Consider the following 144,179-nt stretch of genomic DNA (forward strand, 5'->3'; position numbering starts at 1 on the left):
AGTCACTCAAAGCTGTCCAAAAGGTGGCCGTATGGCCATATGCCATATATCCATTCCTCTGATGGTTTACAAGCCCATTTTATGTCTTTACACAGTTTGAATTCTCATTTACATGAAGAGAATTTCTGGCACGCAGGGCGTGCCAGCTCAGGCTTCTCTTTGGTGTCTGAAAACCTAGGTTAATCAAATCGACATCCCTAGAGTTTTCTCTTTGATGTTCCTCTCATCCTGCCAGATTTCTAGGAGATCTCTTTCTAGTCCCCACAACCAGCTTCACTAGTTTATTCTGTTTGAACAGGAGTCTAATGGGCAAGATCTGATGGCAAACAGCTGTGAGGATCACAGAGAGCGTCTGAAGACAGGAATGTGGGACACTGATATCCTTATCTACCCAAAGATATAAAAATCCCAACATAGCCAGAATATTTTAAACAAATACCAATCCTTATACCTGAGAGGGAAGAAAGAAAGAGAAAGAAACAAAAAAAAAAAAAGCAACACATCTCCATGCAGAGCTTGCTGATTACCTGCAACTTCGGTTTCTCTGTTGCCAACCCTGCTGTTAGTGCCAGTACAGACTCATAAGATGATGGCCAAATTCAGACTGCAGCTGCACGATATACGCAAGCTTTTATAGAGCATTCAGAGACAAGACTTTACGATTAGTTTTGCACCTTTGAGTTTCCAGGTCCATTTAATATCTGTGCCTAAAATAACCTCACATCCTGCTTAGTTTTTCAGGAAAGGTTGGTAACAGCATTTCAACCTCTGAGGCAGCTTGGATTTGACATACTTTCATGGGATCTGCTCCATTTTTCCAATGCTCAGACACCACACAGACCAGAAATCAATTACCTTTAAATAGCTCACTGAATAGTACTTGGCAAGTAAGGTGCAAATAACATCACTAAGAAAAGGAGAGTACTTGTGAGAGAGTAGTTTTCTCTTATTGCTAGTACCCTTACTCTAACAAAGGCATCTGTGCCTGTTACAAGTCGAGCTTCAACCATGGCCATTTTACCTTGTTGAGTACTATAACCTAGAGAGTTAGATATGCTCCACAGGACTATGGGAAAAATTTCTCATGCTTCGCAAAATTTTCACCAGTATTTCAGCACCTGAAAAAACTCCTCCCTGGCAACATCCAGATAGATGTAATATAGTTCTACAAGGAGTAGAACCTCCCATATATAGGTTTCATTTTCAGGCCCAGTGTTCTCTGTAAGACCAATTATACATGTATATAAAAATATCAAATACAGGTAAAACATCAAAAAGCTTATGTGTACAAGAGCTCTTTTTTAGCCATTGCTGGTGAGGAAGATCTCTGATAACCCATCAGTATCAGCTAGGAAAAACTGCAGTTACTCTTTGCACTACCTATAATGAGAGAGTCAAGCAGAAACATTAACAATAGCTGGTTCTACCTCTTGTGCAGCTGTTTGCCCATTCCCATATTCACAAGGTGCTAAGCAATAAGGTCTGGCCACAGGCTGGCAGCAAAGTGTAACACTTAGGAATTACTTGACTGGTCTAGAAAGCTACAACCCCTCAGCAAAATATCTCTGCTTGTATGGAAATAAAGGTATTTAAAGAAATCTTGAGGGCTCAGTGAAGTACAGGGTTCTTTGTACACATTAAAGTCTCCTGTCATAAAGTAGAAAACCGTAGCTTGTTTTGGCTTCTAGGACATCTGCATTAACAGGAGTTATATTTTGGTATAATTGTGCTTGCAGGGCTTTTATTATACTTTACATTACACTATTCGTATTTGCTCACATGCAAAACCCCTGTCCCAGAGGTGTCAATCTGCCATCAGGCCAATGACGGGCGTGCTGAGCCCGTGTGGCTGCTCTGCCTCTTTTGCCATCATGCCAGCAGGATTCACCACAGCTCTGCCCTGGTGGAGCAGTTCACGAGATGAGGGACTTTGGGGACGGTGGGATCACAGGGGAGAGGGAGAAGATTCCAAGGCATGCACAGTCTAATGGCCGCCTTGTTAGCTTAGTTGTTTGCCATTCTGCTTGACAGCTGGTATCTCAGTCCAATAATTACACTGATATAGTACTGCCTCACTGAGGTTTGACAAGAGGGCAGCCACCCAAAAGCACACAGTGCAGATATGTTCAATTAACCCAGATATTTAGATAGCAGACTGGTGATTTCCCAGCTATCAACTTCAGCATAACCAGGATTTTCCTGCAAGAGAAGACCTAAGTATTAGTGACAAAATCAATGAGATTATGCAGAAAGAAAAATATCCTCCACTGTTACATCTCATGGCTCCTTTGTTCTTCTCTAATAGCTGTGTACAAGGCAGAAGGCTGGAGAAGTTCAGTTGCAGTAGCATCTCAGCAAGGTGAGATACCCCCTGGCAAACACCACACTGTGTAATTGTACTGCACTCAGAACCCAGGCAAGGTTAGCTCAGCGTTTCTCCCGGTTTTGGTGTTAAGTCGTGCCTAGAACAGCTTAGTCTCTGGCGAGCAGTCCAGCCCTTGCAGGACTATCCCTGGGTGAACGTACTCAGGGAGGTAAAATAGCTTATGCTGTGTTTGTAACAGGTGAGTTGCGCTGGGCCATATGGTAGCTCTCTGGTACCCCTGCACTGCACAGCAGTGTCAATTGGCCCTCAGGAGCCTATCAGCCCTTTGGCAAAGCAACTGACTGCATGTCAGGTGGAACACCATCAAAGTTGGAAAACATCCCCGTTATGAAAAGCCTGGCGGTGAGCTCCAATAATTTATACCTCTGCAGATCAGCTCCTCCGGCTCACGTACTAGATTGAACAAACCAGTAATTGCTGCCTGATTTCTAATTGCTCTCATTTACAAGAGCAATGGAACAAGTCAGTCCCACAAATATAGCTTTGATATGAAAAATGTACCAGAAAGCTCAGAAGCTCAGCATCCTTTTATAGGTTACTACTGGGTACTCTACTGAAGTATATTGGTGTGACCTAAATATTTGTACGACGTGTAGCAGTACTTGAGATGAAGGGATTGAAAGCAAAAGAGATTTTTAATGCTTTTATATATATAAAAAAGCAATGCATTTTTGCATACTTTACCCCAACCAGTACTGTTTTTTATTGAGCTAGGGCTCAGTGAATTAATTCCAGGTTTATCTGTACACACCTGTGAGCCTTGGGAATAACCTGTCTCAGTTTTGGATTTGAAACAAAAGCCAGAAATGCAGATTATTTTTTTTTTTCAAAATAGACTTGGAACAGAAAACTTTTTAGGGATCTTTTCAATTTAAATGTTGATTATATTTCTCTAGGCTGGAGCAACACACTGGCTCCTGAGAAATCCACAATTGCAAGAAATAGATTCACAGCGGTTTTTTTTCCCTTTTTGCAAAATATATATTGGTGTATATATATATATATATGTATATATATATATATACCAATAACTGCTGAGTCAGCAGATAAAAAGGCAAGGATCTGTTTCTCTGAGATCTAAGCACAGCACAAAAAAGCTGAGCTCGGATATCTTTCCTACTCCTCTGCCTGACAGTGTCCTGGAAAATCAAAAACCTCTCATTCTTGACCCTAGCTGGTCTTCTTTGGGGTTCTTTGCAGCAGTCCCAGGCCATGCTACAAGCTGTGGGTCAGGAGCATAGAGACACACAGGTCTGCAGCCCTAGCAGCAAAGCCAGTTCGCAGAGGCTTAGCCTGGAGCCTACAGGAGAGGGAGCATTTGCCACAACAGCTGCTCCATCCCCGTTTTCACCAGAGGTCTCTTTCAAGGCTCTGCACAAGCCCTTCTGCCTCCAGGATGCTCCTGCAGCATCTGACCGCACGGTGCCTTTTCTGGGCTTAGAGGAGGATCTACTGGATTGTTTCTCAGTCTGAATCTGTCCAACTCGGTAGAGCTTGTTGAAAACCTCCCAAAAGCTATGAGCTCCTTTGAGCAGATGGGAGTTACCAGCAATGGGGCACTCCACATTGCTCCTTACCATCTCAATGTGGTTTGTAGTTGCTGCTTTGGGTTTTCCACTGTGGTTTGAACAACAACCTTCTGGTTATGTTATTATAGAGGGCTTCAAATAGGGTTCCCATAAATGAGGATTTTACCTGTAGGCTTTGGGAACACGCCTCTAATGTGAACCCTCTTTCCCATTTTAAAAGATACCCTGAGCATCAGCTGGACCCCTGTAGATGGCTACGCACATATCTGTCTGTCTGTCATAGCATGCAATGACAGCATTTTCCAGGGATGCTCTGGTAGTAAATGAGGAAGGAATGCCTGGGCAAAGCATTTTCCCTTGTAAAAATGCTCACATTGATTCAGTTATGCTCAGCCACCTCAAAGCTCCCAGCTCCTACGAAAAGTCCTGCTCAGACCGCCACTAAGTCACTGTTGTTATGACTCACAGGCTAGGCAGAAGTGCCAGGAAATCACGTGTCCAGCAAAATGGCTTTCTGCATCTTGCCTAGTGATTGCTAGGCAGGAATTAATTTGTGTCGAAGAAACAGCAGTTTATGAACAGGAACTCATAGAAATGGCCTCTTTCTGAACTGCTTCAGAAATAAGAAACCTGGAGGTGCTTATTTGATGGCCTGTACAGAAAGGAAGCTTTGGTTGAGTCATGTCCTGCACCTCTGCGTGCATGCTCTACCTTCCTACAGACATCAGCCCCAGGCAAAGTCTTGGCTCTCAAGTGGGGCCTCCGGTCTCTTCAGAGGAGAGGAGAGTGAACCAAGGACATGCTTCCATAGTCAGAGGAGGCTACTCGTCTGACTATTATGAAGAAATAATCCATCATGTAACATACCTGTTGCTCATTTGGCCTTATGATACATGCCTGGTGATACACGCCTAATACATGCTTGGCAGCTGCACTTCACAGCGCATTGAAGTCCCATACTTCTGACTTGCCTGTAGAAATCGGATCTGAAATAGGAAAGTGGTATGGTTTTGGCCCACATCTTCCACAGCAAGGAAAAGCTGACATGAGCATTACTTGCCCTTAGGAGTCAGGGTAAAGCACTGCCTCAGCAGATATAGACCTATGTTTGTAGATTTAATTAATTTAACTTCTTTAAGTGACTTCAAAATGCTGACAGGATGGGCTTACAAGAAATATTTTCTTCAGTCTTTGGTTGAGTCTTATTCCTCTTTAGAACTGATTTGCAGAATGAAACCTATATTCAAAAATTATAAATAACATTTGAATTGGTATTCAGGAAGATGGATGTTTTGTGGTCCTAGGCTCCTCTGTGCAGCTGGAAAGGAAATGTGGGCTCCATAAGGAGGACTGGATCCTCAAGCAGCTTAAAAAAAAACCCAGCACAAACCAGAAAAAACTATTCATGAGAGCCAAGGACTCAGCACATGGAGAAAGCAACCAACAATGGCCTGAGACGCAACATGCAATCAGAGGAATGCTTTGCACTGGAATGGATGTTGTGACCAACCCCCGCTGCGCTCTGCTCCTGCCCTGTACTTAGTTTGACTGTCACCTTCTAGCAATGAAAGCATTTAGCATCTGAATTACAGAATCTCTCCAAAAGATCTCTGGTCACACTTCTTCTCCATAGCCCCCACAATTTAATTCTGATAAAAATAGAGGGAGAGCAATTCCAAGTTCAAGAAAAGCTGTTTTGTCTGAAAGATGCATTTTAAGTTCCCATCCACAGCACACAAAGTCAGAAAGCAGACTTAGAAAAATAAGTCCTTGCACTATTACAATAAAAATTGGGTATTTACAGCCAACCAAGGTGGTTTGTTGTTAGGGACAACAGAAATTACTCCTTTTCAGCACTCTGTGTAGTTCTGACCTTAACATAACTGAAGAAAGTGAGTATAGACCCCCAATTGGATTCCTCATCCCAGAAAGCTGATATTTAAACTCTCATTACCAGAAGAAAACTGAAGTCAAGAGGTGAAAAAAACCCAGTACAAATGCTAAAATATCCACCCATGTGAGTTCTTGCCCTGTGTGGTCATGTCTGAGACACCTGCGAGCAGATGGGTCCCACCAGTCACTCAAAGTCACCATCTCACAAAGGTGCTGCCACGCAGCACTCACCCCATCACGATATCTGGGAAGAGGTTTGGAGTCCATAGAGGCACCCAGGGGACCATGGATGGTAGCAAGAATCAACAACTGCCACACACCATGTATTAAAGCTTTCAAATCCTGGAGCAAAACACCAGCTTCAATTAAGCACATTGCGATGACACATTGTGCCAAAAATCAATGCAGGAGAGAAGCTACTTTGTGAGCTGGGCTGCAGGCTGGGTCACCCAGTAGGGCAGGGCAGCTTAGCCTTAGGTGACAAACTGATGATGAGCAACCCTAACCTTTGTGTACAAGTTTCTGCCCTGGGATCTCTCCACTGTGTACAAGGTCTGGCATCCCAACATTTTGTGCATCCTCAAGCTCATAGAGGTCTGCGAGGGGAAGCTCTACATCATGATGGAGGCAGCAGTCACTGACCTGCTGCATTTGATGCAGCAGCTGGAGAAGCTGTCCTGCACCCCTGAGACCGGGGACATCTTTGCACATTTTATGAGGGGCATGCACTGCCTTCACAACTGCAACTTAGTTCACCGAGATCTCAAGTGTGAGAACGTGCTGCTTATCACTGATGGCCACTGGGCCAAACTCAATGACTTTTGTTTTAGCGAGGAGGCCAACAGCTACCCAGACCTGAGATCCCCATTCTGTGGATCAGCAGCCTATGCTTCCCCAGCAGTACCAATGAGCATCCCCTATGACACTAAGAAAAGTGGAGCCTGAGAGCGATACTCTACATGATGGTGATTGGCTACATGCCCTTTGATGCTATCCACATACACAGCATGCTCCAGCAGCAGAAGAAAGGGGTGTTGTATCCCAGAGGATCTGTCGCCACCGTCGGAGCCCTGCCAAGCCCTCCCTCATTGCCCAACTACTCCAGTTCAGCCCAACCTCCTGGCCTGGCATGGGGCAGGTGGCCAAGAACAGCTGGCTGAAGGGGGACATCTTAGTGAGGGAGCCCTCCTCAGAGATCCTGGGAGGGCAGTAACACCTCAGTGCAATCAATGCAGTGATGGAAAAGCATTTCTTTGGTTTATTGATAATTTTAGAGTGGCCATATGTGATTCCTGAGAAGGAACTTCAAGCACCATGTGCTCTGAGAAGGTGTTCAGATCGCTCCACAAAGGAGACATGTAAGTCTGCTACAGCTTGGGTTGGAAGCTAGTCATAAAAGCAAAGCTTGAGTTGCTTACACCAGCAGTGGCTGCCTGACTGCAGCAGGAACCTGCGCCCCATGGAGCCAGGGGCAGGGTGGCAAGGTGCGACTTGCAGCAGCACAGTGCTTTATGTTGTCTGCTCCCTAGCACATGTAATGAACACCGAAACTACCCCTCTCTGCTGCTCCCCACTCTCTGCCGCTGTATGCACAGGGCACTCGTAGGACTGCAGGAGGAAAGCTGTTCTCACATGGGTCTTTGTCCTTGAACTTGTTCATTACCAAACTGTAATTGAACTGATGGGAGGGGAGAAGTAGTGGTCCTGCAAATCACTACTGCAGAGAAAATGTCATTTCTTTTTTTTTTTTTTTTTGTGTGTACTACTATTTAGATCTCAGTGACATTCACAGCCCAAATTCACAGCAGGATCTTTGCAGGCAACTGGACAGTGTTACCAAGCCAAAAATTTTGGTGTGGGTTTAAGATCCACACCTTACATTCAACTACATCGTTCAGATATTGATTCTTAACAACATTTCAAGTCTCTGCCAAAGGGTATTTGATGAGATAGAAACGCCACTGGCTGTGGAGAACCTGAGATGGGAAAGAGACAAAGGAGAACTGTTTTGCTAACACCTGCTGTCCAGTTTCAGCATAGAAAGTTACCAACTACTCTGAATGAAAACCCCTGAAATCTACTTCAAATCCCTACTGGCAAGTCCCATTTTCAAAGGATTAATTAAAGGCAGAAGTTGGCATTTTAAATGCACTTTCATAAGACATTTCAAATCCCCTTTAAGGAATCTCCAATCTGGCTTCCACCACAACTGAATTTAAGCAGAAGATTTCCACCTGGGTGGTCCACCAGTCTTTGCGTTGCTGGTGCCACAAGCTAACACAGCACAGTGGTGGCAGCAGTTCCCACAGCCAGGCTACATCTTACATGAACAAACCAGTGCGTATGGTTCTGCTGGAAGAGAAAGAAATATCTTGAGTAAAGCAAACATTTTGGGTTTATTAAAAGCAGCAGCTTAAGTAGAACAAGATGTGGCAGCAGAACCAGCCCAAGGCTTTTCAGCATGCAGGCTACAGTGAATTTTGCCACCCCTAGAATGAAGATATATTTTGTTCTTCCCCTTGCAGCACCAAAGCAAAACTTTATAGCAGCAGCAAAGTCCAAAGTAGTGAGAGTTAGGGATAGAAAGACTATCATGAGGCCATCCATGGCTGGGGAAACAAGCTTTGTAAGGATATGGCGTATGCTCGGATTGGAAAAGAGGGAGGGAAATCTTATAGATGCAGGAAGCAAGGAGGCGGATTTCAGGGTAGTGAGATTTTCAGCAAGGCTCAATTCTTGGTTTTTTACTTGCCTTCCAACCACCCTGTGAGCCTCATCCCTCTCCAAATCCACCACCTTCCCTTGTGAGAGCTACCCAATCCACAGCCCAAGGATATCCACGTACCTTCTCATCTCCTGCCTCACTCCAGCCCTTGCTTACCTCAAAGTACCTGCCCACAACCTGGGAAGTAGAAAGTTGGTGCCAGACCTAGTGGTACTGTTTGCCTCTTGTTTTGTTTCTTTTCATTTTCTTTTGTTAAAGACAGAGCTAATATAAAATGAGTTATTCTAAAACCCAAACCCTATTAATCACTGCGTTCTCCTAAACAATTGCATCTGTTGAGGACATGAGTTGGGATAGATGACTAATGTTTTGCAAGGATGTACTCCCTTGAGTGGCTTGGGAAAGCAGCTGGGATTCAAGTGGCAAGTGATTTGAATGAGTCACAGGAGCCTTATAAAGGCTGCCCTGCAGCTCTCGCCTTCTCCACTTTGATCTCAAAGGACTCAGCACTATCTCAGAGCAGTCCTGAGATGAAAATAGTCCGTTACAAGTCTAATTATGCAGATTAAAAATAAAAATCACAGTTAAAGACTCTGAACCAATTCTCATCTCATTTGCACTGATGGGAAATCAGTTTTGAAGGAAAGCAGAACCAGAAGCACTGAGCAGGCTGGGGAGGAGCGCCCTGGCTCTGCCTCAGCAGCAGGACAGGGGCACACTCTGCCAGCATCCCTCCCCTCCTCACTCTGCGCCAGAGGGACACAAGGTCTCTGTGTGTACTAAGCCTGCCACTTCCCTGGGCTTATTTCCTGCTCAAGAAAGTAGAAATTCTTTGCAGCTTTCCTGTGAGGCACAGTCACTGGAAGTGCTCCTTCCCTGACTTTGGGCAGATGAGCCTCTGAATCACAGCACTCTGCATTTATGGGAGAGCCCCTGAACTTTGAATGAGCACCCATGGGAGGCATAAACAGCTGTGCCAGGTTATCTATATCCCAATCAGTCCCACTGGAGTCATTCTGCAATGTGACTCTGTCCTCCTCAGGCTGTTTGTAACGTACTGGTTCCATATGACCTGAAGACGAAGGGTCCTGTCTAATATCAGCATCAAATAAATAACTTTCAATGTGAAGCTGATCACCATGCATGATACACCACAGTAAATATATTTTATTTAATCCTTCTTCAAGGACAAGAAGGGAAACATTCAGAGATTGCATAAAGCAGCTCTGTGGTGTGCCACCATCTAGCTCCTCTTAGCTTACTACAAGGCTTGAGCACTGCCCTGTCCATAGCCTTGTCGTTGGCTGCTGTCATGCCCTATATCCCCCTGCTGGCTTCCTCTGTTTTCCAGATTTTTAGACCCACATCTTGAAATAAGTCAGAGAGATTCTCAAAAGGATGCTCAGTGGAACAGGGTGTTCAGTATTTTCTTGGGATATTTGCTAAGCGTCTTGAAGCAATTTTATTCCATTTAGTCTGAGAGGGTTAATAGTTTAAAAGACATCTTTCAGACTTTTAGTATAGCTTTTCTCTCACTGCTGCTTTGTACAAATTCAGCATCACCTTGCCTGCAATAATTTGGCCAAATGAAAGGAAGAGAGAGAATTCACTGCATGTTGACATTAAAGATTCTTCTGCTAAGCAAAATTTTAGGATTTTAGGTCATAGCTGATGTGTTTTGATAAGCTTTAGAACTCAGCTGTTTAAAAGTCTACATGTTACCAAACTCTAGAGGTAAGTATATTCATGAATTGTGGGAAAACACTGCTGGGTAGTCAAACACCTCATGTATTCCTGCCTTTACTCTTGTGCTGGCTCTCTCAGGGCTGCACATTTCTGCCTGCAGCGAGGCTGGGCAGCCCAGCCTGCAGCTAATGATCTGCTTCAATTACCCTTGGCTGAGCCAGCACAGGCAGGTTTGGCGTGAGACATACCTGAGTGACTCCGCCTCATTCTGAAGGCAAAGCTTTCAGCAGGCAATTTAGCAAATAAATATACCTCGCTCTGCTTGAATACATAACCTTTCCATAATTGCAGTCTTCAGTGCTAGAAGCCTTTTCTCCAGCTACCTAGCATCTTCCTCTCCCTTTCTAAACCCCGTCCTGTACCAACTTATGGGATCAAGTCTTTTTGTGCACTTCTTCAGTTTAAGATCTCCTCCTCTTCTGTTTTCACAGTCCATCGCTCCATGGGTCTGTACACTTACTTGTCTGTTGGAAGAGGGAGGGAGGGAGAAAGGAGGAAAACATTTTCTGGTCTTGAGCCATTTGATTATATTAAGCATCTATAAGGCGACGGATAGATGAAGTTCTTAGGAATATGATTTAGTAGTGAACAGGTAGGGTTGGACTCAATGATCACAAAGGTCTTTTCCGACCTAGCAATGTTATGATTCTATGATTCTATTTGTGCACATAATTTTTCTTGCAGACAAGAAGCTTTCTGTGAATAATATTTTCATTTTCACAGCACCTAGCGAAGATTAATCCTTGCACTAACATCAAGTGGTAAATATTATTCTCCTGGTGTTATAGTGAGCAGACTAAGTGACTTAACTTAGGCCAAGAGGATTTCATTTTACATTACAGATTAAAACTTCCCTGGCCTCCAAGCTAAGAAATGGGAAACTAATTAAATGTCTCATAGCAACCTATTTAACATCAATAAGGAGACAAGGTCAATAGGAGCAGCATCAGAGTCAGCACAGTAGTTGACAGGTTCACAGATTACCTTGCACCTTCATAGCAGTGTATGTACAAAGGAGCTGGATCCCACTAGACCTCTTAAGTCCTACTAAACGGTTTTCAAGTCAATTTTATCCCAGAAAACTAAACACCACCAGACAGCTCTTAAGAAATCCCTGACCGCTCCTCCTCCATATGGTTACTTTGTTTATTCTCCATGTACAATATTGACCCACTGGAAGTGTAACTGGCAACATAATTTTTTTCATGATGTTCTGCCCAGCACAGTCATATCGGCATCTTCTCCATAGAGGGACAAATATGCCATCTCCGTTAAGATTTTAATTGAAAACACAGCTTGAACATCTACTGCAGCTGACTTGGCTTTAGCTTTAACTCGGACACTGGCATCCTCAACCCTAAGGCTGGTAAGTTGTTGGAGTTCCACCAGAAATACAAGGTAGAGCTCAGCGAATGGAAGCAAAAGGGAGTTCGCAAAAAGGAGAGGCAAGATTTGCACAGTAAACAACAAGCCTAACCAAGGGACACCAATGAAACAGACAACATTCTCATTAATTACAAGCAAAACCCCAAAATATGCATTATAATCTCAAATCTAACAATAATCCTTGAATCCTAATTTGCATGTTCATTAGCTCATTGATAGGATATCTGTCATGGAACACCTAAAACATACATTCATGCACATATGCACCCAGTCCTTTATTGTAACAATAGCTTCTTCTCTTTCTATTTGACATATTTCTCCCCTATTCAGAAAATGATTCCAACTGTGCCATCCAGGGCAAACCATAATTGATGAATAAATCTCAGGGAAAGTAATTTTGCTTTCTATGCATTACACAGCCAATTATCTTTTCTGATGCTGAGAGCAGTGTTTATTTACTAGTGATGGATCCAGGAAATTGTGGAGGGTTGGACATACTAGCAGCCTTCAAATAAAGAGTCATATTCGTATAAATAGGGGGAGACATTGTCAAAAGTAAGTCCTCATAAACAACAGGTCTTCAAACCACTGTGTCAGAGTAGAAGGAAACTACTCCCGGTGAAGGAAACACCCGTTGTGCAGAGGTGGCCTGAGCACAGGCAAGGGCAGACCTCCTGAGGCCAAGGGGGAGGATGAGGAGCAATCCACCCAGGGAAGCTGTGCAGCAACAGGCAGGACAGCAGTGGTGGCATAGGTGGAGCTGGAAACAGGGAGGCAGAGCTCAACCAGCCTGGTTTAGCAGGACAGTTACTTCTGTACATCTTGAACTGAACATGCAATAGTTTCTGATTCAAGGACATGGTTAACTCTGAAGATGTGAGTGAGAGATATTACTGTGGGCATAAAAATAACCGGGGCATTCCCGGGAGGAAATTCTCAGTGGTGGCTGTAACAATTCTCATACCCGCCACATATTTCATTTCATCTTCACAGTAGAAAAACCAGCCTTGGTTTTCTATCTTTTGTTAGATTCTATTCTAGGCAGTGCCTGGCAGGAAGACATTCATGGAGACAGCTGTGCTGGTGGGTTTGGGAGAGAGCATCTGTCTGTCAGCAGATTAAATCTATTACAAATGCTATTCTCAAGACATCCTGTGGGATCAACACTTCAGACCAGCAGCTCAGCACAAACTTAATTTTGTTACAAAACTGGAGTCTTTTCATATTTTGCCCATAATACTTCTAAAACATTTGTGTTTTTCATTGCACCCTGCTCCATTTCTTTGGTTTTATTCTACCCCTGAATTTGCTGCATGCCTCCGATTTTCACCCAGACAAGGAACAGCTGTGCCTCAGATGCTTTGCTAACAAAACTCCACAGCCCCACAGCAATCAGGGAGGACACAAAAATGTGGGTCAGCTGATGACCTATCTGACAGCAGGGGAGAAACAGAGGTTGTGGTAGGTGGGTTGGTGGATGGATGGAATTTCCCATCAAGCAAAAAGCATTGGAGAAGATGTTGGCATGTAGAACAAGAACTAAGTACCTAAATGCATACATTAAAAGGCTGACTATCTCAGTCATTAACCCTGCTGGAAGTTTAAATATTACTAGTCTTCAGGATGAATGGTCAGGTAAAACAAATCACTATATTGAGTTATGGTTGAAATCATCACCCACAAAGAATCATCACAATGCATCGCTTAAGTAGAGCTCATGTTTCCAAGATCTTCCCCTGAATTTATTAGCAAAAAAACTTGAAATAAGTATACGTGGCCACAGAGCTGCAATTCATGTCAGAACAGGACAGAATCTATAGCTAATTCTAGTGTCAAAGAAATAAAAAAGATAGTACACACATGGTAGGTTTTGTGATGGAGACATTTTTTCCAGTAGTATGCAGAGTCAGGTCACTTGTATGTATTTAGTGTCTGTCAAAGAATAAGGGCTAGCTAGTTACCAGCTAGCAAAGCACATGTGATCTCAACCTGGGCACAACAAACATTTCCATAGCTTGTCATTACCCATGACTTATCTTCTCTGCCACCAGATTTGCAACTTGATTTGCAGCACAAGCAGACTGTAGCAAACCATCCCCAACAGTAAAATATCCCAGTTCTATTCATTAAGTTTTGAAGTTCTCAAGCCAGACCTGGCCTTACTCAGCACTGCCACAGAGAAGAATCCCAAGACACTTGTTGGCCTCAAACCTTCTGCCCAGGGGACAACACACGCGTGCACACACACCCTACTAAACCCTTGAAAGGTGGTTGTGCCCTGGTTGCCTATGAACTGAGGAAGGAAGGGCAGTGCTGCACCTTGTAGTATGGTGAGCAGATAATGTAGGAAAGAAATCTATGGTGTTATCAGGCACAGCCAGTAGAGAAATGCTTCTGTCAAGGATGGTCTGCCGTGGTAAAGATCTCTTTGTGTTATCACTCCATGTCTTGTGTGCTAGCCTGCTCCACAGGTTAAAATAAAGTGTTCTACCAAGACAAACCTGCAATCATCAGCAACTCCAGGGAACAAAATACGGGGTTCAAGGAGTGCGGGAGTCTTCTTTTTCACAGCAATGGCTAGTGGTCAGCTCAGCTGCTACTGGGGCTGGGGAGACCGGAAACGTGGTTGCTTGCAGCTGGCAGGAGAGGAAGGGTCATAAGAAAAGAGCCCAGAGACCCATGGAAAGTTGAAGAACACACATACAAAAAAGAGAACATCATGTCCAAAGGAAGTTCAACAATTTTCCCAGCTCGTTGGATTGTGGGAACTTTACTTTTCCAGGGATAACTATGCTATTTTTAGCATTTTTATTATACAATTTGTCACAAGCTGTCTCAGGAGACTATCAGCAATCAGTTTCAAGCAGCATCTGACCACAAACACTTATCCACATGTGACTTAGAACATCTGGAGCGAAGGAGTCAGCTTTCAAAGCACGCCAGTGCTGTGCTGCCTCCCCAGATTTCTTCTCCTTCCTTGCAACTTTGCATCCCCTATCAGACCATGTGTAGAAAGAGGGCTCAAAAAGGAAAGCTCAAAGGCCCCAACAATACATCCATGCTCTGCATTTGTTGTAAGTGCATGGGGAGAGGGGACACTGCATGCTTTGATGAGGAACATGGCTGGGGATTGCTAGTGGCACATTCCCAGCATCACTGAGCTGCAGTGATTTATACGTCAGGTCCCTAAGGATGGGAGATGTGATTCTTGGCCTGGAGGCAGGCCAGCATGAACTCATGCCAAAGTGTGCACATTGCATATTGTATCCAAAGCCCCAAAAAGGAAGTGCATGCTTTGCTCCGTTCCCGCTGTAGGTACTAGCTCTGTATTTGGTACACAAATTTCTCCAGCATCCTGGGGAAACCTTTTCACCAGAGAGCTCTGACTGATAGGTAAATTGTAAATTCACAAAGCATTTCTTCAGTAAGGCCGGGTAAGGAATGGGAAGATACGAGAAAGGAATCTGAGCAAACAGCAGAGGAAGTGACATTATGATCCCAGCTGGGAGCTCTATAATGATTTGCTTGGTGCCTGTGCAGAAACCTGCATGAGAATGGGAAGAGTTTCAGGCCCCTGCAGAGCCCATGAGAATTTGGTCACTGGCTAGAAGGGATGAAGGTTTCACACAGCCATTAATTTTGTGTTCATCTTTGATTTCTCCAACTAATCCACGTGCATTGGGTGCAATCATACAGTAGTCTGCATTTGCACCACCTCCTCCCTTGCACCTCTGGCTTCCCCATGCATCCTCCAAAACCCGTGCACACTAAGACACATGCTGTAGTGCTATCAGCACTCCTCAACCAAATCTTATACAAATACTGGTTTGGAACAATAAATTCAGCCCAGAGAGGGAAATCTTGAACTGAGCTTTGTAAAGAGACAATGACACAGCAACAGGATCTGTATCTGCTTCTTGCTCTCCTTTATGCATTTTCAAAGAACAGCTGGTAAAATCAGAGGATGCTTATCTCTCTTAAGGGTAGAAAATCTAGTATTTTGGCACACGATGCATTTTAGGAGAATTCTTAAAGTACTTTAAACCCACTGTGGCTGCAGCAAGCACAAGCGCTATCCGAACTCATGGGTTTGCATCACAACCTGAGCCAAATCCACAGCTCCCCATGTCCTCCCCCCATCCAGCCCCACGGGGCCACGCAGGGACCTGCATCCCCCAAGAGAACTCCTGTTGCAGGGTGACTATTCCACCCTGCTAGCACATGCCAACAGCTCACCACAGGGTCAGGGTGGCATAGCCAGTGCCACAGACAGGGGACAAAGGATCAGAGCGCGCTGCTGTGGTGGCAGGAAGCCTGCTGGTTCAGCTCATGCTGAAGCATGAAACCACAGCCTCAGTTTCACTTTCCCAGACACTTTTAGGAAAGAAATAGCTATAAATACAGGTCTCCTTTGTAGCTGTATGGATCCATTTTGTTTCTTTTTTTCAATACTGGGAACTGTTTTCAACTCCACTAGCAGTCAGTTCACTCTAGAAAAAAATAAAAATGAGGAAATTTGTCCCTCTCTGTAAAATCACATGTTTTCATGAGTAAAAGGATGTATCCTAAAGTCACAGTGACCTTCATGTCACATTGCAAGTGCAACAATCCAAAAAAGAAAAAAGCCAAACAGAAGTCCAACAAAAACAAAGGAGCTAAAGCTTCCACAAGAGAGCAGGCACTATCTCCAAGGAACACAGTGGCTAAATCCCTTAGATAATGAAGAAGTGCAGCCAGTGGACATGCCAGTGGCCAAAGCTGTTCACACATCATGCGTATTTTCATTTACTTGGGAGTACAAACATTCACACACCCTGGTTGAGGACACCAAGAAGAGCTTTCCAAGCACCAGGGTGAGAGCAGCACCTCATCCTTGCCACATCCCAGCAAATGTGTTTCCCACCAATTAAAGTTGTCATCAGTATTCAACAGAGCAACTACAAACTCCAAAAGCCACATGCTGAACAGTACAAGCCACTCACAATGCACGAGTAAGATGTCTGCCATTTTGACCAAAGCTCTGGGTTCCGAGCCCAGGTTTTCAAGACTGAAGAAGCATAACAGTTAAACCCTGAGGCACGTGGCTTCACTGTAGCCACCACTAACAAATATCTGATGTCGCCCAGCTCAAGCACCTTTTCTGGATGCCTCTTACACATACCCTACCTTTGAGTTGGCTGCCCTTCAGAAAAGATTTCCTGTTCCCCTTTATGTCCCACCAGTTTCTAGAAATTCTCCCTCAGGTGTGACTGAACCCCAGCAGAGATGGACAGATAAGGTCTTGGGCAGAAGGGGGCTGTAGGACACGCTGGAGTCATGCAAGAGAAGGCAACATCTGGCAAAACAGAGCACAAGGAGAAAGCCGCACCAAGGGTAGCCTCTAACAATACCACGGACCAGGATTAGCACAGTAGTACTACAAAAATAGATCAAGTCTGCAAAAGGCTTTACTCCACCGTGGCTGAAGGCATAGGCCCCCACCCATGGTACCCCAGAATTTGGCAGAAGGAAAAGAAGTTCTCCTCTCTTTGAAAGGGTTTCCTCATCCACTTTGTAGAGAAAAGCCTGAATACATGACTGAAACTTGAAACACAGATCTGGCTCATAGTCCTCCTTTCTTTTCCCTTTTGTTCTTTTTTTTTGACTCATTTGTTTCTAAATATGAGAAATCCTACCTCTGCCTAAACAGAAAGGAGAAAAACACACAGGTAGGATCAAACCCCCCATCCCAGGACCCTGTGGTGCTTGGGAGCCGAGCACATACAGGACATCACATGATATCAATACAGCAACACTTTCTAAACACAGCTTTCAAATCAAGGACGGTCAGGAAGAACATCTCTGTGCCAATAATGGGCTGTGTCCAGAGACAGCTGAAATTTGTTTACTGTTTTTTTTTTCTCATTATCCCCAGAACACCTCATGAAAACTCAGGAACCTGCTACCACAAGGCCACAATCCCCATATAATATTAAGAGGTCTGAGATGCAATTAACATTTAAGATCTTCCACTGCAAGCTCATCCATAACTTTTGGACTTCATTACTAAATGTTAATCAATAGCTTGATTTTGATCAGACAGCACTACTTTGAAAGCCTCCAATTTGAGTCTTCATGGTTAAGCTTAAGCCAAGCTCTCTTTTCCATACCTATAGCAGCATGTGGGCAAGTAAAAGTACACAGTATGAAAGTGTACTCACAACTATTTAACGCTCCTTTGCATCTAAATACAAACGAGCCCACTCCATTTGGCACCACAGTTAGAAACTACCTATTTCATATTCTAATAGATTCCTTTTTTCAGGCTACAAGAAGCACATGCAGGAAGCTTGAAGGCTGCATGTCATAAGTCAAGCCAGCAGGGACTTCATCACAGCACTGCTTCAAATGGGTTTCTGTCTAAAAGAAAGAGACAGAGCACATAGCAACAGCAGCTTTTCACATTTCAGGCTTCAGATTTGCTTTTTGCCAGAGTTTTAGGAAATGCTGGTGATACTGATACAGCCAGCAAGTTAATTCAAAAAGGAACAAAGCATCTTTTATCAATAACAGCTTTTGGTTAGAAGTGAAATAAAACATTTTCTGAATGTTCAGCTGAAAACAAGGTGCCAAGATGGAGTGGTAGATAGTAGAAGAAAATAATCTACAAGATTACGCTGCTGCTTTAACCTGGAGTCATATACCACCCTTTATCATTGCTGAGAATGTCAGAACCAGGAGGGAATGGGGGTGGGAGGAAATCAGAACATGATGAGGGTGAGCGGGCAACGGCACCCAGCACCTCTGTGGCTGCCCAACATCAGGATACTGGTGGGGCAAGAATCTGCAACATCCAGAAGAGACGTTGCCAGGCCAGCAAAAAATCACCATTCATTGTAGCAAAAAGCATCATCTCCCACTTTCAGACAACAGGCTAAAAGGCATTCAGTGTTTCAGAGAGTGAAGGTGAGAGCGAGCAGTAAAGTCCTGGGGGTCTGGGCAAGGGCTCCTGCAGGAGAGCTCCTGCAGGAGAGATCCCAAGCACTTTGTCATGTGTTCACAGAAGAGGTCAGAGCAATATTTAGTTTTTATCTTTTCTCTAATAATTAAAGACCATAAACAGTAGAATGTTACAGAGCAAAGAGATCCTTACCTTGGGTTAAGTGCCAGGTGCAGCCTTAGAAATCAGTTGAATTATGAAGAAGAGGTATTCAGGTTCCTCAGATTTTTTTTCATTCATGTTATAAAGCCTTTAGTGCTTCATACTTCAAAATTTTGCCTCGCAATCAGTTGTCAATGTCTTAAAGTTTAGGATGAAGGAGAAAGAGAATCTGTTTCTAAATACCTTTTAGGATTTAATTTCATCAATTCATCACAATGAAAGTTAATTGCAATAGCCTCAAACTGTCCTAACTCTCATTTTAAGTTAAAGCCTGAATACTCAACTCATCCATCCGCCCAAAGGAACAGGAGCAGAACTGGCTCTAGCTGATAACTAGATTAAGCTGTTAGTCCTCTCACAGACCCAGTCCTTTAAATAGCACTAATTTTCTGTAGACAAATATATAGCCATACATCAAACAGTGATGCGTTTCCTTAAAAACAATGAATTTGTAGGAGCACTATTTTTACCTCTTTGCATTCAAGCTGACTTTTTTTTGAGACTGGCCAACGCAAATCTGCCCCAACCTACATAAATACATTTTTACAAGAATTTTTAACAAGTGTAAATTCACCACAATCCTCCATTCTCTACTGATCTGCTATAAAACTGTGGGAGAACCAAGAGATTCAGTGCTACAGAATGAGCGAGTCAGTGTTATCATGCAAGAAAGAACATTTTTTTCCATGCAGTTTATATATAGTGTGTGCTTAAAGCACTGTTCAGTCATACATATGGTGTTTCAGCAGAAAAATGTGCTGCTCTACCAGCAAATTCGGGCAATGAAGTGTTTTTATTCCCTAATCTCTTTAGGAGGATACACTCCAGGTAGTCGTAAAATGGAAAGTCTCACTGCAACTGGGAAAGACATGCCATGGCCGTTCTCTTTGAGGGAGGATGACGCTGCCTGAATTAAGTCTCCCTAAACTGCTTAACAGGCCACACAATTTCAGACAGACAGGTCTGCGCTGCAAACTAGCAAATTCTGTGCTGGCATGGCTACAAGGTTGCACTATGTGCCAACAACCTTCAGTTAATGTTTAAGGGAAAGATCATGAGACACTGACAATTATTTTAAACTAGATGATTAGAAGCAGTATCTGCAGAATTTTAATCACTTCGAAGGGTTTTACAAACATTGGTAAAGGATTGTCCCCCCAACTCAGAGTTAAATGTCTGTGTAAGCTACAAAATACTCCAACAAGGATGAAAGCTAGAGAGGAGGAAAGTCAGAATTCACCTGTTCATGATGCTAGAGTTAACTTAAAATTCACACTTCTCTGTATTCTTACATATTGGCAACAACCCTATAAAACACTTCCAGTTTTGTCTTTGAAATGCATGTTTGTTGGGAAGGTCTAATGTCCAAAGAAGCATAGATGTGTGCATCCCCCTCCTGCCCATCATTGTCACACTACAGTGCAATTAGCTAAAATAACCATGGCAGTCTCCTATAGACTATAGAAAATATTTTTGTCCAGGATTAACAAAAGCTTAAGAATTAACAGTGAAAGTTATGCTGATAGGGGAAAACAATCTCATTTCATATTAAAATCTTGAATCGATTCTTCAACTTCTCCCCAGAAGTCTTTAGAAAAATGCTCCAGTTTGGGCAATTGAAACCAAATCTGGATTAAAACTGAAGCTGCTTCTTCTAGTTTTACATTTTAATTTCTTTCTTTCATAATTCATATGATGAACAAAAAAAACTTAGATCAGGATACAATTGTTAAGGAATAATAGAATGAAAAAGATCACAAGACAAAACTCATGGAATATGATAGGTTTGGGGCTCAGAAAGCCATTTTTTGAAATCAGGTAAATCTGGCTGTTAGTGCTGTTCTTAGAGAATCCATCCAAATTCTGGTATTAGGAAGGCTGAGTTTGCAGACTAGTCAGAGAAAACAATGTCCAGGAAAGGACTTGTGCTGAGGAATTGCACTGAGAAAGGTTACTGTGAATCACTGAGAAAGACATGATGCCTCTTAAGGAATCACATACAAAATAAAAATACCTTGTGTCTCCAGGTCACATACCAATGGTGCATATAATTAACCTAAAAAACAGCTGCACTTTTTAGATTTGATGGTAGTAAGGAAGATACAGATATAGAGAAAGTATAGGTCTAGGAACAGAATTTTATTTTGTTCTGGAAAGTATTATGCAACAAATCTCATGATCCTTGCCCAGCTTTCAGGTAACAAATTAAAATTTACAAGTAAAAGTACACGAAAGGTTAGCACCACAGGAAGAATAGTCTTTTTACAACTCTATTTGATAGAAGAATCAAAAGTATTTAAAAGAAAACCGAGGAAAAGAAAAAAGCAAGCTGACCTTACATTTTTATTTTCAACATCCGAGATACTCAAATCTAAACATCAAGATACCATAACTCATCTAGCATACCTAAATATTTCATGTTCAGCAAAACTTGCTCTGCACATTAAGAAATATGTAAGCGTCACATGGTAACTATCACAAAGTACCAGCTAATATGCAAGGTAAAAATTGTAAAGGTACAGAAGAAGGAATGAAACAACAGAGATCAAAGTGAGAAATTATTCTCTTCTTCCAGTCTTAAGCTAGTCTAGCTATCACGATTTGCTGCAAACATCAAAAAAATAAGAGAGTTGTGTATCACATCTGCCTGGGATGGGTCAGATATCCTAATAATATCCTGTAATATCCAAATTTCATGGGCCAAATATCCAGATGCACTTAATCTAAAGTCTCCCATTTCCTACCTGCAGGCATTGTCAGGATTATATCAGACTTCAAAGGTTTGCTTTCCTTACTTCTGTATTAATTTTGAAAATAAGCCCTTGTGGTTTTTACTGTAAGGTTTTCAAGATACAGAACAGTTTTACAAACCCTCTAATCTTTGACAAGCAGCAGTTCTAATATAGAATTTAGCAGTTTAAAATACCATGTTATTATCTGCTGTCTTCTTAAGGCAATGGAATAATTTGAAGTATCCTAATTTTGCATCATAAATCGATAGTACAATTTCCTTTGTAAGCATTTCTAATTACAACACACATAAAATGATTGCAATTTTACTAAACTATTAACCTATTAACTATATGACCAATTATTAAAACAAGGGTTCAAACTAAGATGATAAGGAAGAGGCAACTTTTGGTCATGGTTTGGAAGATACATCTTTTGATTACTCCCACCTTTCTAGGTCACGTGCATGGACTTTTAACAGCAACATTAAGCAACCAGTTAAAAGAACTGTTTTGCATCCAGATCATAGCAAAATAATTCACTTTAATCCCAAAGCAAAGTGTGGTATAACCAAACCAGCTGTTTTTTTCAGACCAATAACCATTTGCACATATTGCAGCAAATGCCATTTAAATGCAGAGAGCCAACATTAAGGTTGAACTACCCAAAGGAGCCTTCACAGCCATGAGTGCTACATAATTTTACCATCAGGAGAGTAACGAGACTCTGAACTTTTCTTTATCTTTCCTTTATTTATGCTTGGACTTCCAGCACTGCACATCAGATAGATACCCAGAGTCTTAATCTGTCCTATATCAGACAGCAAAAATACAATGCAACTTTTGTTGCAACTGTCCTTGCATCAAAAAAATCAGTCACACCCAATAAACCATTTACTTGAGCAGCTACTTGTACCTAAAAACGCATCTCTCCTCTTCAGGATTTCAACCAATGCTTCTGGCTTACAAAAGACTAAGTGCAATCAGTTACACTGAAATTTTATAATGCAGCTCTTGATTGTATTTTCTGTGCACACATTTACATCAGTCACACAAGTTATATAAAATAGTTTGGAGTACAAAAATATGGTTATAACATAGGAGTACCAAACAGTACAGAATTAGAACAGTTTTATTACCGTAATACCAATTTATATACAGACCCCCAAATTCAGGATTTTTTAAAAATTCTAAGTATTCTTCCCAAATTGACAACTGTAGTGTACACTTTAAAAACCTGCAAATTAACAACACAAATTTTAAATCCCTACATTGTCTATGCAGTCTGCACCAATCCTCTCTCTTGCACACAGAAATGTATTATAAATAATTTTTCACAAAACGTCGTGTATGGTTGCACATTGTACATGCCAATATCTAACAGAAGGGCCCAAACCCTTCACTTTATAACTAACTGCTTAAACACCTAGCAATTTCTTCTGTTATGAATACTATTGCATTTTTCAGGCTCTAATCTTAACCGATAATTTAAAAGAAAAAAAAAAGCAGATCAGAAAATATGCCTTAAAATATATAGCTTTTGTGAAAGAAACAAGCTTCTTTAATTTTACTGATTTCTACTGTATAAAGTCATTAAAAACATTTGACCTGATTAAAAATCCTGTTTCAAAATTTCTGCATTTTTTAACTACAAAATTATGTGTATAGCTGCTTGTATAACCATGTATTCCTTCTGTTTTGCAGAATTAGATGTTCCCATGCTGTATTGACTAAAAGATCAAGTTCCATAGGTCTTAGTGTTAACTACAGGAGTTAGTGTATCAGCTTCTTTCCCGCCAGTCTCCCTCCTTCTGGCGCTGGCATGGAAAGAGCTCATCAGAACACCAGAACAGGTCAGTACTGGGCACACGTGGTCATCAAGCATCAAGGCCATTCATGATTACTGTGAAGCAGATCTCTAGACTAAGGAATATGAGTAATTTACCATTAATATGTGGGTTTACGGTATGCTACACTAAAATATGACTGCTAAACAAAGAGAATGATTCATGTATGACAGATACATGCCAGCTGGTAAAAACGCCTCACTGGGTAAAAATCTGCATTTTGAGAGTTAAAACTCTGGCATGAATAATAAGATTAAAAAGTCAATTGGTCAAGTGTTTGCCAAGGGTTTCTGAAGCTATTAGCCATCAACAGCGCCAGAAAGGGATAAAACCAGCAAACCCAAGCAACTAAAATTGCACTATTACAAAGAAACAAGTCCATGAAAGGGAGTCACCAGCTGCAGTTAAGGGACAGCCACTTCAAGAAGTCGATTGTTTTTTCGCTTGCAAGTTGGGATGTTGCCATTTTTCTGGCTGCCTTGTATGAACTTCACACACACTTTGTCTTGTCTGAACTGGACAAGAAACCTAGGAGAGGGAATAAGATACATTTTAGTTGAAGGAGGAAAAAAACACATGAGGAGCAGAAGTCTTCATTTTGGTTCTAAGCATCACTCCAAAAGGAAGCATAAAAAACAAGCCATAGGTTATGATAAGGCTTGAGTCTCCTTGAAATAGTATCTCTTAATTATTGCCTTCTGCCTGTAACTCTGGAACTTTTACAATAATTTGTTCACTATTCCTTTAGAAAGAAAGCAGTTTGAAACAGAATTTCTAATGTACCAGAACTGCAGAACAAAGTCTATTTCCAACTGTTTCACCATCAGTCCAAAGGGACTTTTCCGTTTTCACGGGAGAAGATAAATACTTCTATAGCAACCTCAGGAGAAATTTTTTTCTAATTTACTTTTAATTTTGTATATCTAGCATTTTAGTAGCTCTTATATTTCTAATTCTCAGTTAGCCATTACAGCATCCTGACAGCAATTGGGAAAATTCACTTCCTTCACAGCAGTCTCCACATTTAGATATTTCCCACAGTCCAGGCTACATTAATCTGTATTTGACTCTTCACTTTTTACTGGAAGAGAAATTTCATTGAATACAGAGAACTGCTTTTAAAAAAACCCAACCCATCTAGGCTCCTGTAGAGCCTTAAACTTCTTACTGATCTGGATAGCAAGATTAAAAGCAATAAACAGAGCAGTACTGCCTTTTGGCTTACATGCAGTGGTTGCTGACCTAAAAAGTCCTTTGTAATACAGCAGATTTTCCCTTTTAGCATCCTTAAAAAGTCCTCCAGCAGAGGCCAAAAACTTCAAAGAATTTGTTCTCCAGCCAGAAACCACAAATCAAGCTGACGGCAGAGCTCAGGGGAGGAAATGGCCTCTCCCGCGCCAAGCTGCCCTTTGGTCCAGCTTTCCTGCTGCACAACCCAGACATTCAAAATTAACTTGTTTGGCACTTCCAGCCATGCAAGCATCTGCAAAACGCAAGTAGGTCTTATAGCCATCATCTCTTGTCACCAACACTGCATTTTCCTAGACCCACTGTTCCAATATTCTTTATATAAATGGCATGTCTCTTACTAGACATACCCCTGGATCAACAGCATTTTTAGTTATGTGAGCTCTCTTCCCCAAAAGTAATGTACAGTAGTCAAAGTAAGGCCAAATTTTCATCTCAGTTCCTAGTTCTGCTTGTATCTAAACCCTAGCAGAGAAGCAAGAGTACTGCTTCACCATTAACAGAGATGAAACTGCTAAAAAAGAAGCAAATGACTAACAATGATTTAGTCTGGATAAACTCAATAGAAAAACACACTAGAACTGTGTTTCTTTAGTCTGCAAGACAAGAAACAAAACCACAGTCCAAAAGCAAGACTCCCAGAAAGCATACTGTTTTCCAGACCTAAGGTAGGCAGGCAGTCCAGACAAGCAACATGCATGCTTAAACTTTGCCTTAGTAGCCAGCATTAAACTAGAAACTTAGTGGAGACAGCCACAATCTAAAGAGGCTAAAAATCTAAAGATGCTAAAATCACACATCCTCAAGCAAATTAAAGCACATCTGGTAGTGGAACAAAGGAAAATGGCCAATGTCATTTTCAAGGACAGAGCAAGATTAGCCTTTAAATAAACCCTCAATTCTGAACAGAAGCAAAACCTCATTCACCACCATGACCCTAAAAAACAAGTAGTGCTGTGCATCCAGATAAAATGTTCCAAGTTTTGCCTACAGAAATTTTAGTTCACCATTGTTAAATGGTTCAAAATTTTCTTCTTTATTCAAACTGAATCTGCCTACCAAATCAACATGACTGAAATCAGGGAGCACTTCACACAACAGAGTAGACTAAGTTAGGGACTCTTCCTTGGAAAGCTTTAGAAGCTCATACATGCACACGCACACTAATATTTTTATTCCCTGGCTATAAATACTGAAAGTGCAGTCCTTACTTAAGGCTGAAATAAGAAGCTGCACCAAGCTGAAAAAAATACTAATTTGACATGCAAGCTTTTTACTAAAGAAAGCTTTTTAACAACCAGAAACCTCAAAACAACATCAGGTGGTTTAAACACCATCAGCAGGAATTTTAAAAATAATTTTTCACCTTCTCAGAAAAGCAGGCAGAGCTTTATAGACCTACATCACTAGCACCATCATTATGTGTGTTTGAGGAAGATCTTTTAATTCAGTTTTGCTTGTTTTCACTGGAACCTGGCACCTGCTGTTCACTCTGACAAACTGATAAACGTCTCTTAGGCATATGTGAACTTTTCAGCCACATGCAAAATGATTCCCTCAAATGTAGTATCCCTTAATGACGTTTATTCTGCTTCATAGCCCTGTTTGAAACGAACTTAAGAAAAGCAAACTTTATCTAATCTAAATGTAATGATTTTCAAGAGTCAAAATGAATACTAGGAATGAGTACACACTGAAAATTGGATCCTTATTTACAAGTATTCTGTCAAGACAAAAGAAGTATTAGTTATACAACACTGTTTTATTTTTCTAACATTAGATACTTGACTTCTTAGCACGTTGTGCTGGAGAAAACGCACTTTTAAGCAAACAAGAAACATACTCATCAGATATCTCAATGTTGAGCTTCTGTTTGGTTTGGCTGAGAGTAGTGCGGTAAAGTTTAGTGGCCATTTCAATAAGGTGATCGCTGCTGAGCAGGAAATCTCCTTTACTAGCTGCTTCTGAACCCTGAAACAGAAAGGAGAGACATTAGGACTACCAAAACCTATAACATGAAAGATATTAAATAACAGCCAAGCAGGAGGTTTTACTCTTCACTGTGCAATGAAATGACAGTCTTTTGTCTTGTAAATTAGATAGCAATGCAGGGCAGTTTATAGGATCAAAATGCAATTCACTCTCAAATAAACTACAAACCTGATGAGAAAGTTAAAACCCCCTTCTGACTCTAAAGGAGGGTCAGATTAATTTGTGCTACAAAACTGTAGTGTTTCTGTATTCCTCTTCTGGCTAAACCACAGCAAGCTCACAATATTTTCAGAAAACAGAAACCAATTACCAGCACCAGTATTACGATGAAGGTAGTATAAAAAGTCACTATATAGGATGTTCTTCAAACCTAAGATAGAATACAAATACTAATGATTTTAGCAGAGTGATGATGACAGTGCAGTAAAGCGAATACAGGACTGAACTAAATTCTTTAGAACTGAGGCACCAAATAAGTGGGGTGCCATAATGTGGATTCCTCAGCATCCCATAAAGACTAGAGAAATATTCTGCTAGTACGTCAGGAAGAATTATATGAGCAGCTAAAAAGCAAAACACTGCCACAAGGTATCCAAATCAGATTAAAGGCCCATAAGAGCCTACTCTGAAATATGAAGTCTGGTTTTCACAAGTAAGTGATGGTTCATAATGCACTAACTGTCCTCATTTGGCTTCAGCAGTTTTAAATCAAAGTTTTTACAGATATGGTAAAGTTCAACAAACTTCTAAACCTACATGTAAACTGCTAAAATTTCATGCCACGAGATAATTAATAAACAATTTTTATATCACTGCATGTAAAACAGTCATATTACTGTATTATAAAGTGGCAAACAACCTCCTTGAGGTGCACTGCAAAGAAGCCATCATTCTGGGAGCTCATGGACACTTTGGTAACATCTCCCAGTGGAACCTCGGACTTAATAGTCCCAGATTTTTGATCCGCAAGAAGAACATTATTTTTGGTTAACAGGAAAATCCTGGATGTAGCCTGTGAAAATATAAAAATGCAAACCATTATTTACACAAAGAGAGAATTTATCTTACTGAGCACCTACTAAGACTAAAAGCATTTCATAGGGTTAATCAGCTTGGCCCACATTAGTAAACATGAACAATTGATGTTCGATAAAAGCTGCAGATCAGTTAAAATCAGCTCAAATTTTATGTCTAATCATAGATTGAGAATCTTAGCTAATTTTGCACATATTCTTAGATATAAACAGTTCCTTTAGTTACTAGCTTATAGTTATCAAATTCAGAAACTAAAAAACAAACTATGAAAATCAGGATAGCCTCCTATCTCATGCTCTGTTAGCCCTCAGGGAAACCAACTTACCTTTTCAGCAGCAGCTAATTCAGGACCCAGCCTCATTATTTACTATTATTCACCAATTCTGTGTTGCAGAACAACACAAACCACGTAGGTACTTTCAGTGTTATGTTCCTCTCACTCTATCTATTGGAATTATTCTTTAGGAGGATATGCATTCATATTTTCAAATGAAAAATATTTTTAAAGTATGAATGTGTGCTCTTAAATTCACCTTAGAAAATAATGACTAAGAGAAATGAAAACGGAATATACATACACCTGTAAAATTCTCCTGTAAAATTTTAAATAATAAAATCAACTATTGTAATTAAGTAGCTATCTTAAGCCCATGGAAGCATAGCTTTTTTTTTTTTTAAAAAAAAAATCTTGAGAGCTGTAGCCTATATAAGTACAGGAAAGATAGTCTTCATTTAATTAGTTTCTTCTAAACTGGAAAATTAACTTGGCATCCACAACAGGCAACCTAATTTCACTCCTACAAATGCATAAATGGCATCTACATCTGAAGATCTGAGATCTACTACTTCTAATATTTAGACAGATATGGTTAAAACAATTACATGTACTAAGGGAGGATAATACTTGCTGTTTTAATAAGTATCATTTAAATGCAAAACAAATTCTGTGTTGGCAGAATAAAAAAGTACCCAGAATATTCAACAGCTTTATTCAAATGATACAAGAAACTTGCCTCCTCACTCCAAAAAGCTTTTGATATCAATCAGAGGACAGGCAAAGGTAGTAGAGTATGTCACTCAAAATTTTAAAACATAATAAACTGTGGTAATTAGGAGCTTGAATGACAGTGTGAACCTTGAAAGGTTAAGTTTTCTAAATACTTGAAAAGCACAATACTCTGGAAACTTATTTCTTCCATTGCCAAATAGATCTAAAGTTGGTACAGAGGGTACATTTAGTTGTGAATCAATACAGTCTGTTACCAGTAGATGAGGTGCCATTTTTGTTTGGAAAAGTTGTTGAAAACTACAAACCCAAACAAGCTTTTAGCAATCTATAAGTAAACTGAAAACAGGTGTTTTAAGTCACCAATTTAGACAGATCCAACATTTCTAGCCTTGCCCTTAGGAAAAAGGACATTTTCTTAAAAAACATACTATTTACACAGCAGAAATGAAGTCTCCCTCTCAGTTTATTTGCAACAAAAATGATAGACCCTCCTGGATAGAGGAATTCCATTTGGTTACCTTCCCATTAGCTCTATTGATCTTATTCACAACTTCTGCAATAATGATCTTTTCATCCACAGCATCTTTAAGTTTTTTGTACTTCGGGTTCTTGCTGATTTCCAAATAAGCCCCTTGGAACGGCTGCCCAACACTGCCCAACAAAAATCAAGAAAAACACAAGTTAAATATGAATTGCAGGGAAGAAGCAGACCTCCTGAAACAGCCTTGTTCTGCTTCAGGCTTCGTGGAGCTAGGAGATGCACCAAATATTATTTTCAATGACTCCATGCTGCCAAAAGCTTCCTTAAAGCTTGAATACACTCTCTGCCAGAGAAAATCATTGCTGCTCCATTTTTAGCAAAAAGATACTCTAAACAACCCAGAAACCTCTACTCACAATTTCTACCTGTTTCAAACAGCAGCATTCCAAACTAATTTGTGACTGTACAACAGGATAATTAGAACAACAACAGAACTCAAGGCAAACAGGGCTCTTAACACGGTTTTCATTTATGCAGCATAATTGTCCTCCATCCTGCTGAGAAGCTGAGAAGTGCAGTGTCCTGTGCTCCGCGCCAAGACTCTTCAGGTCAGCACCACCATTTGCCCAGTGTGGTGGTTGTGGCATTAATCTGTGCAATACAGGCATACTATGTCAGCTGAAAATAACTTGGGAATTGCTACAGAGTAGTGTGGATTTATTTCCCAGCATATTATCCGAGGAGAAAGAAGAAAGGAGAAGGAGGGGTAAGAAATGGTATTGTATTAGACACAGAATCCTGTACATATTAACAGCTCAGTGATGGTGAACAGAGAAATTTATCACCAAAGACAGTAATAGGACTTTTTTTTCCCTGCTCTGTAAACATTTTCCAATTAAATGGGCCAAACTGCTACGGGTATCAGACACAAGAATATCCTTGTGTATGCAATCAATTTTGATTTAAGATCACCCAATAATAGTCTCTGTGAAAACAGAGAAAAAAAAACTTCAGTAGGACCAATACCTCTGTTCTTCCACAGTATTTCAGAGTGACACTCTGAAGAGAAAAGAACTTGCCTTAAAAATCTGCTGTCACTTTTTTAAATGTGTACCAGCTCTTTGGCAAGACTTGTTGTGCTTGTGAATCACCCCATCTTTATCCACTTCGGGGTTATGCTGTAAGAGCTTTGCTATCAGTTAAGAACTGGTGAATGCAATTGAGTCTAACCAGTTATTAAATTCCAGTCAAAGTACTAAAGGCAAAGCTTTACCAAGACTAGAGCCCAAGAGGAACCAATATATTATATGGACTAGTACTACTTTGTAATTGCACCTCTGCACAGACAGAGATAGGAGAGAAAAGGAAAGGTACTAGCATTTTAGTACTCACAAGTCCCAATCTGTTCTTAAATAACTATATTACACAAAGAAAATTAGCCACATCCTATGAATCATTATCATACCAACTAATTGGACACTTTATACAGTAATTTCCTCCGCCCCTAGGCCAATTAAAAAAAATCAAACGGGAGCTAACAACCCTGAATACAAGACAAAAAGAGATGGAAATGTTTCTAAATGAATGCAGGGTGTGGAAAGCATTCTAACTTTCTACCACGTTGGAGATTTGGTGGTTTTGTTTTTATTAATTAGCATTGTGAAACCATAGTCAACAAAACAGTCAATTCCCTGTGCACTTTGTCCCTAATCAAGTGATGATGGCTTGCAAGCTAAAACTGAAGTGAATTTACAGTTACTTTCTATCACGTATACCACTTGAGAATGTCTCGGATAAAAGTAAATCAGATCCATACTTTGCTGCATAATATTTCATTGTTCAGTCTTGGTGTAAAAAAACACCAAACCAGGGATATAAATAAAATTCCTTCCTTCCCAAGGAGCTCCACACTGATCAGATGTACACTGACTCAAAGGAAAAAATCCTGCTTGCCCCTAGAAAAGTCCAAAGGTAGCATTTTCCTCTATTCCCAGCAGAATTAAAAAAACACCCCCAAGCAAATAAGGACAAATCACAAGCTAAGATATACAGCAACTAAAAGAAGTGATCTGGTGAAGGGGAAAAACACAGTAAGCCCATCACAGGAAAAAAAAGGAAATGCCTCACTATAAAAATGAAATAAAACAAACCAAATAAAACACAAAAACAACGGAACAGAGCTTGTCCACGCATGAAACTGCCCTCAACAACTCTTGTAGATTTCTGTTCCTCCCCCTACTGAACCTTGCTTCTTGCAACTATGACTTCTAAAATAAAACTCTCCTGAGATGGACAAGACCTTCATTTTGAAGAAAAACATAATTTCTAAGCTCATATTCACTTAAAAAGTTCAATTCAACTTCTTTTAAGGACATCAGAGCTCTACTTTGTCAGTTTCATTGCGTGCAAAAAAAAAAGTGCATTCCTTAAGTTGAATCAAATACTACTCCACTTTTTGAGTATTGTTAGCTCGGCAGATAGCAATGACAAGAACTTATCAGTTTTTAACTCCTCAATAATCTGAGAAACCAAAAAATTATTTGCACAGGTTTCACTTTTTTAAAAATCTCCAAATAAAAAAAGAAAAGGATTGTAAAATGGAAATGACCATTTAGGCATTTTTTTTTAAAGTATCCTTTCAAAAAGATATATATCAATGTATCTAACTCTCAAATCATCTGGTATTCACATTAGAGCATTATGCTGAATGTACTAAGTTTGAAGATAGGATAGCTCCCTGCTGACCTTCATCTGGGAGTGACAGTGTCACCGACAGCCTCTTGGTTCACTCTGCATTTAACTGGTTGCAGGAACCAGTGTGATGGAAACTAGGGGAAAGGGTGAGAGTTACTCCCTTCTACAAGTTCTCCAAACTTTTATGATGTGAACAGGTCATGGGGGGTTAGAACAACAAAACATGGATTCTGGACAGGAGTGCTCAGTATTACAGGCTTAGTAGGTTGCAACATCATCTAAGTTAGAAGCAAACAGTGGATTTCCAGGACTGTAAAGCAAAATAATGGAGTGACATTGTCAAACAAGTAAAATGAACTTTTCTGCTTAAGATAAAAAGCAAAATCTTGCTTAGTTTCCTAAATCTAGTAAGGATACTGAATTTATTGTACACTAGACACAGCAGAATAAGTCATTACCTGGCTGGATATAAAGCCTTCTTGTCCTTGAAAAGTTCACTTGCCTCCAGTTTTTCCTCATATATAAGCTTCTGCTGATCTGTGAACTGGTCTCTGTACTTTTTACACTACAAAACATTATATGTTAAACAAAAAAATTATCCTTCCAAATCTGATCTGAAGCAGTATTACCACAAATTAATGTTTGCTTATTGCTCAAGATGCACATTCTTTGTACACTTCTGAAGTGACTCAGCTCCATTCTGCATGCCACTGCAGCACAGTAACAAACAGCAGAGGTGGTTGTCTTCTGATTCATTCTAGGTGCTTCTGAGCAAAAACATCTAAAACATCTCATTTAAGCATGTTGCATTTGAACTTGAGCTTAATTTATTAGACACTAGTTACGGTAGACTGCAAAAAAGGTTCACAGAAACATATATAGAGTTCCACAATCGTGGAAGCTTATGTAAGCAGAGAAAAAGAACAAAACACAGCTGAGAGGATGAATTTTGCAGGCTCAGAAAGAAAGATTATTCCTTGATAATTCACAGAAAATGTAGCCCACAGGATCAGCAAAATGTCTCATCAGCATTTATATACATTCTTGCCACTCTCTCCACCCAAAGATCCAAAACAAATTTCAGCTAAGCACAGTTCATAAGTTAAAAATTCCACCCAGTACTTCCCATGTTGGTCTAAGAGCTAGTCTCAGTCCTGGCCATGGACACAAGTATTATAAGCTACCAATTAAGAGGCAACAGCAATGCCGCTTTACTGTTAAATTCAAAGCTGATGGCAGGAAGCAATCTTCTCTCCCTAGCCCCAAAAGCGAGTAAGCAGGACAGTTATAATCCTTGCAGGCCAAAGACAATGATCAAAAGACACACTTCTTCCAAAGAAATAAAATACCCTGTCTGGAATAGGAAGAAATAACAGGCTGTTCATGAACCACACAAAACTACTGAAAACCATGTGATAAAGTCCTGTACAGACTGAACCAGAAAGCGTCCTACCCTCCACAAATGGAAAATTCTCTTTAGTTCCTTGTGAGTTGAATCCAAGAAAAGGTAAGGTCTCACTGGCCAGTTTCTATCTATTGGTGATAAAGAAGGCATCTTATTCTTCATTTCCAGGAAATACTTTTGCATCTGTGATAAAATTGAAGCAAGATGTTTTGTTAATGTTTAAATACAGAGGTATTGAAACAAGCAAGAAAAAGTACATGCTCTGCAATTAAAAGCACAAATACCAAACTGCAACTCTCGGCTTTAATAAACACGATAATGGATTTAAAAAGCCAGGTATACCAAGAAATGCAGATTTAGATATCATATAAGTGTGATAAATGCTTAGTTAGTGCAATTCCCACACCTTCAAAATACTATTACTATCCTTTCTTTACAATATCAAAATATTTAAGCTGTCATTTTTCCACATGCTTAGCTTAGACATATCCTTCCAAAGACTGCCAAGGCCATCATACAGCTGTCACTTTTGCTAGAAAACAAAAGTTTGAGATGCAGAAAATGTAGATGTGCTTTGTACCAGTTTATACATACAAGTCTCTGAAGGGTAAATTCATAAATTTTTCTTCCAGCATTGGCTCTGAAGAATTTCCTGTACTCTCTACGGACCTGAAAAGTTAAACAAACCCTCAAAGTGAATACAAAGAATGAATTTGTTTCCACAGGTACTCTCTTAGAAAGCTCTATGGGAGAAAATACTAAAAAAAGCATACAAACATGCAAAGTGTTCCCTGAAATACAAAAACTTCCTGAGTACACTGGACTAAGAAGTCAGAAAGTTATCTCAGATAATCTGAGTACAGCCACTCGCAAATTTAACAGAAAATTTTAAATACTTTTCTCTGAAAAGGTAAGGTACTCAAATATTCTTGAATTTACAGCATTAATCCATTTTCACAGTTTTTCCATAACATTGAACTAGAAAAAGTATCATCAGTAATACATAATTTATTGTGTCTGAAACAGCACTAAACCGATATTAATTACATAGTTAACTGATGAACTGTTTCTGATTTTTCTCCTTTAAGATTCTTAATACACAGAGTTCACTATAATAAAAAAGTTCAGAGCAGACTTATGCATGTCTTTTCACACTAGCATTCTTCATTCCAAAAGGAAAATGCAATTTTGGTGTTTGATAAGAGCAGAGAATCAACACAAAGATTGCATAATGCCAGCAAGCTTGATATTTGCTCCTAAAATTTATTTTAAAAAAAGTAAGAAAAATCAAAAAAGTGATCAAGAACCATTTTTGCAGGTGATACTGTTTTTTTAATGCATGCTTGTAAATGCAAGTTTCAGAGCACTAGTTTTGCTGTTGGTATTCTTCTCAGTGCTAGTTAGTATAGTGCCTAAATTCACCCCCTCGGGAAACCCAGTTGAGGAGTGAGCACAACTGGTTTGCAGATTTACTTGAAGCCCAGGATTGTGTCAAGTTAGCTGCAACATCTTTCAAATTTTGCAATCTTTGGCACAGTCCACAACACACCTGTTAGAAGTTTTTAGCAAAACCCAGTGAAAACATGGTGGCTTTCCATAATTTACCCAAGAGCAAACTTAGTGGTTTTAGCTAACTTGCTGTGTTGCCGTGTTCACTGTAACCAGAAAATACCGGGAAACCCATAGAGGAAAAACCTGCGTCATCTCAGAAGAAAAAGTTCATTTGGCTTATCCCCGTGCACCTTCTGCCCCATACTGAGCGTTGTGCATTTCTACATAAGCCAGCATTTTGAAACGAAGAATCTATCACCATTCTGTGTGACAGATAAGTGCGTTTTGCTTAATTACACATTAAGATGCATGAACTAAATGGACAGCACTCAGCTGTCTTCATTCTATGCAAGTACAGCACAAAATACTTCCCTCCTCACTTTATAAGAAAAATGACTAGAGTTGTTATCCACTGATTTTCTGTAAGGTTTAGTGCTCTATGTTTAGAATACATTCTTTATGGATGGAAATTAACACACTCAAAGCCACTCCAATCACAATCATCCCAAATCTCACCATATTCTCATAGACTCTCCTTAATGATATTGCTTTGTATTATTTTTCGTGAGCTGCGAGGTATGTATATTAATCCGGAACAAGGGGACTAATATACGCTCACACATGCTATTGGCACTACAGGGAAGCTGCAAAGCAAGCACTGAGAAATGCAAGCCATTCCCACAAAGCCTAAATCTGTAAAGTACCATAAATGCTACTGAAATCAACTTATCATACAATCAAAAAAAACCCCACTTAATTAATTGTTTAATCTTGATCACTATATAAACTTTAAATCTTTGCCTCCGTCTGTCATGGGTGAAAATGCCTTGCCATCAGACAAATAAGAATTGCCTTAAGGGCTTTGGATTCATCAGTTTTCATTGAAATGCTGCTGTTTAATATAAAACAGCCTCCGAGTTCTCAGGAGGGACAAACTCTTATTTCAGAACCGTAAAAAACAGACCCACTTTGGCAGTAGTACCTAAAGCGCGATTCTGATCTGAAGAATGACTTCTTAAAATGGCTTTTTTGTATTTCCAGCTCTGGCTTCCATGTATATATTGCACTGGATTTTTCATATAAACAATATGCATAGATTATATATAATTATATGTTTTGTAACTATTTTTCTCATTTAATCACTTTTAGAATGAAAATACAAGACCTAGGTTTTAATTTGCATTATCAAGGAAATTGTTCCCTGTTACACCTCTGTAGTCTACAAAATTCCTACTAGCAAAAGTGACACCCAGCCAAACAAAACCAAATCAGATTTCTGCAGTTCTTCAGGACTGCATCTGTAAAACTATGTTTGAAAACCTCTGTCATGCAAATCACTTGGTCAAAGACCTGAAAACTCTCAAGATACCATTTTCATAGTCAACTTACAGAGCAGAACTACATTTTTCCAGATTACAAATGTGTTTTCTTTTGCCAACCTGTACTTGAAAGCAAGTGCAGAAAACAAGACTCCTGTACGCCTCAATTTTTCTGGGATTTCATGGCTGCCACCAACTGCATGCAATGCCATGCCCTGGAAAGGCTTGATGGAAGCAGCAGAATATTATTGCTAGTTTTACACCACCCCCTTGGCATCAGGATCAGGTGTCTAACATGAGCAGCAGTGAGAGTCAAACAGCTTCACTGGACTTCCCATTCAAGCAGAGGTCACAAAAAGAAAATATATCCTTGCAATCTTTTTGGATGGGTTCTTTGCCAACATGGGTCAGGTTTGTAAGCCAACGATCATAACAGAGTACCTTTAATCTGACATTTGTCTTTCACTTGAAACTGAAATTACAGAGTTGAGTTGACAAAAAACACTGACGCCTAAATATTGCTGTAAGTGAGGCATTTTCAGCTCTTGAATTTTTCAGTAAAGTCCATGACAAAATTAAGCAAAGTAATTCTGTGCAAAAATCATCCCTACAAATGAGTCCAGATAACCACTTGTTTACGGGTTAGTAAGATGCCACACTTTATCAAGTTCATGTTGACAGACAGGAGTGTTTGAGAAAGTACCTTCAGTCCAAGCCAGTAAGCCCAAATGACTGCAACAGCATGCTTACGCCTAGCCTCCTCCTTCAAGCGTTTCAATTCCCTTCGAGCCTAAAAGGTTTAGATAGTGAACAACAGAGACAGCCCGATGCAGATAGCATAACGACCAGGAAAAGCCTTCTTTCAAACAGAACAGCCAACTCACAATCAAAATACAGAAAGATGGAAGAACAGCATTTAACCTTTAAAACCCACCATGTGTCAGTGTGAACCGGTGTGAACCCACAGAGGAGGTGGAAAAAGCCTCCACTGTTGCTTAGTGGCATGTACAGATAAGAACTTTGTCAGGCCTGCTATCAGTGTTTCCATCTTTTCATCTGTGCATACCTCACAATCCATGGTAACTCTCTTCTAACTTGATTCTAATGGAGAACTTTTCCTGCAGTTGCATGATCAAAATGATGCATATGAAAATCAAGACTTCCTAAAATCTCACTGTCTACTAACTCCTTCCACTGGCAAATGCCTGGGCAGCACAGAATCAACTCTGAAACTAGGTATGTAATTATTGGCACTGTACTGACAGCTTTTATTCTGGAGGCTATTTTTTATTTTGATCTTTATGAACTTTAAAAAAATTCTCCAGCCTGGCAAATTACATCTGTCTTCATGAAATGAAGGGGTAAACCCCTCAAACCTAGTGCCTTCCTCACATACAAAGAGATGGGCGCCTACCAACATTTCTTCAGTCACCTCCATTTTAGGAAAGTAATTTGCAAAGTATTCTAAACATTCAAGGCATGCGTGGGCAACTTAACACAATCTCACATTTTCAGAGGTGCCAGAGTACATTTGTTATTAAGTTATCTGAGAGAAAAGTCAAGTAAAATGAAGAGTTCCAGTATTATAGGATCAGTAGCTCTAGCAATATATCTGCAGTTGTCAAGTCATATGTTGTCAAAGAAACCTGCACAACAGCAGTTCCAGCCTGTGCCAGTTACACTTTCCCAAATGTAGCTAGAAAGGTTAATTTGCATTAGATTCAGGCTCTTATAAAGAATCCGACTCATCCGCTTGGAACAAAAGGTCCTACTATACAGTGCTGTACAAACAAGGACTTTGCAAAGCTAAGTATTTGTCTCTCTTGTGAAAAGGAAGGAAACAGAGCCCTTGAAGTCTGTAGCACTTTTTTTTTTTTTTTTTGCCTTGGTAAAGCAAGCGATTTCTGAAGGCAACTTTCAAAAACTGTTGTTTTAAATAGTTTCCTGAGAAAAGATAAAACATCACACCAAAACCAAGTTTTATCTTTTACGAGATACTGTAATTCTTTTCGTAATCTTAATTCTATTTAGATTTTCTTTAGATAATCCTAGATCATCTTTAGACATAACACATATTATTATATTTAGATTATTTATATTTAAGGAATACGGAGGCAATTTTACATCATATTCCTGTAAGCCAATCATACAAATAACTACTAAAATATGTTAAAAATTATCCAAATCTACTAAATATTTAAATGAGAAGTTCCATCACAGATAACGCTATTGCACTGTTTTCTGTATGCGTCCTTTTTAATTCCAGAGAACATCTCTTAAGCCTAGGAAAGTAAATATCACTTCTTCAGTATTGGTGAAGTATCATTTCATCAATTTTTTGGGTGACAGGAACTCTGGTTAAAAATTAAATTATCAAGGTTTTGCATTTAAACAAACATAGAGGAAACTGTGTGTCTGTCAAATTACATAGTTACCTAAATATCAAGCTAGAACTGAAAAGATGCAGTCTCTCTAGCATGAGGGAAATTCTGTACAAGTTTGTTTGGATTCCCAGGGCTGCCATTTCATTAGAAATCTAATAAATTTATATCTAAATAGCAAAGGTCAAACTCAGCATTATAGAATCACAAAATGATATATACACTCCAGATGTAATTTGAGTACATTTCTCCATCTAGATGGCAAGGTGTTTGGCAACACACCACCACCACCCCTCCACCTAAATAATAACTGAATGATGTTATAAATCTAAAGTATTTGCTCAATGTGGTTTTCAGCTCAGTTATGAATTTATTAATTGAAACAAATATATTTTTGACTCCTAATGAATAGCATTTCAAATGTTCACATGACCCACAACGGCAGGCTTGGGATTAGCAAGAATCTTTCAGTGGGACTTTGCATCTGAAAACAAACAGCTGATGCTGGAATTCCTGGAATTTTTCTAGGGCTGTAAGTTTAGAATTGCAAACTAACATCATTTTCTGCTAAAAGATCAGGTCATAAAATCGTGCTTTTTACTTACTGAAATTTTCTTACTGGTTCAAATCACGGCCAGTGAACCAATTAAACTAATTAAAACTAAAGTTTAACAAAACTTAATAGTGTTTGTTCAAATTTGTCAATGAACCTGCCAGCTGTCCAGGGTGCAGAATATACAGCCTCATGAAAATCTCAATTGGATCAGTAATACAGTGACACTGAAAGCATTTGTTGGGGAAGGGAAAACATAACAAAACCCCCAACCCTTTCTCCTCTCTGCAAACCATGCTTTGCATATTTACATGTAGTTAAATGCATTTCCTAACTTGAGAATATTGCAGTCTAGTCATTTTTAATCCAGTCTAATGGCTTCTGTTAGTGCAAACGACTACTTGGCTCCATGCAAAGAATCTCCTATTCTACAAAAAACTGGCATACAGAATGTTGTCAGATATATTAAGTGTGGCTTGAATGAAAATGGAAGGAATCAATGACCATGCTCTACTGTTTTAAAGTCAATTGTATTAGTCATTAATTGTCACTATTTACATTTACTTTAAATGTAAATTGTTGGGAAATGAAGGGGGCACGTGATATGTGCATGAAGTACCTTATATCCAAGCCAGTAAGCCCAAATAACAGCAATAGCATGTTTATTTCTAGCCTCCTCCTTCAGTCGTCTCAGTTCCCTTCGCGCCTGTGATGCATTTGAAAATGGGATATAGAAAAGCTTAGGAAATAAAAGGTTGCTGCAAGTTCCCAATGGTGCAAGAAGGAAAGAAAGAAACCATTCACTACAAATAGCAAACATTAAAGCGTGTCCCGGCTTCCCAGACTGCACCAGCTAATACTTGTTCGCAGCAAAAAGAAACACAAGATCAGTAGCTTAAGCCACCAAAAATATTCCCAGATAACTTTATTCTGAAGGGTCTTCTTCATTCTACGTTGAGACAATGATGTGCACAAATTGTTGCCATTTTCTTACCTGGGTGCCATGCCAATATGCAGCAATTGTTGTGGCAGCCTCATTGCAACGTTTCTGATGCTTAAGTTCCCGAAGAAGTTTCCGAGCCTGTAAACAATTTAAAACATGACTTTATTCAAATAATTATAATTTCTTAATGATTTTAAACTAAAGCACTGCAACCTGTAAATCCAGGCAAAATCAATGCCCCCAAATCCTCATGCAAATAAATCGATAAATACGACACAGACTAACATTCGCTGTTCCAGTGAGGATTCTGTGCACAACTGAGGGGATTGGCAGTTCAGGGGACCTTAGTTTTCTGGTTTTCTTAGACCAATGTTTAGTTTTCTCCTTGATCTTCTGTATCACCCGAGATACCTATATGTCTGTCTGTACAATGGCAACGATACTTTTCCTCTACACAGGATATCTTATCCATTTAGACTGCTATAGAGAATCAATCACAAGTAAATCGACTGGTACAGGTCCCACTTAAGGCTGCTGTAATACTATGCTTTTATCCATGGCAATACTACTGTAAAAGAGCATGTTCTCCAATGACAAACAGAAAACCATAACACAAGATGAAATGATGCTTTTACCCAGTTTTATTCCAATAATGCTCATGGGAAAAGACAGCACATCGATAGTTAGGCTGAACAGATATTTTTAACTCATTTAAACAAAATAATAAAGACAAAGCAAAAATAAAAAAAAATAGCAAAATCAAATTATGCCAGCTCATTGCTGGCAAACTTTAAAACCTCTGGGCAGGAGAGGGCTGTTTACACCTATAGCTATGACTGCAACCCTGTCTGACAGGAAGGAAACTGATTCTAGAATTAAAGGCAGTTCTTTCTTCCCTAAATAGAGGAGAAAGCCATGTTTAGTGGGGTGGAGAAAGGTTAATAAGAGAACATAGGAGCCCAGGGACATTTTTTTCGGAAGCTGGACACCAGTAGTTGCCTTAAAGCACTGTGGCTGCTTTCATGTGAGCTGTTAACCTTGTGTTTACCTCTTCTTACAGCATCAATCCTGAAGTCTCTACTATGGCTGCAGGATTATCCCATCATGAAGTACAAAACACTCAGAGAAGAAGCAAAATTGTAGCAAACTGAGGTAGAGGACAAGTAAACAGCCATAAAGTACTTGTTCAAGATGAGTACAGCACACTTTCCCTCCTCCGCTTAGCACACAGAGAACTGAAGACTTAACCCAAGTAATGTACTGCCCAGGTGACTCAAGCACTTCATTGTAAGCCTGCTTTCAATTTTTTTCCACTCTTTGAGATGTCTATTAATCATAAAATACCTGCAAACCACACCTTATTTCTTCCAAATATGTACCTAGGTTTGTTTGGGACACCAAACTTGCACATTCACACTTTAGCGCATGTAAAGAGGGCACCTCTCCAAAATCGCTGGCAGAAGATGCCTCAAAAATATCCTAGCAGTTTAGTGTGTTCCCAGCCTTTTGTATGCACCATTTGCATGGATTTAGAGCCGAGGCTACACACATACATCCCAAATTTGCCTCCTCCAGGGCAAACACAGATGTTTAACAAAAGCTACAGCACAGACACAGCTCAATAGACAGAAGGTGTGAAAGACAGAAGGCTCAGTTCATTTGAGATGTGTTTTCTGACCTGCTCCTTACCGCACCAGCAGTAACAGGAAACTCACCTTCCATCCTCTGATGTAGGACTGCACTATAATAGCTGAACTCTTTGTCTTCTGATATTTTTTTTGTTGCTGTATTGGAAATAAACATGCAATGCTTAGAACAGAACATTGCAATTATAAAATCTTGTGTAATAAAACTTATATTACTAATATTTGAAAATATGACTAAAGATACAACTACTAAATGTAAAACGTGAACAATTTTTGACCAAGCAGATCAGAGCGTAGATTCTGTGTTCAACTTGAGGGCAAACAAAGCACATCAACAATGCTGCATGGACAATGTCACATTCTGTTTACAGAAACACTAAGTTCATGGTCTGCAGCACAAAAATGACATGGATTAAATACTAACAGTAACAGCTTTATTTGTCTTTCCCACCAACAGATTAGCATACAAACTGTCACAAACGGTCAGGTTTGTTGGCTAAGCTTGTTACCACCTTTTCATAACACTGTGCTGTTCCTATCACCTGCAGCCTCCTTTATAATATCAAATGCTGATAATTTAGGAACAGGAAAAAAGAAAACCCATGGATTCCTGAATGACAGACTGGATTATTATCCAAGTATGTCAGTTTAAAGAATAAGTTTCCTGGACAGCCAAGCGTTTTCCTTCTAAAAAGCTCAACTCTCTAGTAGACCAGTGATCAGTATAATACAAAGTGAATGAGAGTTCACAGACTTTGCAACAAGGCTTTTAGACTTCATACTCAGCCCACTCAACTACTGTGAATTTCTCTGTGATAGCTAGAAGGATTCCCCTCTAGGTCATATTCATGCCATGACTGACATCCGTCATGCTTTGCAAGGGAACAGAGAGGCGTCTGTCTGCAGACCCTTTAGTCAGGCCTCCAGCACAAGGAGATGTCAAAAAGCTTTGTTCATGCAAAGGATTCTTTCTGAAACCTTCCAAATCACAGTCATGTTGGGTTAGGAGAATGGCACCCTCCATCTACATGAAGAAGTTGAGGAATTAGCTCTACTGTCACCCCTAAGTAATTCTGAGGGTCTTGCTATGACTTTGTTCTGCATTCTAAGACAATTGCTGCTGGACCTATAAAGGTCCACAGTTAAGAAATCAACAATGATGTAAACTTCATCATGTATTTTTTTTCATTACTTTACAATAAAAGTTGTGCCAGTCTAGCTGTGGTAGCTTCATTTTTAATTCATTAAGATCGTATGAGATCATAATGAAGCCCTATGAGCACAATGTGATTCTATAAAGCTGCTACTTGTAGAAATGGCACATTCAATCACAGAAGTTCAGAGAGAAGAGTTTTTACTGTGAAAAAGCATTTTTTCATACTTTTTCAGAACTATCCACACTTTTCTCTAAGCATAGAATGGTTTGGTTTGGAAGGGAATCTAAAGATCATCCAGCTTCAACCACCCTGCCATGGGCAGGGACACCTCCCAGTGGGGCAGGTTCCTCAAAGCCACATCCAACCTGGTCTTGAACACTTCCAGAGATGGGGCATCCATGACTTCTCTGGGCAACTGGTTCCAGTGCCTCACCACTCTCACAGTAAAAAATGTCTTCCTGATATCTAATCTAAATCTCCCCTTTTTCAGCTGAAGCAAATACTAATGACTTTCAAGATGATAAACAGAAGTGCTCATCAACTGAAAAACAGTGATTGCCAATTCCAATTCTGCAACTTGCAGTTTAAAAAGATGCTTTCTTCCCATACTATATATTTTATCAGTCTTCCTGATACACATCCAATAACAAAATGCAACTGAGATGTTTTAAGAATTCTTTTGACAGTTAAAAACAATAAATCTTTTCATTATATAAATCAATGTTATTTACTAACTGATGAAAAGATGTGATAGTGTCATGGTTCAGTTCATGACACAGAATACCCAGTCTACAAACAGATTTGAAACTGTTTTAGAACTGTATCAGTAACAACTGAACTACTAGTCTTATGAGCTATAATTAAAATAAATTCCTGGGATCCTCCCAAGCAGCATTCTTAAGTCTCAAATGCAAAGGTTCCAAATAAGGCAAAAATACAAAAAGCCTTAGGAATGACTGAATTCCGCAGGATTGCACATATCTATTACTGAACATTTTTTACACATTAGCCATATGTTTTGAGAGTACTCTAAGTGCCAGGCAGCACAGCATTTTAGCTGAATGAAAAAGCCTCTTGCCAACTGGGCTACAAAATCTCGCTCTCCCAGAGCTAAAGGATTCTGCTGAGTTTTTTAATTACTTAAGCACAAAGCAAGTACTTAATAGTGGTCTCTAGAAAGTAAAATTTCTTTTATTCACATTTTTCATCCTTAAATACTAACACAAAATTGAATTCTTTCAACATTTCTCTACACATATCAAGGAAAATATCAAATGGGGGTTATATGAAATATATCAAAGTTATATGAAGAAACATACTGAACAATAAAAAGAACCCCCCATTTAGTAAGTATGTTATCTTACTGCATATCTCCTGTACCAGGAAGCAATCACAATCTGGCTTTTTTTCATTAACAAAAAGCGTGTGCGGCACTTCCAGCCTCTATAAATCTTCTCAATTAGAGTAGCCAAGTCCTCCAACCTCTGCTTTCTCAGATCTTCTAGCTTGAAGAGCTGGGTGTCGAGGTTTTTAGGGTTTTGTTTGTCATTGAAATAAAAACAGCATGAGAGGAGAAAAGAAAAAAAAAAAAGCATAAGCACAGCTAGTGTAAGAGAAATCTTTCCTTTACTCAAGTTCATCTTGAGACACAGTTTGATCTACCCATCATCAGACCTGTTGGCAGATACATCAACAGGGTTTGTGGCAGATATGATATGGCAAATAAGTACACAAAAGTTACATTAAATTCAGACTGGCAGCTATTGCAGGATCTCTATTTATACCAATTTTAATGGCTCTAACATTAAAAAGTGCCTTTTTTAATGCCATATTCCATCGCAACATATTTAAGTGCTGTATCTAGAAAAGTCTGTAGCAACCAACTAGTGAATTATGCCATTCATAACAGGTTATCCTCATGAAAGATGACTTGATTTTGGAGGAGAAGACACTTACCGTTCTTGGGTTGCGGATGAATATCTTTGATCTACCAAATGAAAATTCTTCTTCAGGGATTTCCAATTCATGAAACAGTACCTCTACTCCAGCCCTAACAAGAAGTAAACGAGCTTAACAAATATAACCACTAGGTCTAAAACTTCTCAGTTTACATATTCATAGATTAATTTATGGAAAGTGTATGACAGCATATTCTAAAGTCTTAAATAGTGCTTGACATAAGATTGAAAACCTAACACATTTACTTATTGGCTACTTAGCTAAAGGCAATAATAATCGTGGAAAAAATTAAAAATAATTTGATGAAACGAGCAATTTTTATTTAACACTATCAGCAATGCCCTTTTATTTCCTATTACACTTATAATGATTTTACTTAAACAAAAAATGAAAAATAGGAAGGGCACTCACAAGGATGAGTTTCACAAATGCTAGAGTTCCACATTAACAACCGAATTATATAACCATCAATAAAAACAAGAGAGGAATTGCAAAGAATTTTGTAAGGATTGCAACAATGCTATTGTTATCAATGCTGCATTTCCACCACTGTCTTGATAACCCAAAAATTAAAATTGTAGCTAGAGATATTAGTCGATTATGAAAGACATTTTAATCATGCTACTGGTGGCCACATGTAAAAAGAATTAAGAGAAGATCATTTGCCTACCCAAGACATCATCTGTAAAATTACATGTGAATACTATGCAATTTAAAATCACATATTTAATACAATTGATTTGCAGGATGTATTAACTCATAGTTGTTCAACAATAATTATGCAAAATTATTCTTGAAAGGAGAGAGAGGAAGACTGCATGACTGTCTTCAAAGAAACGGGCATTTCTACACTTTGAGAGTTGGTTATTAAAGATAAGTGTCCTTCCGATCATTCTGGACCTCCTTGTCATATTGATTCCACTCCAGGCTTTCTCTTTCCCCTTGTTTCTTTCAGGCCTAATATATTGCAAACCCAACACGCTCTCCTTGCCCACATGCAAAATCTTTTCCATTAGTAGATGAGTTCATCACTAAAATAATCTCCTCTACCAAGGAACTGTAATTTTTAGCCTGCTGAAAAGTATAGCTTTCCCAGTGAGTGAACTCATCCAAAATCTGGAACAAGATGCTAAGGAACAACACACACATAAAACACTTGAGCCACATTGGCTTAGTTTTTAATCTACTGTTCAAATACTTTTAAGTGCAGAAGATAGTTATTCCAATCACTGGAAAAGGACAGGTAAGGATAATGATGTTTTCCTACCTGGCTGGCCCTCTCCAGTGGGGCCATGTCTGCTTACACAGCATTTTGTACCTTTCCAGGCAAGGTTCGTATGCCTGCCTGAATGCATAACCTGCCCTTCTGACCCGGACATTCTCCAGAAGACCGAGGTAGCGGATCTGATGGCACACCAGGGCATCATTGAATATATGTGCAGCTTTTTTGTCATTGGGTTTGATGCACCTGGAAAGGGCAATGAACAGTGACGCTTGTTTGCAGCATTGTATGTGTCAACAACTATTATTCAAAGAATCACAGAATGGTTTGAGTTGGAAGGGACCCTAAAGGTCATCCAGTTCCAACCTCCTGCCATGGAATGACATGGGCAGTGACATCTCCTACCAGACCAGGCTGCTAAAGGCCCCATCCAACCTGGCCTTGGACACCTCCAGGGATGGGGCAGCCACAGCTTCCCTGGGCAATGTGTGCCACCACCTCACGATCCTCATTGTGAAGAATTTCTTCTTAACATTTAACCTAAATCTTCCTCCTTCCAACTGAATGCCACGCCCCCTCATCCTGTCACTACTTGCCCTTCAACAGCTTATCCCTAAATAGCGACGTTTTCGTTGCTATTCGCAAAGCATAATTTTGCCAAAGCTTTCTCACAGGGTAATTTACCTAATGTAGTTTGGGTTTTTTGTCTGAAGATTTTTCATCAGGGTAGCAACTGAAGCCTTGAACTGTGAACCTGCTGTCGGTGGTCTCTTTAGATTGATCTTAGCCGGGTTACCTTCAGGGAACAAAGCCTTGATAAGAGAGTGACTGGCCTTCCACATGGCCTGGGAGAGGTCACGGTACAGAAGATCATTATTTTTGTCAACAAATCCTTCCACCTGGTACATAACCTAGATGATACAGAAGAGTCTCATCAGAGCATGTTTTGAACTACAGCACAGGCCAGTTCAAAACTGAACCAAGAAATTGATTTCTCCTTCTTTCTTACTATACAAAACTAAAGACATTTCAGCCTTCCTTTTAAATTTGACATCTGGAAGACTTCGTTGGACAAAATTTCTGTCAAGCTTCCTAAGAATGATACATTCTCTCACACAACTAGTAAGTCCTTGTGCTAATTAATTCTGGCTTCTGAAACGGAAAAAAAACTTATTCCTTGATAACTCTGATAAACCACCACTTGCCCAGAAACAGTCCCTTTTTGGCTGGCAAAACATTTTCTCCCCCTCTTTTGAATCATAATAGCAAAATACCTTTTCCCTTCAAAGTACTAATGCTTGCATTATTTGCCTAACTAAAACAAAATACAAAATACTACCTCTTCACATCACAGCAGCTACCTGTGTGATCCTCAGGGGACTGTTATTTTAAAGGACTTCTACCAGGAAAACAGTCCAATGACAACAAGTGTGAATGCAAAGCTCCGTCCTGCAGCTGGAGACTTAGGGGGCATCCAGGAAAACGTCATGTAGATCTCAGATTGCTACCAGCTTTTTTAATTTTTTGAGGGTAGGAAATTTAGTTTGGTTAATTGTGACAACTCATGTGGCTGGTAGTACAGATTCTTCAGCTTCAAGATTTTTCAGTTTTGTGTAGATATGTACTATGTACACAGAACACTGAATAATACTGACATAGTCATATTTTAGACAACAGCAAATGACTAGGAACCTGGGCAGCATTTTAATTTCAGTACACATTTCCATTTCTGATAGGTGTGATAAATGCCACTACTGAAAAAACCTGTTCATATGGACTTATGAAGGAGAGTCAGACTTTTGTTGTCCAGTGACTAGATCAAAATGTTCTCAGCTGGGGATGGAGAAATAACATTCCTCCCAAAATAGGAGGAATTCACTGGCTACTGGGTAAGTGAATGCCACTAACAACTGAAGACCCTTGCTGTCTATTAAGCAATGCCTCTTTGTAATCCTTCTCAAAGCACCGGGGTATTTTCAATTCACTTTGAATTTGGACAATCAAAGAAGTATTTAAGTATTAAACCCTGCTAGGTTATATGCAATTACAAAATATTCTTAGTAAATGCATAACATAGTTAATGAATTGCTGCCTCAAAGGCAGAAAGTACGACATTTCCAGCACTATTTTGAATGAACATATTGTTCAGCTGTTCAAAACTGTAAGAACGATAAAATGGTAAAAAATAGGGAAGTATTAAACAGTCCTAGCAAAATTAAACACTTCCCAAATATTCCTGTGAAACTAACAGCTCAACAGAGTCAAACAAGATGTGTAGTTTCAACTCCTACACCTTTTAACTTTTTTAGTAAGTTTTCTTTTTACAAATTTAATTATTTTTATTTCCATTAATACAATGTCACACTGAATTATACACAAAAAACCCTGTCAGAATTATATTTATTCATGTAAATTCATTTGCTTATGTTGTAAAAAGCAAATACGCTTGCAAGCCCTCTGTATAGCTTTCTCTTCCATCTGTTTAAGCACACAGACTGTCAAAATAAACTCAGTTCCTTCAAATGTACAAAAACTCTACTTTCTCATCAACATGACTAAGGATTTCAGCAAGTTCAGTCACAAAGAATATGATTTCCAAAATATCTTGCCTTCAGACGTGTGTGAATTTTTGTCATTCTAAACAACATTTTCATTTCCAGAGACATAGCAGCAGAAGCAGTTCACTGCCAAAGCACGTGAGACATCTTTCTGCTTTGCTGAATGGAGTACCACCCTTGATTTCAACTAAAGCTGCATGATATGTCTGAAAACCTTCCAGCCTAAATCACAAATTTGAGGCTTAAGATAGAAAAGATAAAGACAGGTCAGAATTTTTTGATCAAATATTGACTCAAGCAATCATTCTCCATTGCTGTAACATCACTCAACAAACAAGGAGCACCCCCATTATACCAAACCTAGGCTTACACAGGTAACAACACCCTCCGAATACCACATACTCCTTGTGTCACCAGGTACCTTGCCAGCGTAATGCTGAATCCTGAAGCAGCTGTGAGGCAAGGAGGTGTCATTGAGGAACCGGGAGCACTTGCTCATCCTGCTCTCAAAATGCTGGTGAGTGGCACAGACTTGGTTCAGTTTTTCTAAAAAAGTGTCATCGGTAACAGTTCCCGGTCTCAGGCATTCTTCATCTAGCATGGCCAGGATTCCAGTTTGGTTCTGAAGTTTCAAGACAAGAGCTTTAGTGTTTCTTTCCATTACATTTCCAACAAGGCATGAAAAGAAGACCGCTCTCTCCTGTTTGACCTCTGCTACCAAGAACTTCATGTTGGAATTTCATGCCATTTACTCAAGAAACTCCAACTTAACTGCAAGTAGCCAGTTTATGAGTAAAACCAGTAAACACTTTATGTTCACATTTAAAAACTGTTATTTTCTGATTGTTAAGGAATTTTGTCTTTCCTGCTGCACTAAGTCCATAGGAAGTCCTCTTACAAGTACTTTCTGCACTTAAAGCACTCAGCAACAAGTCACTGAGTTTTCTAGTTTCCATATAAAAAGAAACATCATTTATAATGCAGCATGTGACAGCTGCTGTTGAAAACAGCACTAAATGTGAACATTTAAGGGCTTTGTGGTCATGGTGATTTCTTTTTGCATAGGCGGTGCTGAACATTTCTAAGAAAGTAACATATAGTCTTATAAAAAAAAATCATAAAACGAACTTTTATCATACAAACTAAGATGACTAATACAATGAATGGCTTGTTCTATAAAATCAAAGTGTGTGAGGATGCATACAGACTTTACACCTAAATTCAATCCATGCATGAAAAGATTATTAGGGGAGATTCTTGACTATAACTTACATTTTCTATTAGGTCACAAATTATAGCATTGTTGAAATACTCAATGTGAGTCCATTCAATCCCCTGTAAGGAAAAAAAAAAGTATGAACAGGAAAACATTCAAGGCAGTTTTACATCTAGGCAATTTATATTATATCCCAGTTAACTACTTTTTAATTTAATTCTATATCTTTAGAAACATTTTATTTATTTAAAAAAAGAAATGCAATCATCTACTACTAACATTATCGGTGCACAATGACTGTCCTGGAGTAGCTGCCAAAGCAACTCTCCATTCCTTTCCTCCACCCGTGTCAGCTTCCCATGCACTCCCTTGGCCCCACACCAGGCTCCTCCCACCATCCCGCCTGTCCCAGCAATGCTCTGCCCACACTCCAACTGGTTCCAAGGAATTAAGCCCATTTCATTGCAAACATCTGAGAACAAAGTTTCTAAGCTCTTTGTTGGCTATTTTTTTTTTTTAATAGGAGGAAGAAAGAGGGCTAAATTTAGATGAGACTATCTGAAAAATCTAGATTCTGGCTGCTGTTCAGATATTCCTAATATTCCCATCTTTTCAAATATGAGTTGGGTCTGGTTTATACCTGGACAACTCATAACACAAAGCAAAAGCCAAACCAACTTTTCTTTTTTCTTAATCTAACTACCATGCAGCCCTATACAAACATGCTCCATGTCAGACCCATGGTCAAAAAGTGACTCTGTCTCCTGAAAAGAAGTTCCAGCATGCATGCCTTCATTACAGGGAAATGGGGAGAGGAGATGATAAGGAAAGATTCATTATGTATTACCTCTCTAATGTATTCCTCCTGCTCTTCTTTGAGGGTAAGTTCAATGAAGATCTGCTGCAACTTCTCATTACAGTAGTTGATAATGAATTGCTCAAAGCTGTTGTCCTGTCAGGTAAAGCATGTTTGCATTTGCTGTTGTGTAAACACCCTGGAACTGACCTGGAGTAAGTTACTGCAGCAGCTGCAAGTCAACAAGCTGCTTTATTAACTACTCCTTCCAGTTTTGCAATGTGATGGCTTGGGTAATATAGAGAATGAGATTAGTTCGGAAATTTTAGACCAAATCCTTCCTTGAGCCTTTCTCCACTAGGAGGGACAAAAACTAGGTAGGTTTATATTTGTGATGCCTCTGTATATGGATTCCTTGGGACAAGTCATAAGGACTGTGGTGTCAGGGAACAAAGGATAGTTTTGCCTGCAATAATCTGTTCCCATGTGTAGTCACCTGCAGGTCCTGATAAATAAAATTATGATAGTAACATTAGTTCTTTTCCAACCAGGATCACTCAGTAGCAAATAAAGTATCCTATTTCACTACAGAATGAGGCCTAAGCTGCTGTTCTGGTGGCAGCTGAGCCTGGGTTAAGAGATTATTGGATCCAAAGGTCAACCCACCTCCTTCTTGCCAACAAACTTCTCATGTAATTGCCCCATGAAATCATGGGAATTGAAATAAAACTTTATCAAACAAAAATCCTTCAAAAGGCTAATTCAAGGAGCAAGGGAGCAAGCATGCATGTGGCCCTTTGCAGAAGGGATCAGGGAACAGCACAGACCCTGGAGGAAGGAGTAGGCAGTGGGAAGGCTGCTCAGCAACTGCAGCCACAGCAGCCTACTCTATCACAGCTGCTCTGTGGGACTGCTGCGGGAGCAGGACTGCAACATTACAACAGCACACTTCCAGAAGGACACGGGAGCATCAGCTGCAGCAAGCTCTGAAATACCAGAGGCAAAGCCCTTGCGCTCAAGTCAACTGGAGTTTTACTGCTCACAACACCAGGGCCAGGACTGCAGCACAAAAGCTGTGGTTCAACACTTCATCTCTGTTATCTTAAATGAGTGCAGTTTGGACACCAGGTGCCCACTCAGAGGACTAGTTTAAAACACCACTTTCAAAGAAAAAGGGAACAGCAGCTTCTTTGGAAATGTCATTAATATTATAAGAATTCCATACATATATCTGCAGAAATAACTGCAATCAACAGTAATTTTGGATATCTACCGCTGTTCTTTTCTCAGCTTTGTGGCTGTGGGGTCCCCTCACCGTCCTCATTTTTTTTTTTTTTTGCTTTTTTTAATTTCTAGTCAATAAAAACACCTTGGTTGTTTAGAAAACCTGAAAATTTACAGAATGGACCACTACGCTTTTTTACGCCATCAAATAAGTCTGCTATACAATACCTGTGAAGCTCAAGCTATGGTGTTACACTTTTTTTATGACTAAGGGCAACTGTTATCATTTAAATGTTTTAAATTAAGGATCTGGTTGCTAAAATAAGATTAAAAACACACAAGCAGATTAGAAAATATTGAGGTAGCATAGATTACTTTTATCATTTTAGTTTTAGGTAATGCAAAAGCATAGACGATTACCAAACTTTCTCAGCCACATCAAACTCTGCCCCTCACACCGATTATCAGAGATTGCAAAACTTGCACAGCTCTAGATGTCACACCAATTACATTTATGAATCAAAACTGCAAAACTTGCATAGTTCTAGATGAGAAAGTTAAAATTTTACATGCACCAAAATCAGCACTGCAAATGTGTCATACTTACTGCATTCTGTTGCAAAAAGAAATTACATAAGCTGTAGTCAGTACTTATACTACTTCTATAGAAACACAGAACATGTACATCTATTAACATTTATTTGGCATACCAGATAGATCAGTCTTTTTATCACACTCATATTTGCACATCACTGAAAATGTACTACATAACTCACTACTTCTTTGTAGATGAGTGTATCTTCAGGTACTATCCAAAGATTATCAAATAAACCTAGAGATTGTGCCACATCAGTGTAACACAGAACAGCATTCTTGCATTGTCACATCTCTAAATCACCATGTATCTTTTGTCTCCAAAAGCTATATACACAACCTTCAGTACACACATGTCAGTGAAGGGAGGGAGAATGGGGGAAGAAGGAGGGTGTGCTGGAGGAAGAATTACTAAAAGTTAACTTGACACATTCAGATAAGGCCATCACTTTAGATATACTGGAGTCTGAAGAAAAATACCCCAACTGACACATCACCTTGTCAAAGTGGAAGGGTAAAACACACTCTGCATCATTCTGACAGGCACATGTCACATGACACAGAAAGATTGTTTCTCGAAAAGACCACAATATACCAATTACAAGGACTGCAGGACTTACCACTCACATATTCTACACATTCTTTTTCTCTAAAGGACAATGGAAACTGAACTGCAAATCCAGCTAAACCATCTAACTAAAAGGTCATTAACAATAAATATAATTGCTAGATGCTTTCCTGATTTGCTATGTATTTATGATATTTATGGTTTGCCAAAGAAAGACAAACCAAAAGCCATGAAGTTCTTCACCAATCACTCACTTTAAGCTATGAAATTCTATTTGATATTGCCAAGCCACTGAAAATTGCTATTCTAGGAAAAAACAACACTGAAGAGCAACAGCAATTTTGTTCTTTACGTATAATACAGAGCAAAAGGCAAAGAGTTAATTACAGAAAAGAAAATGGAGAACAATGTTTGGAATTACTGAAATTCTCAAAACACTTAACTCTGAACGCACCAGAAGACATCCAGTAAATTAAATACATTTCAGAAAGTAGTGTTCCCTTTTACAGGTTTTGAGAAACACTCCTAGAAATTCATATGACAGAACTAGAGGGGATCTAAAGGATTTTTGACATTGCTCTTTAGAAGGAAATAGAGAATCGATAATGTCAGTGATAGCACATCACTAAAATCTGTTCAGGAGAAACAAGCTGGAAGGACCCAACTGTACTTGCTCCTTATGCTGACCAGTCCAATTAAGCAACAGAAACGGGTTTGACCAACACAGAAGCAACACAGTCAGACCCAATATTTCAGGAAAAGTTAGTAAATTCAAATATCATTAGGAAATTTTAGGATAAAAAAAAAATCTAAGACTGACACTTCTCAAACTGTCAGCTTCTCTTCCAGGCTGTAATTCTGCTACTTCAACATTGAAAGCATCACTTCAATCCCTGCATTTTTATAGCAGCATTACAAACTATCTCTTTGAAATCTCTGTGGAATACAAACTATAACCTTTGGGAAAGGAAAAAAACAAAACACCCAGTCTCAGAACAGAATGTCACCTGAGATAGGCCTAAAGTCATGTCACATTTATAGATATAGATCAACCAATCATCTGCAGTTTATCCTTTCAATTTTTTATCAGGTGCAACAGTAAATTTAGACAAGTAGAAAAATTCACTAGCAAAATCAAAGTCTACTTCACCATGTTTTTCACTTCACACATAATGGTACCTTGATCATACAGCTTTATTCTTGACTCCAGCAACCTGAGTGAGTACAACAGTACAATCTGCTTTTGTATGTAAGCACTGTATTCTTTCCATGGAGCAGAATTTTTTAGAGTTCAAAAACTTGCTATTCATGAAATGCCAGGCTAATGCCCAGTAGTTTGAGGGTTGATAAAGAATAAAGATATAAAGTTCTAGTCTTGAACTACTCCAATTACAAGAATCGCATACAGGTGCTTGAACGTCTAAGGAAAATATTTCTCATTCTTTAACATTCTACCTAATTTCTTCTTTGGAAGATTTCTGTTATGCTTATCATGGAATCATCTCAAAAAATATATGGATATTCCTATCCTTATGCATTGTTATACCAGTAAAATACAATAGCAAACAGACAAAATAAATTTTTTTTGTACCGATAAAAAAATTAGAGGCTAAAAGTCTCTTACTAGTCTTAGGCAGAGATGTCCCCATATGCTGATACTGAGTGTCATTTCTTGCATTAGATTTATGAACATAAAACATCTGAAACAGCGTATATTCTTATGAAAGAGGTGTATATTCTTATGAAAACCAGCTACCTCCTAACCTTCTTCCCACTTAGAAAATTCAAATTCACTTTTGAGTATCCAGATTTTGGTGATTTCCAGAGATACCGAGGCAACTAAGATACCTACTTAAAACTGAAAACCGTGCACTTTTCTATACTAGCACGTAGTAATAAATTCTTACCTTCTATCTGCCTAATAATGTCCTAGTTTAAGTGTTTCATTTTCATGTGTCCACTCCACTGTTTTCTCCAAATCAAGTGTATGTTGTTGTACTCTCTGCTGTACCACCAGTACAACATCTATAAAAGGTGTTTCTCAATATTTCCTCTTCTTTCTCAGTATTTCATCACACCAGTTCTTGTTGAAAGCAAATTTAAAAATCTAAATATCGCTCAGCCTACAACCATACTGTCAAAAAGGCATTTAGCAGCACCTTTTAAAAAAACCCATACAACTAAACAATACATAAGAAGTATTTAAAGGAAATGCATGATTTTAAAAAAAAAAAAGTCAACATTTCAAGTCATGAAACTTGAAATGAACAGCACTAATGCCAGTAAAATGAACTTTCTGATCGGTATGGGGGGGAAGACATACAGAGACTGATACTTTTGCTCTAACACATACAGCCCCAGAAAGTAACTTTTTTCAACATCAACACAACTCTAAGCACCAGAAGTCTCTGACCTCCTCCTACCATAGGCAGGTGATCCCAGGCAGTTCCACCAGGTCCTCAGACTACTACTGAGGATCCTAAAGAAAAAGTCAGATGGCAGAAGTGATGATGATACAACACCAACATACTTGCTTCACTGAGGTGAATGGTGGAATGAATGGTGAAACCAACCAGCAAATTTAATTTGTATCTTGCTGTGGTGTTCGGGGACAGGGATTTTTATGAATGACCAAAGAAGGATATGAGTTTATGAAATGAATCTAATATAAATGCTAGGAGATGAAAATCAGTGAAATGGGGAAGGCACATTAAATAAAATGGAAAAAACATGCTATTTTTATCTTAGAGAGCAATGAGCCACACATGACCCAGTTACAATATTTTTAAAATTTTTTGCAAAGTTAGTGAAGATGTTATAAATATTTATCCCTTACTTTTCTCTTTACATAGACAAACATTCGAGTAATCTAACGAGATTTAAAAATATCTCAAGTAATAAAGAATAATCTCCGTGCTTCTGTGCAAATCTCTCTATAGGCAAAGAGCCACAGAAGCATATCTTTTAACTAGCAATATTACACATGTATGTAATCAAACTATGTTTCAGTGTATCCAATTGAAGCAAGAAAGGCATATGCCAAAGCTTTGGGGATTATACATTTTCCATATTTGTGTAGAACAACCAGCTTCTCTTCTCACTGATGCTACTGACACTGGTAGAGAACCAGGCACTCTGAAATCCATCTTGCTCTCAGCTGTGGACACTGGGTCTGAATCAAATTTGTAGTTAAAAGGGCAAGAAACTGCAGAAAATCCAGTGCACACAATGCATGTGTGATCCACAGGGAAACCCAGGTACAATCACTTCAACAAACTCAGCCTGATAAATTACAGTCATGGAACAACAGGAATTACAAATAGGCAAGAACCTACTATATAATCATCTCCATTCCTCTACTAAGACAGAATAGCTGCTGTAGGGCAAAACGTTATTCTCACAACCTAAAACAGAGCTTTTGAGTATATTTGCTTTAGTATTTCAAATACTTCCTCAGCTGAAACAGCCAGCCAATGGGATTTACTTCACAACCCTACATTCTGTAAAATAAGACTCTCTAAGTACTTAAATTATAATGTGATTAATTAAATGGTGATTAACTTCCTGGGATGTACCTTTGCTTCTGAGCACATAAAGAAATTATTGCTTTAATTGTATTTTAAAATCTCCGTAGGTACCTAGGAGTCCAACCAAGAGCTCCCCTCTGTAAAGCTCCCCTCTGCCACAACACCTGCCAGCAGATGTAGTTGATCAATTATAGATTAAGAACTGAGTTCTCCTCTTTCACACTAGACTGGGCAATACTCGCATTTTGGCAAAGCCACTTGCCACTATATGATATGCTGATGGGTATCAGAAAAGGGTAGAACAATTTTGAAAAGGAAATCCTTCGATAGTGGGGGCAAGAGGGGAGTGTCTGGGCCAGCAGCAATCTCTCAGAGCTCAGCATGCTGTGCAACTGTATTTTCCTTCATGTAATGAACCAGATTGAAAAAGACAAAGCAACTATTCAGCAGCTGGACCAAGCTGTCATATAGGTTTATGGTAAAAGTGAAAACACCTACTTATTTTTTCCATGTCGTACACATCTCAGAAAGGTTATTTTCAATGTTACTCCTTCCTTATTTGTTTACCACCCTCTAGAAACAGGTAATTACCACAACCATGAATATGTTCATATAATGAAACTACATTCTTAATATTTCTAGCATATTCCCTCAATAAAAACATTAGCATTTTATCAATGTCCAGATGACTGTTTACTTATAGCTGTACATTCAACATGACCAAGCTTCTTTCCATCACTACAAGGGACTTCTACACGTATGAAATAAGCTAATTGCCACAATTAAATAAAAGCACTATAAAAGTGCATCATGGACTGTGAAAAATGGACCTGCTTTTACTGCCAGGTGGCTTGTTTGGCTCTTTTGTTGGTATTTTTATAATTTACTACTGGGTTCTATGCAGAATAAGATGGATACTACTTTGTCTTTACATATACCCAGAGCCAAAGGAGTTGGTCAGATGCTGTCCCCAAATACATGGTATTCATATCACCTCAGGTCAAAACGCAAAGAGTTTCCTGCTTCTGCAGCCTTTACTTTTGCAGCTATATGCCTAACACACCCCCCTTCTCATCAAGTTAAAATGCGTGAAACAAACTGCCCTGCAAAGGGACTGTGCAGAAAGCATTTGTACTCTCAAACCGTCTTCTCAGGGCCTGGCAAATTTCAAGAATAAGCTTAGTTTGGCAGCCCAAATCATTATCTTCACTATATGGACTAGCTATACAGTGACACCTGAAAATTCAGAAAAAAAGCCTTTAAGCCAACTAGGACAGGCAGACATTTTTATCTCTGAAGACTAGGCAGGACAAAATATTCACACTTACTGCATGACATTCATTTTTACATGTCCTAGCCCTCACCTACACAGGAAATGTACATGACAGAAAATTAAATGTTGAAACCTGCCAGGCCTTCCATCATCTGTCTTCTACAGGCTTCATTTCTTTTGCATATATCCCACCCCTTCTACAAATCTATCCTGTCATTTTGCAGAGAGGCAGAAACTGCTTCTCCTCTCCCAAAAATACAGAATCAAAGGTGGAATCAAATGGGATCAGCTATAAACCTACCACAGGAAGTCTGCAATCAAGCTGGTTCTGAAATTCCCAGTGTCACCAATCATTGTCTCTGCCCAATTTCAAATCACAGTCTAGACTGCAGATTGACTACGCATGCAGCCACTCAAAAACGCAGATAAACATACTTGGAACAATTACTGTCAGGCTTCAAACCATTTGTGTTAACACAACCAACCTGGTCCTATAGCCTGCACGTTACTCCTAGTTCCTAAATCCTTGCCAACAGACAATACACACAAAAATATCCAAAACTTCAGCATTTCACTTTCCAAACATTCAGTCCCAGCATATAGCTTACCGCAGAGGACATAGAAAGATTAAAAAATAAACACAGCTTTACAGCACCTATTTTGTGGATTGGTTAGCCAAGCTTGCTGTTGATATCTACCAAACCCACAAAGGTGCAGAATTACTGATAGACTTAAATTCTCTCATCTGAATTTTTGAACAGTTCAGTCCTTAAATCTGCTTTCTTGGATAGCTTCTGGGTTTGTCTGAAAAATGGGGTTTGTGCTTGATAAAAATGGTAGTGGAAACCCAACTGCAGAGTGTATGCCAGCATTATCAATGCTTCACTATCTTTCCATCATTAAGTTTCAAGAAACCTCCAGTTAATTTGTAAGTTAGCTTCAGCTTAAATTACAGAAAACTGTAGAAATTACAGTGGACAACAAATAAAGTAATCTTTCAAAAACAAATTAAAAAACTATCTCATTTATATAAGCTGCAATTTGCATATAATAGAACAAGACAGCTATTGTCATCAGAAGGTGAACGGTAGGATCTTTCAGAAGGGTAAATCTACATTTCTTTACTCTTCTTATAAGAGGAACTAAGGATCTAAGGAATCGTCCTAAACAGGAACGGGGCCTAAGAAATATTTCCTGCCCTGCCCATTATGAAACAAAAACCTCAAAAATCTGGAGCAAACTAATGTATTTGCAGTGGAAGCAGAGTAGTCCATAAAGTATTCAAATAACTTTTAAGTGAGGACCTCAGGGCAAAGCAGGTAAACTAGAATATAATTAATTTACTCTTTCAGTGATCCTGAGCAATAAACATAATATTAAATGAGGAGGGGAAAAAAAACATCTGAAAACAAAACACTCTTCAGTAAACACGTATCTTGCTGCTTATTTCAATGGTATTAAGCTTCCTGTGTAAATATTTAACAAGTATATTATAAACTCCTACTACACCTTCTACGTTTTTGTATACATTCTGTATCCAAGGTACAAGGACACTTATGGTCAAAGAACATGCAATAACAATAAACCTATCTCATTCCTGAACAGAAACACTAAGCCCTTGTACCTTCAGCATGTCAAACAGTTTACAAATTTAAAATGCACAAGTTCACAGATAAAGAAGTCTTTCACACTAATTTTTGCCAAAAACATTCTTCACAGAGATCACATTAGTTCTACAAGAACAGACATGAAAATCAAAATCTGACTTAAGAATTAGGTTCAAAAGAGAACTGCACATTTTTAGTCAGAGGTTTTAATTAATTTGTGATTAGATGGGTATTGTTATTACTATCAGGTATACCTCAGCCAATATTTCAAATTTACAAATGTACCATGTTAGTAAATTGAGTTTACAAATGTACCACACAGCAGAACACTCCAAATTCCACTATACTTTTAATGATATAAATCTTAGATATTAGTGAACTTTACTTGAGTTACAGCATCGTACAGTGTTAAATTTCATCATTTATCGATCGCTTTAATATAATTAACTTTAAATAATTTTCTGTGAAGTTGTTACTTAAATTCTCAACAATATTTGGGGTTTCTGTAAGCATTTTCTCAAGTTCTTTAATAATTTTTGTGAGATTCAATCATTTGCTAGAAAATACAACATAAAAACATTTGGCAGGCATTGTCTTAATTGATCTCACTACACAACATTCATTCAAGTGACCACAAGACTGACTATATTTTGCCTATACAGTGATCATTACAGAATTATTTTACTCAATTTAAGGATTGTGACACAAGGTCATCTTTTGTTCCAACTAGAGCTGCATGGAAAACTAATTATTTTTCTGACTTGAAAGAAGATCTTTGATTTTGATTGAATTGAGAATAAGCCAGCAGTTTCTGATTATATAATTAACCTGTCTGGAAAAACAAGGATGGGTAGTATTGGAAATACAGAATTTGATCCTCAAGTCACACGCCAAATCTTTCCCATCTTTTCCAGTAGAACCAGTACACAGCATTTAAATGCATCAACAATAATATCCATATTTTTTCAACCTTTTGAGTTCATATGAATCAGGAAAGCTGTGTTGTAATTCAATACGCAAGGTAAGTGAAAAGAGCCTTGCTTTTTCATTTTCTGCAAAGGTACACCTCCTGTACTCAACTACTCACTTATGACCTTCTAAGATGTTGAACTCCTACGAAACAAGAAAATTACATGCAAGAAAATCATTTCTGCAACTCCAACCCACAAACACAATTACTCAGTTAGCTTGCATTAGTGGAAGGTTCAGTCTCCCACCTCACCCTATATCTTTATTCTTAATCAAAGATAAAAGAAAGAGCTAGTGAAAACTGGAGTACTGCTCAAAGATGCCAGCAGTACCATTCCAGCATCCACCTTTCTAAAGGCACACTAAGGACCAGCTCCAGGCACCCAGATCTCCATTCAGCCACCTGAACACTTGCAATATATTTTCATAATTATGCTCTTATGTTTAATGCAAACAACACAACCTAGCTTAGTTAACCCTTGAAGCAAGTATCAAGTTTGGTTTTCATAGGGGTATTTTGATTCGCACATGCTTTGATGTCATGCTTCTGAAATAAAACTCACACTGCTCTCCCATCTATAATTACTCATCTGGATTATTCCCGTCTTCTACACAGTTTAAACATGGTCCCTGCCTTTTTAGGAAGGATGTAGGAAAGTGGGTAAAGGCTGCAAGTTTTGTACTGATTTTTCTCTCTGACTGAGTTTCTCGTTTAAACACTATGTACAGTTTCCAACTGGGATCTATAAATCTCTTAAAATAAACTGTCATAGAGTAAAATTTATGAAAACTCCCTTTCTGTGGTGTTCTCTAACTCAATTAAAAATTCTTCATTGATTGTTTTTGTTTCATAATACCACCAGTCTAAAAATACTATCATAAACGAACAGCAGTTAACCACAGATAGTTGGCTAGGAATCAGTACAGAATATTTATTTAAGTGAACTGAGATGAAATGCAATAAAATTTTGACAAGAAAAAAAAAGTATCATTTTTGTTGTGGTTTTTAAAGGATATAAGACTTGTTCAAAGGCATCCACAAAATGCCTCAGGGCAGAACTGACACTGCTAGAGTTTCTCTTATTCTTTCAGAACATATGTCACAACAAAATATACCCATCATAAACATTTATTTACCTATTGTATAAAACCACAAGTTGGGCTTTCATAAATTTTTTGTTCATTTGCCAGACATGCTAGGACATCTCTCTTCACCTTGCTTTTCTAGTGGGGCTTTTTTTTTCAGAAATGACACACTTAATTCAAATTACATGTAGTCTGATTACACACCCATGAACTACTGTCTATCAAGCTTTAATAAAAGCTCTCATGTTAAATGTTTATCATATAAAGGTCTTACCTCAAAAATTTCAAATCCATAGATGTCCAGCACCCCCATTACCTTCTTTCTCACTTTTGTTTGTGCCTTTGCCAAGAAAAAAACCAAACACTGAATCAGTCATCTGTACGTTTCATACTTGGGAATCAAGAAAACTAATGTATCTCATAAATAGTCTGTCAAATTCTGTAAACTAAAATGTAAGTATGGTTTCCTAAAATACTGTTAACGCAACTATTTTCACAAGCTTAAAAACAGAGCAGACAGTAATTTGTTGAGCAGTGATATAACTATTCTCCCGTACGATGTGTAACACTGTACAACCATGACAAATGAAATCCACAAATACAGTTTTAATGTCTACTTTAATTTAAAGGATTTCTATGGATTTTTTTTTTACTGGAACAAAACAACAATACCTTAATGCTCTCATTGATTCTGGTAACAAGCCAAGTAAACAGTCGGCTGTACAAATTCTTTGCCAAAGCATCACGGGCGTAATAAGCCTGAACAGCAGAAAGAAGGAAAAAGTTACAAATGCTGGGCTAATCCCAAACTTTTTCTGTTGCTGCACAAGACGTTATGAACAGAGTGAGAATGGCTCAGGCAGCAGTGGCTCTGCCTAAGCAGGTGCCGGAGCCAGACCAGGGTGTTGGGACATTCTCGCGGCATCGGCAACTTGCTGGTGGTTCTGCCCTCCTGGCCACGGGCTGGTTGGAACAGCAGCCACAATCAGGGTGCTCATTTCCTCCACATGTGGATACCCTCTGAAGACTCACATCCCCCCTCCTAATCCTAAGCAAAAGGACGCAAGCAGCTGCGGTCAGGGAAACCGCATTCCTGCTGCCCTGGGCTGATGAGACACAGGTTGCAACCATGATGGCTCTGCAGCATTGCAGAAAGATAAACTGGCAGCAAAATTTTCTCAGCAGCTTGAGGTGTACAACCCACATGAAATTAAAATGGTTCTTCTAAATGAAAACAGTCTGCCACTATACTTTCAACATGCATTTTGTACAGAAATTTTCATTTTTTAATTCTCTGCAACATTTTCCTATCCCTCATCTTTGTGAGGTAATTCACACATAAAACCAAAACACTCAGTATATTTGAACATTTACAAACTGTTGAATTAAAACCCTGCTAGTGATATGCTTTATTCAGTACAGCCTACAGAAGTTTTTATTTGGGCAATTACAGTAAATTACAATAAATTGCCATTTAAATCAATTCTTTCCTTTAAAATCAGAATCGCTTTTTACCTGAGCCACATTTAGTGTTGTTGAAACCTTCTCTTGCTTGGCTTCAACTGTCCGGAAGCTGAAAGCTCTTTCCAATACAGACTGGTCTATACCTGTCAACTCACAGATTTCCTTGAGTTCTAGCATGAAAAAGAACAGTGTAAATATAATGAATCCTTTAATATTCTTGCATTTTATTCCCCAAAACTATTAGGTTTTAAGTAGTTCATATTTTCCCAAAACCGGCTTTCTTCAGCAAACATGTCCCCCCTCCACACTCTCTCTCTGCTATCCTGCCATTCAAAGTTTCTAAAAATACGCACAACATGAAGAAACAGAGTTATTAGATTTAAAAGCACTGTTTGGTTATTTTTATGAAGAACCTTTTCTCCCATTTATCACAGACTACTTTTCCTGTTGAAAAACCTTCAAATGAAAATAAACGAACTTTCAAAATTTATCAATTGCAAAAACATGACCAAAGGAATCCGATCCTTCCAAAATACCCTGCTGCAAAAGAACTAAAAGACTCCACTGCAGAACAACCAAGCAGTTACAGAAATGCACAGCACCACTTAACATTTCAGAAGAAAGTGTTAATGAAGTGGGAAAAAAAAAAGAAGAAACATTTTTGGAATTTCAAACAGAGCAACTAAAGTTGCACAGAATTCAACCTATATTTGCCCACAGCTGACTTTTTCAAATAATCTCATTTACTTCATCTGTAAGGATATTGTATGACTATAGAAACTAAAAAAATAATAATTACTCCAAACAAACTGGTATTTTTCCTCTCATCACTAACTTATCTTACCATTTTTATCTTTGATTTTACTTTCATCCAAGCCATTCACGCGAGATTCAGGCTTAAATTCAATATTTCCTAATTTCAGAACAGCGGCCACCACTTCAAAAACAGTCTGTGTTTCATGATCCATAAAACCAACAATCTGCATTGCATTCTGTAAAGAATACAGAGAAGATGATGGGATAAAAAGTGTAGCACACTGAAAATGACTCAGAAAAGATGGCCCTCCCAGCCAAGCATGAACAGTCAGACCAAGGGCATAAGAACTCCACATTACTGTTGAGCCCTTTGGTGGTTTACGCCGAACCCCTGTTACTTCTTACTCTAACTGTTCTGAAGTTTGCAGCATCATCCACTCCATTCACTTTGGCAGAATCAAGGCCCAGGTAGTTATATCTGCTGAAGTCCTGCTCCAGTTTGAGTTTGCCTAATAAAACAAATAAAAACATCCTTAGCGACAGCATTCTTGTTAGAAGGTCTTTATCCAGAACTAGTTTTCTTCTCTGTTTATAATATATTGCAAAGATAATTCTAACTTGGACATCTGGATAGTGCCAAACCATATATTTACTGCAGGTATTACTATTGCCACTACTACCAACAACTTGAAAAATTAATCAGTATCACATTTCCCACAAAAGAAGTTGCGCATGGAACAGCACATTAAATATAAAGAAGACATATCTGAAAAGGGCATTAGGGCAACACTTACAGAGGAGGTCTTCTGAGGCACCAGACAGTATCTGATAGAAAATGTGAAAGTTTCTTTCACCTCTTGGCTGCTTAACAACACGAGACTTCTCTAGCAGATCTAAACAAACGAAAAAATCTCACCGGTCAGGGAAGGATTGTTGGAGCAAAACACTTTAATACGAATATAATCCCCCATCATTTTCTATTTCGTTGCTTTATATCATCATCAGTGAATTAGTAGATGATAAATAGTAAGCACAAATCTTATCACGATGTGTCAAATTAGTATATATTTCTCAAATAAATTATTTGAGCAAGCTGTAAGCCCAGTACACTTCAAAATGCTGCAGTCTATGAGCTGCAAAGAAAACTCAGGTCAGGGAGTCAATGTGCTTAAAAGATGTCAATCGATTTATAGTTCCACCACAAAATTAAGATTTGGCAAGAAGGATTGTACGGGTGAAGCTTTGAAAAGAACTGAACTGTTAAAAGGTTAAGCACGTGAAAGATGGGTAAATGAAACTGGGAAGCCAAATAAAGAAATAAATTAAACTGCATAATCATGTAGCACTCTGTGATCCTCAGGTGCATCAGACTATGAAATAATTCCCAATGGGACCAACAGAAGCTCCATCATAAGGCATTTAAAGTGAAATGGAAAAGCATCACTACACTGATTGAGTAGTTTGACAAGAAGATTGGTTTGTCCACCACCATTAGCAACAGACATTTCTCAGCCTCAGAGGAGGAATCCAGGCAGAGAGCACAAGCAGACTGAATTGTAATACGATGCAAAACTTTAGACTCCACATCATATTGACTATAACGGTGACAATACAAAGACTGTTCAGCCTGTACTGCACTGAAAGTCTGTGGTCCCCGGTGCACCATGAGAAGGGAAGAGAATGCAATATTAGAACTTCTGAACAGGTACTGGCATCACTCACCACTTTTGTACACAAAAAAATGCTTTCCCTTTTCTTCTCAGTGACACACAAGGGCTCCACACCATTTTTCCAAATAGCGAACATGCAGTTTCCAGTGTGCTCTTAAGTCACATATATATTCAGTTACATGAACACAGACACATCCAAGTGCATAGCAGAGTAGTGCCCCATGCCCCTACCGCTACGTGCCCAGCACAACTTGCTCTTACTTGTTAAGTCCTCTGTAAGCTGCACTCACACAAGAAGAAAGCTTCAAAAGGGAAAGTACCACAGCTTGGATGTGATGCTTCAGAAGAGCTGACACAAAGTTGAGATCAAGCTTTCACAAATAAAACACAAGGAACACCAAGCCATTTAAGGACACATGGGGTTATTAAAGACTTTCACTGCTTGACTGCTATACTATCTGATGTATATTCTACTGTATCCGTCCTCAGATTTTCATTTCTGCTGAAACTGAGCTTACTGAGTCCTACCAACTCAGAAAGTCAAAGTAGGTGCTCAGTGCCACCCTCCAGCCCTGCCACGCAGAGCAGCTGGGGAGCAGATGCCTCTGCACTGGGCTGAAGCCTCTGGACTCCACTCGGTTTTGGGCACGCCCAGGCTTAGCCAGAGAGGGAGCATCTGCCCTGCGGTTTGTTCCATGAATGGAGGGGCAAGCAGGAGTGCAATGGAGTGTACTCATACTTCTACTAGCTACAGGTAGCATGTTGTGCCTGTGTTGCCCACTGTGATTATACAAGCTTAAACCCCTTCTGCTGGAATAGGAACCAAAAACCAAACTTCAACCCACAAAATTATACAAGCCTTAGGAGGCCCTCCTCCAAATAAACTACAGCCAGACAGATTAAAAAATTAATTTCTGCTCTAACAACTAGACAGTGACAACAATAACAAAATTCAGACAGTATTATTGAACTTCTGGTTGGCTTATAGTAGGACAAGTTTCAAATATTTTACAGGCCAGCTGAACAATGTTATTCCACGAACATGCAATTGCCCAAAAGAAGAACTGTAACCAGTGCAGCAGGTGACAGTGAACAGAGCCCCCAACAACCAGAGTATCAGACTGTAAGAAGACAAATAACTCTTCACCATCTAATATGTTGTGTGACCACATCAGAACTTTAGCGTGTTTGAATAGACATTTATGGTTTTATAACTCAATAACCTTACAGTCCCTTTCCTTCCAAAGGTGGCCCTGTTTCAGCACCTGGAAGTTTTGCAGATTCTGCTGAAAGTACACCCAAGATACACTCAAACAAGTGGCTGTCACATACTGCCAGCAGCTCATATTTAGGATGATGCAGGTTACACGTTTCAACTTTTTCAATTATATTGTCATATTTTTTTTTCATTTTTTTTAAACTTACAGATGACAGACATCTGACAGCTAGCACTATGTCAGAAAGGCATAGACCAGAAAGTACAGTTCTCACCAGCAGCCTAGTGTGCAAACTCTATACCTCTGACCTCACCTAAGGTTGGAGCTCCCCTCCTTGAACTGTGGTTCAATCTCAAAGTCATCCTATTTAGCCTGTCAGATACCTGATCCTCTCTAGTTTTTAATTCGTAACTGAAAGTGAGAGGCTGATCCACCATCCGAGTGTTAATACTTGGGCTGAGAAACTCAAGGTGAGCGCCAGGCAGTTCAGAGTCATGCTGGCTGTGGATGTTCCCCAGTGAAGTGCTGGAGCGAACTGCAGTCAAATTTAATCTCAAAGAAATAAACAACTTCGGCTCCTGCAGTGGCTACATGCACTTCAGGAAATGGCTGTATTTTCAAAGGATATTGAAGCAATGCAGTTTGCAAAGTGGTTTGGCTTACTTTGATTTAAAAATATTCTATATATAACTTCACTCAAATTCTGTCATAAAAGCTCAGCTACATAACCTGGCAAAATATTGTATGTAAGCCTTTTTCTAATTACAAGTAAGTCTTCAGCAGATTTAATGCAGTTTCTTGAATATATATCAATTTAGTTATGTTAGAAGTATAACTGTCTCGGATTATTCAACACAGATTATCTTGTTCATATATTTTAAGAAACAACAAAGTTAACTAGTTAAAAGCTGGCTTTCTGATGTTCCAAATATTCCATATTCTTTCAGCTTTTGTAATTGAGGAAAAAAGCACCACAAAGCAATTGCTAGCAGAAAATCATGTATTTACCTTAACAAAGCAGCCGCTACTTATTCTTTTTAAAGCTGTACTCATTCTCTGTTTTCTCCCTTTCTGTTCACATGCAGACTGAAATCAGATTGGTAGAGAAGATCCAGACCATCTGCCCTACTCTTAAGAAAACTTCTTCCCTTTGTTTGCCCTCATTAGCATTTTAACAAATCAACCAAATGTATTTTCTTTAAAGCAACTACTGCACAACCAGTGACTTGCGTTAACTTTCAGATGACTACAAATTCTGTAGATCAAATAGTCGAAAGAGAAAATGCACAGACACATCTGATTTCTGCATGCATTCACTTGGTAGGTCTGTTTACAGTGGCACGTGTGGGCAGATGGTGTTTATCTATATGAAAACCTACACAAGCAAAAGCCCCAAAACTCTCCTTATGTTACATTTTGTCACACAGTCTATATAAATTATGTATAGGAACTATACAGACTTAACGAGAGAGAACACACAGAACTACATATGGTATATTTATGGATTAGCAGTTCTTCCTGCATTATCTAACAATGCTTCTGGTTGAATTGAAACATTTAACATGTAGCATGTATCAAATCCGCTGTAAAAATTCAATTGCTTTGAAAAGGTCCACCCTGGAAACACTTCTTCAATCATATTGATTGAATATCTACCTATTCAGATGACTAAAAATCGAGCCACAGTCCTCAGGTTCTGAAGATTATTTGCTATTCCTAGATAACACTGGTTTAAATGCAAGAGACCTCTGTAAGCTAAACCATTCAACTAAACTCAACATGAAAGGGAAAAAAAAAGGAATTGATGCTGAATACTTCTACAAATGGTAATGTACAAGTGTACATGATTTCTTTTCAGTCACTTGACCCATGAACTTGATCAATGCAGAAAAATTCAGGATATTTGTATTTCTCTAAATACAAATTCCTTCAAGAAAGGAATGAGTAAACACTACAAAGAGAAAATGATGCTGTCTTGGTACATTCTGAATAATCCAGCAAAAGTTTATTTTAGTTATAGTCTCCTCACGAGGCCCCTTTTAACTATTCAACCATTTTTTAGTCACAGAAGCTTACCTCTACACTCATGTCATATTAAATTATGTTTTTATTTTCCTATATTTTCCTACCTTCATTCTTCAGCTGTCATCATAAGAAGTCACTGATGAAAAAGAAAATACAGTAGTGGCTTCTCAGGAATTTTTTTCCATTACTTCCATGAAGGTTATGATAATGTTCTCTTGAGTAAAATGATACATAATTGTATCAAACAAAATCAGTGAAAAAACAATGATTGCACAAATTTAAGTGTTAAATCCTGAATACCCAAGAGATAAACAATGTTTTAAAATGAACTAATCAAAATGTTTAGTACTGTTTGTTGGGATTTTGGTTTTAATCACTTCCTAATTTAGGCAAGGTAATTGCCTGAACAGTGGCAACTGCAGTAACTGAAATAGCAACAGAGATGTCATAACAAGTTAAGAGTAAAAGAATCAACAAGAATGAGTATCTCTTTCCATAATGACTATTTGTAAAACTTGTGTAATATTTCCCTGAGCAAAGGAGCTTACTAATAGCGATCACATACCTAAAATCAGCAGCCTGGGTTGCTCATTTTTCACTAAGCTGGTAATTACTTTCATCTTTTAAAACGAACAGGCAAGCTGTATAGAAGAATAAGTTTTAAAGTTATCATTATCAGTTTGGTAACTTAAAATTTGTTGCTTTACATAAGCGTAGGTTTCTTCCATGTTGAAGTTGGAAAAGCTAGTAAAAGAGGGCTCTTTCTTAATCATCTGTTCTTTAGACCTTAAGTACATTGTGCCTTTTCAAAAGCAGGCATTACATGTACTGTACTTCACCTGCACTGCTGTTGCCTCCTAGTTAATCATTACATCACTGAAGAGCTTAGGCAGACTAGAAAAGACCTCCTGAAAATTAAAAGGTTGGTATCTTTCAGCAGAAAATCCTAGGTGAAACCTGAAAATTTAAGGCTTACAAGTATTATTGTGGGACCCATATCAGATTGTGATGCATATCAGAGCAGGGTCAGATACCAAAATGACGTAAACGCTCCATTGCTATGACTGGCACAAAGACCAATAGGAGAGCCATAGCTGTAGGAGACTCTCTACTGAAGAGGACAGAGGGTCCGATATGTCGAGCAGACCCCACTCACAGGGAAGTCTGCTGCCTCTCAGGAGCCCGGGTAAGGGATGTAACCAAGAAACTTCCCAGCCTAGTGAGAAAAACTGATCATTACTCATTACTGCTGCTCCATGTGGGAGGCGATGAATCACAGAATCACAGAATCACACAAGGTTGGAAAGGACCCATTGGATCATCGAGTCCAACCGTTCCTAACACTCCCTAAACCATGTCCCTAAGTACTTCATCCACCCGTTCCTTAAACACCTCCAGGGAAGGCGACTCGACCACCTCCCTGGGCAGCCTGTTCCAGTACCCAATGACTCTTACTGTGAAGAATTTTTTTCTGATATCCAACCTGAACCTCCCCTGACGGAGCTTCAGGCCATTCCCTCTAGTCCTGTCCCCTGTCACTTGGGAGAAGAGGCCAGCTCCCTCCTCTCCACAACCTCCTTTCAGGTAGTTGTAGAGAGTAATAAGGTCTCCCCTCAGCCTCCTCTTCTCAAGGCTAAACAACCCCAGCTCTCTCAGCCGCTCCTCATAAGACTTGTTCTCCAGCCCCCTCACCAGCTTTGTTGCTCTTCTCTGGACACGCTCCAGAGCCTCAACATCCTTCTTGTGGTGAGGGGCCCAGAACTGAACACAGTATTCGAGGTGCGGTCTCACCAGTGCCGAGTACAGAGGGAGAATAACCTCCCTGGACCTGCTGGTGACCCCATTTCTGATACAAGCCAAGATGCCATTGGCCTTCTTGGCCACCTGGGCACACTGCTGGCTCATGTTCAGTCGGCTGTCAACCAGCACCCCCAGGTCCTTCTCTTCTGTGCAGCTCTCCAGCCATTCTTCCCCCAGTCTGTAGCGCTGCATAGGGTTGTTGTGCCCCAAGTGCAGGACCCGGCATTTGGTCTTGTTAAACCTCATCCCATTGGTCTCGGCCCAGCAGTCCAGCCTGTTCAGATCCCTTTGCAGAGCCTCCCTACCCTCCAGCAGGTCGACACTTCCTCCCAGCTTAGTGTCATCTGCAAACTTGCTGAGGGTGCACTCAATGCCTTCATCCAGGTCATTGATAAAGACATTGAACAGAGCTGGACCCAGTACTGAGCCCTGAGGAACTCCACTTGTGACTGGCCTCCAGCTGGAGTTAACTCCATTGACCACCACTCTCTGGGCCCGGCCATCCAACCAGTTTTCAACCCAGGAGAGTGTGCGCCTGTCCAGGCCAGAGGCTGACAGTTTCTGAAGCAGAATGCTGTGAGAAACTGTGTCAAAGGCTTTACTGAAGTCCAAAGCAGCTGTGAGAAGCCAAAGGGAGATTAAAAGTGATTTTAAGTCCTTGGGAGGGCTACTGAGGGAATCAGGGGCCCAGGTGATTTTTTCTTCCCCCCTCCCAGTAACAGGTGGTGACATAGAACAGCTCAGATGGGTCCAGTCTACTAATACATGGCTCCGTGGCAGGTGTCACAACAATAACTTTGGGTTTTTTGATAACGGGATGGCCTACATGGCACCAGGGTTGAAGGCTTCAGATGGGAGCCACCTTTCTCAGAGGGGGAGGAGGATCTTTGCCGAGAAACTTGCAAGGCTTGTAGATAGGGCTTTAAACTAGATGTGAGTGGGGAGGGGGATAACACCAAGCTAGCCCTTAACAAAAGGTGTCAGGGGTCAGGTGTTAGGGAGGATACTTCTTCAAAACAGCTTATAGGTAAAAGAAGGTCCACTAGGAAGGTGATGCAACCGGCAGTTCAGCTGAAATGCCTTTACACTAATGCATGAAGCTTGGGTAACAAGCAGGAGGAGCTGGAAGCTACTGTGCTACTTGAAAGCTATGATCTAGTTGCCATCACGGAAATGTGGTGGGACGAGTCTCATGACTGGAATGTGGCTATCGACAGCTACAGGCTGTTCAGAAGAGACAGACCAGGAAGGAGGGGTGGAGGCGTTGTGCTCTATCTCAGGAAGGGGATAGAATGTGAAGAGCTGTCGTTGAGGAGTAGCCACAAACAGGTTGAAAGCTTGTGGGTAAAAATTAAAGATGGAAGAACCAACGGGAACCTTGTGGTTGGTGTATACTACAGACTACCCGATCAAGGAGAGACAACTGATGAAGCCTTCTTCCTCCAGCTACAGGAGGCTTCACACTTGCAAGCTCTCATCCTGCTCAGGGACTTCAACCACCCAGGCATATCCTGGAGAAGTAGCACGGCAAGCTGCATGCAATCCAGGAGACTCCTGGAGTGCATTGAAAATAATTTCTTAGTCCAGCTGATAGAAACGCCTCACCCAAAGAGAAGCATTACTGGACCTCATGGTCAGCAATACAAGTGAACTCATCAGTGACGTTAGGATTGGTGGCAACCTGGGCTGCAGTGATCATGCACTGGTGGAGTTCAAGGTCCAGAGAGATATGGGACAGGTGAGGAGTATATTCACAACCCTAAATTTCAGGAAAGCACACTTCCAGCTCTTCAAGGAATTACTCAGTGGGACTCCCTGGGACATGGTCCTCTGAGACAAGGGAGTGGAACGGGGCTGGAAAATATTTAAGGATGCTTTCCATAAAGCACAAGAGCTCTCAGTCTCCGTATGTAGAAAATCAGGCAGAAAAGGGAAGAGACCGGCATGGCTGAGTCGAGACCTGCTGGTTAAACTATAAAAGAAGAAGGAATTGTACAGGCAGTGCAAGCAGGGAAAGGGAACCTGGGAAGTGTATAGAGGCGCTGCCCAGTTGTGTAGGGACGAAGTCAGGAAGGTCAAGGTGCAGCTGGAGCTGAACTTGGCAAGGGAAGTAAAGACCAACAAGAAGGGCTTTTACAGGTACGTCAATCAAAAGAAGAAGATCAAAAAGAACGTACCCTCACTGATGACTGGAAATGGGGATCACGTGTCAACAGATGAGGAAAAGGCTGAGGTACTCAACAACTTTTTTGCCTCAGTCTTCACCGATAACTGCTCTCATCGCCCCTCCTGGGCCATGGGACAGCAAGATGGTGACCATGGGGTAGACCCCCTCCCACAGTAGAGGAGGATAAGGTTCGTGAACACCTGAGGAACCTGAACATAATTAAGTCCATGGGACCTGATGAGATGCCTCCCAGAGTCCTGAGGGAACTGGCAGATGTGGTTGCCAAGCCACTCTGCAGGATGGAGAACAGTCATGGCAATCAGGAGAAGTCTCTGTGACTGGAAGAAGGGTAACATTGTGCCCATTTTTAAAAGGGGTAGAAAAGATGACCCTGGGAACTAACAACCTGTCAGCCTCACCTCTGTGCCTGGGAAGATCATGGAACAGATCCTCCTACAAGCTGTGCTAAAGCACGTGAAGGACAGGCAGGTGATTAAAGGCAAGCCAGCATGGCTTCACTGGGAACAAGTCCTATCTGACCAACTTGGTGGCTGTCTATGATAGAGTAACCGCAGCAGTGGACACGGGTAAACCGACACATGTGATCTATCTAGACCTCTGTAAAGCCTTTTACACGGTCTCCCACAACATCCTTCTCTCTGAATTGGAGAGATATGGATTTGATGGGTAGACGGTAAGGTGGATAAGAAACTGGGGGGATGGTCATATTCAAAGAGTAGTGGCCAATGGCTCAAAGTTCAAATGGAGATCCATGATGAATGGTGTCCCTCAGGGGTCTGTACTGGGACCGTTTAATATCTTTATCAATTATATTGACAGCGAGATTGAGTGCACCCTCAGCAAGTTTGTGGATAACACCAAGCTGAATGGTGTAGTTGCCACACCGGAAGGACAGGATGTCATCCAGAAGGACCTGGACAGACTGGAGAAGTGGGCCTCTGAGTACATCATGAGGTTCAACAAGGCCAAGTGTAAGGTCCCACACCTGGGTCGGGGCAATCCCCGTTTTCAGTACACGATGGGGGTGACGTGCTTGAGAGCAGCCCTGCAGAGAAGGACTTGGGGGTGTTGGATGATGAGAAGCTTGACATGAGCTGGCAATGTGCGCTCGCAGCCCAGAAGGCAAACAGTATCCTGGGCTGCATCAAAGGAAGCGTGGCCAGCAGGTCGAGGGAAGTGATTCTGCCCCTCTATTCCTATCTTGTGAGACCTCATCTGGAGTACCGTGTCCAGTTCTGGAATCCTCAGCGTAAGAAAGAGATGGAGCTGTTGGAAAGGGTCCAGAAGAGGGCTACAAAGATGATTCAAGGGCTGGAGCAGCTTCCTCACGAGGACAGGCTGAGAGAGTTGGGCTTTTTCAGCCTGGAGAAGAGAAGGCTCAGTGGAGATCTTATAGCGACCTTCCAGTACCTGAAGGGGGCCTACAGGAAAGCTGGAGAAGGACTATTCATAAAGGCTTGTGGAGATAGGACCAGGGGGAATGGGTATAGTCTGGAGAGGGGCAGATTTAGACTGGACATTAGGAAGAATTTCTTCACCATGAGAGTGGTGGGACAGGTTGCCCAGAGAAGCTGTGGCTGCCCCATCCCTGGAGGTGTTCAAGGCCAGGTTGGAAGGGGCCTTGAGCAGCCTGCTTTAGTGGGATGTCCCTGCCCATGGCAGGGGGGTTGGAACTAGATGATCTTTGAGGTCCCCTCCAATCCTTACTATACCATGATCCTATGATACTATGATTATAGGAAAGAGATTGTAAGAGTCCTACTTTTGAAAAGGTCCTAAACAACTGGAATTGTGAATAATTTTGGACTGTACCATGAAAAACTATTTCAACTGTAAAATTTATTGTACACAGAACTAATAAACCAAGCATGCGCACAAATATCGCCTTAACTACAAAACAGATATAGCATCTTTATGCTGAGACCCATATATTAGAGGTGCACAAGCTATTGCAATTAGCACCTATTACTTTGAAAACAAACATACCGACTTTTACATAAAATACTTACTATGTGTAATCACAGAGGAACAGCAGTTTCTTTTGTATCTTCCTCCTGCTCCCATCCCCACTACAACACGGTAGTTATAATAAAGGGCAAACTAAGAATAGCATTGACAGCTTCTCTAATCTATTTCCACAATATTATACCCAGGTGAAAGTAAGTAATTACCCAACATTCCAACTGCCTTTCCTTACAAGTGCTCTGAAAAAAATCCTCTGAGCACATAAGCACTGACAAGAGTGTTCAGAGCAACAGCAGCAACAGTAAACACCCTGCAGGAGGACAGAAAGAACAAATACACCTTGTACTCCGTTCAGTGAAAGAACATGTAAATGCAATGTACTTGTTTGTAAATGCATGTTAAAGCAGCAGCATACCTGGGACTGGCGTTTGTTCCAAAACTAACAGTGGTGAGGTATCTAGAGCCACAGGTGACCAATTTAAGCAAGCATTTACTGTTCAGGAGAACTCACAAGAGCAGTTTGGGCTTCCTAACCCATGCACAGGTCAGCCCACAAATGGATGGGCTGGCTGTTAGCTAGCACCAGGACTGTGCGCCTCACTTTACATGGATTCCAGAATCTCTGACTCATGAAGAAAACAAGCTGGGACCTTCACAGAAAACTAACAAAAAGGCAGGACTCTAATCACTCGGGCTTAATAAATACCTCAGCCTCCTCAGGCCTTCTTCTCCTTCCTGCTCACTCCCACATTTTAGTTGCTGTTGACATAGGGTCAAACAAGCACAACACATGCTACCTAATATTTTTATTTTGTAGTCTAAAGGGAAAAAAGACTCCTGACTGAAGTAATATACTTAAAGAGTGCATAAATTACATTAATCTCAAATCTTTCACATTCAATTTCTTTTTTATGGCTGTACATCATGTTATATTAGGCTCTGTTTCTCTTTAACAGTCTAGTAAAATTAGTAGCTTATTTTCATTATTCTTCTTGTCATCAAAATAAAGTAGATGTTCACCTTCTGTGTGTCCAGTCACTCTCAGTAGGAAATACAGCTGTGACCCGAAAAGTCCCCTTCATTGGCATTACGAAATCAAGCTCCTCAGATACATCTACTAATGCTTAATCAAAATATTATGATATCATCTTCACATCACATTAACACCAAGCCAACAAATGGTCAGAAAGCAAAGAATATTTATTAACAAATTAATCATACTTTCCCTTTTAAGGATAGAAAACTTGAGCTCTACTTGACTTCCTACTTGATGAAGTAAGACAACAAATCCTGAATTTGACTAAAATCAGAGTAAATTCTAAGTGGTGTAAAAGAATTTAAGTCCTTTATATCTCCAGAATGGTGAAATCTCACAACTTCTCATCCAAATAACTGCAATGACAATGCTGTAGATATGTGGAAAAATGTAAAGCACAGAATTCGGCCCAGGTTTTTAAAGAGAGATGGATAGACTATCCGATTTCATGAACGTTAAATCAAAGATGAGATATATTAACATGCAGCTACAGGAACTCAGTATTAACTGTGACATACCCTGTCAGTATGGGGTGTTTTATATTTCAGAAAGTAACATCTTTACCACAACACAGCTTAGATATGAAGTCTTAATTTTTTAAATCTATATTCATCTTCTTGCTACTAGATACTTATTAAGTGTCAGAAGACAGGGAGAATGCCTAAGATAGGCATCTTTTAGGAAGATCTAAAAATACGTCTGCCCTTGATTACACATGATGTCATTACATCATTATAATTACATGTACTGCTATAATTACAACATGCAAAGATTTATAAGGCAGATAAACTATATATTTCAGTCACCTTTGCTATGACAAAATATTTTAATTAGATGATTCAGCATGGTACTTTCAAAGACAAACACTCTGCAAAGAAGAGTTCATTTTTTGTATCCATTTTCAAAGTGAAATTGAAATGAACAACACAGCCAGCTTGATAGAAACTTTTTGTCCACATTTAATTATCAATGAGTACATTGACTATGTTTGGCATCTAATTCCACTGACTGCCAAATGTCAAAGTTAACAGATAGCTGTAAACACTTGAAACTCAAAGCAGGCACCATTAAAGATCTATGCTGTCACAAAAATTCACACTCTCCCAGGCACAGGTCCAAAAGGTGACCTGGTCAAGTAAAAATGTTTGACCTGTGAAAAAAAACCCCAAAAACTACATTTATGCATAAACTTGTTCACAATGTTTTAAAATGTTTATATTATATTTGAAGAATTCAGTTCACCTTGGACGATTCTCATTATTTCACTACCAGTAAAATGGTCAAAAAGGTCAAAAGTTAGTCTTTAGAAATAGCAATGAATTTGGCTGAGTGGGAAGAGAGGTCAAGGCTAGGTCAGTGAGACCTAGTATAGTCACTCACCACCCTCCTCCATCCTTCTTAAAAATAAGAAAACCAAACAAAAATAGCTTTTTATAGCATAGAAAAGTAATTTATTTTAAAAGCTGCCTTTAAACTCTTGAAAGAAAAGCAAGTCAAAGCATCTTGGGCTGACATTCAGTTCCCAAACTCTTTTTTTTCTCAACAGATGGCTGTTTAAAATTTCTGAATAGTTACAGATTTCATAGCATCATCCTCACATCAAGTAACAAAATCTGAGGCCACCTTTCCCTGCCTAAGCTTAACAGCTGTTCATTCTTCCTCACGATAAACCTTTTCCTATGCTCTGAGGCATTTTAAAATTAGTAGAGAACACTTGGATTTCAAATAAGCATACCTGTCTCATGGTGATCTCCAGTATACTTTGTGTCACATTGTTTTGTAATTTGTAAGAGTATTTCAGACATGAAAATGCATGACCGACCAAATCAAGTATTACAATTGATCCCATGTATTCAAGTATATAATGAGCCTCAGACACTTTTATCCATCTGCTACTAGGTTCAGAGACAATATGCAAACGCATGCACTCCACTATGTTCCTTTAAAACAATACAGTACATCCAACATTCACGCTTACTTCTTCAAATCTGTTTTCACTTACTCCAAGGTATGCTATTTAGCACCAGAAAAACAATAAAATTAAATAACAGAATTTATCACATAATGGAGAGAGGTTTGATTAGATATCTTTTCAATAATTTAACCATCTTTCTTTTTGAACAGAACATTTTAAGCTGTTAATATGCTGATACCAAGAGTTATACTCACAGTTGCTTATAACTCCTCCAAGTGGATCACCCTTGAAGTCAAACTCAATATCCATGTATTTTCCCTGTGGAAAAAAAAAAAAAAAGCCAACATATTTTTAGATTACAGGTTCTGTAACTACTCATGACATTTTTTAAGAAATTATTTGGTCAATTTTACAGCCTAAAAGACCTATCTGGCAACCTCCTGTACACTCCTTCAAATTTTGAAAAATAGAAAATTATTCACAGCTTCTAAGACAATTGCATTATCACAGCAGAGATTTTCATGAAAATTGCTTTAATCAGGTTAGTAACGCAACCCAGTAATTTCCTCTGTTTTTAAGGTTATATGAAGACAAAGCACATTATATAAATGCTCACCGGAACACAAAAAACATCAAACAATACTTGCAGTCATGTAGGCATTACCATGCTTATTAACAGAAGAATGCAAGAAGAAATTCTTTTCCAAGCAGACTTCCTTTCTCAGTGTAAAATCATCTTTGGCTTTAAGGACTGGGTGGCAACAATTACTGTTAGTAATCATGGAGTGTCTGTCCCTAAGCATGTTCCTGCCTTGTAAAAGTGATGGATTTTTCCCTCTGAAGTCTTTCCCTCATAACTCAGGAGGCCAGAGGCAACAATTAACAAACTGTCACCACAAAAGTGATTTCATTTTTAGATGTAGTGGCGCAGCACATTTCCTTGACTTCCATTTGACTTCCCCACATCATAGAAGATTGCTCTGGTCTTTGCATCATTTTAATTTAGATGACAAGTGTTCAATGTAGTAACAGCTATGTTTAACAGTGACAAAATGGACAGACTCATATTGTGTAGAAAAGGTAAAAATCAGTGCAACTGACATTGGCAAGGAAGCTTAGAAAGATAAAAACTGCTGGTAGTAATTCAAACAAATTCCATAAACCACACAGAGAAATGATCTCACCACCTTCTGGTGCTTACTTAACAGAGGACAAAACCAACTTATTGAAAGAAGCCTTGTGTTTATACTTCCTTATTCAAATAAGCATTTAAGAAGAGTTTTCTTTTTTTTTTTCTTTCTCTTTTAATTATAGGACATAGAAAATAGGCACTCTATGTTGACTCCCTCAAAGATATTTTCTGATTTACTGAGTATTTGGTCAAGATTGGCTTGACTTTATTTAAACTCTTTTCTTCCTTGCTGTCAGCTGAGGTAGGCTGAACAGAACAGTACTAGTACTTTCTTGTTCAAAGTTAATTCTGAGATTATTCAAATTATGAGATAAAGAATTAAATCAGATAACTAAATTTTAATTTCCCAAGGACTGGGCCAGCTTGAGCGAGGACTTGAAAGGCAAAACAGTATCTGGTTGCACTTTGTCCCAGAAAGACTTCTGTTTGCAAATAGCACCTCTTCTCCACTTCACTGTCATCTTCTGCTTTTCATAGTACATCATCTCTGACATCTGCATTTTTTCTACCCTTTCTATAAAAAAACAAGATTGTCTACAGTACCTCATGTTTTGGCCCTGATCTTTGGATGAGGATCCTTTGCTTTGCTCTCGAGCACTGTCAAAGACAGCCACAGAATGAACATCCATAGCCATGTGGAACAAGAACACTAACCCTGGAGAATCATATGGAAGGGGACAGGAGTCTGTTTTGTGGGACCAAACGCTGCTCTCCAGTGTCACAATATCCGAGGCTTTTATCTATTTGCATTTACTCGCAACACACCATTTTTCCAGTATGTTAATTTGTCTTGTGTCCTTTGCTTTACACATCTTGCAATATTACTCTTCTGCACACAAGCAAGCAAATTACAAAGTTGAATTCAGTGTTCTGATTTAAGCAGAAGAAACTGGGACGAGTGCTCACACTTGTGAATCTCCCAATTCTAACAACAATATTTTTGGGGCAAGGGGTAATTGCCAATTCCTATAATTTCACATTCAGTTTCCTGCTAAAAAAGCCTGAATTTGACCAGTTGATTATAAAGAATATAAGCAAGAGTATCATTGCAAATGTTTATATTAAAACAAAAAGTTGTAAACATAGTTTGAAACATCATAGAAAGACAATGAGAACTTGAACTAGGAATTTTAACAAAAGATTTATACATGTGGATAGAAAATGAGATCGACACAGAAAGATCGACTTGCCAAGCAGAACGGTTGCTAGGCACAACTGACATGAAAGCCACCAATGCCCAAAAATTAAAGAATCCACCTGTGTTATAATTGTGTCTTCATCCAGTCACGGACTGATACATTTTTTTTTCTTTTTTGTTTTAGTCTCTACTTAGATTCTCAGTAGAACTCCAGACCCCCATGAGAAACCAACAAGATTTCTCACAAGGAGGTGAAACATCTTTTTAAAAGAGGGGTGACTACTAATAATGCACTACTAACACAATGGGAAGAAGAACATGTTCAAATGCACAAAATGAAATACCAATTGCTGTTGAAGATGTTTGCCCTCTCCAAACACCGTGGTCCTCAGACAACTAGAAGAAAGTTCTCTCTCCAAATTATTTACTCCCTCCTTACCGATGCCTCAATGCTGATACAAGGTAAAACAGAAGCAGCAGAAAATACACTTCACTAAAAGGAACTGAAATTCCGTCTTGAAGAAAATACTTACAAATCTAGAGGAGTTGTCATTCCGCACAGTTTTGGCATTTCCAAAAGCTAGGGTAAAAGAGAAAAACAGGTCTGACAAACAAATCTATCAGTAAAAAAAAAAATATTTAAATGCTAAAATATCTGTGAGTGTTTATACATCTAAAACAATCACAGTCCTCCAAGAAACGATACCCTGTTCATTGTATAGAGAGAACACTGGGGATAGATGAAGCGTGACAGACATGGTCACAAATGAGAAATCACCTGTGGAAGTCCAAAGAAGTTTTGTCTCAACATTTCCTTTGTTTAAAAAAGTGAAAGAAAAGCATGCAAGGAGAAATGGTTCCAAAACAAAACTGAACCTAGATTGAGTGTATATCCTTGGGGTTTGAATAATCGAATTTAAAGTTTTATTACCCAAATAACTTTAAATATAGGAAATACTTTTTTCTCTTCAGTCTAGAGAAAGAAATCAATCTTCGTTTACAGAACTGAAGATGGTAAAAGATCGAGGCCAGAACTGAGGAAACTACAGAATGACACTTAAAATTGTTTACATGGGACAGTTTAATCAATGCTTTGAAACTGATTTACTTACACTGTTCCAACACATTTATCCTAGCTTAAGCTGAATATTAATCAGCTGAAGTAAGCCTGATTTACAATGGAAATTTAATGCACTCTCTTCAGCTTGACCCAAACCAGCTTCTAGAATAATTTGGTTTTAATTTCTTTAGCTCAAGTTTTCTGACAATGAAACACTCCACAAAAGGACTTCCCAGGCTACATTCTGATGGGCAGCCACCAGCTTTGAATATAGGCAGGACAAGAACTCAGACTGGAGGACAATTCAAGTTCTAAACATCACACATTGACAAAGCACATAGAGTCAAACACGAGTGTCTTGTATGTACATCACCAAGTATGGCCCTCCTACTCCAACAGGAAGGAGACTTTATTTATCCCAGTGTTTATTTATATAGCATATATGTATTCAAAGATCAAGTCAATTCAATGTTTTTTGGACATAAATAAATACATGCTTTAAGGCTTCAACAAACTTGCATGAGTAGACTTATTCTTGATCAAAGAACCAAAGCCAAAAGGAAAAGTTTTTTGCTCCTGAAGGCCAAGGATAAGTGAAGGAATTGTTTTTAAAATCTCTATGCCCTGCAATAAATCATCTTTTCAACAACCAAATCTCTGAACTGTCATTTATAACTGCACAGAATCAAGCACAAATGTTCCATTATAAAGCATGAGATGCATTCCTCAGTTTTCCCCTTACTTCATTGTTCTAAAAGTTAATTTACAGTGGCAACTGCAGTTTAAAACAAAAAAACCCATAAGAGAAATGATGCATATGTAGCATGTATGCCATTTTCTTGCACTGCAGCTTGACTGAAACAGAACTATATAAGCAAAGAAAAATAAATCTAACCAGAAATGTATAATTTCTGTCTAAAATGTATATAAGCAGCCAGGCTTGCTCAGCAGCCTCATGGACTAATCCAGTGTCCTACCTTTTGAGAAGCTAAATAGGCAGTTACCAGTGCCTTAAAATGATAGGGCATTCTTCTATAAGTTTAGTCTGTACCTCTTGCACTAAAACAGGGACTCACAAACCAGCAAGAAATCCAATACATTTGGCAGTCCCTGGGGAACAATCTAGATTTGGCAAGGAAAACCTCCATACTTCCCATACTATTTCTGTTTATATCTGAAATCTGCCTTCCAGAACAGTGTTAAAAGCAACACAGCTCTTCTCTGTGAATGCAAAACAATGGAAGACTGCAATCCCCTCATTCAGCTCTAAATGGAACGTGTCTGATCATCAAAGAAAGCCTTATCCAGCATTTTTATTATTCTTAAATTTTACCACTTCATCCTTTCTTTACAAGTCTCTGCTTACAATTTTCAGTTTGTGTACAGTCAATGACCACATTTTACCCATCCAGTTCACCAGTACTCTCAGCCCACTTCTGCATTCCCTTTCCTTTTTTTTTATTTTTGCCCATCCCGTTCTCACTTTTATAATATGTATACTGCTTGCTCCCTATAGACTCCAAATCCTTGCTAATATATATAGATAGCTAGGCAATAAATAAAATGTTGACACCCAACAGTCTTACAAATGCTGCATATCATCTGGCCATAATGCAAAATTATTGTACAGCAGTCATCAGCATTTTTCTCGGCACCATAAAAGCTTAGAGAGCTGTGGAAAAAACCAAGCCAGGAATCAACACAATAGACCTAAGTCAAGAAGTACCAAAGGCACTTCTGAAGGCAATTATTAGACAATCGGAAAAACTGCATGCTTTGAGGATCACATAACTTATCTCCAGGAAAAATGAAGATCCTGCTCCTGGTAGCCAATGTCTTTAAATTAAAACAACTAATTAAAAAATAAAAAGTCTTCCATGGGAGAGCAGGAAAAGCAGTTGTCAGGAAGCCAGGCTAACAGAGTCACCAGACCCAGGGAACAATAAGTCTCAGGGAACAACAGGCATATATACGGATTGGCTTAGTTTTTTCTGAGATCCATTTCTTCACTCTTTTGGTATTTTGGTTTTTTTTTCTAAAAGAAAAATAATGCTTTACAGAGCTTGTTTGTTTACTAGAGACTACAATAATATAATTTGGAAGGAAATGAATCAGAGGGACTGAAGTCAAGTCTTTTGATACAGCCAAGCATCATCAGGGCAGGGTTAAGAAAGGGTACGCCCTCAGCGAGCAGCTGGAGGAGTCTGGGAAATACGACCTAACTTCCTAAGCTCTCCCCTTCATGAGGGACACAGTTTTCTTATCAAGAAAATCGTTCCCTAACTGAATAAAAACTTGTAGCTGTCTTCACAGAAAGCATCTTCTATGGTTCTGGACACATAACAATGAAACAACAACAGATACAGTTTTTCAAACAAACTCAGCAGGAATGCTGACACACAAAGAGGTAACATGCTCTAATATGTTCCATGAGATGCTTACCTTCAAGAACTGGATTTGACTGCAAAAGTTGTTCTTTTACTTGATTAACCTCTGCCCCTTTTCCACACACAGCAGCTACGTATGACATGACAAGTTTGCTCGCCTCTGTGGGGTGAAAGCAAAATTTAACAGTGGTAAGTATTGGCAAACAGACGATAAAATGATTTGCAGACTTGATCACATCTTCACCATGCCAGGCAAGAACTGTAAGCACATTTTGTTTCAGTTTTCTTCTACATTGTTGTACTACCTGGAAATGAGGAAGAAGCATGACCTGCTATGAGATCCACACCATGACATCAGTGGCCCTGTAGACTTTACCTAGAGCCTTCCCAGGCTAAAGAAGCTAACGGTGGACATTGAACATTACCCGCTACTTTTTCATTTAGCCTCAGCAAGAGGCATTCAGTAAGGAGAGAGCATTATCCCTAGCTGACAAGTTGGAAATGTTTTATCTAGCCTGAAAAATGTAGGCCCAAGCAGGTTCAAGATGTAAAATCTGATAATTTTGTATCAGTGGATACACAATAACACAACTGTAAACATAAAACAATTACTTATATGCAACTATAACTTTAAAGTACAAGACTATTAATAATTGCAATATCACCTAACATTAGGCAGTCTGTTTCAAAGCGCAACAACCAGGGAAAGTGAAGAATTCATTTAAACAATGAAACTAATTTGAAGGTACAAACTTTTAACAAAGCCTGGAACAATTTTTGGACTTTCAAAGCTGGGTCCATACGGGTGACAATCACTCGTGTACAGGCAGAAACAACTATTAAATAATCCATCCAACTTTTATGTTTTTGCTGGCGAGGACGAAGAGCAGCTGAGAAAGGATTCTGTTTATAAACAGAGTCTGTGATGTTCAGTATGATGCAAGATAGTGAAATCTGAGGGAAAATCAGGTGACACAAAGCAAATACTAACAGCTGAAATCCTTATCAACTCAGCCCAGTGGTCATGAAGAAACACTACTTGTTCTTCAGAGATCTGTTACAAATTTAAGGATTTCATTTCAGGAAAGAACTGACAAAGAAAAAGTTATCCCTTGGATTTTGATTCTTTCCCATTTAATCCAATTTGTAAGTTCGTACTAAATTACTATCCCATACTGTCAGGAAAACTGAGAAAACCTGCAATACAAGAAGCAAGCAAGGAGCAAAACTATAGATGTGTCCGTTAGACGTCCCATATCCTTTTATTGTTCCTTGAACCCAACTCTCATATTTAAGAATTCATTCCCTTCAGAGTTTGGAATTACCGAATTATTTGATTTGAAATATTTCCTAGTACAGTCAACATCTTTAAGTAGAGCTACTCAGTCACTGAGAGAAGAAAGCACTGAAGCTGCAAATAAGCTATTATAAAATAATATGCATTAAGACAACATACAATGACTTCACCTTAACATCTAAAAACATTTAAATGCACCATTTATTCTAGTAATGTACTATGTCATCTTGCACAATGTTACTATCAATTAGCAATATAAACAACATACAGTGAAAGAAGAACAAAACTGGAATTAAATTAAAATATCGTAACAAGAATGAAACTGGAATTAAATTTAAAAAAAATCCCAATAGATGAAATTTCAGTGTCAATTCTTCCAGCCCATACATGCCAAATATTCTGGCTACCAAAAATCCAAACTAGAGCTACACAGCATCTATACTAAGAAGTTTGTTTCCTTAATTCCTCCAGCAAGTTCCTTCCCATCCTCCCCCATCCTTTTTTTTCTGCAATGAAAACCTGACTTCTCAGCTCATAGCCCCATTTCAACAGCAGTAGTTACATCAAATGTTATGGGGTCAATTACTGACTTGAATTTCAAACCCTGTATTATTCTGTATTTACCTTTACAAAGAAGGAATAATGTATATTGTGTACCATATGGCTGTGAAAGCTACAGAACAGTCAAAATCTCGTTACAAATCTAAATCTTCCATCATATTCTGTATAAATAAAGAAGTTCAGAAACTGAACCACTGCTACACCTTTTTAATGGACTACATAAATGAATAAGAGATGGACCTCAGTTATATGAGGTGCTTGGTAATTCATAGCTCCTGAGGAAATCAAGACATTAAGCAATACCAATACAACACTCCTTTCTAATGTTTGAATTCCTAGATAGAATTGCTTAACAATCTTATAAATTAGAAATCCATTATTTTAATGCACACTTTTACCGAACACATATGAGTTTCCGTATTATCACACTGAAATAAAGGATTATATTACAAGATTTCAAGACTTTTCAAATGTCGTCACTAGTCAGACAAATTAAAAAGCAAGATAAAGCCTACACTCTGCATTTTCACAAAAGTCTTGAAAAGGAACTTCTTGTTACCCACTTCAAGTCTTGCTCAGTATAAGCATACAAAGCTCCACATTTTCTCAGGCTCAAAGGGAAAATACCTTAAATTACATAGAAAGAGGTGTATGTGTTCCCACCCACTCTTGCAAGTCACCTCAGTTTGAAACTGCTATTACATAAAATAACTGCTTCCATTTTTAAGGTCCACCTATAGTGTTCTGCAGTTATGCAGTCCTTACTTGATTTCTACCATTCTAGTTGAAAAATCAGCAATCATTTTCAAGGCAATTTCAGCTTTGTACAAATAACAGTGTTCTGCTATGCAAGCCAATCTTAGAATTGCAGCTGAGCACAGCACGCAAAAGACCAATGAACTTTCCAAAGTAATCAGCTACAATTATTTATTTTCCTTAGATAAGTACATGAAATTAAACTGGATTATACTATTTATCAAAAGACATGCAAAAGTATCAAAGGATTGTCTTCCAAGCTAGGAGAAGAAGAACATTCAGTTTTCTTCATCTTCATATTTCGCACAGGGAGAGCCTAAAAGTTTTCTGGCTCTTGCAATACTCTATCACAAACCAACACCACTTTAGTATGACTTTGCATAGTGATAAGGATATTGTATTAACATCCAGTAGGGCTCACATCACAGTGACAATGTGAAAAAATACTCATTTATGGAAGTATGCACCTATGGCAATAAGCATGACAATATTCATTTTCTGCCGCTGTCAGACACAAAAAGATAACGATATCCCCTAGAGTTGTGGAATTGGGAATTGGTGGTAGATACTTATTCAGGCAAAGTTCAAAGATCTCACCAGAGGGGAAAGGACCCACTGCTTCCCTGTGAGGGCCACAGGCATCTCTTCCATCACTGTGCTATCAGTGCCAGGTTGCTGCTGCTGCCCGGGATAAAGCATTGCCCAATGAGGGCTCGCGCTCTCTGTTCTTCCCATAGCACACAAGTTACTTTCTCTTCTCCACCCTGTGTGCCGTCTTCCCTCCCTCTCATCCTTCAAGGATTCCTGGCAGCCCCCTGTTTCCTCTCAGAGCAGTTATAAGGGATCTCTGTTACTGTGGTCCACGGGATGGAGCACATGGGACATCTGTAGCTTCGCACAGACTTTGTGTCAGGTGCTGTGTGTGCCTAGATTTGAGGGAATGCTCCTTGTCCCCACAAAATGGGGTCAGTTTTCTTTCATCTCTCTTTGAGAAGAAAGAGACCTGCTGGAGGAATCCACCTTGTGGATGCTCCATCCCTGGAGGTCTTCAAGGCCAGGCTGAATGAGATTTTGAGCAACCTGATCCAGTGGAAGGTGTCCCTGTGGCAGGGAGGTTGGAACTGGATGATCTTTAAGGTCCCTTCCAATACAAACCATTCTACAATTCTATGATCTCTGAGCTCTTACGGACTCCACCATCACTTTGCAAGACTGATTGGTTTTGAGTAAAATGAAAACTGCTTATTACCTGTTTTCCCAGCTCCGCTCTCTCCTGTAATAAGGATGCACTGGTCTTTGTCCTGGTCCCTTAAAGATCTGTATGCTTCATCTGACAGAGCGAAGCTGCAAAATAAGAAAGAGTCAATTGATAATTAGTTAAAACTAATACCAACAATAACTACAATCTCTCCTTCCCATCCAGGTAAGGGGGGGTGGGAAAAAAAAAAAAGAACAAAAACCACACAAACAAAAAATCCACAAGTGCTAATGTTCTGTAAATGGTGAAGCATTCACTTTTCAGAATAGAAACACCCACAGAGGCAAAAAGGATACTTTTTCTCAGTGGCTTATTTAGACTTTCTCCAGGAAGAAGCAAGCATAATCCGTAAGTTTTTCTAAAGACAGCAAGATCAAAACAAATGCACAAAATTTCAGGGAAATTCAGGTACATTTCTTCATTGAACAAAATGTCATATTTGTCATCAAACAAAATGTCAGTGCCTCAACAGGAAGTGCTCTGTCTGCAGACATTTAAGAAAAAGGAAACAAGAGAATCCTAAGCACTTATAATACCATAAGCTGCAATTTCTACTGTGAAGAGTATGAAGAAATCTCATGACTTTATAAAATATTTTAAGCATGCAGGTATTGCTGGACCTTTGCATAAATACGCAGAAGTGTTTCCCAATAAGCGTGTTTTTAACTCAGTAAGGGTGATATAATGCAGTGAAATTAAAGATTATAGAAAGAACAGCTTTCCTGTACTAAAAATGTTTTTCCATGGAGCTCAGAACATCACAACTCTGAAACTACTGGGCTACAATTTGAATCCAGATGTGCTCTGTTGCCATGTAGCTGCATATATTTTAGAGAACTATAGATGTGTTACTTATATTTATTTTTCTTTAGCAGCAATTTTGAGGCGTGAAACAGTAATATTGATTTTGTTTCAACTTCATTTTTCAGTTCATGGAATAACATTGTTCTGAAAACTGAGCATTAGAACCCTTGGGAAAAACTTAAGCAAGGACATGAAAGCAAAAAAAAACAAATAAAAAGGCAGACTTGTGTTGCACAACTTAAAGAATAAGTCTGGCAGCCAAACATGGCATCCATTCAACAGACCAAAAGCTTTGTCAGATTACTGCAACTAGTAAAATATTTAATGTTTGTATGTACTTAAAAGTGAATAATATTTATTTACATTGTTGTTGCAGGTTTAAGTCCCTTTTCAGAGACTTGATTCTACTACAGCTCAGGAGCTTCACATTCACCTGATAACTACAAATGGATCAAGTACTTGTTTTCAATAACACAGCCATACAGTGCTTCCACGGGCAACTGCAGTCCCTTTATAGACAAGCAAGCTTTTTGTCTTGGAACTAGTTAGAGGTAGCATGGACAACACAATGCAATACTGAGAGCCATACAGAGCCTTTTTTAGAGGCTCCTATTGCCACAGCCTGAAAGCTTCATATATTAAACCTATATATACTCAAATTAGTTCATACTTATTGCTACCACTGTCCCTTAACCAAGGTAGTTCTTCCTGGCTTCTCTCCCTGAAAAAAGTTTACAAAGAACATGTCATGTTGTCCCAAATTTATCATCACATGCATGTGCAACATTTATCCTTTTTCATCCCTCATCAGTATTAGACTCATTTCATATTTGCTTATTTGGGCTTTGGCTTTGTTTGCCTGTTTGATTTTATGGTGGCATAATGTTACCAGCCTGGCCATCCTGCAAGAGACCAGCATATCAAGCAAGTGATATACTGAAAAGGCTGAAAAATAGGTAAATTAAATATCTTATGGCTCCTTTGCTACTAAATAATCATTCTTTCTCCTCCCTCTCTAGTTCCTGCCAATGATGCTCCTGTCATTGATTCCCCCTCTTTATGTCCCTCTCCTGTCCTCTTCTCTCCTGCAGCACATCTGCCTGTCTAGTTGCATGGCCAACCAAAGGCTCCACCTCTCGCACTGCTTTTCTTGCCAACTTACACGTTTAAGGCACTAAATTACATTCTTCTCTCTCCACAAATGGTTGGGCCATCCACTTAACAATCACAACCAAACGTCATTAACTCCTTTTGACACATATACCATTGAACTCAAATTAAGACTGATCTTTTAAAACTTAATACTGCTATGGTGATTGAAGCATTTGAACTCAGTAGTTCAACTGGAGGTGAAAATGTGTTTACGAGAAAGTAGGAGGCTGTCACAGTTTTAGCATTACAACAAAGTCAACTTGTGACGTGGCCAACACGTTGGAGAACTAGCAAAAAAAAATATTCTGCTGCTGCTGAGAGGCCATGACACAATTTCTGGCCACTTTACTGTCCAGAGTCCAAACTACAGTAGCAACAACACTTTACTGGACTCTCTCACAGGACATATTTAGGAAGTGAATAATATTTGTTGAATGCTACTGCAGATACAGTTTTGTAAACCAAAATGTCTAATGTACGGCACTTGGAAGAGCTTAGTCCAGCACACATTACATCCATTTTTGCAAGGAGAAAAAAAGGCAGTAGAATGAAAAGGAAAGATATAAAACTACACTGAGAATTCATAAGCCATGTGAGAGAATGTAAATACTAATGCCATTGTTTCCGTGGGTTTCATTCAGGAAACTGGCTTTCAGCAGAAAGGTAAGACTCTGAGATGCTTTTCAAACTTATAGACTGGAAGGCTCATTCTCAGCCATTCAACTACTATTTCACCATTGAAATAACTTCCTTGGCAGTAGTTTCATGCTGGAAAATGAAGTCAGCATCAAGCACAGTGAAACTATTTTCTCTGTTGATATACTGAGTTATGAGATAATCAGCTTAGTAACCATTCATCTTCTTTGTACACTGAATTTTAGTTTCCCAACAGCCCCTGCCAAAATATATTTTACTGCCTGATGTATTTGTTAACTCTGCTTGCACTGCATAGTTAAAACCACAAAATCATGTTTTTTCTCCTCCCTCATCATCAGAAAAAAAAGAGTAATGCTGCAACAAGAATTGTGAAGTTGGAGAGGAGAGTGGGATTTCATTCAGTTCTGTTTTTTATCCAGTCTAGTCAGAGACGTTTGTTATACATTACCTTTTCTTCAATCTTCTACACAACCCAGCAAAGCCTAATACTTCACAAGTGCATCTATTATCATATACTACAAACGGAAAAAAAATAGTTGACTCATTTTAAAAGAAGTTTTGCATATGGACTTATCAAAAGTTACCCAGCAGAAGTGTTCTAAAATTAACTTGTGACGCTTCAGTCACTGCTCCAACAATTCAACAGGAAGAGACATAACCAAGAGTGCATTTAAATAACTAAGATTTCTTTATCTTTCTGGCATTGCATAAAAAGTATCAGACACATTTATGCCAGAGATTGAACAGAAATCTTTATCTCAAAGAAAAAGATAGATCTATTCGTTGGGTATGTCAACATTCATGGCACACTTCTACAACTCCCAGTCTTTCCCATCTACCACTATTTGTTACCTTTGCAATAGAAAAACAAACAAACAAACAAACAAACTTTGAATCTTTTGGTTCAAACTCCATTTGTTCAAAAAATATAATTTCATGCTCTTCCCTATTTGTTACAAACATATAAAATAATTTAACATCATTTTAGTTTAACATATTTTAATGAGCTGTAGACCACAAAGAATCCTTCTATCCTTTTCCTTTTAGCAACTTTAAGAAAGACAGGTCTGTAAAGTGAACATTTGCAACGACAGGTTTAAAACACACGCCGTTCTCTGAGCCACCTCACAATTACAGAGTCTAAGCAAAATTTTAGAATAGTTTGTAGTTTTAAAAGCAGTTACAAACCATGTGTTTTGAATTAACTGGTGATTGTGTCAGCAGTGTCATTTACCATACCTTATAATAAGCTCTCCTTTGATTTTTAGGTTTTCATGAAAGAAGATGACATTTTCCTACCACAACAAACACAAATATTTACTGGAGTTCTCTTTTAGCTAAGATTAAGTACAGAAGCAATTCCAAATGAAAATGCCACCCCCACCTAGCTCAGTAAGAAGACTGCTTTTTTATAGCATAGCTTTTTCAGCCACATAGCTCCAGATGGCCAGATCTGTCACAAAGTCCTAATCCAAAAGAACTAACAAAGGAAAATGGCAAATATGCCTCCAAGGGGAATTTCCAAACGGCTCCAGCAATTTTCAGCAGCACAACAGCATCTCTATACTCTAACAAACATCAGGGTCAGAAAGAGACAGGAACAAAGTTCTGACCCACTCACTCCAAAACAAGAATCAACTGCTACTGCTTCATTTGAACGCTCAAGACTGCACCACAATTACACCAGGGTAAAAACTTTGCTCTTATTGTCGTAAGTTCAGCTCCTGGGAGGAGTTCTTCACTTCTACTGGTTTTTTAACGTTAAGCCAAAATATGAGGATTTTCCATAAAATGTAATTTATATTAATTCCTTCAAGTTTAATTAAGAGCATCACTTAAGTGCCTTCCTTTTCTTTCTGAATGCATACAAGTGCTCTGTAACAGGGTAACAGCAAGCAAATTATTCTTCTCACAACACGCAAAAGGAAAACGTCAGAATCACAGGTTTTTAGGGTATAAAAGTTTTGATAACTTGAGCCAGGAACAGTGGAAGCACATTTTATGAAGTGCTTTGAGGCTTTACTCTAAATCATCACTATTTGCTATATATGTTCCCCTGCCTATTGAAGCTCAGCGGAAAATTCACCACTCAGGAACAACAGTAAGAGATTATTTACAGTATTAGCTCATTGTGCAGAATCATTTAATCTAATTGCCCTAGGGATAAAAAGTGTACTCCCATTTTCCACAATTACAAACTGTCTCATGTTTGGCACTATGACACACTTGAAAAGAAAACGTTGATTAGCCTGGCATTAGAGTAAATAAAGTAACAGCTAAATTGATGGAGCATCAGCTAGGATAGACCTTCACAGGCAAGCAGCTGCTCTTTGAAAAATGCCAGTCAGGAAAAAAATAAAACTAGTTTAAACCCTAGAATAAAAAGGAGTGCTAAGACAGATGGAAAGCCTTTTTTGCTATTCATATTCTTCAATTTTACTTTCCTGGTGAGCACAGAAACTTGTTTTGCCAACAGTACTATGTGGCTAATATACACAGCAGAAGACTACCTCCTGCACACGCCTTCCCCACTTTGTTATTCACGTTAGCAACTGTGCCATTATTAGAGGCAGAATAAAGCTAAAAGCTGTGTAAATCACCCCATTTAATTTGCAAGAAGCAGCCACAATTTATGGAAGGGAGAGAGAGGTAGGGAGGGGAAAGAGGACAGACAAAGACACTCTTGGTTTTCAAGATCAAACCCCTTTAAAACTCAAAGCTAATATTAAGCCAGATAGATTTATCTTCTCTTACAGTAGGTTGGGAATATGATATACCCTCCAATGCTCATTTTGACACTGTAGGTTTAGCAGAAGAGTTGATTCAGGCCAACATTCTGAGGCTTGGACCAAAAAAAAAAAAAAATGTTCTTTCTGAAACTCTTCTCTTTCTCAGAATGAAGCACATATCATACATGTCAAACGGACTTCTCAAAAAACTCCCTACAGAGAATTCCGGACAATGCTTCTTTCCCAAACATACACACAGCCCAGTCTGCCCTGATTGTTTTCCCTCTCGCCTGGTGGCAAGCATTTCCCTTCCAAGCAAGTGGGAGGGGAGCTTTATCAGTTTTGATCATTTCCCTTTTACTGACTGACAGTCAAAAAACTGTCATTTTTTTTAAAACCAGCAGTGCTCTTCCCCCAGCATGTACCAAAAAGCTAAAACACTGTCTATGATTTTCTGCCTATTTTAACACCACCAAGGCACATCTTTTGAGCGGCACATTAGCATGATGGAAGGTAAGAAAGGCCTTTTACCAAGAGTCTAGAACCCAGCTGTGGCATTATTTTCCTTCAGTTGGTGGAAAACAGGATCTCCGAAGCTGATGATGAGTAAGCCACTTTCTAATCCAGACTATAAAATAAATGCAAACACTGTCAACCCCAATAGGCATGTCTACATCACATTTACCAGCTCAGTTCTATAAGCAACCAAGGCAATATGCCCAGTAGACTCTTCTGGTCAGGAGAGTGACCTGAGCATGGGTTCAACATTGGATCCTCCAATGTAGTGTAACACGATAGTAGAGCAGAGTAGAGGTCAGAGCTTTGGTGCTGCAGATAACCGAGCTGACAGGTCAGTCTCCTGTCCTAGTAACGTGTTACCCATGGGAAGCCCACAAGGGCACACCAAACCGAACTGATGCGGGGACCACTGCCAGCAGTACACACCACAAATACCTGCAGCTGCAGACAAACAACAGCTATAACTCGTGACTTGATTTGCCTAAAGAAGGGAATTAAAATAGCAATTAGGAGCAGGTTCCTGCTGCCAGCTGAGTACATACACAAACTGAAGCGGAGGAGGAAGCAAGTATCTCAATGGCATGCATCAGCCGGCTGGATGCCATGTAACCATCACCTCCTCACCCACGCTAATACTCCGCTCGTAAGCTTAGCTCAAACAAGTAGCTCCCATTCTAAGGCATGGCATTAACAAGTTCGTAAGCCAGTCTCTCACCTCACATACGGGGCTGTGGACACAGAAGGACACAGCTTAGTTTCTTACAGACCCACAGCGAACAGGTTTGCTGTAAGATGCACTGTAAGGATATTACGTTTCTTGGGGGAAAACACATTTCTGTTTACAACAAATGGTAATTCTACTGGGCCATGATATACTTGAAAGGAAGTATAGGAAGTGTTTTCTATTATTTTGTTTAGAAAATTATTTAATTAGATATAGATTGTTTCCTAAGCCAAATCAGCACTTGCATGTTTGATTTAGTGACTGCCTAAAATAGCCAACTCCTTATATTACGTGGGTTTACTGCAAAAGAATACACTGAACATTTCTGGTAGCCATATTTTCTGTAAGAAGATCCAGATTTTTCCTTGAACTGCCAGCCTGACTGCACCAAACAAGCATGCAGCCACCTGGGAGGGTAGCAGTTTCATGACATAACAGAAATGCTGGTACGAAGAGACTCACATTTCTCCATGGACTTTTGAAGCTTTGCAGCCCCTGAGGTTGGTCTTGTAAAAATTAGGATTTATTCCATTAACAAACACATTCCCCAGTTCAAGCAGAGTAGCAAGGAGTCAGACAGATGAATGGGACAGCAGGGAAAGAGAGGTGCAAACTGGTTGGTTTCTGTCAGAGTTTAGCTAGAGGACACAACTTTTTTTAAAGTCCCAGTTTACTGTTTCACCTACATCTGCTAATAGCAGATTTGAATTGTACCTCTGAACTCCTGCATATATTTTGAAATGAAAGGCTGGTGGGACAGTGAAAAAAAGGGGAAGCAAGAGAAAACAGTCATTCGCCTTCTGCACTGAAATGTCCAGACTCTCAGTATTCTACAGGAAATTGAATTAGTTTCTGTACCTACTACAGTGTGTGTCTGAAAATTAGTGAAGCTAACTGGTCAAACGCGTGTTCAGTTCATGTCAACTTTGACCAAATTTTACATAAAAGAAATCTTTTGTTCTGCAGAAGAAGACATCCTTTGAGTATGCTGCTGCACTGCAGCACACTAAAAATAAACTCCCCCAATAAAATTGTAATTCGTCTTGACTTAGGGGCCTAAGAATACTACATATTCCATCAAGATAAAACACTGAGAAACAATCATTCCTCATTTTTAAAACAGTTATCATGGCTAAACACAGGTCCTTATGATTGTCCATAGCTATTTCAGAAGAAATAGGTGCACAACACAGGTTAACTGAAATACTTTGAAGATTAAATGCTATAATCCTATTAGAAAGACAATGATCATTATATCTTGGCTTATCCTGTACAGATGGGAATATACTGTTAGTCATAGAATCATAGTATGGTTTTGGTTGGAAGGGATCTTAAAGATCATCCAGTTCCAACCTCCCTGTCACAGGAGGGAGGATTTATTCCATTAACCCCCCGTGTCCCATGGGGAGGGACATGTCCTGCTGGATCAGGGTGCTCAAAGACTCATCCAGCCTGGCCTTGAACACATCCAGGGATGGGGCAGCCATGACTTCTCTGGGCAGTCTGTGCCAGTGCCTCACCACCCTCATAGTAAAAGATTTCTCCCTAATATCTAATCTAAATCGAGTCACTTTTTTCCTTTGTTCTTTTTTAATTTATTTTTCAAATAGGGTGTATCCTTGGGCCTTATAGTTTAGCTAGTCTAAATCAGTAGCAGAGTACATATGCTCCATGTAAAAATGCCAGCAGCTTCTTGAGCTTGGGGGTTTCGTGAGGCAGAGGACAGGGGAGTGCTGCTCTTATGATTTCACACGGGAAAATGTTCAGCAAACAGGCAGTTTTCCACACTGCTGCCTCAAAAAGGTACTCCTGCTCAGCAAAAGGATAACACAGCTTTTATTTGCAGCCCTAAGAAGCACCACCCTTAATTCAGAAGGTACAAATAAGTCTTTTCCTCCTGATACAGTGAGGGCAGAGATACAGCAAGTTAAGTTTTGGCTACCAAAATACGCACGCATTGCTACCACGTTCTTATGCAGGGACTTCTCCTACTGCAAATAATCTTACTGCAGAAGTATCAATAATCTCAGACAAGTTTGCTCTACTCTGCTAACTGAAAAATGAAAAATAAATTTATTCCTTTATTCTAAAATAATCAAACACCTTCCGGTACCCAGGGGAAGACGATCAGTGAAGTGAGGTGCCCAGTTTGATGTACTCATCAATGGGACATGCCATCAACGTCTCATGTCACAAGACAATAGCACACTGTAGCACAACTAAACTCCAGTACGCTGCACATACCTAAGAGCTACAGCATCTCATATCAAAAGATACATCTTGGAATTACTTCATAGCTCTGACTGGTCAGACGGGTAAAGAAACGTCAGCCATGTGGTTTGTGCAATAGACTGCACTGGAAGGCAACACAGTTTGCCATCAGAAAAAAATGGCAAGCATTCCACAAAATTCATGTTACAATATTGGAGAAATTGGAGTGTTGTAACATCCTCATAGCTGTTTGTAAGCTAAAGTAAGTTGCTACTTATCGGATTTGAATCTAGGCTCTGCAACGCAAAAGCTAGCATGCAGCTGTCCTCAAGTTTATCAGAGACAGCAGTGACAAAACTGCAAACAAAAGTAATGCAGTTATCTTTAAAAACATCTGATGGACAACATTGACACTATGTCATTACATAGGTACGTTGTTATTTGGAGGCATTACTGAATATTTTAATTTTGCACATAACTCTTAAGTACTCTTAACAAACCAAGTAGTTTGCTAGGAAGTTAAGAAGCCTTATGCAATGTGTTTTGCCTCCCAGCTCTCTTTTCCAAATAAAACACCTCTCATGATTCCCTGGACAATGCAGGCACCGAAGTTTATCTCGGCTTCTGAGAGTTTGTTAGCTCAAGGCACGAATCTTCAATCTATAAAATGGCATTTGCTCAAATTTGTGCACAAGATTCCTGGATATATATCTAAAATTTTCTTTCCATGACTAGTCAAAGCAAGAAATGAGAAGCTTTTTTCAGACTGCTTAAACAACAGGCTTCAGTCCAGCCCATGGACTATTACAGGAACTTCTTTCACCACCTATAGCCTTGGTTGGTTTGCTGATATTCAAAGAGGATGTCGGGTGCATACACCTTGTTTCCCCTCTAAGAATAATCTTAGAGAATTGTGTGTAGTTGCAGTTTGAACTCCACAAAGTTTAGCAACTAAAAATCATTTCTGTAGTATATAAAAGGAAATGGTGTATACAAGAAAAATGCAGATTTGAACTAATTTACAGAAATGACCACAAGTAAACTGTCTTTGTAGTTCAGACCTTTGTTTGTAAACCCTAGTCCCAGCTCCCTTATCTATTCAAAACATAAGTAAAAGATTATTCAGTGTGCTAGACAGTAAATATTAAGACTGTGTATTTCCTGATTCATAACATGAAAAAGTTTATCTTTAATAATGCAAACTACATTAACCATAATATACCCAGAGTCAAAGAAATCAGAGCCTTTTGCATAAAGTTGCCAATAAAAAGAGATTGAATGGAAAATGTTCTGCTTCTAAAGATAGTGCAGGAGCTGGAATTTTACTGAAGTTTCTTTAAAGCTTTAAACATTAGCTTTGTCTATGCTCTATCTTAAATCACGATAAAGGCCTTTAGCATAGCAGATGGGCATTTCTTGGTGTTTTATGAACTGCTAAAAAAGAAAAAAAAAGGCAACCATTAAACACAATGAGACACTTGCAGTGAAAGGACGACAGCTGTTCTTAATTGCAATTTGAAATCCCAGTTCTTAAGGACCATGCTGACAGTTCAGGAAAGGTCTAATAAAAATGCTGGTCCATGTACATACAATGCACTTAAGGGGGTGCTGTCATTGCTGATAGGGCCTCTCCCTGCCCTCAATTTCATCCTGCATTTAGTAAGTAAAACATAGCAGTGCCTCCTTTTAAGTATTTTCTATTATGCAAAAAGTCCCAGAATTCTAATGAAAACAATAATGTAGCTATCAGGGCCTTTCTTAAAAAATCTAGCTACACTTAAAGCTCCATGAAATGTTTAAAAATGCTTTTATGTCCATGTTCTCTCATAACATCAGTCAATTTTGCAATCAGAAGAACCGCATTTTATGAAGCAGCACAGAAAACGCTGGTCTTGTTTCTAGCCTAGATGTACAAACAGAGAGTTGGAAGAACCATCTGAACTGATAAGAGGAGACAAAAAGCAGTTATGTATTGATGTATTTCGAGAATTGTATCACAAAACTGAAAAATTACTGTGTGTCTTTTATTTAATTAAGTGCCCACTTCATAAATAAAATCAGTCAGACACATTGAATTGATTTTCAAGTCTTTTGTGTGAATTAGAGGGATTCTACTTTATGTGACAATGTGAATTAATTGCAAAAAATCTCAGTATTTTATGTCCTAAAAATATCAATGGCACAATAAGAACACTAGCCAGAACGTTCTGGGTTCAGGAAAAAGAGAGAAATGGAATCTGTCAAAAAAAGTTAACATCAGTTTAGACTACCGGAGCATTAACACACATCACCAACTACCCAACATATAGTAAAGCTTCTTTTTGCCCTATTTTTTCCCCAAAATTATCTTTGCTCTATCAATCTAGCCAAACCTCAAACCTCTTTTACGCTTACAAATAAAGACAAACTATAACAAATACACTCACATGCAAAAAAAAAAGTAGAGAAAGAGATCATCACAGATAACTAAAAACATTTGACTCTCAATCCCCAAAGCGACTGAAGTCAAATGTGAAAGTATGCTGTGTACAGAGGTATGAGTAAATATTTGAAAACAGTTCTGAAAACAAACTTATTTTGTTGAGGCTCTAAGCCAGCAGTTAATTCATAAAGGATTATGAATTACACCCCAAGATTATTTTCCTTCGTACACCATGACGACAACTATAGAGTTACAGAAGCATCTGGAACAGATCTCACGTTATGAGAGATCCACACATGGCTCTCCAAAATGACAAACTGATGGACAAGAAGGCTCTACCAGAGCCAGGTGGGTCCTATCCAGAGAGGGAGGCCTCTGGCAGGAGGACTTCAGGAGCTGTGATTGATGGTACTGCCAACTGAGATGGCTGTGGAGAATAAAACTGTCTGTGAGCCAGTGGATTTGGTGCTCTTTAATAATTGTCATGGTAGTATATGCTGCTGTAGCTTTCAAGAGCAGCGAGATGCTGGAAAGCGAGACCAGGGCAGAGTCATCTCTGCTTCCTGGGGTACTATTTTCGGAGACAGTTTTGTCTTGATGCCTTTTATATGCCCTGTAGTCTATCTATAACCCTTCCCAGCCCAGGAAGCGTTTAAATGCCACAATATCACAAAAATCCGCCCGGAGTCCACACTGTCAGAATGCCTGGTGTCCGAATGAGCCTAAGTGCAGGCAGCACTGCAGCTCCACTCCATCTGTGCTATGGCTCTGCAGCAACACACAGCACCGTACATCTTCATGTTGGAAATTCCATGTCCTGAACACTTAGAGAAGAATGACAGCACCAGTGCCATACACAAAGAATTTAAAGGGCCTTTTCATTTCTCAATTTAGGCAGCACTACTTAAAGGACCAACGGAAAGGCTCAGTCCAGTGAACTTTGGAATCCAGTCTAAATGGTCACTCCGGACCATTTTAAAAATTAAAATAAAGTACAACATTCATCTATACACTGCTTTTCCAGGCTGTTTATACTTCTTGGGTGTTAGGTATATTTTTTTAAGCCTCCTTTACAACTGCACACCCTGTCATAAATCAGTTCCTGCACTGTAATGCATTATTACAGAATTTCACACAATCTAGTATTGGCAGCAAACAAGCAACTACTGTTCTCGTCAATAAGACTATATTCAGCTCTGAAGCACTGGGGTGAGATGCTGCATTATGTGCTATCTAACTAAAATCATCCTGCTAAAATTTCAGGAAAAAGCCAAATTTATTGTTGTAGTTGAGAGAAACTTTGCTTCATACCTCAAGCCTTCAATGCAAAAAAACACTTTCAAAATGCTCTTCAAAGAATCAGACGACCATTTCAATATGGCCATATCCCAACTGCCTTCCTCAAAACTGTTTTCTTAGAAGGACTTCTGAGACCTCCTACCAAGTATAAAATTTACAAAACTGAGCCCCTCGTGGGTGATATGCCAGTAGCCTGCAATAGAAGAGGCTCTTCTCAGGCGTGAAGTCCTTCTGACTCCTGACGCAAGCATGATGCTTCATCTCCTTTTCATCTACAGGCTTGATGGATTTACACTCATGGATACACCATATCCAGTACTGCTGCACTACAGAGGTTAATATTACCTGATCCCTTCCAAAATAAGAAATCCATATTCTCTGTAGTTTTTTTTCCTCCACTTTCTTCTTTCAACTCATTCCTAGCAGGATACCTCATGAGGTTCAACAAGGCCAAGTGCAAGGTCCTACACCTGGGTCAGGGCAATACAGGATGGAGGATAATGTGATTGAGAGGGTCCAAAGGAGGGCTAGAAAGATGATTAGAGGGCTGAAGCACCTCCCATACCAGGACAGGCTGAGAGAGTTGGGCTTGTTCAGCCTGGAGAAGAGAAAGCTCCAAAGAGACCTTATAGCAACATTCCAGTACCTGAAGGGGCTACAAGAAAGCTGGGGAGGGACTTTTTACAAAGGCTTGTAGTGATAAGACTAGGGCCAATGGCTATAAACTGGAGAGGGGCAGATTTAGACTAGACATAAGGAGGAATTTCTTCACAATGAGGATGGTGAGGCACTGGCATCGGTTGCCCAGAGAAGCTGTGGCTGTCCCATCCCTGGAGGTGTTCAAGGCCAGGTTGGATGGGGCCTCAGGCAGCCTGATCTAGTGGGAGGTGTCCCTACCCATGGCAGTAGGGTTGGAACTAGATGATCTTTGAGGTCCCTTCCAACCCAAACTATTCTATGATTCTATGAATTTAACAATTATATACCGGCAGCCCTCCCTAATCACTGTTTATGATTTCTGTCAGCCATAGATGCTTCCTCCCTGCCCAGTGGTTAATTTTGCCAACTAACCTCTGAAGTGATCATTTTCCCTCAACTATAAATCTCTTCCAAAAGAGGCACTCCACTGAGCCACATAAACAAGTCCAAAAACTTGAGTCCCTGGAGAAGTCAGGAATTATTAGGAATAAGAACAAAAGGTCTGTAAAAAGGGGACACTGCAAGGTGAACAAAACTCAGGACTCTTGGGGGTGGGGAAGAAAGATCTTTTTTTAAAAAAAAAGATCATACCCAAACCTCCTGCCTCTCCTCAAACAAAAGCAACTGAAAATTATGAAAGGATAAACTGAAAAGAAAAAAAGGAAATGTTAAAGTAAACATACTGGGGCAATGAAGGACACTGAACCATGGCACAGGCTCTCATCCCACCATCCCCTTCTTTGACAAATAAAGCTAGCTACAGCGTATCTTAAAACTCCGCTACCTATCGGGGAAAGCTTAGTTTTACACGCAGGCAAAAACTACCCTTCACAGCTGGGGCTTTATTATACCCTTCAGACAAAAATATTTGCTTTAAATCAAGGAGGAAAAAGAATTACTGTAACCTTGCTGTTTCGAAAGACATGCAATCCTGGAATACCAGCAAAAAAAGCCAGAAGCAAAAATACAACTTCTATATTCACTGCTTACATTGGCTCAGAACTTGAAAAAGAAACAGCAAATTGTATCTATTTTAACAGTGTTTGCAGGTATCCACAGGATAATGATTTGTCCCAATAATTATTAATGTGATGATCATTGAAATGGGGAACATTAGTAAGTTCCTCATTCTTGCATTGTAATAGGCATGAGTTTCAAATCTTTGTGCTTGTATCCTATATAAAGGCAAGCAGGTTTTCAGGAGTTGCCTACAAGAGTTTAAGTCCCTCTAAACTTGAAAGCTTTTAATGCAAAACTATTATCTCTTCATAAATATTTTTCTTAAAAGAACTAATAACAAGTAAATAAAGTGTACAGCAAAATTGTCTAAATGGAATTCAATAGATGTCTGACAAAAGCCTTCTCCAGGTATTTTCTTGCTCTCCCAGTTATTCACCATAAATACTTCAGTGCACAGTTATGGAAATTGACTTGGAACTCTCATTTGCTTGTAGTTTGCCATCAGCAGCAAGGTTGCTGCTTTATATTTTAAGTCGTGGAATAAAACAATCCATGATTCTTCTGTAGCGAGCAGGTAAGGCATTTCAGAACATAAAGGGGAGCAAAAAGCCCCATGTCACTCTACCTCCCAGAGATGGAGAGCTGCTTGTATCCAGGAGTCAACTTTAAGATAGGAAATGCAAGAAAGCGCCTCGGAATCTCTTACTGGTAGGAAAGTGATGTGTCATGACGGTTGCAAATAAATGGTATGATAAGCTACTTATTTCCTATTGTCTTCACTTCAAAGATACCAGCAGCTGCCTTTGTGACTGTGGAAGTTAATGTAAATTAGCAAGATAAACGGCTGGGTTGCCTCTCATGTCTAGCTTACCCACAAGGTAAGCAAAACAGCAATTACCTCAACTGAAAGAGTAATTACATCAACTGAAAGAGCAGAACAAAAGTGTAAGGATTGCGTAAATCAAGTAGTAAACTGTTTGAACACTGAAACATCACACTCTGCCCTGGCAAGTCAGAGACAAGTTTCAGCCTGCCTTGCAGATAAAGACAAAAGCAGGAAGATTAACAAATAATTAAATCTAAAAAAAAAAAAAAAAGAAAGAAAAAAAAACCAAAAAAAAACAAAAAAAAACCAAAAAAAAAACCCCAACAAACTAATTAAAAAGCTTGGTAAAGCTTGGCTCCTATTAGAGCTATGCAAATAGCCACAGACTACGAAAACAAGCATTCAGGAGGCCTAGAAAAGTAACTCTTTATTATATGGTGCCACAACAACAGTGATCTATTTAGAGAGGAATGAACTACTAAAATAAAATCTTTTTGATCTAATTTTATCAGGTATAACACTATCCAAAAACATCCGACCAGAAACCTTCTCCTGGAAATGTAGTTTGTTTGCCCATTTAAAATGTGTACATGACCTTACTCCATAGTTTCCAAAGAACATTTAAAATCAAAAAGTAAATCAACTAGCCAAAGCCTGCAATTAAGTATTAACTAGCGTCACTGAAAGCGTCAGCCAGTCTAGCAGACACTCTTGAGGAAACAGAGCAGATGACTAGGTGTACTCCCTGGTGTTTCAAATTAGGGCTAAGAAATACGTGAACAGATTTTCCCTCCCATGCTTATGTTTCCTTCAATGACCATAGATGAGGAAAAAATCTCTAGGTACAGATTTCATGTCTTTCATATACTTTTCATGTCATCATATACTTTTGTCTTTCCATTTTCATTTGCACCCCAAGCCTGCTGACATTCTCAAGCACATCCTCCCTATACCAATCCATCATACCCAAATGCTTGGACATACCTCAAGCACAGACATACAAAACTACTGGAAAATAAGCAAAACATGTTTTAGATTCCTCATTTCCCAGAGGCTCCCAAACAGAGCTGTAGGTCTGGGAATGCCTCATGGCAGACTGCTCCAGAAATGCTGAGATTCCTAAACCTGAAGGTTCTCTTCAAAAAGGCAGACTTCAGAGAATATAAGCTATCACGCCAACAGATCACAGCACATTTATTTCTGATGGAAGAGTTTTGGTGCCATTCAGACCTACTTTCTATAGGATCAAACCAAACCACTGCTAGAAATTTTTGCAAGGAATTCTCTGGATTTTTCTAGTTAGCAGCAGTAACAAAATTACATTGATTATTTGTACAAAGGAGTTGCTGTAATAAAAAACACACTATATATAATTCTGTTTCTAGACACAGTTTCAAGGTCACGTATTGGTTTTCTTATAAATGGTCAAGAGTTTTGCTTTGCTCAGGATTATGGAATAGAAACCAAAAGTCTTTTCCCTAAGCACACACTTAAATGGTTCACTGGGTTTACCCACAATCAGTTCTTCTAAAGACACCATGGCTCAATGGACATTTACACATCAAAGAAAAATGAGTAAGTACATCTCCACAAATCAATACAGGGTTTTTTACCCCCACGTCAGCAGAAATACCACAAACTGCAATTTGTCTCACAGTATCTCTTCATTAAAGTTCCTGAGCAGCTAAAACAAAACACCATGAAGATTGCAAGGTCTCTGTGGAAGTGTAGCAACCTCCTCAGATATGCCTGAACCCTGCTTTTAACAGTGGCCTGCTACTCCCAGACATGTCAACCCCTGAATAAGCAAGCTCCAAGCCTGGGATGATGCAGCTCTATCACAAACCCAGTTCTTGGCCTGTACTGACCAGTGTGGTAGGCAAGCACCCCACTGATGATCAGTCCAGGCTTGGCTGCTGCAGGACCATATGGTCACCTTGTAAGCTCACCTCATGGTCTACTAATCAGTGAACAACTGGACTCGCATGAATCCTTAGGCTACAGCACAAGGCACTATATATTAAAGAGGATGAAAATTTTAGGCTTCTCAGAGATTGCATAAGGCAGTCTACACAGCCCTTATTTTAGACACCCACAATATTTCAAAAGTATTTTTTAAAGAAGTTTACCAATTTTAGCAGAGACAAAAGTGACTCTCTTGATTCTGCAGTTCTCATAAGCATCAACAAACAGGTGGGAATGGAAGCAAAGGCACCATAAAGTAAGATCAATTTTATTTCTACAGTTCAAAAACACTCTTATCTGTTAAAAAAATCACAATAAAAGATTATTTCATAATTCTGTATTTTCAAAGATATGTTGTCTACTTAGCAGGTGTCAGAAGACAGAATTTCCATACAGAAGCAGTATCAAATAAAGAAAACTATTGAGAGACTATATCTATTCAAAACAAACTAGTCTTACACTTATCATGACTTTGTACTCTATCGAAATTTGCCATGAAAATGTATTGCTATCAAGCAGTCAAGATCACTTGACATAAGCTAAAATTCAAAAAATTTTTTCACTTCAAACCACTGGATTTCTAGTGTTTGGATTCCAGAAGTTGTTGCTCTGAGATGACAGCCTGACCATACAATTATTGCCATTAGTGATAAATAATGTTTACGAAACCTTTTTATACCAAGTTAAAACTGTTAAGGCATTTTTATACCAAGACAAGAATGACCATTGACCATTTCTATTCTGGAAAACCATCTCTCAAGAGAGCTGGAAAAATGTGGAGATCAATCTATTACTATGTACTTGATTCACCATATAACAAAGTATTACATATAGTATTGACTTTCAGAATGTCAGACAAACTATAACTCCAGGATTTTATTTTTAAAATCCTCCATGATATCACAGCAAACTTTATGCAGCTGAATAAGGTCAGCAGAGCAGAGAGTTCTTTTAGCAAGCAACTGTGTTAATTTAGCAAGTAACTGTGCTTGCTAGACAAAACTGTGACGAAAGAAAACCCACATACAGCCAGAGTTCAGGCCAAGAACCACCAGAAGCTCATGCAATCTGATTAAATAGGTGTCAGCATTTCAGCCAGTGTATCTGGAAAAGTTACAGATGAAGTGTGAAGTCAAAAAAATCAGAACAAAATAACTTCCAGGAGTTTTTCCACACATGATTTCCTTTAAACCTAAAAGCTAACACTGAAGAACAATGCACAAATCGATGGCCGTGTTGAGACATCCAATCACTGATCAATCAAAGCCATCTCCTGAATACGTTACTGCAAAGTCAGGTGGTAACCTCACAACACACTGGGAACACTTCTCTATCCCCGCATCATGCAGAGAAGAGGAACAGATGCCTTTAACCTCACAACTATGATATCTAACAAGATTACCACAACTGACAGACCTTGAAGATGAGATACCTCATTTTAAGCTGCATCACCCACACCTGCGATCAAAGCCTTGTCCATAAGCCTTATGGACAGGGCTTAACCATGTTTCATTACTCTCAATAATTCTGACCAAACCCAGATAACATAAGCCACATTAGTTCTCTATAACAGCAAGGTAAGCCCTTTGACTTCTTTGCAATATGGACCCCCGTAAAAATGGATGCCAGAATAAAGGATTATACCTACTTCCCAGCCTTCTATTCAAATTTGGGCTTGGTATCGATATCATATGCAAATCATATTTTGCAGTATTATACATCTGTATATATGCCACACATTTTAGCATTAAAATCTGTATTATATATTTATGGCACTCTAACTGCCGTCTTAGAATGGGTTCAATTCCACCCACACAGGTGAAAGACCAAGCTTTTCTCTTCCTATGGTTACCATTCAGACATATCCAATGTTTCTGCATTCATCATGAGGGCTTTTTCATTTTTTTTGCATTGTGCAAACAGGAATTAGAAGTTTCGGATATTAAAAGGAACAGTATACAACTCAAACATTTTTAACACCTAATTTTTCACAAGACAACCTGGACCTTGAAAGAAACAGATTTCCTTGAAAACAGACTGCTTTACAATGCAGCAATAAAGGCTACTACCAACAGCTATAGGGAAAGGTTCTGAAATGCACATACCAGGATCTAAATACATGAAACAGAAAGTGTCATCTTGACTTCTCTTTAAAATAAGTATGAACTAATAAAAATTCATTTTGGGAGAGTGCTGGTGTGACTTTTGTTCTGTTTGCTTTAATCAATACAGAGCTCTTGATGAGCGAGACAGCTGGTACCATCTGTTTCAGGGCAGAAAGAAAACTAAAATTTCTTCACTATACTTACATGTGAGGACTGAGTTCATAAAAGTTTCGGTTTCTGTATTCTTCCACTTTCTCTGGAGTATAAATGGGTAGAGGTCTGTAGGGGTTTATCGATATCACCACGCTGCCAATGTACGTCTGTTGAAGTGAAACAAAAAAATACTGTAGTTTTTTCTTTTTAACATATTTTTGCTCTTTATGTATTATCCTCTCATTTAATAGTTATGCAAAACCAAGCAAACTGCCTAACTGCAGCAATGACTATGGATATGGATATGGATATGGATATGGGTATGGATATGAATGTGAATATGAATATGACTGTACATCCTCTCTGAAACGACTTCTAGACCTCTCTGAACAATCACTGTTGGGTACCAAGTTGCTATTTCTACATAACCGAAAGCCTCTTTAGTACGCTTTTTAAAAGAAAGTCCAATCATACAATATTTCTGTGACTAATTCAGTTGGAGGTGGAAAAGGGAAAAAGACACATGTTCACGAAGAACTGACTCCATCTGCATGGCAAATAACACAGGACTTTTGCTGTAGCCCTTGTGCACTTGTGCAAAACCACATAAAGACAAAGACGGAGTTGGACTGCACTCCCTCATCCAAGGAGGAGCTTCACACCATGTCTTCAAAGCTGTGGGCACAGAAGAGCACAGGGAAGAAACCCCAAGACTAACAGCCTCCAATAGGCTTCCGTCAATTGAGAGATTTACAGTCACGCTTCAAGTCAGCTGAAGTTCTGCCACGGTTCCTCAGCAGACATGGAGTGTAAGTTTTATTTCCAGATTCTAAAAATACTTGCCATTGCCCTTGAAAAGCACACGTAGTAATGCCTTGTTTTACTCTGTTAGGTCCTGTTCACTATCAAGCTGACTAAAGACCAACACTGTGCATCCTGATTACCATGCTGGCACACAACACAATTAACCTGCCTTTGTCAAGCCTACTGCCAGATGCCTCACAGCTCTCTACACCTCCCTCCAGCTGCAAGGACTGCATTCAAATACAGCTGAGTGGCAAGAAATGCCACAACCCCATCCCACTCTGCCTGCAGATACTGATCAAAGATTAATTAAACCCCAAGCATTTGGTATCTCTTTCCACAACCATGAAATAAATAAAGAACACTTGGTGATACACAGTCTTCCAACCAGGGACTCCCTAGGAGGTATAAAGGCTGTGCACGAAAGTAACACTTTCCTGTTATTTGGATTACACCTGTTAGCAACTACTGAACAAAAACAATGGGGTTTACAGAGATGCATGCATAGATTCTAAGTGGCTCCTTCACCGTGATATCTTAGTATCTCATAGTCACTATTTGGGTTTATCCCCACAATTTTCCGTACAGGGAAGTGCTACAGTATGGGAAAAGAGGCATAAGGAGCCAGAGCTACTCACCAACAGTTTCGGCACAGCATGAATTGCCTCCCAAGCTGCAGTCACAAAGTGGGGCAATACTAAGTGGGGCAACCATTCCCTGTCTTTCACAGCTAAAGCAATTTTCTGCTACATATTAAACAAATCTGGTCCTAAGCAGAAAGCTAGGAGAGCCAGATTTCCATATCTACCACAGCATGCATAAGCATAAGCAAGCTGTGAACCTACCTGGCATTTTCTGTTCCATTCAAAATACCGTTGAACAAACCAGACTGCAGTGTTAAAACAAGTAGTATGAGGCTTCCAGAAACTCGTAGTTTATCTCTGCAGTGTTTACTACTGACAGAGTGAAATAGAAGCAGCCACTGCTGACCACTGCGACAATGAAACACACACTTCATTAATTGGGCCCAAGACTCACCATTTGGAAACAACCCATACTTTTCTCCCCTCCTTTGGAAGTGGCCAAAAACCTCCTGCAAAACATTTTCCCCTATGCATCTGAGCCCAGAACAGACCAAGCACCCTAGAAACATGCTGGATTTGTGGTCATCTTCCAGCCAAGGAGGAACGTGTTTTCCATCTATGTCTAATCTCCAGCTGAACAGGAAGAAAATGCAAAAAATGCCTTTCTACAGTGTTTACTTTGCTGTTTCAACATATGCGGCTTTGGCAATTTGTAAGCTTACATATCCTTGGCATGAGTTACATACCCCAGAGTAAGAAGTTTTCTAGTTTTCACAACTGCATGGATACCCCAACTCTTTCCTGATAAAACAGTAATATGTTAACTTGTTTCTTCCTAAATGTTAAGAGTTCGTGAATTCAGCCTGTTGTGAAGTCAGTGCTGGAAAATTATCAGCAGAAGAAAGATGAAGGCCAGATCTCAAACATTATTTTTTGAAAGAGGAATCCTTCGGAACTCAAAGACTTGCCCTTTTCAGCTATTCTGCTACCACAATAGCATACAATTTAATTGCTAAATTCCTTGAAGTACTCTGAGATGCCAAAGTAAAGAAAAATGAGTGAAAGTGAAAATCTTGATTTTTAATTTTGAATACAGGCATTTAAATGAGATTTATATAGAACTACCTCTTCATAACCAAGTAATGCATAACCAAGTAATGCTTAGATGATGTATTTTGGAAATTCAAGTCAGCTGGTTTTTGTCAGACATGAACAAATAGAGACCATTTCCTAAAATACCAATATTTCAAAAGGTCAAATGACTATATAGAAACAAAGATATACTCATGGCCATTTTAAACACCAAGCCAAAGCATGCCAAGAAACCATTGGTTTTGCTGCAAATCTGCTTACAAGAACTAATACATTTCCTCTTCTAAAAATGCCAATATCTCAAAGCTGATGGCTAATGGCTACTTGCTACTGGTGGTCTGTGAGATTCTACATAACGGGGATAAACAGTTCTGGAAAATGTCTTTCCCACATATCTGCTTTCGTACCAGAACTCTATTATAAATAAACAAAATAAATGGCTTAAATCCTTGAGCAAGTGACAAGCACAGAAACATTCCAATGCTGAAAGCAGAACGCCCAAGAGTAGTGGGACACCATACTGTGGCACCCCAGGGACCAAAGGGATTCTTCATTTTCCCTATTTAAGGAAAAAAAATGAAACCCCAGAGGAATGGCCTTATGATGATGAACATACGGAATGCAGTCAGGAGATTTGATTTCTTTCTTGGCTTTGACATGGTCTCATTCTGCAAGTTTGGACAAGATCTACCATCTCCTCAAGTTTTGCTAACCAGAGACTCTTGATAACACTCCTTCCTCCAAATTTCTACTTTATTGCAATAATACACAAAGGCAAATTCTGCCTCTTTGGCATGTTTTTCCAGAACCCAAACCAAAAGGACTCTCACTCATCATTTATCAGAGCATCTGTCACGTAGCATGACAACACTGTAATGGGCTAATATTTCATCCGCACACAAGACAGCATTCAAGTTTCAGGTCAAAGGACAACACAATCCACATTCTCCACCAAAACAACACAGACAACTAATTCCTGTTCAGTAAAAGGTTTAAGACCCTAAGCAGGAAGACAATTTTAACTCATAGCTCAACTAGAAAAGCCAACAATATTTGTTACATCACTTCCAAGTACTGTTGGAGTTGCAACATCCAAGATACTTTGATGTCCTATTTTTGCCCTTCCAGGACTGAAAGCAAAAGTAATAAATTGGGGCAGAATGTTACTACAACTTCAAGCTTGTGTCTGCCTTGCAAGGCCTTCTATGCCTTTCCAACCCAAGCAGCTTTAAGACAGGCTTTAGAAGAGGCCAGAAAAGGCAAGTTGATGTAAGGCTCCCATTGCTTGGGAGAAACCTCTAGGCAGCATCCTCTTCCCAGCCAAGGGCTAGGAAAAGCTATTGCTAAAGACTGGCAAACTGCCTGAAATGCCTATGCACCTTTTCAGCTGAGAGGTTATAAAAACCTTACAGAGAGCACAGCAGAAGATCCCCAAACACCTGTGCAGTCAGAACACAAAAACACTGTGGTGAAATGTGACACATGGGCAGAAGGCAGTATAGGCCAGATCAAGAAGATAAGCTTTTAAAAGACCACTAGTAGAACTTAGGGGAGCATATTTCACACTCTGGGATACAGTATATTAATACAGCTATTCTTCCTCCTGGCAAAGTTAGTCTCTTACTCCAGAGGCCCAGAAAAGAGAAGATTTCAGCTGCAGAAGCCAGAGAATGTTATCAACAGTAGCTGAGGCTACACTATAGGAGCTGCAGAGCTGGGGCTATTGTAACAGCCCGATCAGGAACTTTAAAAGCTTTTCTGGATCTGCAACATCCTCTGCAAAGCATCCTTCTGCAGAATTCAAAATCATAAAAAAGCTACAAACATTTGCTGCAAACTTTCTGGAAGTGTATTCTACATCACTTTTACCAGCACTTTTAAAAACAAACCCACTGCTTCTTATCCATGGCTGCCTGTAATAACCCAGAAAAATTGCTGCTGCACAGAGGTCACTCCTGCTGTAAAATATCCAATTAATGTCCTCTGCAAGTGTGCTGAATTCCTAGAGCCCAATAAGGTTCTTCTGTTTACTTACTTTTTAAACACTAGAGTGCAGACATACAAAACAAATAAATTCTAGTAAAAAAAAATTGCTAGCAAGGATACTGATTCTTTCATGTATGCAGACTAATTTTAATACTGCAGTTATGCATAATGCATTTCTTTAGTATTAATTATGCTTGGGTGTACTGGGTTCCTATAAGTTTGAACAGTTTCAGATTACATCACTAAAACAATTCATTGAAATGAGAGATAGTGATGTAAAATCAAAGAGAATCATGACTAGATTTTATTGGAACAAATCCAGAAACAAGGCCTGGGCAGCACTGTTTTCTTCACAGGGAGGAGAACTGTGTTTTGGGTTTGTAGCTTTCTTTTTTTTATTGTGACACATGCAAAATCATATTTCTAATATAATACTCATTTTAATTTGCCTTTGCTTGAACTGTTGTGGTTTTGGATCTTGCCAGCTCATAAGCACATATGCCACTGCATGCTCAGAATAGCTGAGCCAAGCGGAAGGCAGACACAGAGGAAGCCTGTACTTACATGTTCTCAATTTTCTGAACTGTCTCAAACTCAAAATGAAACAGAATTAAAAAAAAAAATCAAACAAATCTCTAACATCACAATGTTACTTCATACTGAAGTTTCTCATTTTAATAAATGCTAGCAACTGTATCAGTACTTTATTAAAATACCATGTCTTATCTGAACAATCATGGTCTGTGCTCAACTTTGATTTTCATTGTTGTTGGCCACAACAGAACAACTAAACACATCCAGATTCCATTCTATTGTGTTTTTTCAGGTTAGAAACACTCGGAAATTTGGAAAGGACTATGTTTTAAGATAATCAGGAAAAAAGTAACATCAAAAATATAAATAAAATCACCTTAGATCATTATTGCTATTTCTGGGGCTTTGATATACTGTATTACTGTGAATCACAATGTAGGTATTTGTACTGTTTGGGGGAGATGGATGGGCTGGGTATATGAAAACCACAAACAAGCTAGGATTTCATCCTGCAATACTCACCGTTTGCCTGCACTCTTTCATGACAGCACATACCAAATAAACTCTACCTGTGATCCAAGCCGTGCAGCTGCACTTTGCATTCAGCCAATGCCTCTTGCTTCAGTGAACTTGGAGCAAGAGCAGAGCTTCCGGGTATCATCTGCAAGCAACTAGGCAGGCACAACCCCAAGACCCAAAGAGCAATGATCTAGTGGAAAGAACAGGGACTAAGAAAGTTTGATTTCCTTGAACAAGAGCTTCTCTGTAGATCTTCCCATATCCAGTAAGAATTGGACTCACATAGCATCACATGGCACTAGTCCTTAGATAGCAAAAGAAATTTATGTGCTTTGAGCCTTCTCATTAGTGTTTCCCAGCAAATACAGCATCTCTTCAAAGCTCCTGATCAGCTCTCCAGAGGCTGCAATGATCAGTAAGACGCTACAGATGAGAAGACCTGTTTCTACACCCACTGACTGGAAGGGAAGCCAGTGCTCATAACTGACTTTTCCAAAGGCTAATCTGCAGTAAACTGAAAATAAAAAACAGACTTTCATACTTAGTGTGACTCTCTCTTGCCCCCGTCCCTTTCTCCTTGTTACTATTGAATATTTTTCACTGTAGTTTGGAGTTCTTTCTAATTATGTTTGTATGACTGAATAATACAATATTTGAACAAACACAGCCTATTCCCCATGATGTCTAAAACTCTCTTGCTCAAGACCATCCTCGTGGACATAGCATTTTCTCCTTAAAAATACAGTGGACAGAGTCTGTACTTTGCAATAGAAAGAAAGCAATCCTTGTAAGCTATTATATGTGCTCAATGGAGTCATTAATCACGACAGGCAGGCTTGTAAAACCTGTACAGGACGGTAAAGACTGCAAAGAAAACTACACAGAAAACCACTGGATGATTTCCTGAAATCTGGGAGGCAAATGAAGCAAAAGAAGAAACTGAGGCAATGGTATCCACAGCTCAAGGAAAGCCATCTTATTGCTAGAGAAGCAAAGCTTGGTATTTGTATCTATCACAGTCATGTACCTAATATGATGGCTGATACAATGACCCAAGTAGCAAAGCTCAAACAGGTAACATAAAGTGAGAAGAGCATATCTATATCCCAAAGCAAATAATTATGACAGAGGCAACCTATGTGAGAAAGGATAACAACACTGCTAAAATATTCTTCAACACAGGTTTGATCCTGTAAGTCCCTGTGCAAACAGCAGCAGTCTAAACAAGCTATGGGTAACCTGCACCAGATCCAATCAAGCTCCTAATCACACTGCAACTTGCTTTAGATCCGAGCCCTGAAGTAAGAGCAAAGTGTTTGCCAGGAAAAGACACACAGCAAGTTGAAGCAAGTCCGTAAAGAGGATGCAGGCACACAGACTGTCAGTTTTCTTTTCTGAGTTTCTGGAGGGCACAGAAATCTCTACTCTGCTCAGTGAACATTGCTGCTAACCTCACAATCATTATGACAGACTCTAATGTTATCACTAATGAAGCAGATTAATCATCTCAGCCACCCATCTCTCTGACTACACTGGGATGTTTCTACACAAACAAGCAAAATTCCTACACAGAATTACTGATGAAACCTATAAAGTAAGCAATGAGGAAGTCAGCCCAAAGCAGACAGGAGAAATTTTAAAGACACCTTTAAAATACCTTAGAACATCAGTGCTTGTGCACTTTTGAAAAGATAAAGACTTGTTTTCATAATCAAACTGGAGATTAGCTAGTGTCTGTGCCAAGAAATCATTGGTGAAAACTCATTTCAAAATTTTTCATTTCTGTACAAATAAAACATGAGGGGGATGCCTCCTGGCACACCACAAGGAAGGGTAACCTATGTTCTTCAGGGTGAAAACTACATTTATAGACTACTTGGACACTTTTGCTTCTATTTCTGTTACTTGCCAATCTTCCATGAGTCTTCCTTTTGTGTGTTTATTTCATATAACATGCACTGAAACAACCAGTAAACGCCCAAAATGTCCTGAAGGAGGCATGTCCTATACCACCTCCTCTCTTTTTATAAAGTATCACATCAGTGACAAAAAAGAAAAGTGTGTGGAGGGAAGGATAAGACCCCTACACACAGTCCACAATATGCATACACTTTTCTGTGATACTTATCAATGTTTTGTTACTGTTTTATGCAGATATTGCATAAAGGCCTACAAATGAGTGCCTAAACACTACGTTCAGCACCATGGGAGCTGTACAAAACCAAAAGGAAACAAAGCACTGCCATGAGATAAGCAACTCTCCCACAAAGCACTTCAAGGTAAAAAGCAACCAACCCGCTGGCTGTAAAAATTTTTACTCCTGACTCATGGCAGGTTGTAAAGTGTTACCAGAGTGGGCTGATGCAAAGGGCCAGAGGATCAACAGGATTCCTATCCAGATAACAACCAAAGTAAGTTTTACAGGGAGGCAGAATACTTATTCTATTAGCCCACAAGCCATAACAGGAAAGGACGTGCCTTAGGCACACAAGCCCATCTTCATATCTGAAGCAGAAACAGCAGGCTTCAAGGTCCCAGCTTGTGGCAGCTGCAACAATATTATTACTACAACTCAGCAGCTTCCCTCAAAGGGGGAAAGAGTCAAGACATTGCTGGGAAAATCACTCAAATCAACACAGGCATCCCCCGAGGGAGGAAGAGAGGGAGATCTGAGGAAACTTGGGTCCCCTGGGCTCCCATCACAGGAGGATGGATGGCTGCTCTGCTGTGGTTCTCTCTCTGCCTTTAAGAAAGGACTCAGTCATGACACCCGCCACTCCTCAAACTCCCAAAGGAAGACCAGCACTCCAGGCTGGACTTGCTGGATAAACACAAGTAAATACATTGAAGAGAACAGGGCCAGCGCTGGCGGGGGATAGACGCTTCTGCATGTTACTGCAGGAGCAGCAAAGGCACAGACCTTCTCCCAATAGCCATGCAAGCAGCTAGGACATACCCAAACCACAGCAGACAACAACCCTCTTCAAAATCCAACAAATGACTCCACCTGGCCTCAAGAAAAACATACCGAAGAACTGAAGACCAACACAATTATGCTGACATCAGAAGGCAATGAAATTGAGAATAAACTTGAACTTCAACAATCACACAATCATATTACAACTACGATTTTCTCAGCAGGCTGGATTTATGTTTCCTGATACCACAAAACCGTTCTTCTCAACAGCAACAGTTACATGGAGGGATGGCCACACAAGGCCAATGCAGACCAAAACAATTGTTCTCATTCACCTAATTCTGTTCCTCACCCTCTTCTTCCAAATGGAGCACCTGGAATATGAGTTCTGAGTGCAGCAGGAACAAAGCCACTGTGCTTCCCAGCAACTCAGCAAACTCCCAAATACTGTAAGGTAGCTGAAAAAGGAGTGAATAAATATATTGAGAGATACAGTGGAGTAAAGTCAAGTCAGAAATAAAAAGGCTACCCCTAAAATATTAAAACAGAGACCAACAGGAAGCAGCTCAGTCTGTGAAACAAGCACACCACAATAGCCATGCCACCAGAAGGCACCCATAAGGATGGTACCTCAAACAGCTAACACTGAGTTATTATACTGGAATGCCAAGTATTTAATATTGCACTGGTAAAACAACATGTGTTCAGTACCATGAGACTGTTCCTGCCCAAAGCAGCCCCACAAATCCACGCGCAGAAAATACAAATTAAATGCTGATATCAGAGAAAGATTCTGTTTTGTTGTAAGAACAATAAGCAAACAAACAATTTCTTGTAGGAACAAAATGTTGACCTCTGCAAATTTGGGAAGTCTTCAAAGAAAACACTAAACTGTGGGGGATAATGTGCAAGGGCAACAGAATAAAGCAGTATCTGGCCTCTAAAGGCTGACTCCTGTGAGCCTACACAGCCTCCACTCCTTTCCAGCTCCTCATACCTCCCATGCCCCTTCCAAACGCCTCACAAGACAAGTCCGTACAAATAAAAATTTCAGACTAATTCATGCACTACAATTGTATCCCAAATCTCTATTGTTCATGAGTCACTGTAAACACACACATAGACAGCCCCCCTCCCCTCTCCTATTAGTCAGCATCCCAAAATACAGAGGAAAAATAATCGCTGAGTTGGATTGGCTGAGCACATTTCAGCCAACTTAAAAAAATTTCAAAATAAAAAGTTCAGGAAGAGAGTTCAACAGAATGAGTAAAAATTCATCAGTGACATACAAACTGAATTTTACAAATATATTTCCAGTTTTCCATGTGGTCTCTAGGTCACGTGTTTTAACCACACAAACTGCTCCCTGAAACTTTCAAATAATCAGGTTTTTTCTACTTGCTAAACTGCACTGCCCATAAGCAACACTTTTCTCTGTAAAGTTAAAGACAAACTCTCTCAAGCTTTTGTTACTGATATTTGCAGAAAAGAACTTTTGAGAAAAAAAATGATGCAAATTTTATTAATAAAATGTTTAAGAGTTGCAATAAGAATATAATAAACAATTAAAGCTTCTTCATGAGAGTTTTCTTGGTCAGACATATCCCAAACATTTCCAGACATGACTAAACTCCAAGATTCCCATTTCCAATTAACACATGCATGTTACCCAATAAGCCCTTCCCCCAAAGCCACTCAGCATGAGATTACTGCAGAATATGATGGTCTTTAGTAGAATATTTGGCCAAACTCCAGCTCCACCAGCCCTCATGCTTATTTTTACAGGCACAGCCTCCAGCTTTGCACTCTGGTATGCAACATAACACCCAAGTCCATTAAACTCTCCATCAAGTACACATAAAATTGAACTACAGGTAATCAATCTGTAGCCAGTTCTCCAACTGTTAGGAGTACTCTTATTGCCCTGCTTGCATCACACTATGAAACTCAGCTAATTTTCTTGAAGGTCTTACAGTGACCGTGCCCAGGATGGAACAAGGGGACCATTATGGGATCAATCTGAATGCTCTCGCAAGGGGAGCTCTTATGGACAAGATCAGGAATGTCATTGGGGTAAACACAGCTGACACTAGGACCTCCAACATCAAACATTCAGCATCAAACATAACTACTGTGAAAGAGAGTAGAAAACACAAAAATCGTATACTCTTCCAGTGGAATGAGCCATTTATCTTGTCATTTTGGGCTATGGGGAGAGATTTGGCACTCTTCACTGGTGGCTCGATCTGACTCTCGGATTTACACTATCAAGGCTGGCAACACAATTATGTAATGTCTGCCAACTTTATAGCATTTTTAAAGCCACTCATGTTACAGGTCTCATTCCTCACAACAAACCCTTTTAAAGGTCACACGTGGCAACTCTATTTTAAAACTAACATATGTAGCACAGACATATCCTTTGGTCTACAGAAAAAGCTTAGAAACCGATGTTGTGTATGCCCTGGTTTACTGCTGTAGAAACATTTTAATTTGTTTACGAGGCCTCAGTTTGAGGCCAACAAACTCCACAACTTGGACACAACTTTGGGTAATGCCTACAATGAGAACTGACATGAGGGATGAACTTAACCCCCTCAACTGAGCCATTAAAGGACAATTCCATTCCTACTGCCCTCTGAAAGGATCCTGAGACATCAAACCTGTGCAGCTTGTTAGAGCTGAAGAAATCTGCAGCTTTGTTAAGCACCAGCAGTAGTTCTTTAATAGTCCAATTTTCTTTCACACAAGGCAGCATACAAACTACAGATTTTACATGGTAAACAAACCAATTACTTCCAGATGTAACAAATGCTTCCCTGTGCTCATCTGAGCCTAAAAATAGAAAGGCAAAAATGTAGTTTTCATGAGTGAGGTTTGGGCAGAAAAGAGTGTGGCAATAAGGAAAAAGGAGAGAAGAGTTGGCACTTGAAAATTAACGTGTGGTTGTTACCATGAGCACAGTTCCAACTCACTATTTAAAAGTGTTCTAAAACATGCAAACCGTGGCATGAAATTTGCAGGCAGCAGAACTCAAATGATACGGAATTCCTTTGATTCCTTGAATGATCTGGTAAATAGAACCATGCAGCATCAAAGCTTAGCAACCTGCATATTTGGTAACAGCTTGTGGCACGACATAAACAACTACTCCTTCCACCATGATGTAGTGAATGGTTTAATACTTGCAAAATATCTGCAACATTTTGCCTTCATAGTGCAGATTCACAAACAGTACTTGTAAGACCTTAAATAAAAAACAAAAACATCCTCACATGATCAACAAACTGGAGATAAAAAGTGTAAACCATGGTGCAAAACTACTAGGGAATGATTAACAAAAAAAAAAAAAACCAACCAAAAGCACATCGACAAGAAAATCCTTTGGTTTTCGCAGCAGTTCACACTTCTCAAAGTATTAGGCATTCCCACCTCCAAGGCAAAGGATCCCACACCTCTGGAGAAAAGGTGGCACCTTGTATCACCTGCCAAAGCACAAATACAGCTAACTACATTGCAACCTTAATGCCAGGTACAACCAAATCAGGGACCAGGAAATACATGCTCTCTGTCACTGTCTCAAAGAATTGTGTGTTTGAACATGCTTGCCAACTAGCATGTAAGAGCAGATAAAAATAAAAGCAGATACCCATTTGTCATTCAACTGATCTCTGTCAAGAAAAGCTATCCAGGTCTAAATTAAGTAGAAACATGTAATTAGATACTTTGAAATCCATAGCAGTTTAAATGAAAAAAAATCTTTAGAATCCACTCCCATATGACTTATAGCAATCCTTAAGAAACCTAGTAGCCTACGGTACTCTCACAGGCATAGGTTTCTATCCTTAATGCTTTAAATAAAATGCTGAATATGACCCTAAAAATGGGCAAGGTAGTACTGTCTTCTTCAATCTCTAAGCAGTTAGCTCCCTTTCTTTCTCTTCTAATAATATTCCTTGAGCTAAAGTACAATGAATGATTCATTATCACCCACTTTTACTGTAGGTATTAGGAATCAGAATTAGAACTCTAAAAACGGATGTGAAACAGGTTAATTTTACAAGCCACTGACTGAAAAAACCTCTGAATTCAGCAGAGGCTGCCACTGCCCGCTCTTGAATACAGGAGATCTCCCAGATGCACGATGAATGGGCAGCAAAGATACCTGTCCTGTATCAATGTCTAAGAATTATCAAAAGGGAACAGCCCACACCTTCAAGGAACAAGGAAAATTTAAGACAAGTTTTTGGAAATGTAACTATCAAGGTATCAGGATGATTTATCTAACCAGTGTGGAAGAACTCTTTCCAGAAACATAGATCATTTTGGTTTCTTCAAACCAAAACTTTGGTTCTTCAAACCAAAACTTCAGAGATGAGAGTCTTCATCTTAAACTTCAATTTTCTGGTCAATTTAAATTGTCAGTCCAAACTTAAGGATCAAGTAGGTGGAAGTGATTCAATAGTAGATAGATGCAACTGTATAATGCCAAGTAAATGTCTACAGAAAAGGGAACAGGCATGGTTGAATAGGAAAACAACTCCAGAAGGATGATGCAACAGATAATAGGAGAGGTACAAAAGCACAGACTATAAGCAAGAGATAGAAGAAAACAAAAATAACACAGATCCTCTCACACTGGAGGATGGAGATGAAAAAGCACAATGAATACATGAAGGTTCAAATGCTTAGCAAGAAGAAAAAAACATAGTAACACTAAAAATTCAGAGCCCAGGAGAGAGCTCAGTTACAATTAAGTACAGAACATCTACTTGTTTCTAATAAGCTGCAGACAAAACTGCTTGCAGATCACAGCTATACTTTGGCTTAAACAGTTCAGCTTAACTCTTAAAACACTTATCTTTCCATGAGCTGTCTTGGAAAGTCAGATAGAATCATAGACTAGTTAGGGTTGGAAGGGACCTTTAAAGGTCATCTTGTCCAACCTCCTGTAGGGAGTGCAGACTCTCCAACTTGAGCTCAACTTGACCTTGGAATGTTTCCAGGGATGGGGCATCTACCATCTCTCTAGGTAACCTATTACAGTCGGTTCATCATCATCATTGTAAAAAAAACTTCTTCCTTATATCTAGTCTAAGTCTACCTCTTTTAGCTTAAGACCATTACACCTTCTCCTATCACTACAGGCCCTGCTAAAATGCTTGTTCCCAACCTTTCTTATAAGCCTTCCTTAAGTACTGGAAGGCTGCAATAAGGTCTCCTCACAGCCTTCTTTTCTCCAAGTTGAACAATCCCAAATCTCTCAGACTTTCTTCTCAGGAGAGGTGTACCATCTCTCTTTTTTGTGGCCCTCCTCTGGAACTCACTTCATCAGGTCCATGTCATTCCTATGCACTGAGGGCCTCAGAGCTGGACACAGTAATCCAGGTGGGGTCTCACCAGAGCAGAGGGGCAGAACCACCTCCTTCAACTTGCTGGTCGTACTACTTCTTTTGATGCAGCCCAGAATACAGTTTGCTTTCTAGGCTGTGAGCGCACATTGCTGGCTCACGTCCAGCTTTTCAAACACTAATATCTCCAAGTCCTTCCTGGCAGGGCTGCCCTCAATCCCTTCATCCCCAAGACGGTATTGATACCAGCAGGTAAGGGACCTTGCACTCGGCTGTGTTGACCCTCATGAGGTTCACATGGGCCGACTCATCAAGCTTGTTCAGAGCTTGTTCTTGATCCTGCTGGTTTTGTCATTGATGAAGATATTAAACAGTACTGGTCCCATTACAGACCCCTGAGGGACACTACTTGTCACCAGTCTCCATTACAACATTGAGCCATTGACCAATACTCTCTGGTTGCAACCATCCAACCCATTCCTGGTCCATCTGTGGACTGTTCAGTCCACCCACCAAATCCCTACCTCTCCAATTTAGAGAGAAGGATGTTGCGGGGAATTGTATCAAGGTCTCCACAAATTGTTAAGGTTCACACAGTCCTCAGCAGTACAACAGATACAATACTGTGCACATTTTAAAAAAAAAAAAAAAAAAAACAGAACAAAGAGAGATGAAGCAGGAAATTAAAGGCTTAACTGTAATCTCAATTTGCCTCTTCATTCCCAGCCTGTGTTTCAACTGTCAGTTCACAACATCTCGCCTATAGAGATTAATATTCTTGAAATTTTGATTACTTCCACATATATCCAAACCCAGTTTTTCTAGTTTAAAATCCATCCTTCTAATAAACATAACTTTTTTGCAAATCAAAGATAGCAGGCAACACTTAATGTTGCATAACATATTAATGTTCCAAGCATATGCTGATTCTATATCAACCTGCTCTAACATCCTAGAAGCCCTTCCCTGGAAGAAAATTATTTATAGCTGCAATGTCCTCTGACAACAGGAATATCAAAGTTATTTTTATTGTTATCGTCAGTTCTGGAACTGGTTTTTTTATGTAAATCAGAGGACCGCCATGTTGTGCAACAGGGAAAAAGAAAAAGGAAAAATATCCACAGATGGAAAAGATGAAATTCAAACAATGCAGTACAGGAAAGCTACAGCACAAGTTAAGGTTTAAAATATCCTTAATACCATAGATTATGTTCAGGCATTCAGCCTACGTGTATCCTTGTAATAAACACATATTTTAAGAATAACAACATATCTCCTCATAGGATGTTATTTGTCAAGCATCTACTTACATATACTTCACTGTGATCAAAGCGCTTTTTCAGATTATTGATGAATGAATCTTCATTAAGTGGCTCTAAAAGAACCATATCTCCCACCCCTATCATGTTGTCTAAAAAGTGACGTCTTGACCTCCATTTTGGCCATTTCTCCTGCAAAGAAAGAAACAAGGAAAAAAAAAAAAAGAGAAATTTAGCTCAAAATTAATTATGATTATTCACATTTACAGTAACACTATTTGAGGCATACAAGTTAAAAATTGATCAAATGAAGCTGCTTTAAAACACTTCTTCCAAGGAACAGTATAAAAGTTATTCCATATACCCAGGTAGTCCACATAATTCTGAAAAGTTATTTTAACAGTCAACAATGCCTTCTGGTTCACTATACATTAAATATGAAACAGCAAGAAGCACTAATAAAGATTCCAGTGGGTATCACATCCAGACTTTTTTGGACAACTTCAACATACTGTTCAAGTGTATGCAAACCTGTGTTTTATCAAAAGCTTCATCAACATGTCCAATGTATCAATTCAGGGTTTAAATTTGTCAATCCCCTAATCTACATTTCTTTCCTACCCTTATTTGCATTCCTCCAACTCTATCAACTTTTAAATAGAATCCAACAAAGTTAACTCATGCAGAGACAACACCCACACTACTTTATGTTAATTCACGAACCCTGTACTCTAAGAGTGCCTATATCCCAATACAGTACTGCTCTTGGTTATATGAGGCCACCAAATTACTTCTTTTCTATATTACAGTTATTTGGATTTATTTGTAGTTTTGTTGCTTAAGAGAGCATTTTCTTTGGGCAGCAACAACCCATCTGGTAAGTGAAGACTCAGCATCTATATAACTGCAGTAGCTAAAGGAAGAAGCCAGGTTTAAACAGGGGACCAGGATCAAACAAAGCAACCACGCCTGACAAAGGAAGTAATTCAGACAAAGAAACCAAGGTCAGGCCAAAACTCAAGACCTATTTGATCCTCCCAGCCTTTTATCCTTCCAGTCCAAACCTTACAGAAGGTTAAGATTTGAACTCAAATCAAATGTGCCCTCAAGAACTCTGGGCACACCGTCACTGCTTTCAGCTTTCATGATGAGAATCAACAATGAATACGTTAGCAGTGGCAGCCAGCAAAGAGGAAACCAGAGGTGAGAGGACAACTTTGCTGACAACACAAACAAGAACCGGCTACTACACAGCTACAGCTACACAAAACAATAGTCGAACTTCACCTGTAACCTCTCAGCTACGAAATGCTATCAAGCTGTCCTTGCCCGCCCCATCACTGCAGCATATTTTAATTCCAAATATTTTTTCTTGTTTTCTGAAATGTCTTTGAACAGCTATTCACTCACAATCAGAGTTAACTTGCCAAAGTAGCTCTCCATCAGATAACTAATTTAAAACAAACATAGCCTTTTATCTGTTGGTTCTGTCCACAGCCACTGTGTTACTATATGCTATTTGATTTTTTTTGAGCAGTGAGTGACATTCAAGGGATATTAGATCAAGACTTAAGTCTTGTTTGATGTTTTTCCAAATTCAACGAAGAGAAGTGCAGCTCCACAGGCAGCTAAGAGAAGTAATACAACAAGATGCCCAAAACCTGAACCAAGCCTGGGAATTGCTACAAATTCACATGGAAATGGAAAAACAGTGTTGAACTATGGTAACCAACCAAAGCTGAGTCAACTCTGCTAAACAAACAAAGGAGCATTTATTTTAAACAAAAACACTGGACAAATATTTTTGTAGAGAAAGATACTTTTTTTCTCAAAAGTTCACCTCTCTGAATCACAAAAAAATTTTAAACATTTGCAAAAATCTTTTCAGAGGTACCACTTCAACTTCTGTACCCCATTAAGACAAATTCTTTAAATTACCAGTCTTGTTTCAAGGACCTAATTACTTTCCATACATCAGCAAATGCTCAAATAATTTCAGAAGGCTTTAAAAAAAGTCCTTCTCAAGTATGGAACTTATTAAACATTGGGTTTGTAGCCAAAAAAAAAAGAAAATAAAAGGCAATATAAAAATCCTAATATGCACAATTTCCACCCAAAATTTAAGTTGTAAGTAGTATACCTCATCTACCATTGTGAAATTACATACTACCTACCACACTTCATGCATCACTGCTCGGGAATTTCAAGACCAAGAGCAGCCAAACCATCAAGAATGTTCATATATTCCCAAGCTCAGAGGCTCGTTTTGCAGAAGAGATACACAAAGGCACCATACAATAAACACAGGATCAGAAAGTTGTATACAAATACTGATTTATCAATATATTTTAAAAAGTCAGTTTTATGGTCAGTTAATTTTCCACCTTTTTTTTCTCCCACAATAATTCAACTTCATGCTATAGTCAAAATATTTCCATTAACTTGAGAGCTAGAAAATATTAGAAACTTAGGTGATGAAAAAACATTGGACAATATGCCTAGATATCTTGTTTAGCACTGAATTCTCAAAATCATTTGCAATAGCTTAGTCTTTGCAAAATATTCATTAAAGATTACCTCATAAACCAACATATGATTCAACAGTATTCTACCATACCAATGTTGTTAGCCCCCAGTCTGATGAAACCCAGTCATAACCCCCACTCTGGTTTAGCTAACAAGAGAGGAAAATTTGGCAAACTTGTGGAATAACTTGGTTGCCCATTTGAGGTAACAAGTGGGTGAAAAAAGCACTGTTAAGAAAAGCCAGTTATGTTTACACATACATTGAACAATTAGATTTAATTTAATGAATAATTTAATTTAATCCACTAGAACAATTTAATTGATCAATATATACAGCACTTTCAAAATAACAAATACATGTAGCTTTCAAAAAAAAACAAACTCAAAGATCAGCACACTACACAGAAAAAAAAATCAAACCCTTGCTATGTTGTAAGACTAACCTTCAGTCAAGATTTTTAGCAATACCTCACTAAGCTCAGAAACTCAGTTCAAATTCATGTTCAAATATTTGTATTTCTCATATATTTAAAAGTGTCTTGCAGCTGTTCCCATCAGTGCTGGTGGCAGCATGCTCACCACTATTTGGAGAACAATACATAAATATAAGTGGTTCCTACCTATACATGTAATCATGCACCTCTAAAAAGACAAATGTTTATCAAGAACTATTTTCAAGAACCAGAACGATGAGAAGGATGGGACCAAAACACACTGCCAGTGTCCAAGAGATCAGTATTGACTGAAGCCACAGCTGTGCTGGTAAGAGCACCAGGAAACAGGAAATAAGGTTCAAAGAAAGAACCAGAATGGGCTTTGTCTTTTAAAAAAATGACACATTTAGTTATTTTCAAGCAAAGATTGCTGAATGGGAGATGACGTATGGAGGTACTGAAGTGAGGCTGTTTCAAAATGGAAATTCAGTTAAAAGGAGAATAAAAATGGAAGTGGTACTTCTCCCTTAATTTACCCAGTACACTACTTCTGTGACTTCAACAACTTATTCTGTTGACGTCAAGAAAAACAAGTGTTGTATAAAGATTACAGCTGCTAATTATTAATATACAACAAATTAGCTCAGCAAAAAAATCCCAAAATTCTTCTAATGCTTGCAGTCTGCAAATCAGACTCTTCCTCAAACACTCCTTGATCTCTCCCGCACCCACTGACCACTTGCACCTTCTCCCACATTTACCTTTCTTATCCCTCAAGTAAACACCAGCAACATTTCACATCATCTCCCTCTTCTCCAGTCATCTGTCAAATCTGTTCTTCCTCGCTTTGGTCCCATAATAGGTCTTAATTCAATGAAGTGAGAACACTTTCAACACATTTTCATTCTCAGGAAAATAAAGAATATTCAGTGATCCTTCACAGCTTGATCCGTTTTACATTGGACATCATGCTCAGGAGGGTAAGTACTGGGCACTCTACATCTGTAAAACACTTCTACCCACATGCTCCCATGTTACTCGTAACCTTTTAAAACACAGATTGTTGCATCTACTACTCTCAACGCCTGGGACTGCCATCCAGCTAGGCTCGTTGGATCAAAAACATTCTTCTCCCTCTTGGCCGCAAGGATGGCAAATTAAAAATTACGCTATTCCACAGCCATAGCAGTCCTATCATCAGCCAATTTGAAGAAAGAGCTAATGAAAACTATAAATAGAAGATAATACAGAGAACAGGCAAAACCCCCAAAGCCTTGTACAATTAAGTCCACACATCCTCCAAGGGGGAAATGAAGTAATACCCTGTTATTAGCATACAGCATGTTACGGAATTGTCCAAGGTTTTCCACATCACCCTCACACAGTGTAACAGCAACAATTGTCAGCAGCTTCCTACAGATGTGCAATCCTTAGCCCACGTTTGCTGCTCTGGCACTATCACTGGATGCAGAGGTGGGTTTTTTTTCTTCTTTCATGGCATTGAAACAAAAGTACAACTTCCCTACCATCAAAACTGTCACAACAGATGTACTCACATACGCTTCAAGCTCTGACTATCAAAAAGTAAGAAGAGCCTTTTGTTTAACTACCACCAACCCACTGTAGAAAATAAGCACCTTTTTCTTTTGCAAGAGGAACAACCTGCAACATCAGTAATTCAATAGCAGTAGTTCAAACTGATTTCATCTTTCACGTCTGATCCTGAGCTTCCACCAGGCTGTAATTATGCTTAGCCACTCATTCCCTTTTTTCTCTGTCAGGGAGCAATCAGCCCATGCAGAGCAGGGACACTGACAGGCTACTCTGCAAAAACGAGCTAGGGACATAGTGTCATTGCCCATGACAAGCGTAAACAATAGTTTAGCAAGAGGCAGGATTTAAATTCATCCTGCTCTGCTGCCCAACAAGCCCTACATATCACTGGCCTCTGACTGATGCCCAGAATGCACAAGTTCATTGGAAACACCTTGCGCTGGTTTACCAGGTAAACTGAGACAGACTCTGCAGCATAATTATTATAGCGCCCTTTGCACTCAAAGTGAGAGTTCCCAGCATCGGCATGTATTAAAAAACACTGATATAATTCAAAGAAAATCTTTGCTTTCCCTCTAGACATTGTTAGTCTCTGGTGGTTACAGGGGAGCAGTGGCCCCAGCATTTCCTATCTATCTGATAGGAAAACACTTTCCTGCCCTGCCATGACTGCTCACAGATGTCACCATTAGTGTGCTGAAGAAGAGAGCATGCAGGAAAGGCCACAATGTTGCAGCCCACGATTTCTTCCTGCAAGAAAATGGACTTGAGAAATCTGACTGAGAGGTCACAGGCAGGAATGTTAATAGATATCACAAAGGCAGAAATAGTCTTCTTAAAGAACTAAAACGCTTCCTCTGACTCTCCGTCTTTCCTTTTGCTCTGGCCAATGTCTGAGTATCTTTCTGGATTCCTTTACCCACAGTCCTACTGAATAAATCAGTGTTTTCCAAACTGAAAAAGTTTACAGCTTGGGGCTTTTGAATTAGCTAATGCTTCTCACATCTTACCTAGCAACTTGTGCAGCTTCTCTTTATTTCCTGTAGGCACTGAATGTGATGCATGCATACCAGATTCCTTAAGTAGTTAACAACAAACAGCTCCAGTAAATTGCAGAAGTAAAATTTGGCATTAAGGGATATATTTGTAATAGAACTGCAAGAATGTTTGCATTCAGCATCAGCTAAATGGGAATGGCGCTTTAACAATATCAGATTAGGACAGAGTAATGGACTTGCACATCAGTAATGGCAGTTTAGATGACAGAAGATTTGTCCAGCAGAAATCCACAGGAGGAATGAATGCTCCACTGACTCCTGCTACCAAACACCGTGCGTTTATCTAAAGATTGGGCAATTTTCAAGAGACAGGCCACTTAAAGTACTGCTGAACAAACAGCTGCAACCATGTGAAGCAATATGATCTTTTCGTAGTTTACCAACAGAAGCTTAACTGCAGTTTAGAAAAGCTTACAGTGTAATAATTAGAGGTCACTAGGAAGTGTACAAAATGTTCAGTGGGACTTGACGACATAAACAGTGGCTGAAACTTTCTTCATTAACAGGACTCAGTTATAAATGCAGAAGGGAGAGGTTCGGTTGTTGTTGCTCGAGTTCTTTGGCGTATGTTGGTGGGGTATTGTGGGGGTGTTTTGTTGGCGGGAGGCGATTGGGGGTTGGGGTGTTCTTTTACTTTTACAGCTGCTTGGTTATAATCTACATTAAGTAGTAACCAGTTGTTATCAATCCACCAAAAGTGCGACAGATGCCTTTTTTGTTCCCCGTTCATATCATTCATCACGAGATTATGCACGCTTGTGTCACGTAAAAGGTGCACAGTACCTCACCACAAAAGCAAAATAACCTGAGCCATGTATGCAGAAGACACAGTTTTGCCTTCCTTCTCTTCCTCAATAAAAGACTAGTTCATATGCCTGAGGGAAGGAGTGAGGGGGCACGTTTGCATTTCTCTAACGCTACCTTCAGATAGCTTGAATAGCAGCAGTATGGATATTACCCACTGTAAGAGACCACGGGGTGTATCTGTTCTGCTATTCCTACTTTACAATCCCAGCAGTACAGGTTTTCAAATTACTTCTAATGATTATTTTCAACCACAACACAATCACTGCCACCAGTAATTGCACTCAGGGGTTGATCTATTTCCTATGTGAACCTGAGTTGGTCACGCACTCATGATAGGTTTGGGGAAAAAACATTTGGGTCCTTCAATATTGCTACAGCACTCTTCTTTGGCACCCGCTAACATACAGCCTTAAAACACTCAAATGATGTTTAGTGGTCCGTTTTTACCCTGCAGAAGTTCCTTTACATTTTGGATTATTCTGACAGGATTCAAAGATTATAGGTGTGGAGTAGCTCTTTCTGTAAATAGTTATTCTGGACACTGTCTTTTTATTATTTTCTTTGCAATTACTTCTGTTTAATGGGGAGAACACATTGGGCATTTTCAATGCATCTGGAAATTGGTCTTCGCTAACAAGGCTGTTCACAGTCCAAAATTCTGGTTATATTCCCACTGACTTCAGCAGAAACAAGATCCATGGTGGTTTCTTACATCAAGCTTTTCTTAGTCATTGTCTAACCACAGAATTTTATAATTATTCCAGGTCCACATCTACAGAAAGGGAAAAAATATTCAGGAATGAAATGAGTCTCTTTTTGGCACATAACTTGCTAAGATTCTCTTGAACCCTTCTTAAAATAAGAAGGAAAACGTGACTGCAAAACCAAAAGTTGTCAAAGGTCCTGCCTTCTTACTTAAAACCAGGTTTCAGACTGACAGTGTTCTTCAGAGAACACGATTTTTTAAGAAGCTGTCAGTACAGAACATGAACACAAAGAAAATGTCTGGATTATTTTTAAAAAAAAAAGCAAAAAAAAAAAAAGCAGAAAAATTAGCTTTTACTAGTAGATATCCAAAGTAGAGGTTGAACTTTTAAATTGATTATCTTCATCTTTCAAGCTGCTGCCTAAAGTTTTCTGCCAACTTTTTTGGATCCTGCTCAATCCAAAGGTTATGTTTGCATAGGTCTTGCAGAACAGAGGCACAAAACCCAAGGTAGTACTTATTTATTTTGGGGGATCTTCTTTGTTTATTGCATGTCTTATGCCAGTAGGTTGCTACCACACCAGAGCTTGCGTTCTAAAGATTCCGCAGCAGCAGATCCTCACAAAATTCTACTTAAGAACAACCAACCCTCACAAAGTCAAAACATTTCTTTCAACTGAGGTTTCACTCCTTTGGCAGTGACCCCAGCATCAACTGCAATCTAGATCTTTCATTTATACTTTTATTATAACAGGGATTTTAATCCCCTTTTCACGCAAGCAAGTAGGCAGGGAGCAAGCCTTGCTTTTCTCCAGTCAGCACATAAAACCATACATCCTCGATGCAGGCAAAAGAAATCTGCTCATGGTGGGACAACTGCAGTAAATACCAATTTGTAACATGTCAGTAAGGTGGATATTAAGAGATGCTTTAATAAAACAGGTTTAAAATACCAGAGTACACACTAATCTTCTTCACAAATACTTATGCACACTGCCTGTTAAGCAGTCAGTGATAAGCCTTGAAGATATGCAGAATATGAAATAACAGGTAACACCACAGCTTCACTCAACTGCCAACAGCAGAAGGAAATGGAGCCACAGAGAGTCATCACAGCAGTCACTGAACCAGACTTAAAACCAACCACAAACACAAAACTAATTAGCAGCTTCAGGAAATCCAGATCCCAGAAGAGGTGTTGGTGCCCCTATCTACCCACCACCAAGCCACCCACAATAACTGAGCATATCTCTAACTCTTTGAGCAGCTGGGAGACACCATTGCACTCACAGAGCTACCCACAGAGCAAGGTCCAAGTTTCCAGGCACCCATATTCCCTTCCAAGTAGTAAAAGTCTGGATAAAGCTAAAATTTGCATGGCTGAAAGCACTGCATATTTCCACACCATTCACTTTCCTTTTCCATTTAAAACAGATGGAAAAGAAGTCAATCAAACACCACCTCAGAGATCTTACTGTTGCCCATTGCAATTCCCCCCTCCTGGAAACCTCACTGAAGGGCTCCCTGTAATATTCGGAATGGGTTTTTCCTAGTATTTTCTAAAAATAAGGCAAATCGTGCTAGCTGTACTTGTCTTGGTCGACGTATCTACTCTGTCATACATGCCTAATGCTGAATTCCATTTGAAGTACAGAGGAGTAAAGGATAATGGAATAGCTAATTTTCCATTTGTCTGTAAAAGTAGGCAGGACAGGATATCTGAGCATAAGCATCCCATCAGAGACACAGGCAGCAAGGAGAGCAAATACTTTATTAGTCCTACAGAGCCACTGCAGAAGAACTGCCTCATAAAATCCCCTATTTGCAGAAAAGCTTCAAATGGAAATTATTGCTTCTTTGCAAGTCAATCTGTCACAAGAGAAAAACCTGCAGGAAGTCACTCTATTAGTCCCTTTCCTCCCAGGACCAGCTGCCAAGGTAACAGAACAGTGCAACATTTCACCATACAATTTGCCATTGCTGCCTATTCCGCAGAGCAAAACACTCCTATTTTTAATGAAAAGCAGCAAAGGGGGATAAAAAAAAATTTGGATGCAAGTGTCACAGGAAGAGGAGGAATTTGCCCAAGTCTAAGCTAAAAAACCCATCTATTTAAGAGCAGGGGAGTCTTAGAGAAATTACACTGTTAGATGTGTTTGGTTGTCTCAAGTATTGAACTACACCCACAATTTTGTCATTTTCATTCTCAACAGTCATTTTCTGTAGGAATCTGAAATCACAGGATAGAAGTCATCAATTTTTAAATCATGGTATCTCCAGCTGGTCCTGTGAATCTCTTACCAAGAGATACCTCAGACAATGGGAGTGGTTTAAGAAGCTGCATTTAAATACACAGTAATCCCTCCTGTCCAGACATCCATGAAGTTAGAAGCCAGCAGTGATTTTATTAACATCCAGCATGATAAACAAAGGATCTTCCAAATGAAATGTAACACTTGGCAAATTTAGAGAGGGACACTTTTCTAAGACATCAATAGAAAGCATCTCCCTCCAGCAGAAGGAAAACTGCCAGTCTCACAAACTCAACGTATACTCAACAAGCACTGAGTTTTCCCTCGCTTTATTTCAGCGAGAACTGTAATCTAGTAGTTTTAGGAAGCAAAAAGATCTGTTCACATGGGATACAAGCAAGCTTCCTGTGTCAGAAACCTGGTATGAGGAGCTCCAGCTCTACACTTGCTTGCCAAAAGATTTTCCAGGGTTTCTCCTGGAGTGAACTTTGTTATAACACAGCCTTGCACTCTTTGATCATTGGGGGTAATCTCCAGAGCTCTTTTAACTCCCGCACCCTGACAGTCTGTGAACTGAACAATGGCAATTGTAGCTGTATCTCTTCCACATGTTTGAGACCAGTGCCAAAACCACTGTATCATCCAGTCATGACTACTACACTTCACTACTCTAGAGTGCAATTTTCAGCCTTCTAATATTTTATGAGAAGTAGTTCCTACAGCGTGCCTAATTTCTAGCCTAAATTTATTCATAGTCAGCTAATATCCACTTCTTCTTGCTTGTGCTAATGCTACTGGGGTTTTGTTTCATTTTTAAATTTGAATGTGTTTTCTCCTTCCCAGGAAAACAGAGAGGATCATCTCATGGTCCTCATCCTGAGCAAGGAATAGCCGGCATTGCTTGTTTTCTTCTCGGCAGCTTCCCCATCCTCTTGACCATCCCAACAGCCCTTTCCAGCTCCCACTCCTATTTGAGCCCATCTTTGCTGAGCAGGGTTAAACAAGGCTGTACAAAGGATTTCTGGTGCATCACGGCAGCCATATTTCCAAACCATGACCAGAGAGAGAGAGGGATTCATTTTCATCCCCTCCACTACTCTCTTTCCTCCTCCAAAGTTTCACTTGGAATCAGCACTTCCCTAACTCAGGGAATAACTAAGCTCATTTGCTCCATCAGCAACAGACCTAGTCTTTTTTTGATGAAAAGGTAAAGCAGCTGGCATTCCTGCTGCAAGTTAGATACCCCAGATATTCTTTGTTGCACACTGGATAATCATGAGCTTGACATAACTTTTTTCTCTGCCCTCAAACATGAAGCTCTAGCAAAGCTAAGTGGTGGACTTTAACACATCCTTGGAGTCCCAGAAGAAATGGGACCTCTTCATCACCCAGCTAGCATCACCAGCACCTTTCCATTAAGCTGCTTATTTGCTTCCGCAGAGGAACAATGGAGAGGATTAATATCAATGTCACTCTCTTCAACAGCTCTCCTAAAAGCAGAACTAACTTCTCAGTACAGTACAAGCAAATAGTCCTTATGCCAAAAGGTCTTTAAGGATACCTCTTTGATCTAAAAGGACACCCTTAACTGCCCTACAAAATGTTTTAATACAAAAGCATTAAAATACAGAGAGTAAGTGAAACTTGCTTTGCTCACCCTTTCCCAAGATACAGAATTCAACACTTTATCACTCAGCAGTTTCCTTGTTTCATTTTTGAGGTGCAGGTTTTTCAAAGGTCAGTGGAAAAGACTGAAGTACAATATCAGGATATTACATATGCTCCATTGTGCATAAAAACTGGTTATCTTATAGTCCAAGTCTTTGCAAAGATATTAAAAAAATAGTATGCTCTTGGAGACAGGAGGAGGAACAGACTCCATAACGAAAACGCATATAAAAGAGTAGAATCATTTCAGGCTGTGACTGCTCTGTACCTGGTTTTCTTTCCAGTGTAGTAAATCCTGCAGTTTAATTATTCTTATTCCTAATTAAGGTATCCCCAGTGGCACTTAGAGCATATAAACTAAGAAAAATACGGAAAATTACAGAAAAAGAAGCAGAGAGCAAAAAGCAAGAGAGCTTGCATACAGAGCATATTTGTGGGCCCAGGAAACTTGTACCAATGCTGACCAGGCTGTGGTCACAAACTTAAAAACTGCTTTCTGCTGACAGTAAGGAAAAATAAGTCTCCTTGCTGCCTGTATTTAGAAAATACAGAAATCTATAGAAAGTAATTCTGATAGTATAGCACCCACCAACTCTTCTGTTACTCAGCATCTATTCCTTATAATTATCTCCTGTGTTTTTCCTTTTCCTTGGGACTCTGGCTATTTCTACTCCTATCTTGGGCCTTCAGTTTGATGGCTGCTTGGACTAGAGGCCACCTCTCGATTGCTTCCATGCCAAAGGCTGCACCATTAGTGCATGCATACCTGTGTGTGCCCGTTTCCCACTGGCAAGAAAGGATGCTGCCCTTGCCTCTAGGGTCTATTATTCCTGCTATACTGTCTGCCTTTGTGTTAAAACAATTTGTAGGGCAGTTAAGGATGTCCTTTTAGACCTAAGAGGTATCCCCAACCAGTCTGCATCTAAAAAGGAGATTTGACAATTCTCCTTCACTTCTAAAATTGTATTTTGAAACTTCAGTCTTTCCTACTGGAGCACTTTCATCACCACAGTGACTTTGCTATCATATTTAAAACACATCAATAAACGGACACAAGTTTACTTGTTGATACCAAGTGGGAAATTTCCCAATTTCAAGGAGCTGGGAGAGACAAAAAGATTAAGTGTCTGCACAGTTTTCTCTAAAAGCTATGCCATTAGCTCTTTGCATGGGAAAAGACAATTTGGATGGTTCTAGCCCTGTGGATAGATGATACATTAGTCTAAAATCTCGAGCCTGCATGCAACTGCAAAGACTCTATAGTTACTTAAAAGAAAGCTAAGCAAAAGGTGAGATAAACTGTTTGGTTTCACAATAAGTTCCTTCCAACAAAGAGCAAAGGATCAAAAATGGCCTGTCACTGAAAATGGCCATGCATACCATAAAAGCTCTTCTCAAAAAGAGAAGAGCTCTACTCTACTTGGTCCCTCAGGATCAAGCCACACATTTAAGTTACCTGCCTCCCAGACACGTGGCTTCTGGAGGATGGGGGCAAGTACCAGAGGTAACTGAAGAAGACTTGGTTAGAGACAAAACAGCTTGGCAGGAGACCAAAGGCAAAAAATGATGAGAACGCGTGGAAAAGATTAACATCCCTATACCAATGTATGGAAGCTGGGAAGCGTAGACAGAGTAACAGAAAGTCTTATTTGCTTAGTAAGCAGAGGTACTTCTGTTTAAAGGAAGAAACACCTACTGTCCTACTTTTATATATTTCTACATAAGTGGAAGGATGTGGAAAACTTTTGATAACCTCACCTTCTTCTTGCCTCACCATTCTCCCTCATGATGAGGCTTAAGTCCAACAGCAAAAAAAAAAAAAAAAAAAAATGAGATCCTGATTTCCACACTTTGTTCAGACACCAAAATCTGGAGTCATACAAACCAAAAGAGCAAAGTTTTCACAGTCTATAAGCAAACTGTGGCACAATTGTAAAGGGTGAATGTTTTGAGACTAATGCTTAAACCCACCAGGAAACATTCACAAGAAGTCCCTTGTTGCCGTTCCAGTGCCCTCTTTAACAGCTGCATCATAGCATATGACAAGAGGTTGTGGACCTTTCCACAATTCCATCAGCACAAAATAAAAATCTTTACTTCTACCTTTTCTTGTTTCATTCTAGGAACTGAAAAAACAAAAGAAAACTAATTTTATTCTGTACTGCTTCTTTATGACAAAGTATGCCTTGATGTTAGTTTATACATCAGAAATCAAGCTCTGGTTTCCGTCTTTTTGGAGGCTACAAATGGAGAGGTTACATAAGGATGTAATAGGAGCTGTTACTTCCTTTCCCAGTTGAAGAGAAAAAGCTGTGGATCAGGTTACAGACTCGAGAGCCAGCCATCACTACTGCAGCTTTCCTATATTTTTTACCAGTAGTCCCCCAACAAAAATAGACTACTTAGAAGGCTCTGAGAATTTAAATGACTAAGTACATAGCTATGGGGGAAGCCTTTTATTTTGTCTTTCATCAAACTCAGGAAATTCCCCAAGCTTGATGCATACAATCACTCAAGTCACCATTTTCCATTTCAGTTTGTTCTTCATTAAAACAATCAAAAGGATGAATGAAATGTAAGATTTATAGGATGGTCTGACACATGAGGTGCATTGAATAAGCTTAGCACACCGACAGAGCGCTTAACTTTCGGGAGTATGTTAGCATTTGTCCCAGCTCTGACCACATAGGGCAAGCAAAAGGAGGAAACAGAGTGTGCGTATTGGCCTTCACCAGCACTAAGCTGTTCTCCAAGCCATCCCACTTGCTCTTTCTTCATCTTCCTCTCGTGATTCCCAAGCCACTGCTATTACTGCTGCTGAAGAAGGAAAATGAGATCAGATTCCAACATGAGGAATTTCTGTTCCCACAGAGCTCGGAGAAACCGGATGACCTCAGAGGATCATGTGAAGCAAGTCCATGACACTTCCATGAGGCAGAGTATCTCCAGTACATTGCCAGCAGTTTCTTAAGAGTGCAGAGTGGGAAAAATTAATGGCTTTGCTTATGGTTCAAATTTTTCTCTCCCACTTCCTCCTCTCATTTGCCAGACTTTTATTTTTCTTCCCCTAGAAGTACTAGTAGGCTGGCAATGTACATTTGCCTTTCTAAAGGGAATTACATCAAGTCTTGCATAACTTTTGAAAGGGCTAACACACATAGCTGAACTAAACTGACTACACTATGGTGCCCTGGAAACATTTCCTCACAGAGATCCTTCCTAAAAGGGGGTTTAACAAGGTCTCTTATAAAAAAAAAAAAGGAGTTTTCTCTGATCTAAGATGTTTCCATGAGTTTTTTCACCTTCGCCTTATGGAGCACTCAATCTGTTTGTGGTGCCCATATGGACCCAGAAGCTTTTAAGATATCCATCAAATACACCACCTAACATCACCCATAGGTGTTTTCAGAAACATCTTCTTTCCTAAGGCCAGGGGGGAACTTGCAGCAACCTAACACACCAGTAATTGCAACATGATGATAAACACTGACATAAGCGGTGAGCACGGTATTAGTACTCTGGGAATAATCAGAATGCTAGAAGTACGACACCTTCACACAGAATCAAGCCAGAGGCAGCACACTGCATTAAGCACTAAATTAAGAATATTTCTTAAACTCAGGCCTGGGACAACTGGAAATAAAAACACATGAAGAGAAGAAAATCACTTTTAACATGTTTAAAAATGGCCCAGCACTGAAATCCACTTTAATAGACGGTTTGGACTGTATCTGCTCCCTAACACTGCGCACTTTTGGGGAAAGCCTTGTTTTTGACACAGGGCTTGACAAAGTGATGATTCATCCAGGGAAGGATGGGCAGCTTGTTGTCAGCCTTAATTCACAATTAACAATAGGAGAGACGGATATGGGAAACTCATGATTCAACATAAAAATTGCAGAATCAGCCATTTTACCTAACCTTTACGTTTGCCAGTGGTAATTGCTAACCTGGATATATTTTAAATAGTTTCTCCTGATACAAGAAGTAGTTGCTATTACAAAAAACCAGAATATTTTTATTTAAGCTAAAGCAGAGTTTCATCTGAGTAATTGTGTTCTTTGAAAGTTAGACAGAATGTCCCTCTGACAGCATGGTTTTTTTCAGTGCTTTTTTCCAGACACCGTGTATTCTTTGAAGGTGACAATGTCTTGTGTTCAGACTGATCTGTGTTGAACAGATGCTTCTTCTGTGATCACCTCTGTTTGCAGCCTCTCTATCTCAAAGGCAAGGTCAGGCAGAGAGCTGGGACCCAACTCCAAATCAGCAAGAGTTTTGACTGTTGAAGTTTCACAATAACATTAAAATCACTCCTTGGAAACTAATAGAATAGGCATAAGATTTCTGCGAAAATTTATACATCTGCCTGTAAGTGGGAAATAGATTCCGTCCCAGCTACTGTCTCCTGCACACGATCGATGGGGATCGCTCCCTCTTGCTGCCCACTCCTCAGAAAGGACGGTCGCTTTCTAAAACTCCAAAACGAGTCCGCGAGTTTTGTTTGCTGGGCATTTTCGCTATCACTCCAACATACGTTTAAAAGTACTTAGCTTTTATTTCACTACTGTTAAGCTTGTCTTTTCGGACAGTGGTCCTGATTAAATATGCAGCAATTGACTTAATCACATCGTCTGAAATGGCAAAGGTTTAAATCCCTGGGAAGCCCCAGGCACGGGGCAGCGAGCCGGGATCCCAGCGCCGCCAGGAACAAAGGGATGATGCCCTTCCCAAAGCGCAGCCGAGGTCTCGCACCGCGTCCCGCAGCCTGGGCGGCGCAGGCAGGCGGGCTCGCTCGGGAGTCTGCCCCGAGCCCTGCCCCTCCGGCGAGCTCTTCGGGACAACGACCCTGCCCTGGGATGCCCTTCCCTAAGCCTCTTCTCCAAGCTCCCCGGCGGCTGCGGTTCTCCCCTGGCTCCGAGCTGCCCGCGCTCTTCCCACGGTCCCCGCTTCTTCCCGGAGCCGAGCCCTCTCCTTCGAACCGCGCACACAAGGTCATCACTTTAGACAAGAAGAAACAGATGCCGGGGTCCCTTTCCAGAAAAGAAAGCGCGCACGCACACATACACACACACACGTTCTTATCCCGAGGGGTGTTCTTATCCATCACTGAGCATCCCTGCCTAAAGCCCACGGATACCAAACAAGCCTGACCGTTCGCAAGCCGCGGTTTTCCTCGCAAAGGGACGACCTGGAGTTCCCGTGCTGCCCCTACACACGGTCCCATATCCCTATCCCTATCCCTATCCCATCCCCATCCCCGTCCCTGTCCCATGCCCATGCCCATCCCATCGAGTCCCGCCGCCCGCTCCCGCCCGACAAAGGGATGCGGTGGGGCCAGCCGTACCTCCGCCGTCCCGCGGCTCAGAGCCTCCCTCCGCGAGCGGCCGCGGCGGCGCCGAGCTGAGCGGGGCGCACCCGGCCCCTCCCCGCCCGCCGGAGGCGGAGGCGCCACCGCCCCGTCCCGCAGCGCCGCCCCGGGATGCGGGGGGCGTTCGCCGAGCGCCTCTCGGCCCTGCCTGGCCCGCGGCTGCGGCGGTCGCAGCGCCTTCGAACCCGTGTGGCTCTCTCGCAGCTTTCGAAAACTAAAGGAAAAGAGAAACGGACTTGTTTGTAGGTGAAAGCCGGCACCCCCGACTCGGATTCCCGCAATAATGCTTTCAGCCCCTCTTCAAAACGTAGCAGCGTTTTCAATGCAAGCACCCGAAAGTATTTACAGCAGGCTTTGATATAGTTTATCTGCCCAGCCCGGCCCCGATAAGCGTATAAGCCACCAACAATGCAGGGCGACTGCTCCATTGTGTGACGAGAAGGGGGAAAGAAAAAGAAACCCCCCTAAGGGCTGTGTTCGGGCTGTGTCTCGGCCATTCCCTGGCCTGAAGCTGAGGGAAAAGAGACGTTTCTCACCGCTCCAATGAAGACTCCCCAAGGCACAGATGAGGCAGGGAAGGATTTAGGTGCATGTAAAAGTGTGAAAAGTTTCTCAATGTGTGTTTTTTCCTAAGCAGCCAGTTACCTTTATCTTTGTTATTGTTTTCATGATTGCACGTAGGCTTTTTCGGAGCTGGACTGGTTCTAAACAGCACTCGGCCTCGATTCAGCTCCAAGCTAAGGTAACAGGTAACAGAGAAGAGGACCTGAACTACAGACGCAGAAGACTTCTCAGGGTGGGAAAGAAATCCAGCTTACATCACCGGATTCAGTATGATCAGAACCATACAGTAAAGATGCAAAATAGATTTTAAAAGTCTCATTAAAACACTTCAGTTATTTCAAAGTCAGTGCTGTATTTTCAGCTACATACACTACTCCTTGGTCTAGACATCCATATAGAAAGATAGTGTATTCTCACATAATTTTTCAACTCAGTAACTATATGGATGTTAGAGACAGCTTTCAGATTAATAATAGGAGCTAGAGCCCTACAGCCTTAGTAATTCATAGATTCATCACTATTTTATTATCTGTTGGTTTTCCAAGCAGATGCTTAGCTCCTAGGATTTTTTTTTTGCCCTTAAGCTTTTATATCTGTAAAAATAAAGACTACTTTCAGAACTGGTCAGAACTGTTTCAGCAAAATATTTTTGCCATTGAAAAATTGAAGGTTTGGTCAAAACTCAGTTCTGTGGAAACAGTGACAGTTCTGATGCAAGTACTGTCAGGAAGATAAGCAAGGTTTGGGGTGGTCTGAAAGAGACATACATAGGCAAGAACCGTTCCTGAGCAGCACCATGACCCCATCCTTTCACCCCATTCTCCATTCAGGTGAGTGCTTTGCTCATGACTCACCTTGCTGTTCTAGGCCATAGTTATTGCATTCTTTCCCTATTCATGAAGAAAAAGGGCACAATTTCCTTTTACTCCAAATCTGATTGAAAATGAAATTCAAGTGTTTGTAAGGGAAGAAGTTGCTGTCTAGCCAACACTATTTATCGACAATGCACCCAGAACAGTAAGTAGCATCTCAAGACAGTGAGTGCAGACATTTCACAGAGAAAGTATCTATTTCAACTTTACACATTAAAATTGTGTCAAGTCATTGCATTGGCATGAAAATACGAAATTTTCTACTGCAGAGGTTTAAATTCTCCATTTCATCCAAAGAGAAGCATCAACACAGGAATAAAACAGTGTAACTTTCCTTCCATGGTCCTATCATTGTGCTTCCAAAGGGTTAACAGTGGGTGCTTCTCAGATATACTCTTCATGCCCATTTGATGCTTAGATTCCTGTAAACAAGAATGTCCATGTGTAACAGCTGGTGATATTTGCTAGCATTTATAACACAGATAATAATAAGCATCCTCATGAGGCTGTGTTGTCCTCCAGGAAAACAACCAAAGATATAGAGAGCTTTGCCCTGGCCTTCAGCACTCCATTCCTCCTTTGTTTCAAGTAGGTGCAGAAGGAGGTATCTCATTATCCATCCTTATTCTGGGGCAATTTTCTGTTCTTATTCTTTATAAAATATGAGCGAGCATCTTGTCACTGTATCTTATACTCTTTCCTTTGTCCTGGCTTAATAAGAAACATTGGTCCTGAAACCTGTGTTCTTTCCCTAAGGCAAGTGAATACAATACAAAGGGTATCACAACCCAATCTACATTGGGTTTTTTTTTCCTTTTTAATACATCTACTAGCCTAGCATAATTACCACTGGCACAATCTGCAGTAAACGAAAACAAAATCTAAAATAAACTAAAAGACACAGCTAGTTACAGCTGATCAGGCAGATACCAAGAATTCTTTTCTTTAAGAAACAGCTCCTTTCTTAAAGCCCACTGGACTTTCTTAAAGCCCATCCTGGACCACCTAGGAGATCAGGGGTAATCAGTATTCGATACACATTCAGGCCTCCTTTGAACATTAGCTATAACCTAGAGGATATTTAAGGGGAATTTCTAACTACCGAATCATTAAATATGCTTTCTTTAGCATGCACGTGTCATTCTGAAAGGGCAGAGGCAGAGGCTTTGTTTGGCAACAGCCTACAGCAATTTTAGAGAGAAAATGGGAATGTGGCTGCATCCGTATTTTGCAGCTCCGGGAGACATTCGTGTACATCAAAGTAGTTTTAGAGCTGCATATTTACAGATGACCCTTTTTTCTCTATTTTTGTTTTATTCAGCGTTTCCTCGGGGTGGATTATAGTTTCTTGATTACAGTCTTAAGGCCTTCAGTTTCACAAGCCAAGCAAGCCGGATACAAAACCAACTGTAAAACTAGCTGTCGCTAAGGCTGCAAGGGCAAAAGTGTGGACACTCAGGGACCCATTTTGACTAACAAACCACAAATGAAGCACAAAATGGTCCTTACATTTGCCTATGACAATCCCTGGCAATTAGAAAAGCGCTAGGAGCACCTCCTGGCCATCCTTGCTGAGAAGAGGAGGCAAAGAATAGCTGAACCAGTCACTTCAGAGAGAATAAAAACAGAATGACTGTGAACCATAATTTGTACTGCCTGTCAGGATTTGCAGCATAGCAGGACAGTAATCTGGTCTCAGTTGCTTTCATGGCTCTAGGGTGAGATTAGTTCACTAGAAATGCAGAAATATTTGACGTTACTAGATAAAATTGGATGTGAGGTTAAAGGGCTTTCAAATGCATTTAGTTGCTTGAATGATACATTTAAATACCATAATTAACAAATCTGTACTCAAAGACAGATATAATTATTTATAACTTATTATTATTTATAAGCTTTCAATAATTTTTGTTTCTTTGTTTGCTTTTTAAATAAAGAAGAGAAACTAATCCATATTTTTCTTAATCTTTCTTTCCAACACCAAGGATAGTTACTGATTGATGTGATTTATTATTTCATTTGTGTTTGAATACACAGTTCTAATATATGGAGAGATTAACTATGTGAGATCAAATTATTCCTATTGATAAACGTGGAACTTGACGCAGCAAGAATAACTCAACCAAAACAAAAAAACAATTCTTTGACAGGACTGCAAACACAATTCAAATGCCCATCTATACCTCTGTTCTAAATTAGTGTGACTGAGTGCATACCAGAAGCTGTGGAAATATACTCTACAGTAGTTATAATACTTTTCCATTCCAAGGAGAAAAAAAAACCAACAACAAACAGTACTAATAATACAACAACAGCAAATCTTTCTCTAAGACTGAGCACAGGGATTTAACAATAATAGTCCCTGGCTGCTTTGTCATGGAATATGGCCACAGGTTTGAGCTCTGTCTGCACACAAGCTGGGGAACAAGCTGCCAGTGGTCCAGAGAATTCTAATTTTGTGACTGCAAAACTGGAAAGCAAAGCCTGTACATGAACACAACTCATCCTTCACCCACCTGTGGCAAATTAAACTGTATGCAAGTTAGAATGAACAAGCAGTGGCTCTGTACAGGCACAAGCTGAAATGCTCCTCAGATGCTTTGGAAAGTGTTGGTTAATACAGAACTGAGATAGATCATCTGCCCTCTCCAGCTATGGATCTTACACAGGATTTGTATTCCCACCTGTCAAAGCACTGACAACTTTCCATTTTGCCATAATGTCTCCTTGTTTTGCCAAACAGGGATTTTCCTTTTCTGTCCAGAGGCAGCATATGCCTTCAATTAGCATGGCATTTTTCTCCTTTGCAGCAAAGGCCTTTGTAAGACAGCCTGAGGGTCTAGAGAAGTGGTCACTCCCGGGGAGAGTTTACCCTGTGTGTTGGCACTAAGCACAGGGCAGAATCTAAGTGGCAGCATTCACTTTTTTCTGGCTAACTCAGGCTTGATAGCAGTTTGGTACATGACACAAGCTACCAAAGCCCCAAACCTAACTTGTATGTTCCATGCTAAGGGTCTTGTGATAGCTAAGAAACTCCCAGTACGGAGATGGCTTAGCCCCCACCACATTGCACCACACACCAGTCTTTCTTTAGCAACTGAGTGCTTCTTGGAGACATCAACACATTCAGGCCTCTCAAAAGGCACATCTGGAGAAGTCCCCCCACCAATACTAACACCAGCAAGATCTTTAGCACAACTGGGTTACAATGGGGACATGTTAGAAGGTTCATTTCCACAGTTCTTTCATTTGAAAACACATTTGAAAACTAACTGGGTAGAAATCTTGGGGCAGCTGACTCAATTCAACAGAATTTCCCTGTAAATGGATTTGGGTGTCCTCCTCAACAGCTAGCAGGGAGAAAACATGGTAAAACTGGAGAATTTAACACTGCCAGACCCTGCAGCTCCGCAAGTCCATTGCACATCCCCAGTCTGATCTAGTGATGTCACGAGCCAGACCCAATCACCATCAGGCAGACTGAACCTTTGTATGGTCAATCTGCTCTGAAGGTCTGAGCACCTCCCTGTTATGTAGGCTGGGTAATTATTTTCTGGTTCCTCTTCCTAAGTACCTGGGATGCTGTACACAGAAAAATGGACTCCTCAGGGAGGCAGGTACTGCACTGTCCAATGGACTCAGTAACTGCTGGATCAGCACACTGAGTCATGAAACCAGGGGCCCCAAACAAGTTTTCTTCTCTTCCTACTTTTTAGTCAACCCATGTCCCTGCCTTAGTAGCTCTTCTCAGTATGGATTCCTCAGTCAAACTACCCAAACATCTCAGCTTTTCAGCTCAAGAGTAAGCACATCCAGTAAAAACTAAGAAAAAACAAAGAAAAAAAAAAAAGAAAAATGCAAGAAAGTTCTGAGAACCTTTTGAACTGTCACCTCATAATTCTGCAGATGTGGAACATATTTCAAGAGATTAAAGAAGAGTTTGCCTAGAGGTAAGGTTTGCAGTTCTAGGCTTCCTAGATAATATTCCCATACGCACCCAAAGGGTTGTATTCTTGATGTTACAGAACAGGAGAAAGCCCCATTTTTCCTAGTTTAACAACTTAATCTTTCCTCCTTTTGAAAGAGAAACTGTTCAGAGACACAGCTGCATGCATCCCTTCACAAACGAACCCCTCAAGCAAGCTATTAAATGTGTAATTAAGGGAAGGAAAGGCCCATTGTCCTGTGAGATTCAAAAGATCCTGTCAGATCAGTCTTCACCTTAAGTAGCAAGGGCAAAATCTTCTATTTGAAACCTAGGGAGCACTAGGATGCATTTAAAGACAACATCACCAATAAAGTATTCCTGCTGTAGTCTCTGTGTATACAGGGATATACAGCCTGAAAATCTTTGCAGCAAGGTAATTATGGATATTCTTTTCCTTTTTATATACTTCTCTGATTTTGTAATGTATGTGTTTTTGTGGATTCCCAAGCACAATATGTGATGTGTTAAAGATAGAGTTCCATGTGTTGCCACATGAAACATCTGTTTGTGGGGATCCCCCTTCCCACAGGCATATGAATGCACCGATGACATGTTCTAGTGCTTTGTACAGTCCTCTGTTGTTGAGGCCTCTGCTTAGAAGGAAAACTTGTATTTGGATTAAGGATATTGGACAAGGATATTCTTGCCAAAAAAACTACCCAACACAAAAGCACTGGAATTGAACTGTAGGTATATGCAAACTTATTTTCAGAATAAAACAAAGGATGTTATAATAATAAATCCCATATGACACCTGTTGAGGCTTATCAAGTTACTGCATACGGGGAATGATCCTTCCTATGTGATAGTATGAAAAGATGTAGAATTCCTACTATATACTTTTCAAGGCTTCTCATGAGGAGTTATGCTTTATTATTTTTCCTGCTATTTAAAACTAGTCTGAATTTACACTAGAAAAATGACAGTCCACTTACAGAAGAAACAGAAGACAGTCTTAGAAAAGGAGTTGCAACAGTTAAGCCAACAGAAGTTTAAAAGAGAATGACCTGGATCTTTAACAGGAAACTGAG

At 39.6% G+C, this 144,179-nt stretch overlaps 2 protein-coding genes across 2 annotated transcripts; one reads left to right on the forward strand and one right to left on the reverse strand.

The window, feature by feature from the left end:
• Positions 1-6,194: 6,194 nt before the first annotated feature.
• Positions 6,195-7,021, forward strand: LOC104058337 (testis-specific serine/threonine-protein kinase 6-like; the record flags this gene model as incomplete). The annotated part of the gene is given in 5 exon segments (XM_009559834.2): positions 6,195-6,310; positions 6,312-6,739; positions 6,742-6,857; positions 6,859-6,888; positions 6,890-7,021. Coding segments are annotated over 5 exon segments (822 nt in total), but the record flags the coding sequence as incomplete, so codon positions are not given.
• Positions 7,022-20,909: 13,888 nt separating this feature from the next.
• Positions 20,910-121,538, reverse strand: MYO1B (myosin IB). The gene is given in 31 exon segments (XM_009559817.2): positions 20,910-23,910; positions 26,474-26,601; positions 27,482-27,634; positions 29,185-29,317; positions 32,300-32,406; positions 33,295-33,429; positions 33,841-33,915; positions 36,820-36,906; positions 39,670-39,756; positions 40,045-40,131; positions 41,709-41,777; positions 44,161-44,310; positions 44,753-44,846; positions 46,023-46,223; positions 46,662-46,888; positions 48,957-49,157; positions 49,808-49,870; positions 50,599-50,703; positions 61,670-61,735; positions 62,068-62,154; positions 62,911-63,029; positions 63,704-63,851; positions 64,021-64,124; positions 64,410-64,508; positions 77,686-77,749; positions 80,295-80,341; positions 83,264-83,368; positions 87,072-87,166; positions 106,357-106,472; positions 121,403-121,507; positions 121,509-121,538. Coding segments are annotated over 31 exon segments (3,411 nt in total). The 3' UTR covers positions 20,910-23,786.
• Positions 121,539-144,179: the final 22,641 nt, after the last annotated feature.

The sequence above is a fragment of the Cuculus canorus genome, chromosome 6 (assembly GCF_017976375.1).
Source record: "Cuculus canorus isolate bCucCan1 chromosome 6, bCucCan1.pri, whole genome shotgun sequence".
Lineage (NCBI taxonomy): Eukaryota > Metazoa > Chordata > Aves > Cuculiformes > Cuculidae > Cuculus > Cuculus canorus.